Consider the following 103,329-nt stretch of genomic DNA (forward strand, 5'->3'; position numbering starts at 1 on the left):
ATTAGATTTGGCAATGTTACGGGAGCAGTTTAGGAATGAGATTCAAGAAATCCTTTCCCCAAATGGCGCAAAATCCCAGCTTCCCGCCAAAAAGGGAAGCCTTAGAAAAGAAGAGAGACAGAGAGAGGGAGAAGCCAGCGGTCTCCAGGCGCAGCTGGGCAAGGCCCGTGATCTACCTTGAATCCAGGGATCCGAGTCAGGGCACCAAGGCCCTTAGACTGATGCTGATTTACGTCAAGGTCTCCAGCCGGATCACCGACAGTCCTGAAAGTCAGAAACCGCCCAAATGCAGACAGATGCCCAATCCTGCCACTTTTGGCAAGACCTGTTTTCACCCCCCAGACCCTTCCATCAAGGGGGCGCACCCTAAAGCCTCAGTCTTGCAAAATAATCAGACTGCGCGTGCAGTTTTCATACGAGGTGTCAGAAATTAAAGCAATTCATCACAGGCTCGGAACTGAATTTGGGAAACCAGGCCCAGCCCAGCCTTACCTATACAGAGAAGCAAATCTGGAAATTCCGACTTCCCGACGGAACTGGGGGCAGGGGGAAGCAGAAACGTGTAGAACGCTGAGGACCAAGATGGGTCTCAGGCGGAAGCTGGACCCGGGGGCTAGGTTGGCTGGCAGGTTTGGGCCACCTCCCCAACCCCCTCCGGGCCCGGTTCCTCCCTCGACCGTGGCGTACGGAACAAGAAAAACCGACCTCTCCAACCTCGTACTTGATCCGGAAAGAACTCAGGAGGCTGAGGCTCAAGCTTTTATAGAAACTGCCCCACCTCTGCGATTGGGCAATCTCAGCGGAAGTATCGCCCCCTCTTCACCACTGATACGCTCCTTTCTCTACTCTCCATGTCTCCACCAATCGAGCCTTGACATTTCTTTTGGGGGCGGTCTCCCGGACCCGACACCCGAAGCTCCACCCTTTTGCGGAGGCCATTGAACTTAACTGTGAGCGACGGATATACATAGCCAATCAGAGTCCGATCTGCAACATAGAGTGATTCTGAAGCCACCAATCCCGCCCCGCAACATCTGAGCCGCCGGAAGTCGTAGTTTCTGAAGAGCCTCAAGTAAGGCGGCTGCCTGGGGCCCCGAGAGGCAGGGAACTGCAAATCCCGGCGGGCACAGCGCCTGAGCGCTTCCGGCTCGAACGTCCTGTCCCTTTCCCGGCCAGCGGTAGAGGGGGCACGATGAAGCGGGAGGGTGGCGCTGCGGTTCCCGAGCGGCCAAGGGCGGGTGAGTGTCCTAGCGGGGTGCCGGGCCTGGGGCTCGCGCCTTGGGCCCGCGCGGTGGGGCGAAGGGCCGGCGTGTTGGTGTCTGGGGAATGGGTCGGGCCTGGGGGGCGGGGCTGAGATGCGCCGGGGTCTCCCCCGTCAGTCCGTCTGTCTGTCAGCTGGTCCGTCACTCACTCCCTTTCTCCATTCTCTCCTTTATTCATTCCTTCTTCCTGCGTTTACTGATCGCCGCCGGGTGCCCAGCACTGTCGTAGGCGCGGGGAGACTGCGGAGAGCATGATCCCAGTTCTCCTAGGCTCTTCTCGTGCAGGGTTTGTCACCCTCGCCACTCTTGATACTTCGTGCCCATCATTCCCTGCTGTGCCTTGTAGGGTGTTGAGCAGTATCCCTGGTGTCCACCCACTAGATACCAGTAACCTCCCCCACCCCCGAGGTGACAACCAAAAATGTCTCCAGACATTTCCAAGCTCACCCCCTTTGAGAGCGGGTGATCTAGAGAGGGGCGCGGGATTGACAATACGCAGACACAGTCATGAGAATTTGTGATAGGTGCTATGAAAAAAAGAAGCAAGGTGTTGAGAAAGAGAGTACCGGAGGCTCCTGAATGGCTTGGGGAGGGGGCACCTACAGTGAGCATCCCATCCTGGAAAGTTGCTGGAAGAGCTTTTTGGGCAGAGGTAGCAAGATGTGCAAAGGCCCAGGGTGAGGAAGCTCAGCGGACACCAGCGGGTACTGGCAACGTCGTGAGAGGTGAATTGGTGAAAACACACCAGAGTGCAGGATGGGGATTATATTGTGCTTACAAGGGAGGCTGTTGGAGGACTCAGGCACAGGAGAGAGGGCATCAGATCTAAGTCTAGTAAAGAGCCTCTGGTTGTGAGTGGAGAATGGACTGCTGGATTCAGTGGGGAAGTAGGAGAGAGCGAGGAGGCTGACTTGTGTGCAGAGGAGAGTGGGTTGGAGCCCTCCTCTCCTAGTTCTCACTGGGTCTGGCTGCCCGGGCCTGGTTGTCTTGAGCCAAGTCAGGGTGGTCAGCTGCGGATGAGTCTGGGGTCCTGCTGGATCGCACCCTGCTCTAGTGGGGAGGGATTCCACCCTACTTTGCTGTGTCCCTTGCTTAGAGCTCTGTGCTGCCCAGCCTGTCAGCACACCCTTCTCCCATCCCTCAGACCCCTCCCCCCCCCCCACACACAGGCCCCCTCTCCTGGGGCCTGCCCACCCCCTGGCCTTTGCCAACTATGTGGACTCTCTCATCCTCGTTCCTTTTCTTGGGCCTCTCCCTTCCCACACCCCTTCCCCTCTCCGTCATAAATTCCCACTTTCACTGCTCTGTGCATTCAAGTTTCTCCATGGAAACCCCAGGCCCTGTGTCTCAAGATGCCTGCATCCTATAGCAGTACTGTCTCCAGGAAGCCAGAACCTCCCTAGGGGGGGAGTGCAGGGAAAAGGGCAGTCTGGCTGAAAGAGACAGGCTGGGAAGGAGCATAGGGCCTGGCCTGCAGTGGACGTGAACCTTAGCCAGTTGGCTGGACAAAGGAATGGACAGTTTGGGAAATGGAAGAAGATGCAGTTGAAGGGCCTGAGCCGCTTGGGAGGCTTCAGCAGCCCAGACACGGTGATTTGGCCGCTAGCTGGCATGGCTTGGGGAGGGGCTGGCTTACATGCAAGGTGGAGCTCCTCAGTTTGCCCGCGGCAACAGAGGAAGCAGAAGGAACAGGGCTTTGGTCAGCCTTGGCCGTGACCCCTCGCTGGCTGTCTGTGCCTGGGGTGGCCTCTCGGCTTCCATTTTCAGTTTTCAGGGAGGAGCTGATGTCAGTGGAGCCTTCACTGTTAACTCACATGGCATCTCTCACAGTTCTTTCCAGACTTGGGTACATCCACTCCATTTAATAGGTGAGAAATCCGAGGACCTGGCAGACAAGTAACTTGCCCAGAGTCGCACACCTATTAAGTGGCAGAAGCAGAATTTGAACTCAGGTCTGAGTCTGGCACTTGTGGGTGGGCACCTAGGACTTCAGACCTCTGGCTCAGACCCATGAAGATGGACCCACCAACCCCTCTCAGCAGATGCCTTCAGTGTCCGCTGTGCACTGGCTGTGGGGCAGAAGAGGTATGGTTGCTCCCCGGAGGAGCATGGAGTCAGGTGGGGCAGGCGAAGCAGGAGGTGGGCATTGGGGGGTTGCTGATGTCACTGTGCACACCTGGCCCTTGGCCGCCCTAGGCAGGAGGAGGCGGGCTGTCTGGAAGCCTTTTGGAGGGGTGAACAATCCCAGGAGCACCTAGGGAGGGCACCCAGCGGGGAAGGAGCAGCCCAGCAGACACCAGGACTGGAGGAATGTGCCAGAGGGCTGGATGGCGAGGGCTAGACGGAGGAGTGGGCTGGGCCAGACCTCTGCCCTCCACGCTCCCGGTCACCTCCAGACCCAGATCTGGTCCAGAGACTGCGTGCCCTTCTTGACTTCTACAGGGGAGCAAGAAGGAGGAAGCCCAGGAGACAGAAGCCACACAGGGAGCAATGAGAAAACGGCCAAGGGAGCCTGGAGGTGCAGACTGGGCCCAGGCACTGCTGGCCACTTGGCTCTTGGGCGAAGGCCCAGGGCCTGTTTCCATGAGTTTAGACCCACTAATTTAGGAACATGCTTCCCAGTTTCGCGCCTGCAGTTGAGGCTAGGCTGGGCACTGAAGTGGAGGGAAGGTGTGGACAGGAAAAAGTGGCCCTGCAGCCGGACACTGAGATAAGGGGATGCATGCCACCTCTTCCCAGAACATTCTCTCCCTGCTCTGGATCTGGCCAACCCCTTCCTCCAGAAAGCCCTCTGGATGTCCCCCAGGCTGGGCCAGGTTCCCACCTCATACATGGCCGTCAGATGTGGGGAAAAAAAGGATGGGGAGATGAGGCTGGCCCCAAGGGCACTGGGGAAGGGAAGGCATTCCCATTGCCAAGTGGGGGTTAAGGCCAGGCCGCAGAGCAGGAGAGACTCCCTCCCTCTAGCACAGGGGGCCGGGGAGGCTGGGGAGGCTGGACCTGGACAGGAAAGGCCAGGAGGCTGGGTGGAGGGTGCAAGGGGGCAGAGCCCTTGGGAGGGGAGGTCACAGCAGGTGTCTAGGCAGGCAGGTTTGAAACTTCTGGGGAGTCCGGGCTGTGGATACTGAGGGAAGGATGGCAAGGTGAGGGCAAAGGTCTGGGCTGAGTGCTGGGAGGGAAGGGAGGCCGGGCAGACCTCAGATCAGGGCCTGCTGAGGGGGTTCCCAACATCACACCCTGCCTACTTGGGATGGAAAAGGCATATGAAGGGGACTCCAGGAAACAGCCAGGGGAAGTGTGTGTGGCTTTGCTATGGCAACCGGGCCTGTGTCTATAGGATTTGGCAGCCTGGCCTGGGCTTGGGCCTGGGGGACTGGAGGCCCAGGGAAGGGCTTACTGGGGGGCTGTGCAGTCTGCAGGTGATGCCAGGGGCTGCATCTGGAGCTCCGGCCACAGTCCAGCCAGCTGGCCACCCACGGCTCCATGGCAGGAAGGGCCGAGGATTCCCGAGCCACCCACGCTCCTCCCTGGGGCAGTCAGTGCCAAACGTATGGCCTGACGGCATTTGTAGGGCAGTCCACCCCCTCGCTGGCTCAGCATGTGCTGTTCAGGGAACCCCACCACATCTGCTGCCTGGGGCTATCAGAGGAGCTGCCTTGAGGTGGGGCTCGGCCTCGTCTGGCCACCCCACTGCCCCTGCCCCCAGCTCTGGCATGGCCAGCCTAGGCCGCCGCTCCACTGGCTGCCAGCCACGGGACCATGCCTAACCCACACCCCCTCTGGGTACTTCCTAAGGGAAAGGGGGGTCATGTCCCACAGTTCTGAGGGTGAGGCCCCAGAAGATCCCTTTGGGCTCCCTCCAGGGGACAGGCTGAGGAGGGGCCCCGATGGAGCTGGCCTGCCCTCCTGCGCAGGCTGCTCAGAGAAGGGGGCTGGTGAGGGGCTTTCCTGAAGAGGGGCTGTAGTGGAGAAGTGCAGGGGCTGGGCCGTTCTGAGCAGATCTCTGGTTCCTCATTGGGCGGTGGGTGCACTGCAGGCCCCAGGAACCCCTTAGACATGGATGTGGGTGGACAAAGACCCCTGGGTCTTGACCCCTGGCTCAGGCGAGGCAGGGGACGGACTGCTCCTGCACGGACCCTAAGCATCCGTAGGTCCCACTCTCCCATCAGCCTTATCCAAGGTGGACAGCCCCATTTCCATCAGGACCTGGGGACTTTTCTCTTTCTGGGATAGAATCCCTGAGTCCCTCCCCTGGGCTCTGCTGAGGCACCTGGGAACAGGAGGTGTGGGGACTTGGCAGGGAGTGGGGAAGGACTGAGGGGAAGCCCTTTCTCGCCCTCCCCAACCCCAGGTCTCCCTAGTCGGCCCATCCCACGGTTTTTCCCAGTTTGAGAGAGGCCAGGCTCTGGGTTGGGTGAGGATTCTTGCTCTAGTTGACAACTTCCTGCCTGCCTAAGAGCCTCGGGCTGACTGTGGGGTGGGGAAGAGGCCTCCTCCCCTGGGGGGCCAGGGCACACCCCCAGGACAGCTGGGCCCAGCCTCCCTGTAGCCCCAGCCAGGGGAGTGCTGCGTGTGCTGTTGCGTTTCTGGGGTTTTAGCCTCCAGAGCCAGAGAATACTGGGGAAGACTATTATTGCGAAATGCAGCCCCCAGGGACCGGCCTGAGGGCAGGCCGAGGGCATCTTGCTCAATTCCGATATGCTCTGGATGCAGTCTCCGGTTCTGGTTCCGGGTGGGCGGGGCGAGCAGGGTCTTCCCCCCACCCCCCTGTCCAGGGCTGGGGCTGCACACTGAACCCTGTGAACCGGGAAATGGTTCCCTCCCTCCTTCCCTCACTCAGCTTGGTTCACGGGCCAGTCTTGTACGTCCCCTACCGGGTCCTGTGTCATCGCCGCGAGCCTGATCGCTATTGGCTGTCTGCGGACTTTCCGGCTCGATTTGCATGTTGCCCTGCGGGCCCTGCGTGCCTTTCTGTTTACTTCACTTCAGAGTGCAGGACAGCCAGACGCCAGCTCTGCCAGGCTGCAAAAACAGGCACTTGGGCACCCGACACCGAAGGGGGGCGGGCAGCGGGCTGGCTGAGGTCCTGGGGGAGCGCCTGCTGTGGTCCTGGCCACCCGGACCGTGGGTGCCGCTTGCTGGAGCCAGCAGATGGCTTCTTGGCCCTGGGAGCTTGCACTGGAAGGAGCAGATGGATTGTAAAATCCAGGTCAGTGTCAGCCAGTGGCCTCCCTGTGACACCCCCCACTTCCGCCCCCGTGGTGCTAAGGCTGGAGCCAACCCTGGGTTTCCCCAAAGGGCGGAGCTTTTCATGCTGATGCGACGAGTCTTGGAGCTCCCACGCTCCACTGTCTGGGTCTCACCGCAGCCAGAGTGTCCTTACCCCAAGCGGGGCGGCCCCCAAGACTTCCTGCTTAGCGTGCAGACTCGCAGCGGGGCTGGAGGTGGGCTTCTGGACAAGCCCCTTTCACCCCTCTGCCTGAGGGCCTGGCGCTGCCCACTCTCAGGAGCCCCCGTCTCTCCCCTGAGAGGACAAGCCACCAGACAGCCTGGGCTGGGGCAGGCAGCCAAGCCCCTCGAGTCACAGCAGGGAGAGTGGTGGGCAGGACGGGGGGGCTTTGGCCAAGCTCTCAGGACCCCCTATCTAGCCAGACCCACAGGGGCTCAGAGCCCTGCGGGGGAGGTGCCTCATGGCAGTGCCAACTGCAGGGGCCAAGAGCCACCCTGTCAATGCCTGAGTCTCAGAGTTTGGGAGGGTGGCGTGCAGGTGGCATTTGAAGGGGTGGGCAGCTTGGGAGCACGGTGCAGTGGGCGGGATATGCTTGAGAGCCCACCCCCTCCCTGCAGACCTGCAGGCCGGGTTGGGGGACCATTGGGTGGGCCCCAGGTCACACTGCTTGGCCATGGGGGGGTGGGGCGTGGACGTCGCTAGATGGTCCAGGTCAGGAGGACCTGGTGTAGAAGGTGCCAGAACCAGCTGGACTGTACAGTGGCTCTCTGCTGGACTCACAGTAGGGAGCAGAGAGCATCTCCTGCCTTCTCCCACAGTGCGGGGGCTTAGCAGCCCTTCCCCCCTGGAGCCTCACAGTCCTGCAGGACTCCAGACCACAGGGTGGGCCCCTGCCTGCCACGTGGCCCCAGGAGCAAGATGAGCCTGACCTCCTAGAGCAGTTCCTGATGCTGGTCTGATGGCTGGGCCGGGCACCAGGCAATGAGCCCACAGTCCAGGGGATGCTGCTGGGGGTCTCCTGAGGTGGAGAGCTCAAGTGGGCCTGTTGACAGCAGTCCTGAGCGTGTGACCTTCCTCCCCGTGGTGAGCTTGGCTTCAAGGCGGCGGTCTCGTGGCTCTCAACACAGCTGACCGCTGCAGGGGGAGACTGTGCTCCTGGCTACAGACTGTTGAGGGTCCTGACATGGGGAAGACCGCTCCCAGGGGGTGCCTGCTGATAGGGCCACCACAGGGTGGGCACTGTCTCGGGAATGGAGCAGCTCTCCCTGGGGTCCCGTCCTAGTGTGAGCTGCTGACTGGGTCTTCTTTTCTTTCTAATCTCTTCCTACTCTGTGGATACATCTGGGCCTGGCCAGCTCTCTCAGGGCCCATCTAGCCCCTCTCTTCTTGGGTGGGAGTCACCAGAGACCTGGGATGATTCCCACCGTGCCTTCTCCCTGTCACCCCAGCCCTTGAGACTGGGTCACACTGGGGCACCCTTTGTTCCTGGAGTGGGTGACCTGCACAAGGTCAAGAGTCAGAGCTCTTTGCTCCTCCCCTGCCTGAAGGGGCTTTCTGCATGTGATGAGGCTGGTGAGGGGCTGGGATCCAGGTACGTCACCCACAGGTTTTCTGTGGGCATGGCCAGCATCCCCGACATCCTGCAGACCAGGCAGCTTCGGCCTGACCACACCTGCCCTGGCAGGAAACAGGCCTGTGGCTTTGTCCTGCTGTGTATACCCAGCCTTGACCCCAGGGACATTCAGACCTCGGACCCAGAGGAGCAGACAGACCAGGGGTGAGGGGCTCTCCAGCTCGGGTGGAGCTGGTGGGCTTTTCCAAAGGGCTAAGCCTTAAAGCAAGGTAGAACTGAGTGTCAGCTGCCTGCTTGCACCCAGGGTCTCCTCCTTTCCTCTGGCCTGTGCACACCTGGGACGGGAGGGAGGGGAAGGGACTTTGCCCGCATGGACCTGCCCTTGTTGGGATTGGTGGTGGAGAGAGACTGAAGCGTGCCCTGTGGTGGACTGGCCAGAGGGGGCCTGCCTGTGTGGAGCAGCCCCACCAACTGACAGGGGCTTGGCCAACACCTCCAAAGCCCTTCATTTGTGCTCCACCCATAGGGGATGCTGCCCGAGGACCTTAGATGCCTCTCTAGAGCATGAGCTCGGGCAAGAGCGCCCGCTACAACCGCTTCTCCGGGGGGCCTAGCAACCTTCCTACCCCAGACGCCGCCACCGGGGTAAGGGGGACACCCTCGGGGAAGGGTCTGCCTCTGTGCACACCCCACATACCCAGGGCCCCAGAAGAGCTTCCAGAGCAGTCCTCTCCCTACCTGGAGGTCCCTCGGGTGGGCCATGCCATGTGTGTGGTTGGCATGTCCGAGTATATGCACGCATGTGGACTCGTTAGTGGGAAAGCATGTCAGCTCATGTCCACGTGTGTGTCCACATCCTCGCTGGGGTCAAGGCCAAGTCTCATCTGTTCTCTCTCCAGACCAGAATGGAAACGACCTTCGGGCCCGCCTTTTCGGCTGTCACCACCATCACAAAAGGTGAGCCTGTGAGCCCAGGCCAACCTGGGCTGGGCAGGAGTCCCCCATCCCGCTCCCTCCTGTTCCACTGCCCATCCTCCTCCCACACCCCCACATCCTCCTGCACCTGCCTCCCGGGGCCTCACCTGCCGCCTCTCTGGGGTGGGCTACCCGACTTCCCCGGCACCACTTTGCACACCTGTCCTTTATCAAGTGACCCCTGACTCGTCCCACCCAGGCTTCTAGCAGCCTCTGAAAGGTCAGGACTGGGGACCAGGCTGGGCATGGGGAGGTGATAAGAAGTACTCACGGGGTCCTTTCCTGAGTCTGGTCCCATGGTTGAGCCCTCAGCACTGTGTGTTCTGGGAGGTGGTGAGGAACTAGACCACGAGGACACAACCTCATTCCCGAAGACACGAGGGCATGGGGCCCCTCCTGTCAGGACCAGTGCTTCTGGGGAGCAGTGTGTGTTCTTTTGCCTTTTCAGGACTCTGCCCCTCGTAGGAGGGCACCAGCTGCTAATTAGTTTTTTAATTGCTTTTCCATGGTATCTTCTGGGTACACTTTTCGGCGGGGTCACCAGGCTGCCGTGGACATCTGCTCACACAGGCTCCTTTTTACCGCTGGGTGACCCCCTCGGGGGCTGTGAAAGAGCTCTCTTTTTTTCTTAGATGTTCTTTTCTGAGGAAAAAGCAAATAAACATACCCCTTAATTGCATCACCCGAGTAATTGTTCTTTAATTTCTTATCTACTTTTGGAAACCATGTAGCACCCTGTCATGGCAGTCAAAAGCTCCTGGGCAGAGAGTAACGGGGGCCTGTCTCGCCCGTGGCCAACCCAGCGACCCCCTCAGTGTCAGGGATGGTCAGAGCCAGTGACCAGGCACGAACAGTTGCCTCGCCCAGCCCCTCTCATTACAGACAGAGAAACTGAGGCCCAGTCACAGGGCAGCCAGTTGAAGCCTGGATCATGAACCAGGCCTTTGGGGCTGCTTGTTGACAGCTGGCCCTGGCTGGGGCCTGAGACCAGTGTTGGCCACTGTAGGCCTCTGGCTGCTGCCTTCAGGGCCTGTGAGGCTGGCTCCTGTTCCCACGTGGACCCCTGACCAGTGCCTTCTCTGGGCAGCCGGGGTGACGTGCAGGAGGAGGAGGGACATGCCTTCAGCAGCCTTCCCTGTAGGAGGCCAAGAGGGCCTGTGGCCGGTTCCTGATTCTGGCCGCACCAGGGGAGGAGGTGGGCGGAGAGGGGACCTAGACCACCAGACTGCCATCCTGACCCCACCACGTACCAGCTGAGGGGGGGGGCCTCGGACCTCTCTGCCCGTGGGTGGCAGGGCTGGGGCTGGGAGCTTCTGGGCACAGCACTGGGACTGTCCAGGGCAGGCTGAGCCTTGCGGGTGAGCTGCAGGCACTGGTTAGACCTGGGGAGGCAACCACAACCCCCAGCTCAGCCTCCGCCCCTGCCTGGCCCATCTGCGAAGGAGCCCACTGCCTGCCACGGTGGTCAGGCCTCCCCGCACGCCCCGCTCGCAGCATCTCAGCCCTCTTTTCTTCGCAGCCGATGGGACGAGCACATACAAACAGCACCGCAGGACGCCCTCTTCCTCCAGCTCCCTCGCCTACTCCCCGCGGGACGAGGAGGACAGCATGGTAGGTCTGCGCCTTGCTCCCCCGTCCCCACCCCTCCAGAGCCCGCCTCCCACCATGCCCTCCCTCCAAGCGCCCGGGGCCCAGGAGGAGCTGAAGGTGGGGGCTGAGCCGCGAGCTCAGGTCAGAGGGTGAAGCAAGCTGGTGTCAGGGGCCCAGCATGTGCGACACCCTGAGGCCTGAGCACCCATGGCTGGGTTTCCAGAGAGAGGCTCTGGTGAGGGTGGCTGAGCCAGAGGGTGTGGCGCCTGCAGGCTGAGAGGAGGCAAGTTTGGCTCCATCTTGTGGGGGTGGGAGCCACAGAAGGTTCATTCGGGAGGGTAACAAGATCAGATCCCCATTTTTTTTTTTTTTTTTTGGGCTGCGTTGGGTCTTTGTTGCTGCACGTGGGCTTTAGTTGCGGTGAGTGGGGGCTAATCTTCTTTGCGGTGCGCAGGCTTCTCATTGCAGTGGCTTCTCTTGTTGCGGAGCACGGGCTCGAGGGCGCACAGGCTCAGTAGTTGTGGCGCACAGGCTTAGTTGCTCCACGGCATGTGGGATCTTCCCGGACCAGGGCTTGAACCTGTGTCCCCTGCATTGGCAGGTAGATTCTTAACCACTGCACCACCAGGGAAGTTCCCAGACCCCCATTTTTAAAGCTTCCTCTGTTGCTGAGCAGAGGATGAATGGGTGGGTTGCCGGGTAGAGGCAGAGGCCCCGAGTCTGGGGTTTCTGACGAGGGAGACGGGGTTCAGCAGGTGGGGAGAGATGGACAGGCCCAGGCTGGGGTCAGTGAGGAAGGGCTTTGGGTCAGAGTTGGAGCTGGCTGTCGGTGCCCAGGCCACGTGGCCAGGGTCACAGTGGCCATTCCCTGTTTGTCTGTCCTCGCCCGGCTCTGGGACTGCTGCAGGAAGCGAAGGCTGGCCCGGCTGGTGGGCGCTGCCCGGGTGAGGGAGGTCCCTGTCTGCGGGCATGCTGGGGACACTGATCTCTGCTGCATCTGCTCGGGGAAGCCGGGCCCTGGAACTGCCCGGCCAGCCTCCCTCTGCCCGCGGTGGGTCCCACACCCCAGGCTGGCGGGGAGGGGATCATTCCAACAGTCCCCACACCCACAGAGGCTCAGACAGAGGCAGCCAGGCCCCAGAGTGGCTGGGACCTAGAGGGGGCAGGTGGGCTGGGCGTGGAGGCAGGAGGTTTATGGCTCATGAATGAAGCTTCGGGCCAGGAGGGGAAGAGCGTGGAGAGCGATTGCTCTTGGAGTATCTCTTCTGGAGGGTTCCAGGCCCAGAGGGGAGGAAGGGACAGTACCCCTTGCCCTGGCACTCCCCCAGATCCGTGTTTCTGGTGGCTCAGGCAGAGACGAGCACCCGTGGCCCCCCCTCCTGCTCTCAGAAGCTTGGCTGGGGTTTGGTGGGGGTGTCCCCGCCTCCCCCCAGGGAGCCTCACTGGCCTGGGCTAGTGTCCCCGGCCAGGACGGCCAGGCGGGTGGCTGAGCCCAGCGGGCACCTGGAGCCCTGCAGCTTCCCGTGGCCAGCCTTCCACCCGCTTCCCTCCAGCAGTCTGGGGGCTGTGGCCACCCCCGCCCCAGGATTGGCTGGTGGAGGTGTCCCCTCTGCGGCCTACATTCCCTCACGGGAAGCAGGAAGCAGGCCGAGCGTGTCCTCGTAGAATTGAATAGCAGGAAGTCTCTCCATTTACACAAAGAAAGTTGGCAGATGTGAGCAGGCGTCCCAGCCACAGGGCCGGGACTGCCAGGCAGGCGGGGCCTGGGCGTCACAGCGGCTCCCCGCGCACAGCCGGGCCGTGGGCTAAGTGGGCGCCCACTGGGACGGGGGTCCGAGCCCGGCCCTCCTGCCAGCTGACGGCCGCCTGTCTGCCCGCAGCCCCCCATCAGCACCCCGCGCCGCTCTGACTCGGCCATCTCTGTCCGCTCCCTGCACTCGGAGTCCAGCATGTCCCTGCGCTCCACGTTCTCTCTGCCCGAGGAGGAGGAGGAGCCGGTAGGTGTGGCCGGGCAGGCTCGGTGCAGACTCCAAGGGACCCTCCCCGTCCTGGGGCGGTGGGGGCACCTTCCCCGCAGGCCCTGATCGGGGCCCCTGATCCGCACGGGTCCACGTCAGGGACTCGGGGGGCTGGGCTGGGTCCCCCAGGCACGTTCTTCTCACTCCCCACCCCAGGGGCTGCCCAGGCATCAGCTTTGGGAATGAAAGGCGGGTCCCACATGGGGCCCTTTCTAGTCTCTGTCCCAGGGAGAGGGTAGGTGTCATGGGGTGAGGGCATGGCTGGAGGGGTCCTTCCTGCTCAGGTCTGCTGGAGCTCAGGCCCAGCCCTAGCCTTCAACGGACTCCTCCTCTCAGGACACACCCCGGCCGAGGTGCTTCCACCCCAAGAGGGCAGCCCAGGCCCGCAGGGGAAGGGGCTGGGTGCCCTGGGTGCCTGCACCCATGTCAGCAGTCCCAGGCCCCACCCTCACCCAGCCCTGCCTGTTCTAGGAGCCGCTGGTGTTTGCCGAGCAGCCCTCGGTGAAGCTCTGCTGCCAGCTCTGCTGCAGTGTGTTCAAGGACCCTGTGATCACCACGTGTGGGGTGAGGCTGCCCCTCCCCGACCTGTGCAGCACCGTGAGGCCCCTTTCATGGGGAGCCTTGGCCTCGCTCACAGGCCTGGTCTGGCCCCCAGCAGGTGCCCTTTGCAGTGGGCACGGGGTGGGGGCAGCTCTGCGGCCACACCCCAATCCGCCCGTTGTCTCCACAGCACACCTTCTGTCGAAGATGCGCCTTGAAGTCAGGTAGGGCCCTCTCAGCCTAGGCTCAGCCACCTTTATTCCCCAGCGGCGGGGAGGTCCCTCCGGGGAGGTCCGGCCTGGGCCCAGCACTGATGGAGACCCTGGCTGCACAGCTGCTTCTCCCTAGTCCTCCTGCAGCAGTGGTTCCTGGGTGACTGCTCGGGCCAGGCTCAGGCCAGGCTCAAGACCTTGACAAGCATGGCAGCTCAGAGCCTGCCCCACGGGGGGTGTGGGTGGGCCTTCTGGGCACAGCGCCCACTCTCTCGGACGCTGCCCCTGCTGTCAAGGCTGCTGGCCTTACCGTCTCAGGCCTTAGCGGCTGGCCCAGGGCTGGCCCTCTCCATGCTGTGTCCCCAGCTCTCTTGGCCCTGCCCCAGACTCTCAGGTCAACTGAGAGGCCTCTGCCACCACCTGCTCACACAGTGGTCATTCTCGGTGGCCCAGCCGTGCACCCTTTCCTGTTCCGGGTGCCCCAGAGGGAAAGTAGATAGGTGGATTAGGCCCCTGACAGAGGCTCAGCCCACCCAGCTGAGAGAGCGTGTTCCAGGCCTGCCGCCCACCAGGGAATGGTCTCCCCCAGAGCAGCCTGGCCACAGTGCCCAGGGCAGGGCTGCCAGGGGAGATGGTGGCCGGGTGGGCTGTGGGGTCAGCATGCCCTCCCCCCCAGAGAAGTGTCCCGTGGACAATGCCAAGCTGACGGTGGTGGTGAACAACATCGCGGTGGCTGAGCAGATTGGCGAGCTCTTCATCCACTGCAGGCACGGTTGTCGGGCAGTGGGGGGCGGGAAGCCCACTGTCTTTGAGGTGGACCCCCGAGGGTGTCCCTTCACCATCAAGCTCAGCGCCCGGAAGTAAGTGCCCCCCTCCATCCCCAGTCCCCACCCCCCAGGGGTACTGAGAACTGGTGCCCCTGGGGACTCAGCCTCCCCCCACCCACGTCCCACCTCCCCCAGGGACCACGAGGGCAGCTGTGACTACAGGCCTGTGCGGTGCCCCAACAACCCCAGCTGCCCGCCCCTTCTCAAGATGAACTTGGAGGCACACCTCAAGGAGTGCGAGCACATCAAGTGTCCCCACTCCAAGTACGGGTGAGTGGGCGGGGGTGGGCACACGGGGCTGCCCCGGGGTGGGGGTGGGCGGGCCTGAGGGGGCGAGTGGGCCTGGGCTGGCATTCACGGTCCCTCCTTCAGCAAACCTTGGTTGAGATCCGCCTGTCTGCCGGGCTCTGGGGAGACGACCTTAGCGGGAACCACACCATCGTCTATGTAATTACAAACCGAGGTACAGGTGCTGAGGAGACCTACGCACCATGGGAACACGGGGGACGGAGCGGTCAGGGAGCTGCGGGTGGTTGGGGAAGGCACGAGCTGAGAACGAATGCATGCGTGGGCACGAGCCAGGCAAAGACCTGGGTGAGGGCTTCCGGCAGCTGGCGGAATTGAGAGCAGAGGGGAGGTGGGGTGGGAGAAGAGGCAGCAGCTGGCTCTTTAGGGCGGAAGCTGGTGAGGTGGTGGAGGAGCCCTTGAAGAGCTCTGAGCAGGAGTGAAGTGACTGGATTGCTGGGTAGAAGCAGGATGGGTAGGTGGGTTGGTGGGCATGCAGGTATGCAGAGGATGGTGGCCCATCGGGGCTGCAGTGGGCACAGAAGTGGGATTTGAGAGAGATTCTTGGGGTTGGGGAGGCAAAGGGAAGGGCCCAACTGGGCGGGCAGTTGAGCAGGTGGGCAGGGCAGCTGTCTTGTCCCTCCAGGTGCACGTTCATCGGAAACCAGGACACATATGAGACGCACTTGGAGACCTGCCGCTTCGAGGGCCTGAAGGAGTTCCTGCAGCAGACGGATGACCGCTTCCACGAGATGCACGTGGCGCTGGCCCAGAAGGACCAGGAGATCGCCTTCCTGCGCTCCATGCTGGGCAAGCTCTCAGAGAAGATTGACCAGCTGGAGAAGAGCCTGGAGCTCAAGTTCGGTGAGAGCCTGGGCCAGAGGTGGCAGGGGTGCAGCCCCTCCTCCTGGTCCCTGACACCCTTCTCCTGGTCCCTGCTACACAGATGTCCTGGATGAAAACCAGAGCAAGCTCAGCGAGGACCTCATGGAGTTCCGGAGGGATGCGTCCATGTTGAATGTGAGCGGGCAGGGGCCAGATGCAGGGAGGTGGGGTGGGGTGGGGGACACAGGACCATCTCTCAGCTTGGGTCCCAGCAGGAGGCTTGTTCCCACTTATGATTAGGTGTCTGTGCTGGGAGGGCTGTTGCTGCATCTGCCCTGCCCCGGCAGAGCTCAGGCCTGGGGCCATGGAGGGCTGTGGAGCCCCGCCCACCCCACCCTCTGCTCTACTCTTGGCCTCGCAGGACGAACTGTCCCACATCAATGCACGGCTGAATATGGGCATCCTAGGATGTGAGTATGGGCCCACTGCCGCTCTCGCCACCATCCCCGAAGCCCCCTCCAGTTCCCCCATCACCAGTTCCCCCATCTCTCTGTAGCCTACGACCCGCAGCAGATCTTCAAGTGCAAAGGAACTTTTGTGGGTCACCAGGGCCCCGTCTGGTGTCTCTGCGTCTACTCAATGGGGGACCTGCTCTTCAGCGGCTCCTCTGACAAGACCATCAAGGTGGGTAGGGTCCTGCCTAGGGGCTTGGCAGCCTGGCAGGGCAGGGGTGGGCATTGTACACCAGCCTCTGCCGGCTCCAGGCCTGCCCATGGATGGGGCTTTCTCCCCTCCCCCCATGCTCACGTCATTCCTGCCATGGTGCCCCCTGCCACTGGGCTGACCCTGCTGGGACCTGCCCTGATCCTGGTCTCTGCAGGTGTGGGACACATGTACCACCTACAAGTGTCAGAAGACGCTGGAGGGCCATGATGGCATTGTGCTGGCACTCTGCATCCAGGGGTGAGTACAGGCACACGTGTGTCCACAGACCACAGGGCCCATGTGGAGCTGGGGATGGGAGGTCCTGTGGACCGTGAGCTTGAGTCCGTGGCTGCGCATGTCCTAGAGTGGCTCTGTCTGCTCCTCCTGGGAGACGCCCTTGACCCTGAGCAGGGCTGAATCATGGGTGGCAGCATGTGGGCCTTCCACCTCTGAAGCTGTACATTCACAGAGCAGAGCCTTGGCCCTGGAGAGCCTCAGGCAGCCAGAGGACAGAGGTGGGACCAGAGAGTGGAGGCAGGGGCTCAGCTACTGCTGGCCGACAGCCAGAGCCCGGGGCGCAGCACCACAGAGAAGCCTGCCTGGCCACCCCGTCACTCCCAGGGTGCCCCTTCTAGACCTTCCCTCATGTCTTGTGTCATGATGCTTCATGTTGTGGGCATGAGTGTGTGAGTGTGTGTGTATGAGAGAGAGATGCTGGCTCACAGGAAGCAACAGCTTGACTGCCAGCAACACTAACAGGGGTAATTACCTCCCAGCTCAGCTGTCAGATGCTTGCCAGGCAGGCACGGGGCTGGGCCTCCACTTCCAAGGTCCCCTCGCTGAGACAGGAAAACCGAGGCTGGGCTGAGCAGTGATCCTGGCAATGGCCCAGGCTGCTGGTTCCCAGTGGCCAGTGCTCCCCCAGCCTGGCCAGGGCATTGTCAGCGAGGGTACTGGCTTCTCGCACCCTGACACCTTGGCTTTGCTTCCCCAGGTGCAAGCTTTACAGCGGCTCAGCCGACTGCACCATCATTGTGAGTGGGGCCGGCGGGTGGGCCGGGACCCCCAGGCTCGCTGTGCCACTGGGACCTGGGCTCGGCTGGGGCCTAAGGCTTCCCGTCCTCCCTCCCGCCAGGTTTGGGACATCCAGAACCTGCAGAAGGTGAACACGATCCGGGCCCACGACAACCCGGTGTGCACGCTGGTCTCCTCACACAACATGCTCTTCAGCGGCTCCCTGAAGGCCATCAAGGTCAGGCAAGGTGGTGTACGTGTGTGCGGGGCGGCAGGGTGCCGGTGCCTGCCCCCCAGGCCTGCGCTCACGGCCGCTCCCACAGGTGTGGGACATTGTGGGCACCGAGCTGAAGCTGAAGAAGGAGCTCACTGGCCTCAACCACTGGGTGCGGGCCCTGGTGGCCGCCCAGAGCTACCTGTACAGCGGCTCCTACCAGACAATCAAGGTGCACCCTCCCTGTGCCAGCTCCATCTGCCCTGCCCCCACACTGCCAGCGTGGGGAGACCCTCACATGCACCCTGGGTGGTGGGTGGGCTGCTGAGAGGCCCAGGGGATGAGGCACCTGGCCTGGGACTAAGTGGCCCGCACTTGCCCATAGATCTGGGACATCCGGACCCTCGACTGCATCCACGTCCTGCAGACATCTGGCGGCAGCGTCTACTCTATTGCCGTGACGAATCACCACATTGTCTGTGGCACCTACGAGAACCTCATCCACGTAAGAGTGGATGCCAAGGGGCAGGGTCTGACTCTGGGCCCCTGTCTTCCTCGTCTGTCTCTGACCTGCCTGTGCCACCCCCTCAGGTGTGGGACATTGAGTCTAAGGAGCAGGTGCGGACCCTGACAGGACACGTTGGCACTGTGTACGCCCTGGCGGTCATCTCAACGCCAGACCAGACCAAAGTCTTCAGCGCATCCTATGACCGGTCTCTCAGGGTGCGAGCTGGCCTACCAATGGTGGGAGGCTCAGGGTGGGTGCCAGGCCTGGGCGGTCCTCATGTCCCATGTGCCCCCAGGTCTGGAGTATGGACAACATGATCTGCACGCAGACTCTGCTGCGTCACCAGGGCAGTGTGACTGCGCTGGCTGTGTCCCGGGGCCGGCTCTTCTCAGGAGCCGTGGACAGCACCGTGAAGGTCAGTGCCTTGGCTCAGGCCATCCAAAGGGGCTGCATGGAGGGAAGCGGGGGTGGGGGAGTTGGGAACTAGCGGCCCTGGGCAGGGGGCAGTGAAGGGCAGGTATGGACAGCAGCTGGCTCTGGGGCTGGATGGCCAAAGGAGCACCTGAAACAGAGCCTTTCCCCTGCAGGTGTGGACTTGCTAACAGAATCCAGGCCAGGTCTTGGCTTCCTCTGGGCCTGACCTAGGCCTGTCCGAGTCCGGCGAGCCACATGGCTGGTCTTGGGGTCTCTGCCTGCCCCATGGGAACAGGCAGGCAGACTCAGCCAGGCAGACAGTGCCCTCCCTGCCCTGCGCCCAGTGAGCCTCCCTCTGCTTGGCCTTGTCATCGTCACTGCCAGGACAGTGCCCAGCCCGTCTGGGTGCCAGGTACGACGCTCACCAGGCCCACCCTCCATCCCCACTCCAGATGGACTGTGGGCCTTTTTACTCACCTTTTCTACTGTTTTTAGACTGTATATAAATTTGATTACTTCCTGATTGAAATAAAAGCTGCACAGACTGTGGCTTTGAGTGGGGATGGTCCTCAGGGGGAGGAAGAGGCCACCTGAGGACGTTGGGGAGCACAGGCACCAGCAGCCAGTGGGAGAGAAGCTGGGCAGGGACCACAGGAGGCTCCTGTTGACATCCCCAAGATGTATACTCTTGGTGACTTCTCCTCCCTGTCAGGAACAGGCTAGCCCCCCACTTGCCCCAATGTACATACCCCAAAAAAGTGAGCCAGGCAGCTCCATTTTCTGCTGTTTATTGACAGCTGACAGTAACTCCCTGCCCGGACCCCCCTTCCCCACCTGCTGGCCCTGGCCTGGGCCACCCACTGTGGAGAGGCCAGGTAGCTGGCCAAGCCCACCCACCCGGGGACATGCCAGCACATGACCACTGGAAGGGGCCCCACACACCCAGGCACCACCTTGGCAGACCCCCTCAGCCCACCCGAATCACAATCGCTGGTTTTCGGCGCTTTTTAATTCTCTTTTTTGTTAAGAAATGTCAAAGTTGTGCCCAAGACATGTGGATCAGCAAACACGATAGAGGAGGCCGATCAGTACTTTTTGGAGGGGGGAGAGGGAGGGAGAGAAGGCGAGAACGACCACACGATACGGCCTCAGACCATGAGCAGAGCGTCTGTGGGAACTGGAGCGGGGGTGGGCTGGCTGCGCGGCGCCAGCTCAGGGCCCCAAGGAGGGAGGGTTGGGCACACCCTCACACGCAGCCTGGCATGCATGCCCTGCACCCACTGCTGTCACCCAACTGACGCGCCCACGTTCACCACGCCGTGCACACAGCTCCCCTGAAGCCCAGGTGCACCCTCACACCAGCACCCATGGGAGAGGCAGAGCCCTCCCCACTGTCTCCACGGCGTGGATGACACAGCCCAGCGGCGAGCAAGGCACATCCTTCAAGTTCTTCAGACGCAGAGAAGTTAGGAGAGAGAGCAGAGGGGAGGCCCTGGCGGAGCACAGACCCCTCCCCCAGACCCCAGCCTCCTGTTTGTGCTACTGGGCCCAGAGGTCTGGCCACTCCTGGACAGAGGGAGGGAAGGATAGACAGACAGATGGCCGGGGCCTCTAACAGCTTTTGTCTTGAGCTAGACTCCAGCGTCCTTGCAGTTGGTAAATGGTTTTCTATAGAATCAATAATATTTCTTCTTTCTTTAAATATATATTTGTTAAAGTTATACCTTTTTATTTCTCTGGGGAAATCTGCCTCAGCTTATTCCCAATAAATTAATACTCTTTGATAGCTTATATTCAGGGAGGGGGGTGCAGTGGGGCAGGGGGCCCAACCCCAGCCCCTTGTGCTGCGCTGGAGTGGCTGGCAGAGGTCCCCAATGGGCAGTTCTGTGCTGGGCATAGGCCTGTGCTCTGCCACAGACTGGGGAGGGGGCTACAGCAGCTGCCCCCCTCCCGCTGCCTCCCAGGGTGGACCCAACCTGGACTCAGGGCAGGGGGTTCAGGAGTTTCCCCTCCTCCACCCACAGCGGGCAGAGCCCGGTGGTGGGTGGGCAGATGGCCCAGCAGTTATTGCACAGGGAGCAGCAGATAAGGAAGGGGGGCACCCACGAGGCAGCAGCATCTGCCCAGAGCCCTTGGGTCCCCCAACCAGGCAGTCCTCCAAGCTGGGCCCAGGGGCAGGAGTTGTGCTTGTGCGGGGTCTGGACAGGACGGCCCACCCCCGCCTCGTGCCCGCGGCCGCCTAGCGGGCTGCCCCCTGTGCCCCTCCCCCTTGGTCCACCGCCCTGCCCGCTCGCGCCGCCCCCGGAGGTACCCATCCTGAGGTAAAGGTCAGTGTGCGGGCCGGAGCCCAGGCGGCGCGGGGGAGCCCAACTTGGGCGGCCGCGTCACTCCAGCATGGCGTCCAGCTGGTCGGCCAGGTCGTCAAACATGCTGCCAATGTCGTCCAGGATGCTGCCGGTGCTCTTCTCCTCGGCGGCCGAAGAGCTGGGGGCGGGCGCAGCGTGAACTGGCTGAGTCGGCGCAGAACTTCCAGCCCCCGTGTCCCGCCCATTCCGCGCAAAGTCCCGCCCTCGCGGAGGCCACGCCCCCGCCTTCAGGGGCGGGGCCGGAACAGTCCACGCCCCCCCCCCACGACATCTGCCCCGCTCCGCCCCCGGCCCACGCACAGTAGCCTCTGTCGGGGGCTGGGGCAGCTCGTAGGGCCCCGCCCACGCCAGGCCGTACCCGGCGCAACTCGGGCCCGGCGCGACTCGGCCCCGCCCTCGCAGGGCAGCCTCCAGGTGTGCACCCGCCGCGGGGGCGCACAGACCCCCACCTACGCCCACGCCGGACCGGGTCCTGCACCTACCGCGAGCCTTGCGCGTCCTCCTGCCGGATCTTCTCTTCTACAGCTTGCAGCGCGGCCGCCAGGCACGCGCTAGTCTCCTCAAGCTTCTGCCTGGCGCTGTCCCCCGGCGAGGCGCCGTCGGGCGCGGCGGGGGGCCCGGCTGCCGCTGCGGCAGCGCGCGGCGGCTTGGCGGGCACGTGCAGCGCGGGCACACCGGGGGACGGGGGCCTGGCCGGGCTGGCACTCAGCGAGGGCGGCGTGCTGGCGGGCTTGGTGAGGGCAGCAGGCGGCTGGCGTGCCGGCGAGGGCGACGGGCTGGCGCTGCCCGACTGCAGCCCCGCAGCTGCCTTGGCCGGCTTGGGCGCCGTGGGCGGTGGCGGCGGCTTGGGAGACACGGGCGGCGGCGTGCCGTGGGCACGCTTCACCTCTGCGGGGAGGAGGAGAGTCGCACCGGCGTGGGAGGTCGCGCGGCGCGCGCGCTGCCTATCGCGGCACAAGCCCTGCCCAAGCGCCCTGCCTCGAACCCGGGATTAGAGATAACGCCCTTTGCACTGCCGGCCGGGCTCCAGCTCCAGCCCTCCGCCCCCCAGCCTCCCTGAGGCTGCCAGGGGGCGCGCTTCCCTGTGCAGGCCTGCGTGGGTCACTGCTTCCAAACCCCGCCTGGTCCGCCCCCCACCTCCATTCCCCTCCAGGTGTGGCCTGTTGCAGCCACCGGCCCTCCCGTTGCTTGAATGCCACAGGGCCTTTGCACCTCTGATCCTTCTGCCTGGAAGCCTCTCCCCTCCCTCCTGTGCTTGGGTCATTTTACAGCCAGGTCAGAATCCTCCCTTAGCCTTCCAGCATCGTGGGCCTGTCCTCCTTCCACAGGTGCTGCTATTCATGGGTTTCTGTGTCTCCTTCACTGAGGAATGTAAGGATCATCCACCCTTGTCTCAGCTCTCGTTGGTGGAGTGGTCCAGTGGGTGGATGGACAAGAGGGTCTGAAGATACTTTCCCACCCCACTCCACCTGGCCTTCATTAAATCCAAGAAGTGGAAAACCCCTCAGACCATGGCATGGGGAGCTGGAGGAGGGCCCTTCCCCAGCTGGCTCCCTGAACCTACCTGGGCTGCCAGGACCTGGCAGTGGCACCTTCTTGGAGGCAGGCGTGGGCGAGCCCTGGATCTTGGGCACGGGCTGAGCCAGAATGGGCTTGGGAGAGACAGGTGGCTTGGCTGGCTTCCGGGCATCACTGTCTGGCGGGGGCAGTGGGGGCAGGTGCAAGAGGTCAGAGGGCGGGGGCTCAGCGGGTGGCGGTGGCGGGGGCAGCTCTGGGGGCCCAGCCTGCTCAGAGGCTGGACGGCGGCGCACAGTGCCTGTTCCATTCTGGTACACGGACAGCGGCGGTAGGGGAGGCTCGGGACCTGCCTCCCTCTCCTTGGCCTTGGGCCGGCGCTTGACCGTGTCGGACTCAGTGAGGATGAACTTGACGTTCTCCTGCTGGCTCTGCTTGGCTCGGATGCGCCTCTTGAGCGTGGCGCTGGCCTCCACCCTGGCCAGTGGTGGGCCCTCCACACCTGCCTCACCCTTGGCTGGACCTCGAGGCCGCTGCCGGGTAGCGCCATCTTCCACAAAGTGGCCGTGATCTGCAGGCCCCCCTGGCTCTCCCGGACCCCGGCGAGCAGTGGCCAGAAGTCCCGTGACAGGCCCACTCAGTGTGCGGCGCCGGTTCACCACCTCGCCGTCAGGCCCAATGGCCTCCTTGTGCTTCACCGAGGCCAACACCGTGGCCACCCGGCCTGGCTCCGGGCTGGCGGGGCGAAGCATGGGGTGGCCCTCAGGGGGCCTGCGGGCTGCCCGGCCCCCACCCCCAATGGACGACAGCTCGAGCATGGCTGCAATGCTCTTCACACTGCCAGCGCTTCCTGTGTCCACGCTGCCAGCCAGGTCACTAGCCCGCCGGCGCTGTGCCCGGACCCCCAGCCGGCCGTCCTCGGTCCCAGCCCCCTCGGTCTCCGCATCTGGCACTGACTCATCAGCCAGGTTGGCACTGGCCATGGCTGAGCTGGAGCGCTTGGGCGGGGGTGGGGGGGGGCCCTTCTTTCGCGGCCGCACAGCAAACGACTGGCTGCGGTTGACGTTCTTGTCAGCGCCAGCGGATGCCCGCACCGAGTGGCTGCGGCCCACGCGCCGCTGGACTGTGGCGTAGGGCCCCACGGTGGCAGGCACCAGCAGCTCATCCCGCTCCGGCTCGCTGTCGGACGCCGCGTAGCGATTCAGGCTGTGGGCGCGCTTCTTGGGCCGCCCTGGCTCCATGTCGGCCTCAGGGGGCAGGCACAGTGTGGGCACAGGCGCGGGCAGGGCCGCAGGCGCAGGCCCCGGAGCAGCCGGCCCTGCCTCGCTCTCCACGGGTTGGGGCAGCACGTAGGCAAAGCCACGGTGTGTGGGTGACTGAGGCAGCGAGCGAGGTGACATGGGTCGCTCCATTGGTGGCAGCAGCTGTGGGGTGGGCTTCACCTTGGCTGTGGCTGGGGCTGGGCCATGAGGCCCCCCCAGGGCTTGCGGGGAGCCTGGCCGGGCTTTTGTGGGAGTCTGGGGGGGCGTGAAGTGGCTGGTACCTGGTGGAAGGACCTGCCGTGGCTTGCCAGGCACTGGGGGCACACTGGCCCGCTTGACGCTGTGGCCATGGCGGCTGGGCCGGGCCTCCTTGGGGGGGGTACCCAGGGCCGGCCCCTCCTCCAGCAGGTACTCCTGGCTTCGTGACATGGGGCTGCCAGGCCCTGGGGGCCCGTCGCCCAGCAGCTCCTGAGAACTGCTCATGTGCCGTGCCCGCCCACCCAGGCTGGGCTCCTGCCGCATGGAGGCCCTTGGGGTGGGCGGCAGGTGGTTGGAGGGCTTCTCAGTAGGGGCAGCGGCAGCGGCAGCCCCTTCAGCCGGGCCCGTCAGAGCAGCCTGCAGCTCACCACTGAGCTCACTGTCCTGGAAGGTGGTCATCTTAGGAGACTGGCAGTCAGCTGGGGCAGGCTCGGGCGGGGGTGGCGACTCGATGGCCATCACTTCAAGTGACTGTGGTACCTTCCGGCGCAGGGGTCCCCCCTCATACTTGGTGTACTCTGCCTTCTGCAGCTCTGCCAGTTTCCTCACTGCCAGCATCAACTTCTTCTGGTGTCCTGCGTGGGGCAGGGGGCAGGTCAGGCCAGGGAGGGTGGCGAGGACCAGGAGGCAGTGGGGGCGGGGTGGGGCCTCACCCAGCTTGGTGATGCCGATCTCCTGCAGGTCCTCCCAGGTGATGTCGGTGATGAAGTCGATGTTCTCGTAGCCGTTGTCCACCAGCACCTTGTAGTACTGAGCCAGGCCAATCATGGACAGCCACACGGCCAGGTTAGCCTACGGAGCAGGGGACACAGAGGGCAGCCCGAGCTGGCTGCCCACACCCTGCCTATTACTCAGAGCTGTCAGAGGAGAGGGCACCGGGCCAGCCTGGCACAGAGAGACGGAAGGACAGACAGACAGGCCCGAGGCGTCAGCTTTGGAGACAGTGCAGCCTTGACAGGAGCCCAAGGCCAGCTCACACACACTTTCGAACATATGCAAACACACACAGAAGAGCGACTCTCTCCTCAGGATACCCTTTGGGGGAGGGGGAAGAATGCGCTTCCGGTGGAAGAATGCACTTCCTCACCTGCCCAGGCAGCCATGGGGACAGCATCCACGTGGATACACCACACACGTCATGGACACAGACACACAGCACCACCGACCAGATACGCATATACACACACCCTGCATCCCAGCCATCCACGGGCACTGACACCCCTCTGAGTCACGCTCACGCCCTCTCACCACTTCCCCACCAGCATCAGGCACACGTCACACAGCCTCGTCACACGCCTGGCAAATATCCGTGATGGTCTTCACCCAGAACCACCGGTGGCTCCCTGAATGGCATCCACCCGTCCACACTCCCAGCTGGATGTCACTCATGCATCAACACAGCACACTCGGTCACCCCCCCCTTGGGTGCACAAGCAAAGTGAAGCCCCTGGGACCCAGATGTGCTGGCTGGGAGGACCCCTGAGCCGCTGACTGAGTGGGGTGAGGCAGAGTGGATGAGCACAAACCCACCTGTCACCAACCCACAGCCCTGGGGCTCTCGGTGGCCATGGCATCTCCCTCACAGACGGGTGGGAGCCCGAAGCACAGCGCAAGGCCCAGAAAGGCAGCATGGATGTGACAGGCCCCGGGCCCACCTTCTCCCAGCCCAGAGCCTGTCCCACCACAGAGTGCCTGTTCGTGACAGCACGGGCCGCGGCTGGTGTGGCTGTCAGCCAGCGTCTGCAGTCACCAGTGGGCGCCTTGAATGTATTTAGCGTACGCATGCTGTGTACCCGAAACACGCACAGGCGTCTTCCCCATACATGTGCCTGGGTGTGTGCAAGCACGTCCCATCCCCACGGCCCCCTGCAGTGTCTGGGGGGGTGTGTGATGGGCAGTGCTGTGGGGTGCCGGGTGGCTCCGGTGTCCCTGTGTGGCCGCCTGAGCGTGGAGCACGTAGTGGAGATGGGGACTCTCCAGGCTTCAGGCTCCCCTTGCCCTGATAGCCCTCAGAGGCGGTCACCACCGCCCCTGCCCCTGCCCCTGCCCCAGGGAGGTGGGCCCCAGTGCCCCTGACAGACAAACAGAGGTCATCCTCTGCTCTCCTCTCTCTGGACTCCCCAGAGGGCAGGGGTGGGCTGTAGCCAGGGAGGCAGGCTGTCTGTCTGTCTGTTTGCCCATCCTGGGACTGGCCACTGGGGTGCAGGGGGCCTTACGGGTTTGTGCTCAGGCAGCCAGTCGGGGATGCTCAGGCCGCTGATCTCTGCAGTGATCTTCTTCCGGTGGCCTGGCTTGGTGACCCCGATGGCCGTGAGGTCCTAGGTGGAGGAGAGGCCCATTAGCAGGAGTCTGGGGGCCCATCTCTGGGTCAGCTGGTAGACAGCCTTCGGGCAGCTCACCTCGGGGGTCATGCGGCTGATGGTGGGCAGGTCATAGCCGGCACTGATGAAGTTGGGGGCGTAGAGCTGCAGCTGGAATGTGGCAAGCCACTGGCTGACAGCCTCGGCGCCCTGGAAGACACAAGGCACCCGCTGCAGGCTCGCCCGCCTGCTCCCCCGCCAGGCATGCACCCCAGCCACCGCGGCGCCTCCTTCTCTGCTCAGCTGAAGACCACGCAGCGCAATCTGCTGTCCGCTGGGCTGTCTGCAGCCAGGCCCCGTCAGCCTGGCCCGGGTGCTCCTCCTCGCTCTGTGGTCCTGGGTGCCGCTGTCTTGAGCATCGTCCAGCACCTCGGCCTCCTTCTGTGATCTCCACCAGGAGGGTCCAGCTGCTGTCCACATCACAGGCCTCCCTGACCGTCCCCCCCATTCCTGGACCAGGGACACCCTGCAGTGTGGCCCCGTGTGAGGGGCTCTGGGAATGGGGCCTCAGGCGGGGCAATTTAGTGCTGCTCCTCTACGCCCTGGAAGGTGGGCTCTACCCAGAGGAATGCAGGAGGACTCAGCCAGCAGCTCACGCCCGCCCTAGCACGCAGGTGCATGCACACAGGACCTGTCTCACCCACATACACGCCTTGTCTCGTCTCACATCCATGCCATTCCACACACATACACATGCGCACATGTGCCCGCATCACAATCACACCAGCCACACACAAACCCCCACTCACCTCACACCCATGTCACACTTCCTAGACACACTAGCTTACACGCACAGCACATACAAGAGACAACAGCTACACAAACAGACTGACAGACCAACAGAAGGACGGGCCCAGCCTGTCTAGGGCCCTGGCCGCGCTGCGGCCAAGCCAGGCAGGCTGCCCTGGGCACCCCCCCACCTGCAGCCGGCCCAGGCCTTGTACCTTGCCCTCCGATGCTGCCTCCAGCTTCTTGGGTGGCTGCTCCCCATAGACCTGCCCGGCATGGGTCACTGGAGTCTGAGACCGGGTGGCACCTAGGGACGAGAGGGTGTGGTGGGGCAATGGCTGCCTGGGGGCTACCTCCCGGCCAGGCCAGCAGTGCTGTGTCCTTGCTCTTACCTGAAGAGCCCTCCGGAGGCTTGACAGGGCTGTCCCCGGGGCTGGAGTCGGAGACAGACTTCTGGGAGAGCACCGTGGCCAGAAGCTGCAACCCAGACAGGCCGGCTGGCCAGTGCTGCTCTAGACACAGGCCATCCCGGTCCTGCCACCACCCCACCTACCTTGACCCCTTCAGAGCCTGCGTGCAGGGTGTGGCCCCCGCTGCTCCGGCCACTGGCCACACTGCTCAAGCTGCCACTGCGGTCCCCGCCTGCCAACAGGAGGGAGCAGCATCAGCTAGCGCCAGCCCTGCAGAGCCCAGGTGCTGCCTTGCAGAAGTGCCACTGCCACCGCCCTCCAGAGGCCCCCACCTACCTGTGAATGGCTTCCTCAGCACCCAGATCTCCTCGGGGGGTGCAGAGGGCCCTGCTGAGCTGCCTCCCTGGGGTGGGCTTGGTTCGGCACCTGCTCGGGAACCTACGGGCCAAGCACAGTCTCCCTGAATCCTGGATTGGCCCAGGCCTGGGGCATCCCCTGGCCTGACCCCCAAGTCTGCACAGAGCAGAGGCCGGACACACGTTCCTGGGGGGGGTCAGTACAGCCTCCTCCTGCCCTGTCTCCGAGGAGCTAAGCAACCCTCAGAAGGCCCTTCCCAACCTTGGACATTGGAGAGCAGGAGAGCATGGCAGAGAGGGGCGCAGGCCAGGCTATCCTGTGGTCCTGTAGGTGGGAGTAGGGAATTGCAGGAGGGTGCAAACCCCTCTGTGCCTGGGGAGCAGGGGGAGGGAGGAGGCCCCCAGGAGCCTGGGTCCAGGCTCCTCACCCCAGGGAACTAGATGACCTCGGGTGGATTGGCCAAACCTCCTAACTGGCCCCCCTCTGCCCTCTCACCCGGCCTGTCAATCTCCATATCCTCTCTGTGGGGTAAACCAATCACACCAGTCCCCCATCTGAAGCCATTCCATGGCCCTATGGCCTCATCCTGCGCCCCCTCCCTCTCCGTCACCAAGTCAGCCACACTGGGCTCCTTTGGACCCTTACACAGTCACACTCTGTCCTGCTTCAGTGCCTTTGCACATGTGGTTCCCGCTGCCTGGAATGCTCTGCCTGTGGCCAGCCCCTCCCACTTCTCAGGGCCTTCTCTGTCCACACTTGTCTAAAGTGGGTCTCCACCTGCAATCTCTGTGTTACCGGTTGGTACGTTTCCTTCCACATTTATTTCACTGTTCCCTTCTCCCCTCCCTCCCCTAGGGCAAGCTCCTTGGGAGCAAGAATGACGTCCATCTGGGATACCGTCTATTCCTAGTGCCTGGCATGCAATGTCTGTTGAATACATGAAGGAGTGGGTCAGGGGACGCTGATGAGGAGACAGCTGGCAGGACACACTCTGGACCCCACACCTAGCAATGGTTAGAGCTGACGATCCTTGCTCTGCCACCCAAAACGCCATGCACCTGCTTCCTTCTGGCCCGCGAGCCCATCCCTGGGTGGGACTTACCTGCTCGCTTGACGATGGCCTCGCCCAGGGAGGACGGGAAGTAGCCCACACGGTCATTGCCTGTCCTGTTGTCATGGATACAGCCCTTCCACCGGCCGTCTGGATGCTGCTCGAGGACCTGGCCAAGTACGGTGGGGGGAGCACACTCAGGGAGACACCCCTCCATGTTAAGTGGGTGGGTGGCCTTGGCCTCCTGCTCAGACCCCCCAGTTGCTGCCGGGTGTTGTGGGGAGCATCCCAGGTCCCATTCATCCCTGTTCCAGCAGCCCCAGGCTATCCTTACTGTGATAATGTCCCCGGCTTTCACGTTGAGGCTGGTCAGGTCGTAATTGTTGCAATAATCCTTGGTAGCCCGGACCTGCAGGGCTGCCGAGGCCTCTGGGGACACAGGAGGCGGCAGACCCCCCAGTCCTGTGAGCCGGCCTGGCCCAGGCCCCACCCCTGCCCCCCTGCCCCGCCCGGGCCCACCTCGCAGCAGCTGCTTGATCTCCTTGCTGGCCTGGGAGGTGGTGAATTGGTGCACGATGTCCAGGGCCGTCTGGCTGTAGGTGTTCCTCACGTGGGCATTGATCCCGTTCTGTATGTGCCAGAGGGTGAGGACTCTCAGGAGCCCCCTACACCCCCACTTGACCCCAGCTCCCTCTGGCCCCTAACTCACATCGAGCAGCAGCCGAACCACTTCCGTCTTCCCACAGAGTGCGGCCTCGTGCAGGGCCGTGCCGGACTTGGTCTGGCGGTTAATGTCAATGCCAGCTTGGAGGAGGAGTCTGACGGGGAGGTAGGAGGAGCAGGCAGGGCCCTGCACAGAGAGCCCTCTGCCCCAGCACCCCCAAGCCGGGCTCCAGTTCCTGGGGGCTGAGGATGAGCTAACCCTGTCCCACATCCCCAACAACCCCTCCCTGTGTTAACCCTTCACACTCTTATCTCGTCTCATCCTAGTGTAGGCATTGCTGCGATGGCCACTTTAAGGATGGGGAAACTGAGGCTCAGAGAAGTTAAGAGTCTCCTCAAGGTCACCCAGCAAGTGGCACAGACTGGGGCTATAGAAGACCACTCCCCAGCCCCCTCCAGTGCATCCTTTATGTGGGCGGCTTGAGGCATCCTTCGTATCCAGAGACCTGACCACATCCCCACGGCTCCCTGGCTGCTCCTGTCTTATTGCCAAGCCAGGAGCAGGAACCCCAAGGCTGGGCGCCCCTTACCCCGCCCACCCCCCCACGGCCATACCTGATGATGTCGATGTGGCCATTCTTGGCTGCCAGGTGCAGGGGGCTGGTGCCATTGGGGTCAGCGGTGTCCCCTGGCCGGGGCTCTAGCAAGGCCGCACACATGTTGCTGCTCAGGAGCAGCTGGACCACCTGGAAGGAGGGGTCAGAGTAGGGGGGCCCAGGAATGGGGTGGGGAGCTGCAGTTTGTCTCCCACTCCCACCCTAGAAGAAGTTGGAGTCCCACTCAGCTCCCTGGGGAGACTTACCCCAACGCGGCCGAACTCACAGGCAAGGTCCAGGGGCGTCTTCCCCGAGTTGTCCACCATGCACGGGTTGGACTGGTGCTGGAGCAGCATCTCAGACTGCAGGGACCACAGGGCGTGGTCAGGCCCAATGCATCCGTCGGGCTCATTCTGCCCCAGGCACCCTGTCACCCCTGAGGCGGTCCTTACCACGTCGTAGTGACCATGCTGGGCCGCCAAGTGCAGGGGGATGTGGCCCTCATCAGACGGGACATTCACCGCTGAGCCCGCCTTCAGCACCAGCTTCATGGGCTCCTTCCGGCCCTGCCAGGCCGCATAGTGTAGCGGCCGCATGCCTGGGGGCAGGGGGGGGCGGTTGGGAGCTAGCCCCTGACCCTGAACCCAACCCTGACTTCTAGGACGCTGATCCCATGAGAACCTGCCTCAACCCAGACCAAGACCCGGGGCTGAGACCTCAGTTGAGGGACCATCCTGGCTTCCAGGGACCCCACTTCTGACCTTGACACCCTGCCTCTGGCTCTGAGGTCCCTGACAGGCCTTGCCTTTGTTGTCCTTGATGTCCACAGCAGCCTGGGCCTCCAGCAGCAGGGTGATCAATTCTGTGTTGCCATTCAGGGCCGCGTGGTGCAGGGCAGAAAAGCTGGGACAGGTGATAGACATGTATGGGCAAGGAGCCGGGAACCCTGCCTTCCCCAGGAGTCCTTGACCCCCATACCAGACTGACATCTCCCCGGGCTGAGAACTCACCCATCTGGGTCTTGGAAATTGACATTGATCTTCTTGGTGGAGCCCAGGAGCTCTGGGGTGGGAAGGAGACATGGTGAGGGAGGCTCTGTCCAGCCCCTACTGAGGCCTACCTGGGTCCCAGCCCCCTCTAGACAGAGAGCAGGCAGAGAGCGGCTGGCTAGCTCCCTGGCAGGCTCAGAGCCAAAGCTATCTAGGTCTTTAGTCTAGAAACGTTCATTCATTCAACCCTGTTTCCGGCACTCAGCATCAGGTACCAGCTTTTGGCCCTTGGTTTCCCACTGAACTAAGACATTGGGAGGTTCATAGGGCCTGTCCCTGCCTGGGAACAGAAGCCAGGGCTGTGCACCCACACAGGCGCACACATGTGCACATGAACCCCCTCCCTTGAGACGCTGGCTGAGCATCTGCCAATGGTGGGAGGGAGAGAGCCAGCCCAATCTGTCTCTCAGAAGGACCCAGATGGGGCCGGGGGTGGCCCAGGAAGGCTGGAACACCCGGAAATGGGGGTATCTCTGGGGAAGATATGCATTTCCAGGGTTCAGCCTCCCCCAACTCCCAGCCCCGGGGCTGGCCTGTGTAGATGAGCCCCATTTGGCAGGGCAGGATGGGGAGGCAGGCAAGTGGGCCAGTGCCTCCAAGCAACCACATTACAATGGCCCCCTCATCTATGGGGGCATGCACAGGCCCCAGGGTCAGCCCTCCTGAAGCCCGAGGGGCTCCAGCCCTCCCTTGGGGGCCCCAGTCTCCTCCCGGGGCCTCCCCAGTCCTGGCCTCCACCAGCCGCCTGCCAGAGGAGGGAAGCCCACCAATGCCCTCCCCGTGGGCTCAGGTCCAGCCGGACTCGGGCCAATCCCCTGCCTGTCTAGGCCACGGTTACATAAACCATTTGTGGGTCAGTCACTCTGTGAGGGAGGGGCTGGCAGGACAGAAGCCCCTTTGTCCAGGCTCAGGACAGGGATGGGGGCAGGGGGCTGAGGGAGTCGAGTCACAGAGGGGCTGCTGCAGGGCCCGCTCTGTGACCCACAGCAGCCCCGGCTGCTCCGGCCTCAGTTCTCAGCTTTTGGATGTAGGGTGTGGGTCCCCCAATGGCCCACAAAGCCCACAAAGTCAGAGACGGGCCTGAATTCAAATCCTCCCTCTGCCCCTTACTAGCCCTGAGGCCTTGGCTGTGAGCTCGAAGGGTCTAACAGGGCCAGCCTCAAAGGCCTAAGGGCGCCTCCAGACAACACATGAAGGGTCTGGCACAGAGTCGGCTCAGCACGTGGCAGTTCCTAATACTAGCTCTATAGTAATCCCACCCCACCCTCCCCAGTGAGGGGCTTTGCTGAAGAGCCGAAGAGCTGAGGCTCCAGGATGAGAGGCGTCTCCACTCCCCTGCCGCTCCCCCCGCCTCAGACACTTGGCTGATGCTAACGGCTGTCTAAGTTGGCAGCAGTGCCACCCCTCCTTCCCCGTGGTGGTCCAGGGCAAAACCTTGGAGGCAGCCCTGGGTCCTTTCTTGAGCCCTTATATCTTCTCCATCGGTCAATCCTGTTGGCTCTACTTTCAAGACACTTTCAAAGCACACCTGGAATCCTACCCTTTCTCACCAGCACCATCATCACCACCCTGGGCCAGGCCAGCGTCCCTCGAAGGAACACTGCCATCACCTCCCCCTGGCATCCCCACTTCCACCCTGCCCCCTCCAGTCCATCCTCCATACCCACTGAGGTCAGGGGGATCCCGTTAGAACATGGGTCCGGTCCCATTGCTCCTGTCTCACTGGGGTTGGAGGCCAAAGCCGGACAATGGCCCTGATGATGCAGCCCTCCTTTCACTTCGACTTCCTCCTCATCCCTGTTCCAGCCACCTGAGCCTCCTTGATGGCACTCCAACACACCTGTCTCCCCTGCCACAGGGCCTTTGCACATGCTGTGTGTGTGTGTGTGTGTGTGTGTGTGTGTGTGTGAGCCATTCTTCTCTCAATTATCCCCATTATTCCCTCTTCATGTCCTTCAGGTCTCTATCCAAGACCTGCTTGTCAAAGCCTCCTCCCCCATCTAAAATGGTAATCCCCTGGGAGTTTCCTGGTGGTCCAGTGGTTAGGACTCGGCACTTCCACTGCCATGGCCCAGGTTCAGTCCCTGGCTGGGGAACTAAGATCCTGCAAGCTGTGCAGTGTGGCCAAAAAATAAAAAATAAATAATAAATACAACGGTAATCCCCTTCCCATCTCGTGTCTGTTGTATTTTTCTCTTTAGCCCCCATACCACCATTTATCTTGTTTATTGTCCATCTCCATCACTAAATTACAAGCTCCAAGAGGACAATGGTTTTTATCTATTTTGCTCACTGCCGTATCCTTGGTGGCTAAAACAGTGCCAGGCGCACACACGGTGCTCAGTAACTGGTGACTGAACTGTACCCTCATCCCACACGCTCTGTCCACCTGCCAGGGTCGGCTTCAAGTGTGTCACCTGTGCAGCTACTCAGACGAGCCCCACACCTGGCTGGGTGCTCTGCTGTTGTGAGATTGTTATTTTTTGTTTTTGTTTTTGGGGTTTTTTTTGGCCCCATCTTGTGGCATGCGGAACTTCCCCGACCAGGGATTGAACCCGCGCCCGCTGCAGTGGAAGCGTGGAGTCTTAACCACTGGACCACCAGGGAAGTCCTATTATTTTTTTGGACAAGTCACCCCCCCACCATTTTCATTTTGCGCTGGGCTCTGTGGATTATGCGGCCGGGCCTGCCACGGTCCCTTGTCGTGAAGCTGAAGGGAGCCCAGGCATCGCTGTCCCCCAGCACCCCTGCCTTGCTCAAGCCCATGCTCAGCACATTCCCCCACCAGAAGGCTCTGCCCCCCGACTCTAATGTCTGCTGCCCCCCACCCTTCTTAGTTCCCATGTAGCCAGTTCTCAGCTTCTCCCCACAAGACTTCCCAGGCCAGCTCACTCTCCTCCCTCCCGCAGCCAGGGTGCCCAGGCAGCTGCGGAGCCAGGTGCTCGGAGTGGAGCCCGAGGCCAGGCCCACCTGCTCGCCCAGTCACAGCTGCAGGTGCTGAAATCTCAGAGGGACTGGAGGTTGAGGCCCAGGAAGTGACACAGACACCAGTGGGGAGAGGGTGTCTCCATCCAGAAGGGGATCACTCCCCACAGGAGAAGGAGCATATTGCTAAGGTCATCTCCCCACCACACACTCCCAGCCGCTGGTCTCCTCAAAGAGGAAAAGTGCTGGAATTGGATGAAGGGGGCCTTGAGGTCTTGGAGCACCCCCAATTCCCATGGGGACACTGGACACCCGGGAAGGTCCCAGAACTGCAGCCTGCCTGGGGCTGGGGGGTTGCACCTCATGGAGATAGGTGCCCTGAATGAAGCTGGAGCAGAGCATGGCTTCAGGGGCCTGGGTAGGTGGGAGAGAGGAGGGCAAGTGGGGATAAGCTGAAGGCCCCAGGAGCCCCTTTCCCTTTTCCACGAGGGCACTAAGTCCTACAGATTGCCATCAGTCATAGTGCATACGCCTTGCCCCTGACCGCCCCCATGACTTTGGCTCTCCGGTCTCCTATCACCCCAGCCCTCTAACTGCTCTCCTGATACCACCCCTACCTGTGAAGTCACCTCCAAACTCCAGCTGCAGAGGCCCTGGGGGGAGCCCACCCCAGACCCTTTTCCACTCTACCCTTGTGGCCTCCCTCCACCCCTCTGCCCAGATGCTCCTCCAACCACGGAAGCCACCCACAGGCCACCTCCACAGAGCCACATCGGTCCCCTACAGGGACGTGGTCTTGGCCTCCTCTGCTCCCACCTCAGATTGGCTGAGCCCTGTGGCCTCCAGCATAGAAAGGCACCCTCTCAAATCCCCCAGGGCAGGCAGCTCTGAGCCAGACGCTGGAAGGGAACTCTTAGTGGGCCAAGGTGAGTAAGCACAGGAGCACTGGCCGTAGTCTTCAGTGAAATGGAAGAAAGGGGAGGTTGGGCCAGAAGGAAGGGCAGGGTGTCTGCCTGCACCCCAGAAGACCAGCCTCCACCCTAGTATTTTCCCTCCCTAGCAGTCTCTTCTTCACTTCAAGGATGACTGCTAAAGGTGACGGTGCCTGTGCATGTAAGTGGAGGCTCCCTTCAGGCGGGATAGGGGTGCTGACAGAGCCTGGGGTGTCACTGGGGTGTGGGGTGAAGGGAAGGTGTCAGCACAAGGAGGAGACTGTGGAAACAAGAATCGTGGGGGGCTTCCCTGGTGGCGCAGTGGTTGAGAATCTGCCTGCTAATGCAGGGGACACGGGTTCGAGCCCTGGTCTGGGAAGATCCCACATGCCACGGAGCAGCTGGGCCCGTGAGCCACAACTACTGAGCCTGCGCGTCTGGAGCCTGTGCCCCGCAACGGGAGGGGCCGCGATAGTGAAAGGCCCGCGCACCGCGATGAAGAGCGGTCCCCGCACCGCGATGAAGAGTGGCCCCCGCTTGCCGCAACTAGAGAAAGCCCTCGCACGAACTGAAGACCCAACACAGTCAAAAATAAAATAAAATAAATAAATATATATTAAAAAAAAAAGTATCCTCTTAAAAAAAAAAAAAAAAAAAAGAATCGTGGGAACACCTCTGGAGTTGGGGGCCCCAGGGAGTACCGCTGGATGCCCCCTACCCCATGGCCCAAACTCCAGCTGTACTTTGCTGAATCAAAATACATCTTACTCCAAAGCAGGCCAGTGTTGCCATGACAACCGAGCTAATTCATGGAGAGATTTCTCGGTCTGATTTATTATGCCCGCCCCTGTGAGTCAGAGAGCCCAGATTCGGGTGCCAGGGCAGGTGTCCCTCCTACCCGGAGACCAGGCCATGCAGGGGCAAATGCAGAGATCCAGGCGGAGACACAGGTAGAGGTAAGGGTCCCCACACCTCCCCCGGATGGCCAGAGTAAAAGGGGGGAGGAGTCGCCAAATCTGATGCCCCCCACTTCCTCGGCGCACTGCCCTGGGCTGTCTAGGAAATGGCCACAGTTAGCACTTCCGGAGCACTTACTAAGTGCCTGGGCTTCATGCGTGTACTCACTGTTCTTACAACAATGCTACGAGGCAGGGACCACAAACGTCCCCATCCTACAGATGAGGAGACTGAAGCCCAGAGACTGGAGATGCCTGTGCCCAAGGTCGGATGGCCACTAGGTGGAAGACTTTGCCTTGCCTTCCACCTCTCAATCCCTGAGCCTGCTTTTGAGGCTCAGCTGAGGTTGCCTCTGCCTGAAAGCCCTCCCTTTCTGAACCCCGAGGCCCTGAAGCCAGCCCTAATTGGCAGACTGTCCCTGGGCCTCCAGTGTGGAAGGCAGGGCCCACCTGTGTATGTGTGCTGGCGAGGCACAGATGTGCAGCTCTCTAATTGCACAGAGCAGATAGTAGCGGCCAGGCAGGGGCTGCAGTGGGAGGGGTCCTCCTGGGGCTCAAGGACCTACCCCCACCTGCCCCAGAGGCTGTCTCAGTTCTCAGCATCTCCCCTGGAGAGAGGGGAGGGTACCTCCCTGACTTACATACAGTCCCAGGGGGTGGCATGGGGAGTCGGGGCACCCAGACCCCACCTGCTACCCAGCAGAGCCCTGCCCGCGCCCACACAGGTGCCCTGACACACTGACACGGCCATACGTGCGCAGTCACACACGCGGCTTGTCCACACGCCCATCCATCCATCTCCAGGGTCCCCGGGGGAGGCTCCAGGCTGAGCTGGGATGAGTGCTGGGATCAGGGCGCCAAGCTTCCAACCATCCCCTGGGACCCCCACAGAACAAGCTCAGGATGGCCAGTGGGAGACCCCCTCCCCCCCAGTCTCCTTTTCCAGCAGGGAAGCCAGAGAGGACCAGGGTCTGCACCTGCCTCGAACTCAGCCTGCCCTGGGCTGGGCGACCTTGGGTCTCTGCTCCCCCTTCAGTAAATGGCCCCCAGCCGGCCATGCCTGGGCAGCCACACCCCCAGCATGGTCCTGCCCCCCCCCCTTCCCTGCTAAGCATGTTATTAAACATGGGGCGGGGAGGGGGTCTGACAGAGACTGTCAGCCCTGTGGTCTCCCCTTACCGCAAGAGGCCCCTCCCTCTCTCCATGGCGTGGGGGGGAATCCGCCTCGCCCTTTAAAGGCCCAGAAGAGACCTCCAGCTGTCAGCCCGCAGCCCGGGAAGGGAGGGGAACGGAGGCAGGAGAGAGGGATGCGAATGCCTGCGGCCTGGAAGGTGGGTGCCGCCAGGTGCCCGCTGGGGGGCTCGGGTGACGGCCTGGCGCTCGATGCAGCCCCTCCTTCAGTGCTGGCAGCGGGGGGCGCGGACGGAGGGTCTGGGCGCTGCTGGCCCCGCCCCGCCCCCGGGGACCCGACAGCATCCCCCTCCCCGCCCTGCGCCGGGCGGGGTGGGGGGCTCGGCGCTGGAGACGGCCCCAGGGCGCGCCGCGGCTCGCGCCCGCTCCCCGCGCCCCCCGTACCCCCCGCACTCACTGGCCTTTCCGGGCCGCGGCCTCTGCAGCAGCCTCTGCGCGGTCCCCACGTCCTCCGCCTTCACCGCCTGCACCAGTTCCTGCTCCTTCCCCATGGCGCGACCGGGGCCGCAGCGACGCGGCTGAGCTCGGCGCGGCTCAGAGGCGGTGGCGGCCCCGCGGCACCCGCCGCATCCTCCTCCCTCCCCCGCCGCCTCCTCCGCCGCCCGCGCCCCTCGCTGTCCTCGGGCTCCGGCTCGGGCTCGGGCTCCCGGCGCGGAGGGGGCGGGGAGCGCGTCACGGGCGGGGGGCGGCCCGGGGGCGGGGGCCAGCGGCGGCGGCGGCGGCGGCGGGAGCGGGGCGGGGGCCGGCGGCGGCGGCGGGAGCGGGGCGGGGGCGCGGCACCTGGCGCCGCCTCCCGGACGCCTGGGTCCCCCCTTCCGCGGCCGCTGACCTCGGTGCGCCCGCGCCGGCCGCGCGCCCGACTCCTTGGCTCCGCCCCTACATTAGGACCCGTCCTCCCGAGACGCCCCCTCCCCACGTGCGGGCCGCGCGGCTCAGGCCCGGCCTCTGCGGACACCCCGCGGCCCCGGCGACCGCCAGGGGCTAGGGACAGCAGCCACCGGGGGGCCGGACACTGAGCCCCGACTCGGCGGCGGCGCCAGGCAGAGCCTGAGCGAGGCTTCCAGAGGCTGCGGGACCCACGGGGGGAGGGACTCAGACAGTGGGCGGGCGGGGACCCGGGCATGGAGATACCCAGGCATCGGCGGCACAGAAGCCGGCCCGCCAGGGGCTGTCAGACATTTCTGGCCCGTGGTTCCCGTGGGAGGTGTCGAGGGACTGTGAAGAGGAATCTCCCAATAATGAATTCGGTGTCAGGGAACCCGCCCTCCCCTTCCCGCAACTGCACCTTCATGCCCTGCAGCCTCTGGCTCTCTCCACAAACAATGCTAGGCGACCCCCAACCGCCCCCTCCTCAGTCGAACCCCAACCTCAGTGCACCTGCCCAGCACCAACTGGGGTTCAGCCCCTCACACTTACCACTAAGAGGGGCTCGGCTCCCCCATCCCCAGCACCAACTGGGGTGTAACTCTTCAGGTCCACCACCCAGGGGGTTTCAATCCCCCCGGTCGCAGCACCAATGGGGTCACAGCCCTGCCCAGCAGCAATCTGAACCCCACACAAGCCTGCTTACCCCCCAGCCTCCAGGCACAGATTCTGGCAGCCCCACAGGGGACTGTCCTGCTTGACAATAACCCTCCCCCCACCCACCCCACACACACCCAGAAGTCTCTCCCTTCTGACCTCCTGGGCCTTAGCCTCCGGTCCTCACCTTGTCATGGCTGCAGCATTCTAGAGACAGACTGGTTGGGGTCTGTGTCCCAGCTCAGGTTCAGTTTCCTCATTTGCAGGGAGGGGCAGATCATCACCCCAACCAGGCAAGGTTGTTAGAACCTTGGGAAGGTTCACACATATGATGGCTGGACCCCCCCATCTCCCTATGGCCCAGGCCATCAAGCTGGTCCAGGAAGAAGGTGGCCAGAGTGTGGAGGAGGGCAAGCAGCAGGCACTGGGATTCCCTGATCTGGACAGCTGGTCAGTCCCCTCCGTGGGCTCTTCTGTGAAATTTAGGGAGCAAGCCTATGCCTCCCAGTGTGCTGGGCTCCCACAGGGTTCCCTAAACACAAGAGCCCTCCCCCCCACCCTTTATGGTGACCAATTCATGGGCACCTGCTGGGTCAGGCACCATGCTGGTCACTTCATAGATGAGCTTGGACTTACTGTGCCCTTTTTACAAATGAAGAAAGTGAAGCTCAGAAAAGCCAAGTGACTCACCTGAGGTCCCAGAGTCTCCAGGTCATGAGTCTGAGACTTGAACCCACATCGGCCTCTTCATTTGTCCCAGATCTGCCTCTTACCAGGTTTGTTTTGCCAGTCACTTTGTCTTTCTGAGTCTCAGTTCCCCCTCCATAAAATGGGGGAATGATACCTCCCAGTAGATTATTTGAGGATTAACTGTGATGCTATCCATAAAGCACCTCACAGAACTTAGTAAGTTCTCAGCAAATAGCTTCTGAGGATATTGTGATATTCTTGGGCCTCCCTACCTGGGCCGTCTGGGTAGCAGTTGCATTTTATTCATCTTCATGTTCTGCAGAGCCAAGCAGTGTGCCTAGCACACAGGAAACACTACAAAAAAAAAAAAAAAAGATAGTTATTATCCTTACCATTATTTTCATGTTTTGGCTGGCTAAGGCAAACCACTCTGGCCTGAGCCTAACATTTTCAGGGCCTGGGGCAAGAGGACAAACAGAGGCCCACACACCAAATGTCTAATTATTCAAATGTTATAAATCATGCTAATAATGTGTTAAATAAAATATATTCTATCATCCTACCTTGACAAATACACCTTCATCATGACCTGAAAGGCCAAGTTCTAGTTTCGAATTATCGCATAGCTCTGGGAAATGAACTGGCCCCTGCCTCCAGCTGCCTCACCTCCATTCTCTGCCCACTTCCAGCTCCAGCTCCAACTCTACCCAACAAACAGGTAGCCCTTAGTCACTCCTCAGATCTAGGCTTGGGCAACTTGCTGTGTGGTCCACCTTCTGGAGGACAGACCTGGGAAGAAGGCCGTACAGAGTCTGCTAGATTCATCCTGGTAAGTGAGGCTAACGCCCTAGGAGGAGTCAGGAATTCTAGATCCACTACCCACCAGCCCAGTGAACCTGGGACAAGCTCCCTACGCTCAGCTGCCTCATCTGTAAAATGGGTCAGCAGCTCTGCCTGCAGTCCAAGGCTGACGGGAGGGTCCATCTGGAAACAGAGATGTGAATCTTCCTGGGGTCCCCCCAGCCTGGGGATGGGGGCAGCACAGCAGGCCATCCACTCTGGCTGGGGGTATGAGGATGCAGAGGCGTGGGACTTGGGCAGCCCTCCAGGAAGTCAGGCCTCCGAGGACGATCCCAGGAGGAGGGGCCGCTGAGCCAGCAGAACTGCTGAGGCTCAGCCTGGAGTAGAGCTGGCTGCTGCTTCACTGCAGCCTGGGCTGGCCCCCTTCCCAGCTGTACGGCAACCTCCCCCTTCCCCCAGCAGCAACATAACCCCTGCTCCTGTCCACCAGCTGTGCGCCCACTCAGGGGCTCCCTGGTACCCCTCCCAGCCCCCCAGAGCCCTGGTGCCCAGCCCCTTAAGTATAAAATGGGGATGACGAATGTACCCTCCTCACGGGCTGCTGGGAGCATGAAGCATGATAGCTGCCAAGGTTTCCATCTTCTCAAAGATGCCACCTCTGTAAAGTGCTCAGCTGATGCTTGGTACATAAGAAGGGATCAACAACCATGGGTCCTATCTCCCCTTCCTGCCCAGCAGAGATGCTGGGGCTGCTCAGGCTGGGCATGGAGCCTGGCCTGGTCTCTCAGTTACCCATAGGCATGGGACATGTGCAGCCCTCCACCCAGAGTCCCCACAAAAAGGCAGACAGCTCAGGACTTGCCCCCTGGGCCACAGTTACCCCATAGACATCTGGCTGAGTCTTCCAGCCCTCCTTTGGTCTCACCTCTCTCTCCCGCTCTCAGGCTCTCAGGGTTTATCCTGCTCTGGACATCCTTCAGGTGCTAGGGTTCGCAGGGCTCTTCCTCTCCCAGGCTTCCAAGCCCACATATCCATCTGCCACTCCCCAGAGCTGCCTCTGAGCCTGGCAGAGCTGCCCTGGGGAGCTCCTCTACGTAGAGAGGAAGATGAAGAGGATGTATGAGGTGCGGGGGTTGCCTGGGAAGTAGTCACCTCAGCCAGAAGGGGGGTGATCAGGGGAGGGATGAGCCCAGCAGGATGGGTTCTGCCATGTTCTAGCCACATGCCCTTGGAATCATGACTCTACGTCTCTGAGCCTCAGTTTTCTCGCCTCCAAAATAGGGGGCGGTTCCTCCTTGGCAGGGTTATTGCGAGGACCCAATGCAGAATGTGGGTAAAACGCTCAGCATAGTTTGGCGGTTCCTCAAAAAGTTAAACATGGAATTACCACATAATGCAGCAATTCCACTCCTAGTATATACCCAAGAAAAATTAAAACGTGTACTCAAAGAGATGCTTGTACAGAAAATTTCATTTGTAATAGCTAAGAAGTGGAAACAACTCAAGTTTCCATCAATGAACAGATGAATGGATAAATAAAATGGGGTCCATCCACACAATGGAATATTATTCAGCCATAAAAAGGAATGAAGTACTGACACAGGCTACAACCTGGATGAACCTTGAAAATTTTATGCCCAGTGAAAAAATCCAGACACAAAAGGCCTGTTGTAGGATTTCATTTATATGAAATATCCAGAAGAGGTAAATCCTCAGAGACAGAAAGCAGATTACTGGTTGCCAGGGGCTGAGGGGAAGTGGGGTGGGGGGATGGCGAGTGAGTGCTTAACTGGCGGTGGGGGAGATGGGGTTCTTTGGGGATGATGGAAATGTTCTGGAACTAGATAGAAGTGGTGTTTGCACAACTGTGAAGGTACTAAGTGCCACTGAATTGTTCAGTTAAAAATGGTTACTTTCATGTAATGTGAATTTCACCTGAATTAAAACAAAACACCCAGTATAGCCCCCCACACAGAATAAGCTTTCAAAATGCTATGAAAAGTCCTGGAAAAAACAGGAGTTCAGCAGTTGAAGAGGTAGAGGTGAAGCATCCTAGGTGTGGGCAAGCATTCAAAGAGAGGGTGTAGTGAATTCTGAGACTGTTGTTCACTCATGGCTTGTGGAGCGGAGAGAAGGAGAAGCCGCAGGGTTGGCAGGGGCTGGGCCCAGGAGTCTGGAGGGTGACGGGGGACCCCTGCAGGCTTCTAACAGGGGTCAGACCTAGGTTTTTAGAAGACCACTCTGTAATGTGAAGGACAGCCTGGAGGGGGCAGGAGTGGGTGTGGGGAGGCTGTTCCGGGAGAGGGAGTGGTGGCCCATCTTGCCTCACTGTCATACATGGGTGGGCACTGCACACAGAAGGGGAAGCCTTTGGGGGCAGGTCCATCATGAACTGTCTTGGCCGTGGAAAGTGGTGTCCATGGGGCCTTCAATGGAAAATGTCAAACAGGTAGCTGGATGTGAGCTAGAGACAGGGTGGAAAGGCCCCAGACCAGGGATGGTACTGAAAGCCCTGAAGAGTGGGCAAGAGCCCCCAGGGATAGTGTGGAGACAGGAACTCTGGAGGCCACCAGCCTTTAGGGGAAGGCAGAGAAAGAGACTGAGTGCAGGGCAAGAAGCTGGGTGGCGGTCACGGGAGTTTTCTAGGAGCAGTGCTGTCAGCCACTGTGCAGACAGATGTGGCGAGATGCAGAAGGAAAAGTATCCACTGGGTTTGGCAATGTGAGATGGCCAGGGACCTCGTGAAATTTTCACTGGAGAGCTGGGAGTAAAAGACATGACAGAGGGTCAAGCAGTGAGTGAGAAGTGAGAATGGATCTTTGAAAGAGAGCAGGCTGGAAAAAGAGTTTTGAGTTGTTTTATGTGTTGAAATGCTGAGGGGAAGGAAAGAGGGGAGGTGGGGAAGGTACAGGAAGGAAGGTTCCTGGGACCCAGGGCCTGGGTGGATAGGCAGGGGACCATGGCCTTGATCAAGGGGCCCGAGGAAGGAAGTGGGGTGCAGCTGCATTTATAAGCATGGTGGGAAGAAACCATGGGAGAGCCTGTCTCAAGGACTCTCTTTTTCGAGGATGAGGCCACGTGTGTAGAGTGTGGGAAGGCTGGATGGAAAAAGCAGTAAGAGGGACCCCAGTTTTGGAGGGGTCACTGGGATTAGTGAGGGGATCCGAGGGTCAGACCCTGGCTGGACAGTCCTGAAAGGGACCAGAGTAGGGTTGCCTGATCTAGCAAATAAAACCACAGGACAACTAGCTACGCTTGAATTTCACCTAGGCAATGAATAACTTTTTAGTATAAGTATATCCCATGCAATATTTGGGATATACTTATACTTAGCAAAACAAAACATGTTGCTTATCTGAATTCAAATACAACTGGATGTCCTGTAATTTACCTGGGAATCCTAGCCCCGCGTGGGAATCAGGGGATGGATGGGAGGGAGTGGATGGTGCAACCCGGCCTGGAGAATGGGTCTCAGAAGGGTGGGGTGCCCGAGTGGGGAGAAGGCTGGGGTCGCTGCTTTCGTCCACCGGCGCCACCCGATACCGCCGAGGCCCGTATTGAGGAGCCCCCTGCCCCAGAACTCTAGTCTCGTCCCCCGTCCCTGCTCCCCTTTACGCCCCTTGGTGTCGCCCTAATGGCCCATCGATAACTCTACGCTCGGCCTCGGCCTCTATCGACTTGCTCCGGCTCCGCTAGGCGTCCTGGACCGCGGCGGAACGCAGAGCAGCAAGTAAGGTACGGAGGTCGCGGGGTGAGGGCTGGAAAGCGGCTTTCAGTGGCCGGGAGAGCGCGCCCGGGGGAAGCTGGCTCAGCGGGACGGAGTCAGGGTGGTCGACGGAGCACCGGGGAGCTCGAGGGTCCAGCCAGAAAGCACCCCCGCCCATCAGGTCCGGCCACCGGCCTGCTACGCATGCGCAGCCGTAGCGTTCAGGCTTTTCCCTCCGGCCTGTCCGCCTCGCTGCGCATGCGCGGCCCGCCCTGCGGCGGAGTGGCGCCCCGGACGTGACTGCCCCCTGCCGGCCGCGGGTAGGGTGGCGTTCCGGCGGGGTTCTTGGGACGGGGAACGGAGCATGCGCCTTGGAGCTCGGCACTGTCCTTCGCCGGGTGTCACGCGTATCCCTGAACCTCTCTGAGCCTCAGTTTCCCTTTATCTAAAATGGGGATGATTTTATTTTTTAGCACCGAGTAATCTGTTGTAACCTGTTTAGGACATAGAGGGTATTCCCTAAACACTGCACTCCTCTCTCTTTTCCAGATTCTCTGATCTCTGACCCCTGCCGGTCAGACCTAGGGCCCTGTGTAGATCCGAGTCTTTCAAGCAGCCACACCATGAACACGTCTCCAGGTACGGTGGGCAGTGACCCCGTCATCTTGGCCACTGCAGGTTATGACCACACGGTGCGGTTCTGGCAGGCCCACAGCGGGATCTGTACGCGAACGGTGCAGCACCAGGACTCCGTATCCTCCACTGTGGAGTTGGGGCAGGTGGTGCTGGGCAGGATGCCTGGTAGGGATAAACAGTCTGGGCAAAGGCCTCCGGTGGGAAGGATGGGCTCTGTTTGTCATCCTCCTTAACAGACCCAGCAGGTGAACGCGCTGGAGATCACACCTGACCGCAGCATGATTGCTGCTGCAGGTACCTGTACCCTCGACCCCAACCCCTGATTTCTCATAGGTCCATCTAGGCGCAGCCACACTTCAGTTTGGCCTGTGCCCCTAGGTTACCAGCACATTCGCATGTATGATCTCAACTCCAATAACCCCAACCCCATCATCAGCTATGATGGGGTCAACAAGAACATCGCATCTGTGGGCTTCCACGAGGACGGCCGCTGGATGTACACTGGTGGGGAGGACTGCACCGCCCGGATCTGGGACCTCAGGTGTGGGGTACTGGGCAGGAGGGGTCTGCTGCCTGGGTGTGTGGGGGTGAGGGCCAGGCTGGGAGACTTAGGTCAGGTCTCCTCCAAGCAGAGGCTGAGATGGGGTTTTCTGTGCAGGTGACTTATTGAGGGCAAGTGAGGAATGATAGGGCAGGGATGAAGACCCACAGAGACGAGCAGAGCCTCAGCCTGATCCAACAGGCGGCTCTGGAATTAACTGCATCAAACAGTGAGCCCCGCCTTGAGGCAAGGGGCCACCCTTTATGCCCGTCTGAGTCAGTTATTGGCTTCAGGCCGCCCCTGGAGAGGGCCAAACCTCCCAAGTATTTCCCATGAGACAGCTCCCATCGTAGAGAGACAAGATAAGTGGCCAGGGAAAAGGGCCTTTGGGTGGAGTACCAATGGCATCCACTATAGACAGTGTGTGTCCCCCACCTCGAAGGTCCCGGAACCTGCAGTGTCAGCGGATCTTCCAGGTGAATGCGCCCATTAACTGTGTGTGCCTGCACCCTAACCAGGTGAGGGGGAAGCACAGGGCTGGGCACCCTGGGGCTTTGGAGGGCAGGGGTCCTGCCCCACCTCACCTCCCCTGCACCTCAGGCAGAACTCATTGTGGGTGACCAGAGTGGTGCCATCCACATCTGGGACTTGAAAACTGACCACAACGAGCAGCTGATCCCGGAGCCTGAGGTCTCTATCACATCGGCCCACATCGACCCCGATGCCAGCTACATGGCCGCGGTCAATAGCACTGTGAGTCCCAGGGACGGGTGTGCAGCTCAGCTCCCAGCCCCTTACCTCCCTTATTCCCTGAAGGTGGGCTTATTCCCCAGATGTCCCTCTGGCCCCTCCCCTCCCCCCACAGTCCTGCTTCCCCGTCCTGGGCTCCAGCTCTGATCCAGCCACCAAAGCCAGAAACCTGGGTGTCACTCCTGATGCTGCCTCTCGCTACCTGCCATAGCCCACCCAGCAGTCCAGTCACCTCCATCTCCAGAGTCTTTCCAGTTGTCCGTTTCCCGCTCTCCTCCCTGTCTCCTCCTGGTCCAAGTTTCCCTCGTCTCTCCCAACAGTGGTTGTAGCTTCTCTGACCTCCTTCCTTCCTCTGTGACCTCCCCCTGCCCCTAACCCATTTTCCCTCTGCTACCAGAGCATCCTTCAGCAGTACCAGCCTGACTGCATCCTTCCCCTGGGTGAACTGCAAGATGCCCTAGGCTCCTTACCAGGGCCTCAGGACACTGTGATTTGACCCCTGGACTCCTATCCAGCCTCATTTTCTTCCTTTAACGTCCATTCAGTCTCAGCAAATCAGTTGTTCCCGACATCCCCAGACCACCCACTTCCAAGCCTTTGCCCTGCTGTTCCCTCTATCGGGGTGCCCTCCTCTCATCTTGTTCTTCACATTCTTGTTGGCCAGCAGCATCCTTCAGGAAGGCCAGGCATGGCCTCCTGCCCTCAGCTCATCAGGTATGGCCCTTGGTTGGGGCCAGGTCACCCAGGTGCTCCCTGCAGGCAGGGCCAGATGTGCCTGTCACATGTCCCCTGGCCTCCAGATCCTTGTGCACAGCCACAACGTTGGATGGCAGCCCCTGGATCTAGGTTTTGCCGCCAGGGTATCCTTCCCCTCCTGTCAGACCGGAGGCTCCGGGCCTCCCGTGACTTCCCTCCTACCCCACAGGGGAACTGCTATGTCTGGAACCTGACTGGGGGCATTGGTGACGAGGTGACACAGCTCATCCCCAAGACCAAGATCCCAGCACACACCCGCTATGCCCTGCAGTGCCGTTTCAGCCCAGACTCCACGTGTGTGCAGGGCCTGGGGGACCGGGAGCCCTTGCATGGCTGCAGGGAGGAGGCAGTGTGCCTGGGGCTGGGGGCCTAATGCATTGGGCCTGCTTGGAGGACGGCAAGGGGGTACGGGATGGGAGTGGCCGTTGATGACACCCCTGCCACGCTCACACCCACCCCCAGGCTCCTCGCCACCTGCTCCGCCGACCAGACGTGCAAGATTTGGAGGACGTCCAACTTCTCCCTGATGACGGAGCTGAGCATCAAGAGCAGCAACCCTGGAGAGTCGTCCCGAGGCTGGATGTGGGGCTGCGCCTTCTCGGGGGACTCCCAGTACATAGTCACCGGTGAGCCCCGCCTGCTTGCCCTGCCTCCCCACCCCCGTTGGCCCGGCCTGGGGCTGCACCCTGAGCTGCTACCCATGCTGTCCCTCCCTGCAGCTTCCTCTGACAACCTGGCCCGGCTCTGGTGTGTGGAGACGGGAGAGATCAAGAGAGAGTACGGTGGCCACCAGAAAGCTGTTGTCTGCTTGGCCTTCAACGACAGTGTGCTGGGCTAACCTGTGTCCCCTCGGGATTGCAGGCAGCTGTCCAGGCGGCACCAGCTGGATGTGTCTGTTCAGCTGCCCAGATCAGAGTGACACCCCATGGGCTGGCCTCTACCATCCTAGGCTCGCTGGACCTGACTGACCTACCCTGGTCCCTGGCCAGACTAGACTGGCCAGGCTGGTCCACCCTGGGACTCTCTCAGCCCCGGTTGCTTATATGGATGTGAGGAGGCTCAGGAGGCCCACCCTAGGCAGCTTGCATTCCCTTCAGAAATTCTGGACCCACAGGGCCTAGAGCCGCTGAGGGGGATCCGAGGCTGGTGCCCACCCCCAAGCCAGTGCCTCCTCCTTCCCGTCCCTGCCACTGTTTCGTGTCCCGAGGCCACAGAGGACACCGTCACGGCCAGGTGGAGTTGTTTATTAGCCCCGCCAGCAGCTACCCTCCATGGACTGGTGATTGCGCCGGCCAGCTGGCTGGCCTGAGGGGCTGCGCTGCAAGGGCTTAGTCCGGGAGGTAATAAAAGCAGACGGACATGCAGATGTTGCTTGGGAAGCAGATGTCGATGCATAGGTAGATCAGCCACTGCCTCTGGGGCCCTGGGGGGAGGGGCCTCCATGATCCCCAAAGGACTCCTTCCCCACCCCGCCACCGACTGTCCTGTGGGAGCCCAGGCCCCTCCGCACAGCCTGCCCCAACTCACTCTCTGCTCGTCGGGCCCAGTAAATGGGGGTCTTTGCACAAAGGTTCCGCACAGAAGCCCCCACCTGGGCAGGGTCCACCTCATGGCTCCCAAGCACTGCCAGCAGCTCCTGGGCATAGTGGGTGTCCTGGCTGGGGCTGCGAGTCCCTTGGGGCTGCAGAGAAGGACACTCGCACTGCCCCTGGCTGGGCTGGGCCCACGTGTCCCTGGACATGCTGGCATTGTGCCAGCCCTGCCCTGGCTCTTGTCAGCAGCCTCAACCAAAGGAAGATAGAGCTTCTGTTCCCCTGAAACTGGAGCCCCATCCTGCCCCGGGCCCAGGCCACACACAGGACCCTTTGTCTGGCCCTTGGGTGGAGGCTCCTTACCCAAGAGGTGTTCACCAGCAGCTGCAATGTCTCGCGGTCTCTGGGTTCCATTAGGCAGAGGAAGCAGGCCCGGTGCTCTGAGGGGCGGTAACAGACACAACCCTGGGAAGGCAGGCAGGTGAGGCAGGGCCACCTGAACATCCACCCCCACCCCCACCCCCCTCCCCAGGCCACTCACGCTCTGCCCGTCGAACAGCACTGCCCAGCTGTGGTTGCTCTGAGCTGGAGTCACCCTGATGGTTGCCACATTCTGGGCCACATCCACCTGTTCGGTTTGGTTGGTCCGGGGCACCCTGGGGCTCGGGAGGGTCAGACGGAGCGTCTGCAGCAGTGGCTAAGAGTGGGAAACAGGAGCTCAGCTGGCCAGGCTGGAGCAGCCCCCGACACTCCCCCAGCCCTGCTGCGCGGCTTTTAACCCCACCACCCCTCTGGTCCTCCTGCTGTCTGCTCCGAGCCCTGGCTCCACTGGAGGGGTGGGCTATGCTGGTCTCTCCTCCTCCTCCCCACTGTCTGTGCCCTGCCTGGGTCCTGAGGGGGCCTCACCTTGAGAGGGCTGTGAGCGAAGCCAAGAAGCCCTCCAGCCACGGCCCCAGCGGTGGCCAGTGCCAGCAGCAGCAGTAGCAGGCCAGGAGCTCTCCAGCCCCCGTGGCAGGGCTTGGTCTTCATGTGGAAGCACATTGCAGTCATTGGGGCTTGGAGTGGAGACCAGGCAACAGGCTGGCTCAGGGAAGGAAGGGGCTGAGGAGGTATGGGAGGTGGACGCTTCTCCTGCCCCTGCAGGACAGGCCCTGGGTCTTTGTCCAAGGAGAGGACACCGAGTGGTGGGAGGCACTCACCCCAACAGGTCCAGACCCGGGGCTCTCGGCCCGGCAGCTCCCCTGCTCCATGATGCAGCCCTGGTGACAATGCGCTGATTGTCTGCTGCAGCCCGGGAAACCTCAGGACACCTCCGATGAGTCAAACAATCGTCCTGGCCCCTTCCCCTCCTGCCTCCTCCCCAGCCCAGCTACCTGATATCTGGGTCAGAGACAGGTCACCTGGGGGGGCTGCTCATCACTGTGCCTGGCTCTCCCAACACCTGGCCTGTGCAGACCAGAGAGCGCATGGGCATGGGAGGGCATGAGAGCACGGCCACTGTGGAAGTCAGGACCCAGCGGCTGGCACAGAGGGCAGCTCAGGTCTGGCCAGGACGACTTTATATAGGGAGTCTAGTTGGGGGCAGATTTAATTTTTCCTTAAGAAGCCTGTTTCTAGTCTCTCGGGTTACCTCTACACTCCCAGGACTGGGTACAAGGCCTGGCACGCAGCAGACCATCAACAAGTGCCTGTTTCATGAATGACAGGCATGGGATTCTGTGCCACTTCCCTTTCCTCCCCATGCACCCTAGCTGCTTCCCAGCCCCCACCAACACAGGGCACCCCCCAGGTGCCTGCCTGAGACCAGGATGGCTTCCAGAAGGCTCCACTGCGGTGAGGGCCGCTTCCCGAAATCTCTTGCATGCCCCAGGATGGTTAGGTCAGCCTCATATCCACTGACCCCTGCCCAGCGTGGCTTTCTCTGACTGGTGCCATGCATTTCTAGCTGCTTGACACTGTGGATCCCAACAGTTAGTGGCCCCCAGCACTGGCAGCTTTCAGGAAGTGCATTCCTTCACCAGCTTCACCCCATGGCCCTTTCATACTCTGGTTTTTTTTGTGCCTTGTTTTTCCTGATTCTTCAGAACCTGACTCTCTGCAGTGGCCCTGAGATGGGGTGGAGTTGCTGTGGTCAGCGTCCCAACTCTGGAATTGGAATCCCAGAATGGCCTTGTACTGAGTGTACCCGGCCCTGCTGCCCTCTCCACTGCCCGGCTGTGGTGAGACAGCTGCACCCTGTGTGTGAAGGCTGCTGTCCAGGCGAGAGCGAGGAACACCAGAGTCAGCTGGAGTTTGAGAGTTTAATATACCTTTGGGTTCACACAGTGCAATAGGGTGTAGACATGATGCACAGGGCTCCGGGGCTGCCGCCCAGCAGAAAAGGGAGGTGTTGCTGGCTGCTGCACCTGCCGTGTGTTCCTGGTGTGGGTGACAACGCCCTGACAGGCCTGCTCAATATCCAGACCCACCTTGAGCCGACCTCGCAGAGCCAACGTCAGCACCACCAACCTCACAGGTGCCCGCTGCCCTCGCGTTGCCCACGGCAGAGTCTGAACCCCAGACACCCAGGCCTGGGGGGAGCTGGCGGCTCAGGACACCGTTTATTGCTCTGAGCACTCTTACGAGTGAGTAAAGGAGCACTGTGACCCTGGGGCTAGGAGAAAAGTCGCAGGCTCTGGGCAGATGCCACTGTGTGCAGGGCGAGGCACCAGGAAGGAGTCGGCCAAAAGGAACAGCTTCCCAGGCCCTACCCTACAAGTGCAGCCAGAGGGTCTGCTTATCAGGCCTATTCTCAAAGGTCAGCAACTTAGGGAACAGGCAGAAAAGGCCACGGACCCCTGCCAAAAACCCTTGGCTAGCCAGTGGACCCTGCCAGTCCTCCAGATGGCAACTGACAAGGCACTCCAGGGTCAAAATAGGTGGCCTCATGGACCACTGACATATGACACCCAACCCAACCAAGACAGGAAAAGACTGGATGTTCTGTAAAAGGACTTCCTGTTTTGAGGGACACCTCTTTCCTCCTCTACCCAGAGGGAGCCTTGGGTGACAAGCATTCCTTAGCCAGCACATGCCTTTGGCCATACTGCTGGCTGCGGGGCACGGAGACTTCTTCAGTGGGATTTTCCCTACAAGACAGAGCACAGCTATTAATCGACACGCTTACGGTTCAATTCCACCACTTGACAAAGTTGTTCAAAAGTTAAAAAAACTTTTGGTACCAATGCTGCTCTGAGCTCCCTGCACGGCAGCCCAGAGTTCAATGAAGGCATTTGTGCCCTCCTGGCGCTCAGCAAACAATATGCTCAGTCCAAGTCACCTGGGTTTATACGCACATTTGGAAAAGATGAGGTTTAGCCAGGCTGAGTTTACAGAACTGCACAATCGTGCATGAGGAGTTGCAGCCCTGGGTATCTAAAACGGAACATACACTCAATTGTGATATCAGAGTGGTTTTTAAGGAAGTGTGGGGTGGTGGTGAGGGCAGCACCCCACACCCGATGGACAAGGAGACACCACCTGAGACCAGCCTTTTCCTCCACTCCCAACCTTCAGGTGAGGGGCTGAGGCAGCAGTAGGCTCCTCTGCTGATGACCACACAGTCGGGGCCCTGGGTTTCTCACAACAGTCAAAATAATCAGCCTCTCCTCCCCCGATCCCTGAAATTTTCAATAAAATACATGACACCCCTAGACCCATCTCAGTCCCATTAGCAGGCCCCGAGGTTACCTGAATCCTGGACACATGCTGAACCCAACAGCAAGACCAATTGGCACCTAAGGCCCAGGACCCCCACAATGCCCTCCAAGCTTAAAAGTGCATCTTAAAATATAAGCATTTGTAAAAATCGCCCCCCAAACATTTACTTACAAGATTAACAATTAGTACCTTGGCTTAACTCCAAGTAAGCAAACTTGAAGCCACCTAACTGAGCGATGCTTAAGCCCCACCTATTAATTTGGGTGATTTTCAATTTTTTTTATTCTGGAGATTAAAGACACTAAATCTTTAACCTTGAAGGGCAGGCAAAAGGTCGGCTATGCTGTCAACATAGAAGTCAGGGACCATTTTCTTCTTAGACAAGCAGTCACTTTCCTGATTACTCTTCACATCCCGTAGAGTGGAGACCCCAGTGAGGGTCAGGATGGTCTTCAGACCACACGTGACGCCCAGGAGGATGTCTGTGTCCAGGCGATCACCCACCATGATGGTGCGCTCCGGGTTGATGCCATATTCCTGGGACACGCAGTCGAAGATGAAGCGGCTGGGCTTCCCTATGATGTCGGCTTGGCGCTGCGCGGCCATCTCCACGGCTCGGACCAGACAGCCGGTACCTGCGGGGCGGAGAAGGAGAGGAGGAGAGTGCCGGGGGTCAGAGGCCGGGAGGGACCCGTCGCTCGCCCTCCAGCCTCCCTCCCCCGGGGCGCACGGACCCGCGATGAACCGGCCATTCTCGAGTGGGAGCCGGTTGTCCATGTTGGTGCCTACGAGCAGGCAGCCGGGCTGCTGCAAGTAGCGCACGGCCTTCGTTAGCTTCATGTAGCTGAAGTGCGGGTCGAAGCCCACCACGACGGCGCGCACATCAGGCTCCAGGGGCTCATCCAGCCAGGCGCTGGGGCCGTCGCCCTGCAGCGGCTCGGGCCCCACGCCCACGCAGGAGACGCCCACGGCCTCCAGCTCGGCGGCCAGGGCCACGCTGCCCAGCACGTAGGCCTTGGGGGCCGGCGGACCGGTCAGGCGCTGGCGCAGGTAGAGCGCGGTGCAGTAGGCCGTGCCGAAGACCTCGCTGCCGGCGCCGGGCCCCGTCGGGCCGCCGAAGCCCAGGCGCCGCAGCTTCTCGGCGTAGGCCTCGCGGGTCTTGCTGCTGTTGTTGGTGATGAAGCCGAGGCGCTTGCCGCGGGCCCGCAGCGCCGTCAGGGTCTCGGGCGCGCCGGCGACCGCCGTCTCACCGCGCCACAGCACACCGTCGCAGTCGAACAGCACCGTGTCCACGTCGGCCAGCAGCTCCTGGGCGCGCTCGGCATTCAGCCGCACGCAGCGGCCCTCGTCGCCTCCGGCCTCCACCTCCGCCATGGCCCGCCGCCGCCGCCGCCACCGCCGCCACCGCCACCACCGACCGCCAGCTCTTCCTCGCAGCCGCCCGCCGCCGCACCCGCCCCGCCCCCGGCGCACTCATTGGCCACGCGCCTCGCACTTGCCGCCCATTGGACACCGCCTGCGCCAATCCGCCCCCGCCTCCCGCGGGCTGCAGGAGCGCAGCGCCAACCTTCGCGGTCCGGCACGGGCAAGCGGGCGGCCATTGGCTGTCAGGCCCTAGGCGCCCCGGTGACTGGCTGGCAGGGAGCCAACCGGCATACTGCGTGGGACGCTCACTGCGGAAATTCGGCGGAGGAGCCGGAGAGTCGGCGCAGGACGTAAGCCTGCTGCTCATTGGCTGGCGCGGGGCAGCTCGCCCATTGGAGGCTCTTGGTCAGCCTAGGTGACGGAGGCCCTTAATCCAGTGACCACCCCCCCCCCCCAACTTCCAACCGGCTGAGCCGGCTGCTGATTGGCTGGCTTGTCTCCGATCTTGCAGGCGGGGCTCTCCGCAGCACCGCGGCAGAAGGGGGCGCCGCAGTCCCCTTTTGGGCCGGAGTCACGTCCGCACCTTTGCCAGGGCGGCGCTGGGCTGTGCCCTCCGCCGTGGACACACTCCGGACAGTGTCTGCGCGTGGGCCGACTACGGCCATTCCTGAGAGCCAGCCCCAGGCTCCTTCCCAACAAGCGTCGCGTTGTCATTTCCTGTCGTTCGCAAAAACGCTTTCCTTGTGCCTTGGTGGTCATGTGGACGAGTAATTACAAGACAGTGGCATTAGGGTCTAAGAGAAGGGCAGTAGTGCCTAGAACACAGCACTCAACAGTTGGTCGCTGTTATCATTATTAGGTGTTATTAACTTTTATGGAGGCGTAACATAAAGTGCATAAACTTTAAGTGTGCAGCTTGATGGAATTTTTACATCCCTGTTATGCATGTGTAAACATAGCCCAGGACTTCCCTGGTGGCTCAGTGGTTAAGAATCCACCTGCCAATGCAGGGGACACGGGTTCGAGCCCTAGTCCGGGAAGATCCCACATGCCGCAGAGCAACTAAGCCCGTACGCCACAACTACTGAGCCCGTGCTCTAGAGCCCACGTGCCACAGGTACTGGAGCCTGCGTGCCTAGAGCCTGTGCTCTGCAACAAGAGAAGCCACCACAATGAGAAGCCCACGCACCACAATGAAGAGTAGCCCCTGCTCGACACAACTAGAGAAAGCCCACACGCAGCAACGAAGACCCAACGTAGCCAACAATAAATAAATTTATATATGTATATAAAAACATACCCCAAATCAAGGTATAGAATATTTCCATCACTCCAGAAAGTTCCCTCAAGTCACTATCCAGTCCATAGCGGTTACCCCTCCCCAAACTGCTTTTCTGACTTCTGTCACCATAGAGTGAGTCATAGCCTCCTTTGCCTGTTCTAGACCGTCTTACAGGAGCTTACCCTGTGTACTCCTCTGAGTCTTGCTTCTTTTGGATCAACATAATATCTGTGAAATCCATTCTTCTTTTTTTTTGTTTTAATTGCCACATGGGTCATTGTAAGAATATACTCCCCTGATTTTTCTCCAGGTGATGGACATTTGGGTCACTTCCAGTTTGGAGCTATTTTAAATAATGTCCCTATGAAGGTTCTTGTTCCTACACACTCATTTGTGGATGTGGGCCCTTATTTCTCTTGGGTATATACTTAGGCGTCGAATTGCCAGTTCATAGAGTAGGTGTATGTTTCTCCTTATTACTTTCACTAGGGCCAGGTGGCAGAATAGCAGGCCCCAGCTTCCTGAGCGCTTACCCTGTGCCAGGCGATCCAGACCTCCAACTCCTAGCGTTGTCAAATCCCTGCTCCTCTCTTGGGCCCCAAGTCTCCATAATGACTACTCTGGACCCCCCTCACCCCCAAACCCATGAGGTAAAGCCAGTAACCTCAGTACCCTTAAGGCCCTGATTGTTTACCTTCAGCCTGTTCTTTGGTCTTGGCTGGCCTGGGAACCCCTGGAGGGCAGGGGCCATGGCCCACGAGGGCAGGATATGCAGTGTTCCTGCTTGGCGCACCCACTAGCCAGGAGGGGAGCAGCACCTTCCTCCCTGTGTCTTCCCACTCAGTTTTGTTGGTGGAGCCGACTGATCCTGGGAAGAACTGGATTTGACAGAAGATCACAAATCCTGCTTTACCACCCAGAAACATTCAGTGTATGTGGTTCACTGGCCAGAATGAGAAAACACTGCTCTGTCCAGCCGTGGGCTGCCTGGTGCAATACTTGCCCGGTTGCCTTGGTTTACTGGGCACTCAGTAAGCATCTAGGCACTGAGTGCTGCTCCTTACCTGCATTACCTTGTCAGAATCACAGAACAACCCTGAGAGGCAAGGACAATTAGTGTCCCCATTTACAGATGAGGAAACTGAGCCACAGAGAGTCACCAGCTGGACAATGCAGAGTTGGGATTAAACTCAGCTGACCCCAAAGCTGAGCTCTGTTTGTTTTAACATCCCCTGTAGGTTGTAGAGTCTGAGCTGGCATAGTGGGAGAGATGGAACGGCCAGTATCAAGAGAGGGGATGGCTGTGGACAAGGTCCTGAAGGAGTCTGGAAAGGACGGTGCCCTTTATTGGGGAGGACTGTCCTTGGACAAGGTGCCATGCATCTGGATGGGAGAGGAGCACAGCATGATCAATCGTTTTGTGTCCCTGACACACAGTAGGTGCTCATTATATACCTGTGAATGGACGGCACCAGGGTCCTCCCAAGTGAGGAAGCTGGATCACAGGTGGAGTGGGGCATGGACTTAGGTGGTACAAGGACACTAATCTTCATAGCATTGCATGGATTTAAATTGTATTAGAAAATACCAACAGCCATTGAAACTGTTTTCACAGATGTTATCACTTCTAATGAGCTAAGCAAAAAAGGGTGTCATTGAAAAAGGACTGAAGGGAATTCCCTGGCAGTCCAGTGGTTAGGACTCCGAGGTTTCACTGCCGAAGGCGTGGGTTCGATCCCTGGTTGGGGAACCAAGATCCCGCAAGCCGCACGGTGCGGCCAAAACAAAACAACAACAACAAACCCTTAAAAAAAAAAAGGAAAAAGGACTGAAGTGGCAAAAAAAAAATTGGATGCAACCTAAATTATCTTCAACATGGGATTGGTTGAATAGATTTAAGTACATCCAATGAAGGGAGATTGAGTAGCCATCAAAAAGGATGATGGAGTTCCTGTCAGGCTCTGGCCACAGAGAAGCCATTATTGACTGTCAAACACACAGTGTGCAGCTGGAGCCCACGCTGAGGGCAGGGTGGGAAAGGAGGCCATCTGGGGGAAGGAGGACTTTGGGGAAGGGAGAAGGCCTGCCCCTGGCCACTCTGCCTTCCAGTGACCTCAGGCCCACTCCTGTTGCCGCTGATCTGCCTGGGCTTCAGCTGAGGTGGGTCCTAGAGCTCACTGGGTCAGGATTCCCTTTTCTGACCCCCAGGGAATAACCAGGCAGGAGCCCTGGCCTGTCCCTGACAACTCTGTCCCACAGGCTCTGGAGCATGGAGCAGGGCAGGTTGTCTGTCTCCCCTGGGCCAGCTCCTCCTCATGTCCATCCACACCCAGGCTGTGCTCTGTCTTTGAAATCCACCCACACTCCATTCCTCTGGTGGTCTTCCTCTTCCTCTCTGATGCTGGCTTTCCCATCACTCCCCCACACATCCTCAAGTGAGGTGTCCTCCTGGTCCTCTCTTCCCAGGTGCCCCCTAGATCCCTCCTGCTCCATAAGTACCCACCTGCTCCTCTGCCTGTTTGTCCCTCTCAGAGACTGTCCATCCTAGATCTTCCTTTCCTGCACAGCAGTCAGGAGGATCCTTCTGAAATGTTGTCACTCTCTGCTTAAATGCCTGCAATGGTGAGCAAGCCCCCTGCAGAAAGCAGCCCCATTTTTACCCCGGCCTGACTTCTGGTGATCCAATCTGTGCCTCACACATCCCAGCTCCTGACAGGCTAAGGGTCCTCAGTTCCTTAGCTGGGCAGCCCCAGCATGGAGACAGTCTCTGCTGGTGTCCTTCCCAGGGCAGAGATGCCCACTCTCTGTCCGGGCCCTTGTGTCCGTGCTTGGTCTTCCCCCGAGACTGGTCTTCCTGGAGGGAACTGGGTCTAATTCACCTGAGTCTTTGGAATCTAGCACTGGGCTGAGCCACAGAGAATAACCAAGCTGGGAGAGCACGCCCTGTGGGTTTCTAGCCCATGACTCTTGACAGACCTGGGTTAGATCTTTGGTCTGCCCTTGGGCAAGTGTTCCATCAGTTCTGTGCCTCAGTTTCTTCTTCAAAATGGGGATGATTGGTATCTTAAATGAGAAAATCCTATAACGCACTTAGCTTCAAAGAACTAATACTACCTTAAAAAGAATAAAAAGAATCAGTCTATTCATATAATGGAATATTATTCAGCCACAAAAGGAATGAAGTACTGCTGCATGCTACAACCTGGATAAACCTCAAAAACATCATACTAACGTGAAAGAAACCAGATGCAAAAGACCACGTGTATATTCTGTTTATATGAAATGTCCAGAAAATGCAAATCCACAGAGAAAGAAAGTGGTTTGCTAGGGGCTGGGGGGAGGGGAGAATGGGGAGTGACTGCTAATGCGTACAGGTTTCCTTTTGGAATGATGACGACGTTCTCTAACTACATGTTGGTGATAGTTGCACAACATTGTGAATGTACTGTCACTAACGGTAATTTTTATGTGTACTTACCACAACTTGAAAACTATACAAAAGAATGAGGGCTTCCCTGGTGGCGCAGTGGTTGAGAGTCTGCCTGCTAATGCAGGGCACACGGGTTCGAGCCCTGGTCTGGGAGGATCCCACATGCCGCGGAGCAACTAGGCCCGTGAGCCACAACTACTGAGCCTGCGCGTCTGGAGCCTGTGCCCCGCAACGGGAGGGGCCGCGATAGTGAAAGGCCCGCGCACCGCGATGAAGAGCGGTCCCCGCACCGCGATGAAGAGTGGCCCCCGCTTGCCGCAACTAGAGAAAGCCCTCGCACGAACCGAAGACCCAACACAGCCAAAAATAAATAAATAAATAAAGTAGCTATTAAAAAAAAAAAAAAAAAAAAAAAGAATGAAAGGGTTGGGCTTCCCTGGTGGTGCAGTGGTTGGGAGTCCACCTGCCAATGCAGGGGACACGGGTTCGAGCCCTGGCGGAGCAACTAAGCCCGTGCGCCACAACTACTGAGCCTGCTATCTAGAGCTCGCGTGCCACAACTACTGAAGCCGGTGCGCCTAGAGCCCGTGCTCCACAACAAGAGAAGCCACTGCAGTGAGAAGCCCGCGCACCGCAATGAAGAGTAGCCCCCGCCCACCGCAACCAGAGAAAGCCCGCACACAGCAATGAAGACCCAACGCAGCCAAAAATAAAAATAAAAAATAAATAAAATTAAAAAAAAATAAAGTAAAGAATGAAAGGGTTAGTGAAGCTACCCGTGAGCCATCCCCAACTCGGGTTTTCCCCTGTGACTGGGTCAACCATCAAGGGAGGTTCTGCCACCCGAGGGGGTCGGGGGCGGGCAACGAGCACCACTCTACTGGTCCGAGCTGGGGCGGTGTCCCGGCAGCGGCCCACTCGAGTTCGGCCTACTCGAGCTCGGATCGCGGCTGGGCACCTGCGGCGGCAGCACCGGCTGAGGGCCGGTCAGTTGGCGCCGCCAGTTCGCTAGAGCCTTAAAGGAGCTGCCGGAACCCAGCCCCAGCCACGGCCAGCGGGCCCTCCCAGGGCCCGCGCCACCTCCTGTCAGTCCTTTCCACCTTAACTACACCACTTCCAGCAGTCCCGCCCCGTCTCTTCTCTCCCTGAGCTTGGCCCCGCCTCTGCGGTTCCAGGCCACACCCTCTGGCTCCGCCCCGCCTCCTGCCGATCAAACCCACCCTGGCCCCGCCCATCGCCCGCCTCCCGTCTTCTCGCTAGCCTTGGCGCGGCCCGTTGTTATGACGACACGGTCGTAAATCCGCCATCTTCCTGCGGCGCGTTGCGACATGGAGGGCGCGATGGCAGTGCGGGTAACGGCCGCGCATACGGCAGAAGCCCGGACCGAAGCCGGGCAGGAAGCGGGCGAGGGCGGGGTCGCGGCGGCGGCGGCGGCGGCCTTGGCCCCCGGTGGCTTCCTCGGCCTCCCGGCGCCCTTTAGCGAGGAAGGTAACAGGGCCAGACGGGGCCGGGAGCGGCCAGGGTGGGGACGGCTCAGCTTGGCTGGTGGAGGCCCCGACGGCCTGAGCTGCTGGCGCGACAGACCCTCCCAGGCCTGGTTCACTGCAGACCTCACGGGTCCCCACGGGACCTCTCATAGCCTTCCACGAGCCCCCCGGTTTCCTCAGACCCTCAGGCCTAACCCTGGCGGGGCGCCCATCACCCCCGTGGGCCCCAGTGCCCACCCGCGGATACTCACCTGTGTCCAGGCCACCGGGGCTGTCAGTGTAGACCTCGGAGATCGCCTCCACTGCCTGCCCCGCCCTCAGGCCAGCGGCCCAGCCCCCCTCTGCCTCCCAGTCTCGACAGGGCCCTGCCCTCCTCCGCGCCCCCTCCCACTTCACCTGACGGGCCACTGGGGCCCTGGCCGGGGTGTGACTGGAGGCTCCGGGAGGGCGGGGCCTCGGGTCTTTCCAGCACCCGAGGGGAGGCAGCAGAGCCCAGTGCTGGAAAGCTGCAGCCAGCTCTGTCCCAGACCTGCCTCTTTCTAGCTGTTTGATCTTGGGCAGGTAACCACATACCTCTCTGAGCCTCCATTTCCCCTTACAGAATAGGGATGCTACTGTTGAGGATAATGTATCGAGCACTTACCATGCATCAGCCTTTTTCATTCTCAAGCCAGCCTTAGATGCCGTTATTATTATTACTATTATTATTCCCATTTTGTAGATGAGGAAAATTGAGGTTCAAATATGTGAAAGTGACCAGGTCACCCAGCTAGTAAGTACCAAGGACTTGTTGGATACCAGGATTGTGTGACTCCTCAACCCACTCCCTTAACTTCTGGGTTCTGCTGCCTCATAGGATGGTGGTGAGAATCAAAATAGAGCATGTATGTGAATCTCTGAGAACAGTTCTGGGGACACACAGGGGCACTGATAGCTTTTGGAGACAGAATTCTGGTCTCTACCCTCTGAGCTTGTCCCAGGAAGCTTTAGACTGGGCCGGGCAGGAGGGGGTTGGTGGTGATATCGGGGTGGTGGTCTTTGTCCCCATAGGATTTGTAATTCTCAGTACATCATTTCTTGCTCCTTATTCCAGCTTGGGTAGGTAGCTTGGCATGGGGGGCAGTGCTACCTGCAGAGGGGTCTCTTTGGAGGTTGCTGTGCCCTGCTGGGCTTGCCCAGGGCCTTATCTCACTCAGTGTTACAGGGGCTGGGTGTGTCCCCTTCTATGGTGGGGATTCCTTCAATGGCAACACGCTGGTGCTGAGTCAGACTTGGGGAGTGGGGTGGGAGGGTTAGGAGGGTACAGTCACCTCAGTGCTTGGCTTGTGACTGTGAACCATCTGGAGGGGACCGCCCTCTGTCAGGTGGCCTTCTGTGAGTCTCGGCTGTGGTTTGGCCCTTTGCTCATTAATCCAATAGACATCAACTGGGCTCCTTCTGTCCTCCAGGCCTGGGTTTGACCTTGATGTGGGACTGCACTGAGGTGGTGAGAACTGGCAGACTTTTATGAAAGCAGAAGGAGCATCTCCCCATCCCTTAGGGTAAACAGCAGGGTGTCTGGGGTAGACCCTCAAGTTCAGGTTCTGGCCCCAACACTCACCAGCTGGGTGGCCTTGAATCTCAAGTTGTTTTTCTAGAGAGGGAATAGTCACTTCTATTTCCTCAGGGTGCTGGCCGGATTTGCTGATGGCCCCAGTAAGTTGCCCAACACACAGTAGGGGACTCAGTGAGCCGGAAGTCTCTCCTGCAGGACCTGGGGCAGGCACTGGCTGGTCAGCCCAGATGGTGAGGGGCTCAGGTGCGGTGGCCCATGGCCCTGGGGTGTGGAACACCTCTGGGAAGTCCCACCCTGCACGTCTTCACCAGAGTAGGGAGGTGCCACCTGTTTGGAACCAGTGAAGCATGAAGTCAGAGTGAGAAAAGAGTGGTCATGGGTGAGGGTGCCCCACCTCTCCCATGTTTGCTGAGGACTGGCCTCTCAGCTAGAGCCTGTACACACACACTGAGTCGGCCCATTTTACAGATGAAGAAACAGACCCAGACCTGGTCACTGAGGTGCCCAAGGGCACATGCAAACCCCAACAGTCTTAAACTCTGGTCCTCCACTGTCCCCAAACCAGCTTGGCTGAATCCCTCTGCCTCCCAGCTGGTCCCTGGGCCTCTCTCCCCTCATCTCTGAAGTAGGGGCTTTGGATCCCTACAGCCTAAGTGTATGGTCAGGGTTATCCCCTGCTGGATGCTGCTCTTCCTAGGGTGGGCACTGCTGCAGACCTCCGGAGAAGGGGCCTGGCACCCTGGGCTCCCAAGAGTGTTCTCAGCCCCTTTGGGAGGGCTAGGGAAGGCGCCTCTGGTTCTGATGCCACCCTTGGGTGCATCTGCCTGGGGCTGGAATCCCTCCCAAGCCCCACTGACCGCAGGCTCGTTGCAGATGAAGATGACGTGCACCGATGTGGCCGCTGCCAGGCGGAGTTCACCGCCTTGGAGGACTTTGTTCAGCACAAGCTTCAGAAGGTCTGCCAGCGGGTGCCCCAGGAGGCCCTGCCTGCCACCACTGCTGCTGCGCTGCTGGGTCAGGAGGTAGCATCCCCCTACTGCCATTGCACACGTGCGTGCCCTCCACCCCGCCCCTCGGCGGACAGCAGGATGAGGAGGTGGAGGCATGTCAAGACGGACCTGTGCCACCGGGGTGGGCAGAGGGCAGGCATCCGGCTGTGGGTGGGGGACTCCTGGCGGTGCTCTGGGCTTTCCCGGATGGCCTGGGATGCGGGCCCTCTCAGCAGCCTCTGGCTGAAGCCTGCACAATTGGGGCCTGGGGTCCCTCCTTTCTTGAAGCCTGAGGGCCTGTCCTGGCTTAGGGATATCACGGTGGCTTTTGTCCTTTTGTCTCCTGTCCTGTACATGTGGTTCCTGGGGATCCCACAAACAAAGTGTGGCTCCGTGGATCCCACAACTCTGTCATAAAAATGGCCAACTTTGTTGCACTCGGTGTGTACTTGGGCTGTACACACACAGTCCTACTGAGGCCCACGGCACCCCTGTGGGGTGGGCGCTCTTGTCATCCTCATCCTATGGAAGTGGGAAAGGAGACTGCAAGAGAAGTCAGGTGCCTCTGGTCACCCCGGGAGTGGCCCAGAGGAGTGGGCCCAGAATTGTCTCACTCTGACTCTGTGCTCTTTTCCTGCCCCTCCCAGAGGTGTCCTCTCCTCCAGAAGGCCCCCGGCCCCACATCCCTGGGGGCCCTTTCCCCTGATCACCTGGCTGGGCTGTAGGTGGAGGTGCTCACCTTCATCTCTGCAGAGCCAGCTGAGCCTCAAGCTGGAGCTTCTAGTCACTTCATCCTGGAGTCCTCCCTGAGGGTGCTCAGGGCTCCGCATGGGGCCCTTGGTGGCTGGAGGCATTAGAGTGATGGGGCCGACCCCAGGGCCTGGGGTGGAGGGTTCAGGCTGGGAGTCAGGCTCAGAGCAGTGGTCCGTTGCGGGAGATGAGAGGCCCCACCCCAGCCATCCTGCATGGACATAAGCCCGAGCTCTGGAGCCCTGGAGACGAGTCTCCTCTGTCCCCTGTCGCCCAATGGCAGGTGGAGCCAGCAGCAGCAGGCTCAGAGGAGCCCATCACTGTGGCCCACATCGTGGTGGAGGCAGCCGCTCTCACGGCAGACATCAGCCACGCTCCTGACATTGTCGGTAAGCTGGTTTGGCCCCACCATGGCTGTTCACGTGTGGCTTTCTCAGCGCTGAGGCATTGCTGACCTGTTAGTCATCCGCGGTCAAGGCTGGAAGCTGGGGACCTCTGCTGCCTGTGCCCCTCTGCTGTCCCGAGAGCAAGGCCTGGCCGAGGAGGGGCTGAGACCTTGTGTGCACCTTCCCCAGGGCAGGGCCTGCAGCAAGAGCAAGCGTTGGCCACCAGGCCCTGCCCTGCCCTGCCCTGCCCAGAAAGCGGAAGCCCAGAACCTGGGCAGCCCTGGGGGACACCTGGGCCTCGGGGAGTCTTCACTTTGTGCATAAATCATGAGCTGGCTGCTCTCTCCTGCTGCTGCCCCAGACTGTCTCTGCCCTGGTCCTTCCGGAATCTTCCCTACTTTTTTGCCACCCCCCAACCCCAACCCTGGTTCCTACTTCCCACCCCACAGTTGGCTCTGGAGGGTCAGGCTGGGGTGTGTGTGGGGTGCACCTGCTGCTGCAGCTCCGCCCTGACCTGCTGCCTGACCTTGGCCTTCATCTCCCCAGTGCTCACTCCCTCCGGCGTGGGGGTGGCGATTCCTATCCTGATTCTTACATGGCCTTTAAGAGCATACAACGCCTAGTCAGGCTCTTTGATGGCTTTTTTAAAGTGCAGTAGGGCAGGGAGTGTTGGGGTGTTGAGAGGTCTGGATTGGGTCACATGCTCCTTAATAGGAGGCAGGTGAGCATGCAACTGGGACATTCAAAGGGCAGCCCGAGGGAGCCGGGGGCTGGGTGTGAGCGTGGCAGTGGAGGGAGGCTGGGCTGGGCTGGGCCTGATGCCACGGGAGGTTGGGAAGGGAATGGGCAGGGGCCTTGGCAGGGACGTGAGTAGGTGACTGGACAGGAAGCAGGTTTGGGCAACAGGTAGAACTTGGCCTTGGGAAGCCCTTGGGACCAGCTGGAGCAGGAAGAGGTGGGGAGGCGACCTGGGGGAGGGGAACCTCAGAGCAGGGTGTTCTGCCAAGGTCCCATCCCAGGGAAGCTACAGGACCTGTCCCTGTCTCCACACTGTCTTTCCCCCGACATTCCTGTGCACGAGGACGGTTGCCTGTTGCTCCTCTGGGATAAGAGGGCTGACATGTGGGAGGTGGGGCCATGCCCAGCCCTGGTGTGGCGTTTGGCTTCTTGGGTGGTGGTGTCATATGGGAAAACAGGTTCCCTGGGTTCAGGCAGCATCTCCAGGCTCTGGCCCCCTGGCTAGCCAGGCCCTGCCTGCCATCCAGCCTCCAGCTGGCCCAAGCCTGTGGCTGGGCAGCTCCTTGTGCTCCAGGGGCTCCTCTCTGGGCACCCCCGGCCTCTCTTGCACCCTTGGGAGTTTCCCCTTTGCAGGCCTCCTGGGTATCCCAAATGTCCCCTTGGTGTCAGCTGCTCAGCGATCTGGAGCCCAGGCCAGAGTCCTAAACCACCAGCTGCTGGCATTGCAGGGCTGCAGGTTCTCAGTCCTTGCTGGGCTGGGGGGTGCAGTTCCCAGGGACTGCACAGGGGGCTGGATACCCACTGCAGGCTCTCCTGCCTCTTCCCTGGAAACAAATTTACATTTTATCTCTGGACTCAGGGCAGCCACGTTCCCCCATTCTCTGACTCCTCTGTCTGCTGAGCCACACTCAAACTCAAGTCCTAGCCTGGCAGAAATCCCTGTTCTTTTGGAAATTCACTCCTGGAGGGGAGGAAAGATAAAGCTTCAAGCATGTCAGCCAGGGCAGGAGCGAGAGATGCCCTTAATTGTTTGAGTCACGGCATTTCCGTTCTGTTTTGGGAGAATGGTTTGTCAAAACACGATGCCAGCCTGATTGAGATGGTTTCTAAGAAGCGGCTTCACAGCCGATTCCCACGTGTCATTTTCATGAGCAGAAATTGTGAAGTGTGTTTACAGATTAGCTTTGCACAGTGTCAGATTTTTTCAAGCCCCATGAGAGCTGCAAAAGCACAGCCTTCCTTCCTCAGACTGTCCTAGGCGTGTCGAGCGCTCCCTCTCCCAGGCTGGGTCTCTTGCCTGCCTGCCTCGAAACCGATGCTGGTGGGTGATCCCCAGAGACATTTCCTCCTCACGTTAGCCGGAGCAGCGAGGGGGCCAGTGGTGGCGAGTTGGCCTGTCCACTGCCTCTGTGCCGGCACTCTGCCGCCCTTGGACACGGCGGGACCCCTGTGCACATCTAGTCGTGCGTGCCTCTTGGCTGAGGGAAGGGGGCGTCCGTGCTCATGGTGGGTTTCCCTGCTGAACACATTCTGGAGGCCTGGAGCTCCTCTGGGCAGCTCCGTGGAGTCAGAGCACAGTACCTCCCACCCATTCAGGCTGAGCAGGCGCCATGTGCTGGGGCTGGGGGTTGGTCAAGACAAATCCACTGTGCCACAGCAGTGTCCTCGGGCTGGGATCCGAGGAAGTGGCAGGGCCCATGGCATCCCAAGGCTCAGGCCCATCTGCCTCTCCTCAGGTGGTGGACACATCAAAGAGGTCATCGTGGCCTCTGAGGCGGAGCCGGGGGACAGCGGGATGGCAGAGGCCCGGGGCAGCCCCAACCGTCAGGGGCCTGGGCTCTCTGGGGAGGGTGAGCAGGCCCAGGTCAAGCTGCTGGTGAACAAGGACGGCCGCTATGTGTGCATGCTGTGCCACAAGACCTTCAAGACGGTGAGGCCCTGGGGCCGCGGGCACACTGGCTGTGGGAGCCAGGCCTTCCCGCTCCTGCCCAGGGAGGTGCCTGAGCCTCGCCGCCCCTCCCCCACAGGGCAGCATCCTTAAGGCCCACATGGTCACCCACAGTAGCCGAAAGGACCACGAGTGCAAACTGTGTGGGGCCTCCTTTCGGACCAAAGGCTCACTCATCCGGCACCATCGGCGGCACACAGGTGAGCCAGCCTCGGGCCTGGGGCCGGGAGCTGCACAGCACGCTGCCGCTGGCCCTGGGGGTACCCCGGCTCCTGGGCTTCGTGGCCCCTTCCTCCTGGTGGTACTGAGGCTGTGGCTCCAGGCCTGCTTCCCCTCAGCACCAAGCCAGCGTCCCGCCCGAGGCTGACACCATTCTCTCTGCAGATGAGCGCCCCTATAAGTGTGCCAAGTGTGGGAAAAGCTTCCGCGAGTCGGGTGCGCTGACCCGGCACCTCAAGTCTCTCACCCCGTGCACGGAAAAAATCCGCTTCAGCATGAGCAAAGATGTGGTTGTCGGCAAAGAGGACACTCCCACAGGTCAGAGTAGTCGGGGGCTCCCTGCCCTGGCCCTGGCTGCTCTCTGAGTGCCACCCTGGTTGGGTGTTTCTTCATGGACTCTCTTGGTTCTGCCTTAAAGGGCCTGGTGCGTCCACCGTGGGGACTGTTACATCATCGGCAATGACAGGCGGGCCCATGGAAACTTCGCCTGTGATTCACCTGGTGACAGATGCCAAGGGCACTGTCATCCACGAAGTCCATGTCCAGATGCAAGAGCTTCCCCTGGGCATGAAAGCCCTCACCCCAGAGGTGGGGACAGGTCAGGGGAGGCCTTTGTCTGCTCAGCACCAGGCTCTGTTCTGGGTACTGGCTCCACTGGGAACAGGACTGACATGGGCCTGCCTTCCTGGTGCTCAATCTGGTTGCCGGGTGGGGAGATGGGAGACCCAGGTCATGGCAGGGAGGGGCAACGGAGAGTGAGCTGGGGATGAGGTGGGGCAGGGGAAGGCAGGTGGAGCGGGCTGTGGGGCTCCCTGGGGCATTCCTGAGTGAAGACGCCAGGTATGCATGGGGGCCCCTGGGGCTGCCCTGTGCGGTGGTGGCGGGTGGGTGCTGCGTGCCGGGCTGCCTGGCCAGCCTCCCTTTGCCTCCCCTGCAGCCCCCCGGCCCCGAGGAGCTTCCCTGTTCCAGCGAGGGCAGCCGTGAGAACCTGCTGCACCAGGCCATGCAGAACTCCGGCATTGTCCTTGAGCGGGTCCCTGGGGAGGAGGGAGCCCTGGAGCCAGCCCCTCCCACTGTGTCCAGTCCCCAGCCCCTGGGAGATGGTCCCCCAGAACTGCCGCTGCTGGAGGTGGAACAGGTGGAGACAGTAGGTGCCTGCGCTGCCGGCGTGCCCCTTCTGGGGGGCTGGACCTTGGGTACAAAGTCACCATGCTATCCTGGCCGCCACCAGCTTCCTTGCTGTGCTCCCTGCGGTGGAAAGTTGCATCACTGTGTGCAGTGACTTTGTTCCCTTATCTGTTTATCATCTTCCTTGGGCCCATTATGGAGCCTCCCAGGGTGGGGGTGCCTCGGTCTGGCCTCCACGGCGCTGCTCGGGCTCAGCCTGCAATGGGTACTGGAGGTGTGCTGTGGTCCCCCAGCAGGTGGCCAGTGAGGCCTCAGCTGTGCCCAGGACCCACCCATGCCCTCAGTGCAGTGAGACCTTCCCAACGGCGGCCACCCTGGAGGCCCACAAAAGAGGCCACGCAGGTGGGTGGCAGGTTGGTGGGGGTACTGGGCAGTGGACGGCCGTGGGTAGCCGGGAGGGGCTCTCGGGTGTGCTGTGGACGGTCAGGGTTGCCTGTGGGCAGGTGGCTAGGGTGGGGCCCTCGGGTGGTGGTCCTGGCCTGACACGGACTGTGGCCCCAGGGCCGAGGCCATTCACATGCCCGCAGTGTGGCAAGGCCTTCCCCAAGGCCTACCTGCTCAAGAAGCACCAGGAGGTGCATGTGCACGAGCGCCGCTTCCGCTGTGGGGACTGCGGGAAGCTCTACAAGACCATCGCCCATGTCCGCGGCCACCGGCGTGTCCACTCAGATGAGAGGCCCTACCCCTGTCCCGAGTGTGGCAAGTGCTACAAGACCAAGGTGGGCCCCTGATCCCGCATCTGTGGGCTCCCCGCTCCCTGAGCCAGATCTGTCCCTTGTTCTGTGCCCCCAGACCTCCCTCCTCACCCCTCACCTGACAGCCTGCTCAGTCCCAGCCGGGGCCCTCAGAGGGGGCTGGGAGAGCCAAGGCCAGGCTGGCCCTGATGGTGGGTCTCCACAGAATGCCCAGCAGGTGCACTTCCGGACACACCTGGAGGAGAAGCCGCACGTGTGCCCATTCTGCAGCCGAGGCTTCCGGGAGAAGGGCTCGCTGGTGCGGCACGTGCGGCACCACACGGGCGAGAAGCCCTTCAAGTGCTACAAGTGCGGCCGCGGCTTTGCCGAGCATGGCACGCTCAACCGGCACCTGCGTACCAAAGGTAGGGCTGGGAGGCGGCAGGGAGGGGGTGGGGGGCCGCGGCCGGCCAGCACTGACTGAGCTCCCCGCCACAGGGGGCTGCCTGCTGGAGGTGGAGGAGTTGCTGGTGTCCGAGGAGAGCCCCGCAGCGGCCGCCGCCGTCCTCGCCGACGACCCACACACCGTGTTGGTCGAGTTCTCGTCCGTGGTAGCCGACACCCAGGAGTATATCATCGAGGTGAGTGTGGGGCCACCGGGGTTCGGATGGGGCCTGGGGCGGGCAAGGCTGACCTCTGACCCTCCGTCCAGGCCACTGCGGATGATGCAGAGACCAGTGAAGCCACGGAGATCATCGAGGGCACCCAGACGGAGGTGAGGGGCTGGGGGATGGGCGGGGTGGGGTGGCCTGGCACCCTCACCAGACTCATGGGCTGAGCCTTGAGCCACCCACAGGTGGACAGTCACATCATGAAGGTAGTGCAGCAGATCGTGCACCAGGCCAGCGCCGGGCACCAGATCATCGTGCAGAATGTGACCATGGACCAGGAGGCAGGGCTGGGCACAGAGGCAGCTGCTGCCGACACCATCACTATTGCCACCCCTGAGAGCCTGACGGAGCAGGTGGCCATGACGCTGGCCTCGGCCATCAGCGAGGGCACTGTGCTCACGGCCCGCTCGGGTACAAATGGTGCTGAGCAGGCCACCGTGACCATGGTATCATCGGAGGACATTGAGATCCTGGAGCATGCGGGAGAGCTGGTCATCGCCTCGCCAGAGGGCCAGCTTGAGGTGCAGACGGTCATCGTCTAACACGGGCGCCTGCAGGGTCCCAGGGGGCTGGGCTGGGGCAGGGGGCGAGGACCCCGAGCGCCCTGCCCCTGCCTGCCTGGCCGAGTACAGAGAAGATGGGCATAGAACTCAGGTGTTCAGAGGAGATGCGGAAGTGTAAATACACAGAGTTTTTGGTTGCTTTACAATAAAACATGAAAACCCGCCGCTTGTGATGTTGCGGCAGTGGCAGCCTCAGGGGCTGGTGCCACTGCCCTGGCAGGTTCCTCTGTGGCAGCCCCTACCTGCCCAGGGATCCCAACAGGGCTGGCGGCACCTTGGCAGTGTGTGGGTGTCATTGGTATGTGGACAGGCAGCCTCCTGCTGCTGCCTTGCCCAGCTGGAGCTGTGACCCCAGCTTCCTGAGGCCCGTCGAGGTGGGTGGGAGGGGGTGCTGCTTCCTAGCCTCCAACCCTGGGGCCTCCCTGGGGCCGGGGAATGAGGCTGGGAGACCCAGGAGTCTCGGCTTTTTACCTTGAGGTGACAACGTGTGGAGAAGCAGCAGGAGATGCTGGGCCACAAATGGGGCCAGTCTTTCCTGATTGTGTTGCCTTAGTTTCCCTGAGGGGATGCAGCTTGAGGGAGATTTTGGGTGACCTAGTTTCTTGGGGGCAGGGACAGGAGCAAGACCTGGACCGTGGGCATGTCTGGTCCTCTTTCCCAGTTCTGATTCAGCTCTTGGGCTGGCAGGGCCTTCTGAGTCCCTGTTCTGACAGGCTTGGGGGCACCAGAGCAGTCTCAAGGTGGATCCCCTGCCACCTTGCCCTGCGGGGGGGTGGTGGTCTCTGTGGGAATGGGAGCCAGGAGTTACTGTGTCCAATTCGTGGAGGGGGCGGGACCCAGTGCAGTCCCAGCCCCTCCCTGGACCAGGGCTTCAAATACGGAGCTGGGGCGCCAGAGCTGCTGCTAGACCAAGCCCTTGCAGTCTGTTCCGTGCCGCAGACACACCCCCAGCTGGGACCTCAGACTTCTACTGGGACCCAGATCCTAAGCCTCTGACACAGCCAATCCACATCCCTCAGGTGAGTCGGGGTGGGGGGCGTGCTGAGCCGGGGGCTGGATGTGAATGGAGTCTCAATGTTTGGGCCTCAGTTTCCCCACGGAGGAGAAAGGCCACGGCCGTAAGCCCAGCCCACCACCTTGGGGAGACCTGGAGAGCGGCAGGGGGAGGATATGCCTACCTGCCAGCCACCAATGGGTGGCAGAACCTGCCCGGTCCCCGCGTCCCAGCAGCCGGGACTGAGAAGGGTGGGCTGGTGTGTCCGATTCCATGTCCGCGCTCACGCGGCCGTGTCTCTCCCTCTAAGCCCGCCTGCTTTGCGCCATGGGCGGGCCCGTGGCCTTACTGGCCGCGCTCTGGGCGCTAGGGGCTGCTGGAGACGCAGCGCTGCGCATCGGAGCTTTCAACATCCGGAGCTTCGGCGACAGGAAAGTGTCGGACCCGGCCTGCAGCGGCATCATCGCGCAAGTGAGGCTGGGGACCCTCGGCGGGGTCGCAGCTGGGCTCCGCGGGCTAATTTGCTGCGCACACGTGACCCCGCACCTGCCGGCCCCTCCCCCAGATCCTGGCTGGCTATGACATCACGCTGGTGCAGGAGGTGCGGGACTCCGACCTGAGCGCCGTATCCACGCTCATGGAGCAGATCAACAGGTATGGCGGGGAGGGCCCAACGTGGGCCCAGGTCTCGGAGCGATGCCTTGACCCCGGGCTTGGCCGGTGTCTCCGCAGCATGTCCAGGCACGAGTACAGCTTCGTGAGCAGTGAGCCCCTGGGTCGGGACCAGTATAAGGAAACGTACCTGTTCATCTACAGGTGAGGGGCGGGGATGCGGGGGAGGGGTGCGCGGGGCAGGAGGGGGCCCGCTTAGGGCGCCCACCCACCCTCTACACCCAGGAAGGACGTGGCGTCGGTAGTGGACACGTACCAGTACCCGGACCCGGAGGACGCCTTCAGTCGTGAACCTTTCGTAGTCAAGTTCTCGGCACCGGGGTCAGGTGAGGCCCTGCCCGTCCCGCAGGCCCCGCCCGTCCCGCAGGCCCCGTCCCAGCCCCTGACATCTACCTCCTCCTGCAGCTGCCGAGGAGTTAGTGTTGATTCCGCTGCACGCGGCGCCGCACCAAGCCGTGGCCGAGATCGACGCGCTCTACGATGTATACCTGGACGTGATAGACAAGTGGGGCACCGACGTAAGCCCCTGTGTCCGCACGGCCCCGCCCTGCCCCGCCCCACGTCCCCGGGTCCCAGAGGCGCACCCTGGGGGTCGGCCACAGGCGTGAGGGTCTGCGCGCGCGGCCCCTCCCACAGGCTCAGACCCGGTTCCGCGGTGCCCCACAGGACATGCTGTTTCTGGGCGACTTTAACGCCGACTGCAGCTACGTGCAGTCTCAGGACTGGCCGGCCATCCGCCTGCGCAGCAGCGAGGTCTTCAAGTGGCTCATCCCGGACAGCGCCGACACCACGGTGGGCAACTCGGACTGTGCCTACGACCGCATTGTGGTCTGTGGTGCCCGCCTGCGCAGCAGCCTGAAGCCCCAGTCGGCCGCTGTACATGACTTCCAGGAGGAATTTGGCCTGTACCAGGCTCAGGCGAGTGCTGGGCCCAGTAGGAGCAAGGCCCAACCTCAGTACACCTGGCGCTCCCCTCCCTGCACTAGTGTTTCTAGAAAAGGCCCTTAGAGGTTCAGTTCTGGCTGAATGGAACAAATCTGGGATGGCAGTACAGGAAGCTCTTTACCTCCCCAGAGTGGGGTCCCGAGGCCACGTTCCCACCCAACCCACACAGCTGGGATGGATAGCCCAGGCCTCGCTGGGCTGTTCCCCCACCCCCAGATGCAGTGGTTTGTGGACACCCAGTGGGCCCCTTCCTGGGGGGGGTGTGGGGCAGTTTTCTGGGGTGGAGCCTGAGGGAGGACTGGCTGCTCAGCAGGGCCTCAGGGTTGGCCCCTTCTCTCTCCAGGCCCTGGCCATCAGTGACCATTTTCCTGTGGAGGTGACCCTCAAGTCCCACTGACAGCCCTGAAGCCTGGCCAGGGCAGGCTGCCTGCAGACTCTGGCCACAAGGAGCAAGCCCCACAGGGCTGCAGCGTAGGGTCAGCTGGGCCTGGACAAGTGATGGGACTACTCGGAGCCTGTTTCCCCATCGTGAAATGGGCTGCCACCACTACCTCATAAGGTTGAGAAGCACCTCGTAGAGCACTGGGCACACAGCTGAGCTCAATAAACAGCGAACACTCAGCCGGGACCACACACACGTGTTGGCTCCAACGCCTTCATGTCCTTTCTTAGGACTCAGCTCTTCTGGGGCACAAACCTTGGTCCTGCAGCCCAGCAGGTCCCCGGTCCCAGCCCACTTAGGGGACAGGGACAGCCTGGCCTGCCCATTCCACATGCTGCTGGGAACTGACCACCTCCAGACCAGGCTGGCTCCAGAAGGCAGCTCCTGTGCTCACTGGCTGAAGCTCCCTGCTCTTTCTTTGTGCAAACTAAATGCTTTCAAGCACCTGTACTGAGTGCAGCTGGGGCTAAGTGCTCACACACAGGTAGTGTGGATGTACAAGGCCAACCTCCCAGTCCTCAGTGTTCCTCCTATGGCCCCGGTTCCCAGGCCTGCAGGCCACTCACAGGCACTCGTGTATGAGGGTCCTTTCCTACCCAGCACTGCAGTTGGCAGGGGGGCGGTCAAGAAGGCTGGCCCCCTGCAACCAGCTGGCTGGCGGCGCTGGGACATGTGGAGAGCCTCCTCACTGGTGAGCAGGCAGGTTGGGTTAATAAAGTCCTGCCCACAGAACCTGAACAGCTCACAGTGGTACAGCCCCTTCAAAGGTGCCTTCCTGGTAGCTTCTTCCTCAGGAGCCCTGGGCTGGGCAAGGACTCAGCAGGGAGGACAGTGGCCTGCACCCTGAGTAAGCCCATCACCTGAGGATTGGGAACAAGCAGAACTGGGGTACACAGTGTAACTGACAGGGGCCCGATGAGGTTTCTGGTTTTCGAAGCATCTCACCTTTGGCAGGATTTAACTGGCCTGAATTGTATGGGAGGGAAAAACCTTTGTTTCAAGAATTTGAATAAGCTTTTCTTGCTAGATCTTTCTAAAGTAAGATTTAGGACACTTGTAATGTAAAATGCCTCCCTCCTCCCTCTCTAAGTCACCCAATTTCTCTGAAATTTATACAGGCTTTCCATCCAAACAAAAAAACATGGCGGCCCAAGGGCTTTTTCCCTTTTCCTTTTCTTGTGTGGCTTGCCAGGGCCCACAACTACCTGGCCTTATGCCTCCAGCAGTCAGCCATTCCACCAGCCAGGGATGGGAAACTCAAGGACTTTATTCTGCTCTGGGAGAGGAGACACTCAACGGTGACATCGCTGAGGTCCAGAAGGGTGCCACGTACCAGTTTATGATTCCCAAATCAAGACACTGCTTGCCAGCTGTGCCCACCTGCCCACCCGCCAGGCACAAAGGGTACTCGTGAGTGGTAACAGGCCTTGGGACTATGGCTACAAGGAACAGGCCTTTTAGGGGGATGAGCAAAACAAAGAGCTAAAAGTACTTTTAAATTGGAAAACGCCTTCTTTAAATCCCTTGGAACCACAGGGCCCCCAGAAGGGTGCATACAGCTAAAAACCCTGCATGGGCAGCCCAGCCCTTAGCCTTTCTTTTGTTTGAGCTTTTCTAAGTACATCTGCAGGGACTTCTGGATGGAGTCTCTGGAGATGAAACTGACAAAGTTCTGGATGTCCGTGTCGCGCTGCTTCACCAGGCGGTCTACCGTGGTCTTTCGCATCATGTTCTTGGTCAGCTGTCGAGCGTGATCTAAAGAAGATGGGTCCCACCTGTGAAAACCCATGCTCTGCTCCGGGACAGTGGTATTCCCAAGCTTTCCAAGAGAGTTCCAACTGAAACTCCGGTAGAAAACTTAGAAAATTCAAGTGAGCAAAGAGAAGAAAATGAAAGCCACCTGTTCCCTACTGTCCATCGATTTCCTTTAAAATCATACAGGACGATATTGTGAAAGTTGCCTTTTTAACCTGTTATTTTCCCTCAACTATATTGTCGGCAATATCTTCCATGTCACTGAATATTCTTTTACAACATAATTAATGGCTGCACGGTATTCAGGCATTTGTCTGTGTCAGGCATCGGCAAACCTGGCCCCCCAGAGATCAAGAGCCAAGAATGGTATTTACATTTTTATATGGAAAAAATTTTAAAAGGGTAATATTTTGTGATACGTGAAAATTACATGGAATTCAGAATTCGGTGGCCTGGTTTTATTGGAACACAGACACGCTTGTTAGTTCACGTGCTCTAAGGCCGCCCTCCTGCTCTGGCGCCGTAGTTATGGCAGAGACCATGTGACCAACAAAGCCGAAAATCTCCCTGGCTCTTTACAGACAGCCTGCTGATCCCTGGTTTCTACCATAGTTGATATAAGCAGCCTTATTTTTTTTTTTTTTTTTGGCCACACTGCATGTGGGATCTTAGTTCCCTGACCAGGGATAGAACCTGCACCTCCTGCAGTGGAAGCGGGCAGTCTTAACCACTGGACCACCAGAGAAGTCCCAAGCAGCCCTATTTCTATACACAGACACACAAGCTGTTTCCAGTTGTCTGTGTAGTGGGTTGAACAGTGGACCCCAAAAAAGTATGTGCAAGAGGCCTTATTAGGAAAAAGGTCTTTGCAGGTGTAACTGAGATCATCTTGGATTCAGGGTGGGCCCTAAATCCAGGGACAGGTGTCCTTAAAAGGAGAGGGAGCTCTGAGATATAGAGACACACTGTGGGAGAAGGTCATGTGAAGACACAGCAGGGATGGGAGTGACGCAGCCACAGCCAAGGACGCCTGGAGCCCCCAAAACTGAAAGAGGCAGGAAGGAGCCTCCCGCAGAGCCTCTGGCAGGAGCGACGGCCTGCCCACACCGATTTTAGACTTCTGGCCTCCAGACTGAGAGAGAATGCATTTCCCTTGTTTTAAGCACCCCCCCCCCCCCCCCCCCCCCCGGCAACTCCCCCTCTTGTGGTAATTTGTTACATCAGCCTCAGGACACTAGGTCAGTCTGCTATTGTGAATGGCTCATTTGTGAATTGCTTGAGAACTTCCTGTCTCACCAGAAGCTCCAGGCTGGGGAGGGGACGGGGCTCTACTTGCCCACCAGTACCCACAGCTGTTGCCCCACCCCCCCATGCCCCTCACCTGGAATGGCCATCCACCGGGCCATCACTGAGAGCGCTGTGCTCAGCACCTGGTCCTCAGGCACCACCTGGTCCACCAGGCCCACCTGGAGGGCCTCTGCTGGCCGGAAGAGCAACCCCAGCTGCAGGGCCTGCTCTGAGGCACGGTGCCCAATGGTGTTCACAAAGGTGTCTTTGAACCTGGAAGCAGACACCCACTCACGGTGGGCTCAGGGCTCCCGGGAGATGGGGGTGGGGGGGTGGGCTCAGCCCGGGGTCTGGTGGAGTGTGGGTGCAGCCCCCAGCCTTACCAGAAGGGGGCAACGATGCCCAGCAGGGTCTCGTTCAGCCCCATGAGGTACTTGGGGTTGTCAGCCAGGATTCGGTAGTCGCAGGTGAGGGAGATAAGGCAGCCTCCGGCCGGGCAGGCTCCCTGCAGGGGAAGCAGGACCACCGGGCTCTGGGTGCTGCCGTGGCTGGTTCCGGTCATCTTCCAGAGAGCCAGGGTCCCAAGAAAGGGCCTCAGGTGGCTGTGAGCTCTTGGGTGCCTCCAGGCCCCAGGATGCTGTACCAACACTGTCTGGGGGGTGTGCGCACAATGGGCTCCGGCTCACCCATCAGCCTGAGGCCGCGGGCACTGGCAGGGTGGCCAGCGCTCAGGCCCAGAACATCCCCTCTTTTCTCAGGCTCATGTCAGGGCAGCAAGCGGCCTCTCTTCTCCTCTCCTCCAGCAGGAGGTCCTCCGAGGCCCGACCTCACTCTGCCCTCATCTCACACATCCACTGCCCCAGAGGCCGTCAGCGGCCACCACACCCCATGGAGTCTTCCTGACTCTGGCCATCCCTCCTTTCCACCCAGCTCAGGCTCTCCTGGCACCTCTCTGGCCTTAGCCCCACCCCTGCCTTCCCCAGGTTAGGCCAAAGTGATATTCCCAAATGTAGATCTGATCCCCCACTTGCCCCCACCCTCATAACCCTCCTGCTGGGCCACGTCGACCATGGGCCCTGGTTCCTGCCCCCACACTCACCCCCATCTCAGTGAGCAAGTCCCCCCCAGCCCCACCCCTAGGTCCCCCCTTCACCTGGTCTGTAATGGCAAGCTGACCTGTGCACCTTTGAGGGTCTCCCGACTGCCCCCTTCCTCTCCGAGGGCTTCTTGAGGGCAGGGCCACGTCCACCCCCACCCTAAGGGCTGGCCCGCAGCGAGCCATGGAGGCCCCTCGGGAGTGGGGACACTCACGTTGATGGCAGCGATCAGCACCAGGTTGGATAGGTACAGCCGCAGCCACAGCTCCTGCACCGCCTTCCAGTACTCGGCATAGTGGGCTGGGTTCTTCCCGCACATCTCCGTCAGGTCCAGGCCTGCGGAGAAGACCCTGGGGCAGTCCTGGGGAGGTGTGGGGTGGGCAGGGGCCCCGTCAGAGTCTGCCCCACGGTGCCAACACAGCCCCAGGGCCCAGGGAGCCCACAGGTGCTCAAGGGACAGAGGAGCTGAGGTCATGCTTGGGCAGCACGATGCTGCCCCCAGGAGCCCAGAGCTGGGGGCTCCAGGGAGGCAGCCTGGACCTCCCTTGCACTCTGTTCCTTCTGCATCCTGGTATATTCTTCTCTTTCCAGCTTCAAACTGGAAGGAAAGGCAGCAGGGCCAGGTGCTCCTCCAAAGACATAAACACACCGGACTCTGTGCATACCTCTGTACTCATCCTGGGCAGAGGAACTCAGGGGCGGGGGAGGACTCCTGACAGTCGGAGCGGACACACGTTCTGATTTACCCCAAAAGCAAACTGCAGACTCCGGTGCAGGCTGGAAGGTGCAGCTGTCAGGACTTGGCCAGGGAAGGAGGGAGTGGTGAGCAGTCAAGAAGACAGACCTCAGGACTTCCCTGGTGGTCCAGTGGTTAAGAATCTGCCTTCCAGTGCAGGGGATGTGGGTTCGATCCCTGGTCGGGGAACTAAGATCCCACAGGCCACAGGCAACTAAGCCTGTGCACCGCAACGAAAGATCCCGCGTGCTGCAACTAAGACCCGATGCAGCCAAAAGTAAATAAAATAAAATGGTTTTTGTTTAAAAAAAAAAAAAAAGATGGACCAACTTATGTCACTGTTGCGGTCTGGTCATCATGCAGTTAGCTTTAAAAAAAAAAAAAGCAGACAGACCTCTGCCCTGGGCTGTCACATGTGAGACAGAAGCCTGGGGAAGGATCTGTAAGGCACATCTGTCCTGTGTGGACGCCCCAGGCCCCAACACAGCCGCTGAAGTGGAGGTGGGAAGCACAGACCAAGGCAGAAGGTGCTTCTGGGCATGGGCACCAGGTTCTGGGTGCTCTGTCAAGAATGCAGGCCAGGGGAGGGGCAGCTCCCCAGCCCTCACCCGAGAACACCGCACCTGGGGTTGCTGATCACTAACCAGCACTGGCCGCGGTCACCATGTGCTGCTGCAGCAACGACCGAACCCCCTCCCCTGCCTGCAGTGTCTGTGAGGAGGGGCAGCCACACTCGAAGTCCTCTACATCCTTCTATTAAGCGACAAAAGCAAGTTGCAGTGCAGGGCATAGACGCGGCCCCGTGTTTCTCATATACACACGTGCCTGTGTATGCACTGATACCAGCAGGCTGGCTTTTTGTTTACGTGGAACGTGTTCCACTCCTGTCACTAAAAAGGCCCCACAGGGATGGGAAGACTGGTGGTTGGTACACCATGTCCTGCTGTCTCACAGGTCCTGCTGTCTCACAGGCTGGAGCAGGGACCCATGAGCCAGCACCTGTGGGGGGTGGGGGGGTGGGACAGCAGGGGGATGGAGCTGCTCCCTCTCTGAGGATGTGGCAGGACTGACATTCAGCTTTTCAGCCTTCCTCCTTAATCTCTTCCCACCATGAGCTCCTGGCTCCCCCCTCCCCACTGCCTCCCCAATTCATTTTCTCAGCACAGAAGCTGGAGGGGCTGACAGCACTTGCCCACAGTCCTGGCGCTGGAGGGAAGCAAAGGCAAAGAACTCTATTCTGGATGCGAGAGAAACGAACACATTAATCCCAGCTGGGGATGGCCTCTGCCAGACAGATGAAAATGGATGTGGGTTGGCCTATTTCCGTGATTTCTGTGATTCAGCAACGTGTCTGTAGTGGGCCGAACTGTGTCCCCGAAAAAGACAAGGTCAAGTCCGCACCCCAGTACCTGAGAATGTGACCTTATTCAGAAATAGCGTCTTTGCAGATGAGATCAAGTTAAGATGAGGTCATACCGTAGTATGGGGGTCCTAAATCCTTTGACTGGTGTCCTTCTGAGGAGGATTTGGACACAGAGAAAGGGTAGACGGCCACGTGGAGACAAGTACAGGACCCCAGGGCCCCCCCGAAGCTGGCAGAAGCAAAGGATTCTCCCCCACGGCCTCTAGATGTGATCGGCCCTGTTGACACCTTGATTTTGAACCTGTGGCCTCCAGACCGTGAGGGAATACATTTCTGTTGTTCTGCTCCACTGCTCCCCGTTGGTGGTCCTTCGTTAAGGTGGCCCCAACTAACACAAGTCCATCCAAAACATTTGCTGAGGACCCACTTTGGGCCAGGCCTTGTGCTACGTACACAGGAGGCACTTGATACAGAACACGAGGTGCAGACACATTGCTGGGGGGAGGACACTGTCGCAGGGAGAACGCAGGCTCCGGAGGGACAAATGCTGGCTCCCTGTCCCCAGAGCACAGGGGCTGGGGGCCTGGACAAGCGACGGGTCTTCCCCTCTTTTGTTCTAAAGGTCCTATCTTTGGTGACATGCAATTCTCTCATTTTCACAGCATAATAAAGAAAACGTCAGGCTATGAAATGACACCTTAAATGGAGTATTTTCAGGAATTATCCAGGGTGAAAAATTCCTAGGCAATTTCAGCATCTCTAGGCAGGTCAGAAAGTTCCCTCAAATGATCTACACCCAGTATCAGTCCTACCCTTGGAGCAATAAGGTCATCTCACTCCCATGGGATGGGGCAAGGCTTGGCTCTGCAAACCCCAGCTTCACAGGACACACTGGGTGCATGCATCAGGCCAGCCCCTGAGGGTCCCCTGCTGGTCCGTGACTCCAGCACAGTGATGGGTCCCCTCGTCAGAGGCAGCCAGGCTCTCCAGAGCTGCAACTCCAGGCCACCCCAGGACAACCTGAGGGTTTAAGGAAGCAGGTGCGAGCCCACAGTGGACATTCCAAACCTTGGTCTAAAAGGTGCAGGAAGCAGGCTGTGACTGTCTCCTTCCTGCACCTTTAATGACGGCGGGGCCAAGGTGTTCCCATTGGTCTCTAGTATTGTGGCACTTAGCTTTGGGGGACGCTCATGCTGTCTGTGGCTCCTTCTAACTTGAAAGGTGACCCCAGTGCTCTTCCTGACCCAACGAAGTCCTGTCGTTACCAGCATTTGCTGGCTTGTAGGGGAAATGCTGCCATTCCCATTCCCCTCGAGAATTCAGAAGGGAAAAGCCTGCCCTCTGAGACCTCAACTCTAGGACCTGTCCAGACGGGAATGGAGGGCACAGCTTTTGGGATGGGCACCGTCACTGGGGCCGGCCTGGGTGGGTGCCCCAGGAAGCTGCTGCCAAGTTTGCACAGGGTCCACCCTTCGTGAGGTCGTGTGGCCTCAAGGGTATCCTGCAAAAACGTCACCTGCCCTCACCTACATCCTGGCCCAGGGTGTGGAGGGTCGAGACTTGCCCCAGGTCTGGCTCCACAACCGCATGACCTGGGAGGTGGCCTGGGAACTAGGGATCAGCCTCCTGCAGGAGAACCAGCTGCCCATGGCATGGCCCCCTCGAGCCCCCACACCCAGGACTACAACCCCTGGAAGCCCCTTGTGGTGGCACCCGCGCCTGGGCTGCCTGGGTTTTCTCTGCCATGTGAAGTGTGTAGGAGGGCTCCCGAGTCTGGACTTCGACCTGAGGACTTGGAGCCTTGGGGGAGCTAAGGAGCACCCACCGAAGTCAGGATGATGCCTCGGAAGGTCTTGTCATTCTCCAGCTTCTCCAGGCTGATAATGAACTCTGTCAGCAGCTCTAGGCTGAGGCTGTTCACTGGGGGGTTCTTGAACTTCATCACGGCGACCCCTAGTTTGAAAATGAAGAGGACAAAACTCATACCCAGCATGGGAAAGGTGCCCCCAACTACCCTGCACCCTCAACCAGGCCATGGGAAGCTACACAGATTTTGGGTTTTTTAAATTGAGATGAGATTCATATACCTTATAAGAAAGGGAACCCTGTACCCATCAGCAGTTACCATTCCTCCTGTTCCAGCCCCTGGCAATCAGTAATCTCCTTCCTGTTCCTATGGATTTGCCAATTGTGGACATTTCATATAAGTGGAATCATATGTGACCTTTTCTGTCTTTCTTCCTTCATTTACTGTTTTCAAGGTTCATTTATGTATTAGCATGTGTCAGTGCTTCATTCTTTCTTAAGATCAAATAACGCTCCATTATCTGTGTACAGCATGTTTTGCTTATCCATTCATCTGCTGATGGACACTTGTGTTAGTTCCACCTTTTGGCCATTGTAATACTGCTATGAACATTTATGTACAAATTTTTGTTGATCTTTATCTCCCAGATGTAAGTCCTACATCCTCAGGGGAGTAGGAAATGGCCTTAGTTTCTTGAGTAAGTGAGCAAACTCTAAGAACCAGATGTGCAAGGAGGAACTCCAGTGGGGGCCTCTGGTTCATGCTTGTTTAAGGATTGAGAGTAAGAATATCAGGGGTCAGATGTTCTTAAATGCTCCATCTATTCATTTATACTGCCAGCAGCAGGGAAAGCAGGAGTGGCAGGGCCTGCCCTTGTGGACAGTGCAGCTGCTGGCCTGGGCCAGCTGGGGCCATCTGTTCTCACTGCCTGGCCCAAGGGCAGACCCCAAGGGCTTCAAAATGCCACCATTCACTTAGGGTACATTTCCCTGGTCAAGGCCTTGGAAATCTCTGGATAGTTAACACAAACCATTCTCTAGGAATGAGAATTAAGTCCTGAAGGCAAAGAGACTCTTTTGAGACCTATGATTTATGAGGAAGACATAATTATTAACTGGCTACAGGTATGTACATGTATACATAAGAAGCAATCAAAACTTTCAAAAGTGAGCTCCCAAACTTGGTTTGGAGGTAAGTTTCTTTTCTCTTTTTTTAAAATTTATTTATTTATTTTATTTTTGGCTGCATTGGGTCTTTGTTGCTGCGTGCAGGCTCTTCTCTAGTTGTGGTGAGCGGGGGCTACTCTTTGTTGCAGTGTGTGGGCTTCTCATTGCGGTGGCTTCTCTTGTTGCGGAGCACGGGCTCTAGGTACATGGGCTTCAGTAGTTGTGGCACGTGGGCTCTAGAGCACAGGTTCAGTAGTTGTGGCACACAGGCTTAGTTGCTCCACGGCATGTGGGATCTTCCCAGACCAGGGATCGGACCCTTGTCCCCTGCATTGGCAGGCAGATGCTTAACCACTGCGTCACCAGGGAAATCTCAAATGAAAACATTTTAAAAAGCACTTTTATTCCATTAATTCCTCTAAGCCTCAAGATGCCTGAAGGTTACCCAGGTCTGGCAGGGAGGACAGAACCAAGCCTGGCTTTCTGACCTCAAACTCAACCTTCTACCACGATAAGCTGGTGAAGCTAGCGAGTTCTTCCATGGTGGGGTGGGAAAGCACTTTGGTAAAAAATTGTCTCACTGATAATTTTTTTCTTACTTGTTTACATAACAGAAAGTCTACCATTCAAACCATTTTTTTTTTTTAAAATTTATGTCATACATTTATAGCTACTTTATTTATTTTTGGCTGTGTTGGATCTTCGGTTCGTGCGAGGGCTTTCTCTAGTTGCGGCGAGCGGGGGCCACTCTTCATCGCGGTGCGCGGGCCTTTCACTATCGCGGCCCCTCCCGTTGCGGGGCACAGGCTCCAGACGCGCAGGCTCAGTAGTTGTGGCTCACGGGCCCAGCTGCTCCGTGGCATGTGGGATCTTCCCAGACCAGGGCTCGAACCCGTGTCCCCTGCATTAGCAGGCAGATTCTCAACCACTGCGCCACCAGGGAAGCCCCTCAAACCATTTTTAAGTGTACAATTCAGTGGTATTAAGTATATTCACAATCTTGTGCAACCACCACCACCTACTCCAATACTTTAAGAATGTGTTTTATGCAATTTTTGATATATATTCAAATCTGTCACAGAAACGATCCTTTCAGAAACTCAGGTTTTTGTTGGACTCGTAGTTGGGCCCCTCATCACCTGGCTCGGGCAGCCCCCAACCCAGAGAGGAGCTAAACTAGAGAACTGAACCAAGGAACACGGTGGGTGCCCTGACATCAGTCCAGGCACAGGCAGTGCTGCACAACCTGTGTGTGTCTGGGGTGCTCAGGGGGGCTGAGGCTGTAGCCCCATTTGGGGAGGAGCTTGGCTCCCTGCCAAGCCAGAGTGGAGTGGGGATGGGGGCATCTAAAGGCTGAGGCCAGGAGCTGGGAGGTCATGAGACAGCTTGTCCTAAAATCTGACACTGCACGTCCCCGATGCCAAGCCTGCTCAGGACCCAGCTCTGAAGTGCTCTCTGGTAGAGAAAGCACTGGTTTCTCTTTCAAAAGTGCTTTTTCTATCTTTTTAAAATCCCCGTTGGAGACTTTTAAGAGGTGTTCTGATGGAGTGGGTAGGAGTGATTTCACTTGTGGCTCCTGGCTTTAATTAAAAAAATATCTGCTGGGTTCTGTGCCACTTGGGAGTATTAAGAAAAATTAAAATATTTTATTCTGAAGTACTTCCAATTATTTTAGTTCCCAATTTAACAGCTAAGGAGCACAGGCCCCAAACTTTAAAAACTGAAATATTTTTATCTTCATAATGAACTGGGGGGCGAAAACACCTAGAATGATGACCCTTAAGCTTTGAACTCAACAGAAACTGCCTTTAAAATTGGGCTTTATCCCGTGGCCTTGAGAAATTCGAGCGTTCTCCCGAGTCTGGATTCCAGGTCTGGGCCTGGAGCTGGGGGAGATCAAACGCACTGCCCAATGAAGCCCGCTCTGCTGCCAGCGCCCCCCTCTTTCCCCACAGCCGGGCGGCCGGGCGCTCGGGAGACCGCGCTCCGGGCGCTTACCTGCGGCTGCGTCCGGCTCCACCAGCACCCGCTGGGTCCCGAAGCGCCGCGCGCTGTCCCCGCCGCCGGCCGCTGGCTCCGTCCGCCTGATGGTCGCGCCCTGGAGCAGGGCCCCTGCGGAGGGCAGCGCGAGGCCCGTTAGCCTGCCGCGCCCGCACGGCCCCGGCCCCTGCCCAACCCGGCCCCCGCCCCGGGTCACGCACACGGGCGCGGCAGGGCACGCGAGGAGACGCGCATTCCCACCGCCAGCGCCATCTTGACCGCGCTGGGTCGGGGTTGCGGCGCCGGGGTGTGGCCTTGCGCCCGCCCCGCCCCCAGGGCCCAGGCCTCTCCTCCGGGAGGCGGGGGCTGCGCCCGGCCCAGGCCGCGGTCGGAGGCCCGAGTGGGCGGAGCCTCGGCATTAGCTGAGCAGGACGCTGGGGCTGCGGGGTGAAGGGGCGCCGGTAGGGAGGCCCGGACAGGCCAGACGCCGCGCTCCCCACGACCCGCAGCTGCGCCACCACGCAAAGATCGAGCCGCCCAGGCCCGGAACCACAAGTAAGTCACGGAGTGTGCGAGTTCCGGAGAGGGTTGTGAGCTGAGCGGTAGTCAGGGACTGTGGGGATCCTGGCAGCTTGCGGCCTCGCAGAGCCCCCAGCAGAGCTGTGGGCACTGGAAAGGATGCTAGAGCGGGTGCTGATGGGGGCCAGTGTGAACTCCGCCTCCTGCCTGCGGGGGGGACCAGGAATCACAGCTGGTGGTTTAGCCGCAGGCATGGGGCAGCATAGCCTGGTGACTAAGAACTGACCCTTCACCTTCCCCAAGGGGGTGAGGCGCCCTCACACCACTGTGGGACTGCAGTGCTCCCCACAAGGAAGGGGAAGGAGACATCTCGTGTTTGTATTTGCTTGATCCTGCCTGAACACTGTTCTGACCATTCAGTTTGAACACTGGACACGGTAAGGGCCAAGGGCCAAGTACAGGGGGCAACTGAGACTTTTGTTTTTGTAACATCTTAAGTGTTTTCAATTGTTCCTTGTGGAACAAACCAGTTTTTGAGGTGGAAAGTAGTTTTTCCATGGCCACCTAAAATAGCAGCAGCAAATGAAATCCACATTTCTGGTCAGGCAGAATTCAAAGCTCCCGGATATAAAGGTGATAAAACACCTCTTTCTGGGACTTCCCTGGTGGTCCAGTGGTTAAGACTCAGCACTCCCAGTGCAGGGGGCAGAGGTTTGATCCCTGATTAGGGAACTAAGATCCTGCATGCTGCATGGCGTGGCCAAAAAAGAAAAACAAAAAACAAACACCTCTTTATAAAATGTGTCTAGCCAAGGAGCAGCCCAACACTCATAAACACTTCCAGTGTTTTTCTGGTTGAGAGGTTTTGGAGCTGTGACTTTGGGAATGAAACCAAAACATTTTTTAGACAATAATGTTTAATTACCTCACAACTGAAGCTGCCTTTGGGGCCAAGGGACAGGAAGGAGGCAGCGAACCCAACACTCGAGCTGCACTCTAATCCTAGGTTTATTCAACACAATTCTTTTCTCTACACAACAAAGTACAAACACAATATTATCTAAAATGCTACAAAGTTACAAAACTCAAAACAGAAAATGTATAGTACTGACTGTACAATAAAAGCCAAAAAAGCAATGTACACGTTGCCAAGGTAACCTGCACAATCACCATGAATACCAACACAACGGGGGGTTCTGTAATGACCCGACAGAGCTGGCTTTCAACTTACCAGTTTCAGAGAGAAAGGGAGATGTGGGTTTGTGGGTTTGTGTGTCTGTGTGTGTGCACGCACATGAGTACATGTGAAAAGAACCATTTTGGGTATTTGGCCCTAGAGGTCAGAAGAGGACTCGAGCAGGGGAGCAGGGCCACGCTAACAGGAATGGCAGCTGCGTAAAAGCACACCCTTTCCTGTGGGACCCTGCAGGCCAACAGGTTAGGGCACGACCAGCCCACCAGATGGGCCCCACGGCATCTGTGAAATGGGAAAACATGCTCCCAGGCTGGGGCTGTACTACTGCCTGGAGCCCCCTGCTCATCCCTGCTGGCTTTGCCACTAAACTGACTCTTAGGAACTAGAAATGTGGAAGCTTTCTAGCCAGAAAACTGGAGGGCATCTTTATAAGCACGACCCCAAACCAACAACACTCCTGCAGCCGGAACCCTGCCGCCAGGGGAAATGTAGCAATTAACTGCCTTCACCTCCGAAGCCTGCCCCTGAGTGAAGGATTTCTTTCCTACCGATCCTCCTTCTGCTAGGAAAGTGACAAAAGTTGAGTTGGATGGGATACAAGTCACAGGGCAGAGCTTCGGTGGCCCTGCTTATCGGGAGGAGTTGGAGCTGGAGCGGCTCCTGTGGCGGCGGCGGCCAGGGGAGCGGGATCGCCGGCGCACGGGGGACCTGCGCCGAGGGGAACGTGACCTGTGGGAAGAGGAGAAACCACATCAGACACGAAACCCACGCCCCGGGAGCAGCTCCGCTTCTGGGACCGCAGGGGTAAAGCTGCCTTCTTTCGGGAACAATTCTACACAGCTTCACACTCCAACACTCCAGTCAGGACAGCTCCCTTTGGATGTCACTGACACAGAACCCTTGGGAGACACACAGATGTTCTGGAGACCAAAGGTATGACCCTAGGCGCTCTCCTCTTCTTCAAGGGCTGTGCAAAGTGCAGCCTGACACCACTAGCAGAGAACGGCCTGACACTGGCCTCTGCCAAGGGTGTTATGTTAGCCTCTCCCCTACTCCTCTGACCCTTCGGTTTTCTCATGGAGGGAGGGGAGGGGCCACACCTCCCGAGGGTCCCTCAATCAGGCAGCTCTTCCTTTCCCCAGCTGGAAAGAACACGATGAGCTCTGAAGGTTGCCTGTGCCAATGCTGCTTTCCCACTCCCATCATGAGGCACAGGGGACAGGCAGGGCTGGACAAGTTCCCAAAGTCATCATCCTCACTTTATGTTTGTAAATAAGATAAACGGAAACTGGCCCTAATCAGTCCCCTGTGAGACCCCAAAGTGATTCACCTTCTCCTCATCCGTGGGGGTGACCTGCGCCACATGGGAGGCGGTGGCAGCATTCTCCTGGGAGGGCTGAATCGCCTGGGGGGTGGCCGAGGCCAGGGGGCCAGCACAGCAGTGGCAGTGATCTCCTGGCCATCGATTTGTCCTGTTGAAAAAACGATAAAGTCACAAAATATCTAACAAGCACCTACCCTGGGCCAGGCCCAATGCCAGCTATGGGCATACCATGGTGAGTGAGACACAGAGGAGCCTGGGGGGACAAGGACAAACTACTCTGGTCACAGAACCTCATAATTACTGTTATTGGAGGTTTCAAGAAAACTACCAGGAAGCAGGGAACCTAATGGGGGACTCATCTTAGTGCATTGGGATAGCCTTCCACGGGAAGCACCATCCAAGTCAACACCTAAAGAACAGCCTGGAATTCGCTAAGTGAGGGGAAGAGCTGTGCCCCCGCCCTGAGCTGGAAGGTGGTATTGCACTTGAACTTCCTTCTTAAGAGCAATGTGAAGGGGGCACTGCAGTGAGGAGACCTGGCAGGGGGCTTTGGCAGGACTGAGATGGGGGTGAAACATAAGAACTCAAGGGATAACGGGGAGGTACAATCACCGGAGCTTGGTGATGGATCAGGTGAGCAAGCCCAGGGGTGGGGTGAAGGATGATCAGCACCAGGGTTTTGGATGAGCTGTGATCTCCTGAGAGGTGCAGCCCGAGAGGAAGAAGGGACTTCTGGGGTGGGGAACAAAATGAAAGGATGTTCAGGAGTTGTCAAGTCTGTCTAAAGAGTTTGAAAAAAGTGCCTCAGGGAGGTGAGTCTGCGTGCAGCAAGTACTAAAACCACACGTGTGAATGAAATCGTAGAATGGGAAGGGGAGGCAGATCAGAATGGAGGCACAAGGAAACTGCAGGACCTCAGGGAAAGAAAGAGCAAAGAAAACTGAGGCACAGACCCAAGAATCCCAGGGGATAAGGCACCCCAATCCAGTCCAGGGACTGCTCAGGGGACCAAGCACAGCCCGTGTACCCCCAAAGGGTGGAGGGTCTTCTATCTTCTCAGCTCCTACTTTCAAGGGAACTTCTGAGGTACTAAGGTGACTCAGGAATTTGGACCTATGTTCAGAACATACTTGAAATGCTCAATTTAAGTAAACACGGCTTAAGGTGGCCCTGGCCCATGGCCAAAAGCCAGTCCAAATCAGGGATTTCACAGGCACTAGGTAACAACAGAGACAAAGTCATCCTCTGGCTAGCTGCCAGTAAAGGCCAAGCCCTCCCACTTTCTTTCTGGAGACAGTGTGGAGCTGTTCCATTCAGTGGTGCACAGCACAATATGGGGACACACAGAAAAGTCCTACCAGAATCTTAAGACAACGTGGAATATTTATAATCACACACATCCTGAATGTGCTCAAGTCTCCTAAATTTTTAGCAAGTGTTCAGACTCTATCAAATACACAAGATCAACAGTCTCTAAAACAAAGGCGTGACTCAACAAAGCCAAGAGCTGATATGTGCAGAGGGATGGATCATAGTTTATGCTTAACTCCTAAAACACTCCAGAGGGATTTAAGTAGATTGAAAGAGTTGTACCTAAGTACCAAGGAAAATTTTGTAGTATACAAACTCTACCAGAGCTCAAGGGCAATTATCCAAAGACCTGTGAGGCTATTTATCAAATGTATAAGAGGGCCTCCAAGGATGCCAAGATTCTAAGGGTTTCAGACTCTCCTTCCCACTTGGCGTGGCAGCCCACACAGTGCTGTGGGCAGTCCCGGCTCAGCTCCAGCTGCCTGGAGTACAGCAGCAGTGAGCTGGGGCACAGACAAATCCCATATTCCTTCAAATGCAGACTATTCGAAATTTGAAGCTATTCACAAGCGTTCAAAGGTTGACAACTCGTTCTACCCAATAAAAAGTGGCTATGGGAAATGGGTAAAATTTGTGAATTCAGCAAAGTTATCCTAAAAATGCTGAAATGTTAACAAAAGACAAAATGATTCAGGGCTTCCGTAGTGGCTCAGTGGTTAAGAATCTGCCTGCCAATGCAGGGGACACGGGTTTGAGCCCAGGTCCAGGAAGATCCCACATGCCGCAGAGCAACTAAGCCCATGTGCCACAACTACTGAGCCTGCGAGTCACCACTACTGAGCCCGTGCTCTGCAACAAGAGAAGCCACCGCAATGAGAAGTCCACACACAGCAACGAAGACCCAATGCAGCCAAAAAAAAAAAAAAAAAGAGAGAGAGAGAAAATGACTCAGAGAGGATTAAAGAAAACATTTCCATATAAAAATGATGCTTCGTTATATTCATAATATACTCCTTGTGGGGGGGGGAACCGTTCATTTGATCCTTAAACTTTAACAGATTGATATTCATATTTGATGAATTTTTTTCAAGAATCATGCTCCACAAAACATGTTTTTGGTAAACACACACCCACTGAGTAAGAACTGGAACCTTGAAAGAGCTCCAGGGAGATTCTTTCATGCAGCCAGGTTGAAAGTCGTTTTTTTTTTCCCCCCAAAGGAACTCCTTTATTTATTTATTTATTTATTTATTTTTGGCTGTGTTGGGTCTTCGTTTCTGTGCAAAGGCTTTCTCTAGTTGCGGCGAGCAGGGTCCACTCTTCATCGCGGCCTCTCTTGTTGCGGAGCACAGGCTCCAGACGCGCAGGCTCAGTAGTTGTGGCTCACGGGCCTAGTTGCTCCGCGGCATGTGGGATCTTCCCAGACCAGGGCTCGTACCCGTGTCCCCTGCACTGGCAGGCAGATTCTCAACCACTGTGCCACCAGCGAAGCCCGGAAGTCGGTTTTAAACACACTACGCGTGGTGGGTAGCTGGTCTTGGACAGGGGACAAAGAAACAGGGGTTCAGAGGGGAGCTGGCAGGGCTTAACTCACCTCCGTCCATGTGCTTCAGCGCCTTCTCGGCCTCATCTGGATTCTCAAACTCCACATATGCATAGCCTTTAGACAGATGGGGGTGCATCCTTTCTACAGGCATGTCAATCATTTTAATTTTCCCATAGGTGGAGAATATCTCCATGATATGATCCTAGGGAGAAAGAAGGGTCACTAATGCTCACCCACTAATCACTTGTGTAAGAGTCAGAGAACCCACCACACAATGACTACAACCTTGGAACCTGGGGGTAAATCTCCTAAACACATACATATAATATATTCCATTAAAATGAATTAACCAGTGCTCTACTTGGTCACACATCACCAAGTCAGCCCTCCGAAATGCTACATTCTAAGTTCACCTTCTGGCAGAGGCTTGCTTCTTCAGTTTTCCACTTTGAAAATTTGCAAAAGAGACGCACCCCACTGTCCACTGGACAGAAACAGGATTCCTCACCTTGGTCACATTCCTGGTGAGCCTTCCAATGTGCACTTTGGTGGGTTTAGGGGAAGGGCTCCGCCTTTTCCTTTCCTTTTCATCTCTTTTGGGTGGTTTGGATCTGATTGAAAAAAATTAAAAATCCTATTAAGACAGTAAAACTCCTTTTTTGGTCTATTTTTATAATAACTACGGTAACTTTACAGCCCCCGGTTTGTTAATTTAGGTCCCCAGATAATTCACAGGTTTTGGGGGAGAGCCCCCAAACCAATTACTCCCGGGTGGAGAAGTGGTGCTGGAAGGGAGCTCACTTGGAGCGGGAACGCCGCCTGTTGTCATGCCTGCGCCGAGAAGGACTCGGAGAGCCAGAGGAGCTGCTGGAGCTGGAGCTGCGGGATGTGCTGGAACTTCCTGAGCGGCTTGATGCTGAAGATGAGCTGGAGCCGCTGCTGGAGCCCGTGCTGGTGCTGGAGCCCGAGCTGGAGGTAGAGCTGGACCGCGACCTGAGGGGCAAGAGGGAGGGGGTCACAGACAAGTGGTGGGAGCAGCATTTCTTCACTGAACAGACAAGCCTGCAGATGCTCCCAAGAGGAACCGCTGGCCTCGTATTTTCAAGCCCCACTGCTTTCCCCAGCGGGGCAAACACTGACATCCTCCGATCCCAGCCCTAAGCCAAAGCCCTTGGTAGGGACAGAAAACAGCATACATATTGTGCAGTGATAGGGAAGGAAGAACGAGCTGCTTCCGAGCTACACAGAAGCCTTGCCTACTGGGAGGTAAAAGAGGAGCCTGGCAAGTCAGAGCCACCAACTCAGCTTGGAAGGCAGCTACTGACTGATGCAGGCTGGTTTTCAACAGAAGGAAAAGGAAGCTCCAGGCTAGGGCAATCCAATCACAACTCCAAATCAAAAGCACTTGAGAGAAACACATACCCCAAGATGTCCCATTCCTTAACATCTCTAGAAAAGAAAAAATCCCAACACCATCTCTGTATATAATCAGAGCAAACCCCAAACCAGTTTGCCGTAAATTAGAGTCTCTATTAAAAATCTGAGTGTGTTTCCTTTATAAGAAGACAGAGCACTCTGCGGGCTCTTTGGGAAGGAAGAGGGACGTGGCTGTGGACACGAGGCCCTGGCAATGTTCTAACCCGTCAGCCCCACCTGGTGCTGCTGCTACCACTGGAAGCGCTGCGCCTCTTTCGAGTTTTATCCCTGCCACGATCCTTCTCGCTTGACTCCTTGGTGGCCCCCTTATCTTTAGAGCGATCCTTGGACTTCTCATCAGAGCGGTCTTTGCGTTTGGTAGGAGAAGGAGCCCTGGATAGTGAGGAAGAGTATGAGATTACATGCCCCTTTGACTGAACCCTGAAACAACAGCACAACCCCAAAGGGCTACACAAATCCCAGGCAATCACAGAGCAAAATGATCTGTGGCTTAGGACACTTGCACTGTAAAATTCAAGACATTTCCAATTTTCCCCTTTCTGAGGGTCCCTAGCAATGAGCACCCCCAAAGTAGCACTAGAAAAATCTAACAGAAGGATTACCTAGTGCTGGACTTTTTATTATTTTCTTTGACTCCTAGCAAGCTCTTCTTTTTCACTCCTGATAAATCCATTCTCCCCTTCTGAGGTGTTCAAAGCAGCAATGGCGGCCTCACTTATCTGAACTCTCACTTCTAACTTGAGTCTGAGAAACGATCCCTAATCGATTGCAATTTACGCCAAAGTGCAGCCTAATAACAAGATAAAAGGATTTACAGAGTAAATTGGCAAGGCAACATATCTACTTTGCAGTCAAAAGCTGAGCACAGGAGAAGGCAGCAAGGAACACAGTAAGCAGCAAGCATCCACAAAGCCAGGAACACACGGGGGACCAGCACTGTTTCCTCAGGGGGGATCCCGCCCCCACAGGAGGCACAGGTAGAACCATCACCTCAGCTTGTCTTTTTCTTAAGGAACGGTGTGGATGGTGGTGTCCTGTTATTTTACAGGCGGTACAATACCCGTTTTTCATTCGTAAGTTTGATGATGAGCCCTCCACAGTCCTTTAGAAATACTACAGCACCACATTTGCATGCAGAACAGAGAAAAACCCAACTGATAGGATTAGATTTCTTGTTTCATTGCTGTAATCTTTGTAGGATACATTGAATATATGATATGACTGGAAGCAAAAACCATTTCAAAAGTGACTGGTACCAGCATCAAAATATTTAATACCCAAACACAAACAAATGAAACGTCCCCCATGAACATTTAAAAAGCAGTAAAATAAGCCGTTAAAGAGTAGTCATTGTAAACATTGACTAATGTTAATGATACACATATGAAAGTGTTATGGGGGAAGTATACCAAAGTCTGCAACTTACTTTGAAATGCAAGAAAAAATAAGATTGATGGGTGGCTAGATATAAATAAAACAAATGTAACAGAAACGTGTAGAATCTAGGTGGTGGTGACGTGGCTATTCAATGCACAAAATTTTTTCAACTTTTCTGTATGTTCACATTTTTTCAAAAATAAAATGTTGGAGGGAAAAAAGTAGACATTGGAATTGGATGAATTACCACATGTAAGGGTTTAGCCAAGTACCTGGACTGCAGCATGTACTCAGTGAACAAGCATTAGTAAATATTACTCAAGAACAAACAATTAATTATGTGCCCCGTTTCCTCGGGACTGTTGTCTTTAGTATTTCCAGTGAGGTTTTGTACAGTCTGCTTGAGTTGCAAGCAAAGATCTCGGGATGTCAGCCTCAACTACCTCTAGCTCACCTTCCTGTAAGTAACTTGGACACAGCACACCAATCGGGATCCTGTTTCCATGTGAATAGTGCTGCCAAAATGTTGGATAAACATTCTGACTGAAGAAAAGAGTGCCCAGCTTTGGACATGCAAGTGAAAGTACAAAAGAGAATATCACCTTTGCTGCTCTTTTCCAGGGCTATAAAGTTTTTTAAGATGTTTTGCCTTAAAATAATAAGGTACTATAGACACCCAGCAGGCAACATTGGATAAGGTTAGTGTCCTTGGACAATCAGTGAGTATAATTCAATGGTTAAGAGTCTGGAGTCAGCCTGCCTGGGTTTGATTCAAAGCTCTGTTGTGTGACCTTGGACAAATCACTTAACCTTTCTGAGCCTCAAGTTCTCATCAGCAGTACAGTGACAACAGACAGTTCCTATACCTCATAGTTATCAGGAACATAAACCAAATTAACCCATAAAGGAGTTAATCTGGCACCTAGTCAAGGCTCAATAAACTTTCGCTAATGTTAGAAGAGAGGCTCTGGAGGCTCTTCTCCCACATAAACTCTTGACTCTAAAGTCACACACAGTCTCTGAATGCTCAACAGGGGTCCCTGGACTGCCCCCATTAGGGTCAACAAGAGCAGCACTGTCCAATAGAAAGAGTGCCAGCTACAAGAGTACTCTAAAATTTTCTAGTAGCTGCATTACAAACAATCTTGGTTAACAGATAAAATTAACTATTAGTAATATATTTATTTGACAGGCTACACACCAAGTATTATCTTTTCACCAATCAGTATACAAATTCATTAATAAAATGTCTACACCTCCCCATACTAAGTCTTTGAAACACCTCAATTTGAACTAGGTATATTTCAAGTACTCAATAGCCACGTGTGGCCAATGGCTACCTTACTGACCAATTGGCCCAGAATGCAGATTCCTGGGCCCCACCGCCTTCCTAAAGATCTGCCCTAATGTACTTTGTGAAAACAAGCACCACCGGTTATTCTTAAAACGCTAAAAAATTAAGAACCACAGAGTAAGTGAACGCTTTGCTGGGTGTGGCCTGAGTACTAGAAAGCAAAGGTTGAGGTTCTCTGTTTACACAAGTTCAGGTAACAGCACAGGACCTTGATTACCTCCCCCATCCTCCGGAAAGGTGCGCGTCCAACAGCCAGAAAGAGGAGAGAACAATTAGTTAAATCTCGAGTAGATGGCGTTTCAGCTCATATCTTCAGAGCACCTTCCCCATTTAAAAGTACATTTTAGGCACAATTCATGCGAAATAAAGAGAAAAAGCCACGCCTCTCCATCGATTTTAGCCTTCCCGTATCCTCCCTTCTGGAGATTACCCGTCAAACTGAGCTCCAAGACATTAGGGGCCTATCCCCAAGGACTAGCACCGAGAACGGCACACAGGAACTCGGCAGACGTTCGTGGAGTCGATGTTTGAATTAATGGCTTCGAAGGGAGGGTCAGTCGGTCACCCAGGGCATCCCAGAAAGCAACTCCGCACCCACCGGCACCGGCCCCACACGCGACCAAGCCGCCCCCCGTCCGCGTTCACTCACAACTCCCCAGTCCAGGCGCCGGGCCGCGAGCACTTCCAGGGTAGGGCCCGGCGTTGCGGGCCTGGGTCTCCAGCCCGGCGAGAGGGCCCCGAGGGCGGAGGCCGAGTTTCCGGCTGCTCCGAATTCCGGGGGCCTCACTGGGCCCGCCGCAGAGGCGGACGAAGCGAGGGCGCCCTTCCGCCCGGCGCGGCCCCGACCACTTCCGGGCCGCGGCCTCGGCGCCTCCCACTCAGCCCGCCCCGAGCCACACTCTTTATTCTCAAACCCTGTGCCGCGCCGCTAGGCCGCCGTTGTCACCGCGTGGCCGAGGAGCAGGCCGGCTCCACGATGCGCCCCGCCGAGCCTGGCGGGCGGCCCCCGAAGCTTGGATGGGGTCGGATTCCCCCTACTTACATCTTCCCGCCGCCACGACCTCCTCCCGCTCTCCTCAGTCTCTGAGGCGGGCGCCGCTCTGGCGTCAGGATTAGGGAGCGGGAAGACACCGTCGTCCGGCGCGCAGCGATGACGTAGACCGCCTCAGCCAATGGCCGCGAGCGAGGAGAAGGTTAAAGGGCCAAGGCCTCTTTGGGGAGAGACGCGTCGGGGCGCTTATACTCTGTCTCCCTCTCTGGAGGGGCGTCTGGGGCTGCCCCGGGCTAGCTGCACCCCTCATGGGGCCGGCAAACTGGCAGCTCTCTGGGGCTGGGGGGGCTGCGCTGTGTGGGCAGCTCGCGGGCCGGCGCGGAGTGGGTTAAAGGAGCCGCGGCCCCGCCCCTATCCGTGCGCACGCGCACCGGGCTCCCGGCGTGCCTCCCGGCGTGCCTCCCGGCGTGCCAAGGTACTTGGCTCCAGACCCCGCAGCTTCGCGCTGGGAGAGGCCGGGCGGCGGGGTTAGGGGAGGGGTGCGCAGGTGCTGCGGCCTTTGGCGGCCGGCCGTGGGGACCCGCATCGCGGAGGCGGCTCAGCGGGCCGGGCCCATTGCGGGGATGGGTTCTTGCGATTACCACTTGTGGTGTGAGGGGTGACCGTGTAGACTCAGCTTGTGCGCCGGCGGAATTCGGCCTGGTGGGCAAGACGGGGTTGTGCAGCCACAACGCACGGGCAGCAAACTGCAGAGTAGAAGATAATGTGCAGAAAGGGAGGCGCTTCCGAGGAGGTGACACTGCAGCTGAGACCAGAGTGGAAGGGCGCGCCCGGCAGAGGGAACAGCTGGTGCGAAGGCGCGGAGGCTCGCTGGAAGAAGCCAGGGCTAGGAAGGTGGAGTTTAGCGTTGGACGGAACAGGAAAGATGTGCAAGATACGGCGCCATGGCGTCATCCCCTGGCCGGTGGACGGTGCAAGCGGGGAGGCACTGTCAGAGCCTTCTGACGAAGGCAGGAGGGTGAGGGTTAGAGGCCCAGGACCAGGCAGGAGGCTGTCGGAGTAAACCGGCACTGAGGGCATCAGGGCTTGCAGGTTTGTTTACCGCCATGTCCCTCTTCTTCCCGCTCTGTGCCTGGTAAGCAGTCAATGCTGCGTGACTGTTAGTTGGGGGCAGGGAAGGTGCATCCCCGTCCCAGACGCCGTGTGAACAGGTGGGTGTCCCAAGGAAGAGAAGGGAACAGATCCAAGGTGCTGATTTGGGGCGAAGGAACCAATGAGGCTTGGAGATGGATGAAATGTCAGGGGAAAGGACAGGAGAGTCCAGGATGCGCCTTAGTGGCCCCGATGGATGGGTATACCTACCTGTATTTGTAGTCTGCAGGTCATTGCTTTGTGCTTCATGTGGTTTTCCCAGCCAGTGGATAGTGACTCCCTTCCTTCATCCAGTTCCTCTGGCCCTGTCCAGGGTGTCAAGTGTGCCCCTAACACCTCACCCTGGGCCGAGGGGTGTCTGAGAAGTTGGGGACCAAAGAGAGTCCTGGAGGAGCGGCCTGCCTTTTGAATCCTCTCTGCCGAGGCACCAACACACTCCTGGGGGTGGGGGTTGGCAGGCAGAGTCAGTCTGGGTCCGGGTTCTCCCTTTGCATTTAGATTTGGGGAGGAGGGGGCCTTTATCTCTGCATCACTGTCACATCTGCCATGGCCACTAATGGAGGCATAAGTGGAACAGAAGGGTAGCCCTAGCCCTGCATCAGTGAAGAGACCCAGAGGGTCGGTGTTGGGGATGGTGTGGCCTTGGTGGGCCAGGCCTGCAGCACACGGAAGTCTGTGAGGAGGCCACGGCAGCACATTGGAGCCCCACATATTCAGGGCCACGTCAGTGTGTGGCCCTGAAAGGCCCCGAATCCAGAGCCTTTGCCCAGGGACACAGTGACACCCTAGGTGGGGATGGGGCAAGCCCATGATCCCCACTGTGGTAAAAGGAGGATGGGGACACAGCCAGCTGGGCAGACAGCCCCTTCTGGTTTCAGTTTTTTTTTTTTTTTTGGCTGCTGCCACACAGCATGCGGGATCCTTAGTTCCCTGACCAGGGATTGAACCCGTGCCCCCTGCAGTGGAAGCATGGAGTCTTAAACACTGGACCACCAGGGAAGTCCCCCTTCAGTTTTTTTGTTGTTGTTAATGCTCTAAAGTAATAGAATTTGGCACGCATATAAATTTTAACACATTTCATATTAAATTTAAAAGCATGATTCATTTATGAATTTAATCAAATTTGTTTCTAAATATAATTGATTTTATTATCAAGTGTGTTATCAGCTGTTGAGCTTTAATATTTGAGCATCTTGGCTTTTGCCATTTTGAGAATCAGCAGAATGTGTTTGGAAGGAACATGAGAAAATAAAACTCTGGAGGGCCCCCGACCCCAGCCTTCCAGGAGTCCTGGGTTTCTCCCCTCCCAACCCCCAGTGCTAACCTGCTGAGGCCATGGGAATTGAGGGCCAGGGAGCTGTGGTCTTTGGGGACCTCAGGAGGTCTTTGGTCCGGGTTTGATGGATGGGGTGGGGCAGGGCTCCTTGGGACAGGGCACTGGGCAAACAAGCCCCAGGCCTGGAGCTCTACACCACAAGCATCGTGTGAGCTCTGGCCAGTGTCTTGAGCCCCCCTCCCTTTCCCCCAGGGCCGAGGGCCACCTGCTGACGATGTGGGGCTGCACTCAGTTTGAGGATATACCCACATCAAGGCAGAATATCCCCCTGCCTTTATTCTCTATGGGCCTGGAGGCCTCCACAGTGCCTGCCCTTGGAGGCTGGTAACCTGGCACACTGAAAGGGCCAGGGATGGCCTGCGTTGTGTTGGAGGTCACAGTGGGCCACACAGGAGCTTTGAGCAGGCATTGCATCCACTTGTAAACCATGTCAAGGAAGCACTTCTACCCATTGCTGACAGTCTCCGTGCCAAGGGCAGGCATGGTCTGGCCAAGTGGAAGAAAGGGGTTTGGGTGGGGTCAGGGCAGTTGTGATGTCTAGGTGACCCTGGAGGAGGCATCAGAAGAGGGGCGGGTCAAGAGGCCTGGCTTCTGTCTGTGGTGGTGAATGCCTGCAACCCCTGAAGGAGCCCAGAAGGAGGCACCCAGGAGGAGGCACTGGCCTGTCCTTCTGGGTGGCCCAGGCTGGATTTGAAAGGGCCAGCCAGCCAATGAGGGTCTGGAGTTGTGGTGAGGCCTCCCTGGCTCTGCGTCTCCAAGGTGTGGGGGCGTCAGGTCCTGGGGCCCCATGGGAACAGGCTGCCCGCTGGAGGGGCTACAGGGCTGAGGGCTGCTGAGCGGTGGGCTTGGGAGCTTGTGCTGGTTTTCATGCCCTAAACCCCATGTCCATTTCTGCCCTAAGGAGGTCAAGGATAGTGATATCTGAGCTGCCCACCCTGGGGCTGTCACAGGGGACAGGGAGAGGCCCGGCCAGAGAAGGGGAGCAGGTGTGCTGGGCTCTGGGTGAGCTGCTCAGGCCTGCCCCATGCCTACTCTGGCCTCCGCAGCCAGTGGATTTGGGGCTTCTCCGACCTTGGAGGCATCTAATGCTGGCATCTGTGGGGTGTGGGCCGGGCCCCAGGAGCGGAGCCTGGGCGGCCCTGTGTGTTGAAGAAGGAAGGCAGGGCCCCTGCACCCTGGGCCCGACCCCCAGCTTCAGCCCCTCTTCCAGCCTGCTTGAGCCCAGGCCACGTGTGCCCATCAGGTGTGGATGAGACTCCAGGGCCCAGTGCTGTGCTGCCTCCTGGCTGTCTCTCCTGGGGGGCCTGTGGGGACCTGGACTGCCGTCTTGGTGCCCTTTCTCGAGCAGTCTCCAGGCCCACCTTTACCCTGAACCCCCCTTAGGGTGCCCTGCCCTCCACTGGGGACGGGAGAGGGGCTGCGGGAGCTTGCACATTCCAGGGTTTGGGGTCAGACCTGAGCTAGGGTTCAGGGAATGGGGCCTTGTGTCTGGAGGGGTGACGTTGCACACTCGGCCTGCTGGCCTCAGCTGTGGGCTCAGGTGAGCAGCCTAACCCTGACTTTGGTGTTGGAGGTACCTCATGGAACCCCTGTGGGTCTTTTCCTTGATGGAGTGGGTGGAGTTTAGCCCCTCTGGACCCAGGTGGGCCCAGGCTGTCTACCCAGGAGTGTCCCTGTCTGCAGGTATGACTCTGGCCCTTAGCACAGCCAGCAGGGTCTGGATGAGCATGGGTGGTGCTCACCTTCACACTGACAGATCTGTGTGGGAGTGAGGGTCCCACAGGGCCTTGCTAGCTTATGCCGTGAGCATTGCACTGGTCCCCAGAGGTGAGCTGAACAGCAGCTGGCACGGGGTGTCACTCAGATGGAGCAGCAGGAATCGGCTGCCCTAGCTGGCAGTCTAGCCCCAGGCTAGCCTTTTGGAAACCTTTCCCCCTCATTCCCAGGCTCTGGCCCCACAGGTGTCAATTCTGACTCCCCTGGGGCATGGGCCTTCACCGCCTCTGTGTTCAAGGAATGGCCTGAGTTCAAGCCGGGCTGGGGCTGAGTCCAGGCCAGGCAGGCAGGGCCAGCTCCTCCTCCACCTGGTGGGTGTGGTCATCCCCAGACGGTTTGTGGCCACCCCCGGACCTGCCTTCCAGCCTGCCCTCCAGGTGCTGGCCTTGGCTCACTCCTCCATTTTGCTGGACTCTCTGCCTCAGTCTTGCCTGCTGCTTTGTGAGACTGGGCCAGGGGTCCCAGGGACTTGGGTGACCTTGGCTTCACCTCAAGTCCTAGGCTAAAGAATTGGGATTGGAATTTTCCCAGAAAGAAACTGTCCAGTTTGTTTTGCTTTTCTGAGCCCCTGCAGCCAAAGGGCTAGGGCACTCTGTTGGCAGGGTGGTGGATGGGGAAATGGACCCTGGGGTATGGCCACAGAGTGGCCATACCCAGGTCTTCCTGGCTGAAGCGGGGTCTCACCAGCTCAGGTGGACAAGGAAGGCATGCATGGGGGGACCAATTTCTTGAGGAGGCCAGCCTGCCCTCTACAATCACGGTGGAGACTGCAGTTGTGTCCTGGTATCAGGGTTTTTTTTTGGGGGGGTGCCCGGCTAAATATAAGACTGCATGTCTTAGCGCCCTTGTCTGGTGCAGCCATGTGCCTGCATTCTGGACGATGACATAGACGAAGAAGCACGTTGACGGCCAGCTGTGCCCTCCTGCTCCTCACCCTGTTTCCTGCTCACTCCATCTGGAAGTCTCACTGGCACCTTGGCCCTGAAAGGTGACCTTGAGGAGGCCTGCACCTGGATGGAGCAGGCAGATGGAGTCTGGCTCCCTGAGACCTTGACCACTGGTGATGGAATGCCTAGATTGCCTTCTCTAGACTTTGTACTTGGCAGAGAAATAAACTCTTGTCTTTTGTAAACCACTGCGGTGTAGTTTTCTGATGTGTGCAGTAAGGCCACTGCAGAGTCTTTGTTCCACAGGAGGTGTTCCTGTAACCTGCTGCCTGGCAGCCCTTCCCCATGGTGAAGGCAGAGGAGGGGCTCCCCTCCTCCCCGTGAGGCTGCCCTCCTCCTTCCTCAGGGTCCTCGGTTCTGGGTGCAGCTGTCAGGCTGTAGGACAGCCCATGTGTCCACTGACTGTCTCAGTTGAGCCACCGTGGGGCCGGGCAGGACTTTTCCACAGGCCTCGCTCTCAGCCCTGATGTGGTCTCTAGACCTCCGGAGCCCCAGACCAGACTGTGCAGGGCAGGGAAGGCAGGACCTTGGCCCTGGCAGATGTGGCAGCTGTTTGGGGCCAGCATCTCTAGGGACCATCTGGGCCTGGAGATCTGAGTAAATTGGAATAGGCATGGAGCAGGAGGTGGCAGGGGTGTGGGTAGGCCGACTCTCCTGTTAGGGAGCTGGTGGGTCCTGCCCTGCCCCTGGGCTTGGAGGTGCCACAGCTCAAACCAAACCACCAGAGCTGGGGGCTTCTAAGGCCCCAATCCTGGCTCTTTGAGGACACTTGGCTCCAATGGTGGGTTTCCAGCAGCCTCACAGATGACCCGGGGGTGCTGCATGGACCCTAACAGCGGCAACCCTGTCTGCTGCTCCTGGGGTCCTTCCTAACTCTCTCTCCTGCAACTGCCCAAGCTCCACGCGCGGATGCAGTCATGGGCTCCTCTCCCCTGACTGCCGTGTGCCTCCCATCTTGTCCCCACTGCTGCAGCCTTGGCTGTGACTCCATCATCCTCTCCACGGCTGCTGACTTGTCTTCCAAAAGGGGTTTCCGATCACGACAGCCCCTGCTTCCATCCTGCGTCTCTCCACCTCATCTCCCGTCAACAAACCCACCTCTCCCTGGACCCGTGCAATCTGATCTCATGCGTGTGCCTCAGATATGCTGTTCCTTCAGTCCTGAGCACCTTTCCTCACACCCTGTTTTGTGACATTGAAGGGGAAAATGTCAAATTTCTAAATCTTTAACACTGAAAACAAGGCCAGGATGCCCTGCAGGAGGGCTGCTGGGGGACACGTGGCCAGGCCATGCTGGCCTCTGCCCTCCTCCCTTGACCAGCAAACCTACAGCAGCCACACACCTGCAGACAAGTCACAGCCCACCTCTCAGAAGATGCTTGCTGCTGGGCAACGTTTAGGACCACAACCACCCCTAAGTTGTTGTTGTTGTTATTTTTTAATAATATGGAACTAAATGATGATGGTTGGAAGAATCTTAAAGGGAATAAAAGAGCTACTAGAAACTATTTGCAACGTTCATAAACTTTGAGAGAATGATAAAAATGCAAATTTGAAACTGTACCAAATGAACCAGAGTGATGAAAACAAGTCTTTTCTAAACCTATGAATTCTAAGGTAATGTAAAAGGCACAGAGATTCAAATCACGGAAATTTAGAAAGCCATAAGAGGACTTCCCTGGTGGAACAGTGGTTAAGAATCCGCCTGCCAATGCAGGGGGCATGGGTTCGATCCCTAGTCCGGGAAGATCCGACATGCCACAGAGCAACTAAGCCCCTGAGCCATAACTACTGAGCCTGCTCTCTAGAGCCCGCGAGCCACAACTACTGAAGCCCATGCGCCTAGAGCCCGTGCTCCGCAACGAGAAGCCACTGCAATGAGAAGCCCGTGTACTGCAACGAAAAGTAGCTCCCGCTCGCTGCAACTAGAGAAAGCCCATGCACAGCAACGAAGACCCAATGCAGCCAAATAAATAAATAAATAAATAAATAAACAAGTAAAAATTGCCGTCTCTCAAACCACTAAAAAAAAAAAGGTTAAAAATAAAGCCATAAGAAATAAGAGTGAGGAACGAGGCAAGATGGCGGAAGAGTAAGACGCGGAGATCACCTTCCTTCCCACAGATACAGTAGAAATACATCTACACGTGGAACTGCTCCTACAGAACACCCACTGAACGCTGGCAGAAGACGTCAGACCTCCCAAAAGCGCGCAAGGAGAGGGGATTCAGAGCGCCGCCTAAACGAACTCCAGAGGCAGGCACGAGCTGCGGCTATCAGCGCGGACCCCAGAGACGGGCAGGAGACGCTAAGGCTGCTGCTGCCGCCACCAAGAAGCCTGTGTGCGAGCACAGGTGACTCTCCACACCGCCCCTCCCGGGAGCCAGTGCAGCCCGCCACTGCCAGGCTCCCGTGATCCGGGGACAACTTTCCTGGGAGAAGGCACGGTGCGCCTCAGGCTGCTGCAACGTCACGCCGGCCTCTGCCGCCGCAGGCTCGCCACACATCCGTACCCCTCCCTTCCCCCGTCCTGAGTGAGCCAGAGCCCCCAAAGCAGCTGCTCCTTTAACCCCGTTCTGTCCGGGGCGGGGAACAGACACCCTCAGGCGACCTACATGCAGAGGCGGGTCCAAATCCAAAGCTGAACCCTGGGAGCTGTATGAACAAAGAAGAGAAAGGGAAATCTCTCCTAGCAGCCTCAGAAGCAGCGGATTAAAGCTCCACAAATGACTTGCTGTGCCTGCATCTGTTGAATACCTGAATAGACAACGAATCATCCCAAATTCAGGAGGTGGACTTTGGGAGCAGGATATATTAATTTTTCCCCTTTTCCTTTTTTTGTGAGTGTATACGTGTATGCTTCTGGGTGAGATTTTGTCTGTATAGCTTTGCTTTCACCATTAGTCCTAGGGTTAGAATAAATGTTTTCTTAATAATTTTTTCCTTATTTCCTATTTTTAGAAATTAAAAAAATTTTTTAATAAGTTTTTTCATATTTTTTATTTTTAAAAAATAAAAAAAAAATTTTTTTCTTAATAAATTTTTTCTCAATTTTTTTCTTATTTTTTATTATAAAAAATTAATAAATCTATTTTTAAAAATTAAAAAAAATTTTTTCTTAATAAATTTATTCTTAACTTTTTTTTCTTATTATTATTATTTTTTAATTTATTTTATTGATTGACTGATTGCTATGTTGGGTCTTCGTTTCTGTGCTAGGGCTTTCTCTAGTTACGGCAAGCGGGGGCCACTCTTCATCGCGGTGCGCGGGCCTCTCACTATCGTGGCCTCTCTTGTTACGGAGCGCAGGCTCCAGACGCGCAGGCTCAGTAGTTGTGGCTCACGGGCCTAGTTGCTCCACAGCATGTGGGATCTTCCCAGACCAGGGCTCGAACCCATGTCCCCTGCATTAGCAGGCAGACTCTCAACCACTGCGCCACTAGGGAAGCCCTCTTATTTTTTATTATAATAGTTTTATTTTATTTTATCCTCTTTCTTTCTTTCTATTTTTTTCTCCCTTTTACTCTGAGCCATGTGGATGAAAGGCTCTTGGTGCTCCAGCCAGGCATCAGGGCCATGCCTCTGAGGTGGGAGAGCCAACTTCAGGACCCTGGTCCACAAGAGACCTCCCAGCTCCACGTAATAGCAAATGGCAAAAATCTCTCAGAGATCTCCATCTCAACGTCAAGACCCAGCTTCACTCAACGACCAGCAAGCTACAGTGCTGGACACCCTATGCCAAACAACTAGCAAGACAAGAACACAGCCCCATCCATTAGCAGAGAGGCTGCCTAAAATCATAATAAGGCCACAGACACCCCAAAACACACCACCAGACGTGGACGTGCCCACCAGAAAGACAAGATCCAGCCTCATCCACCAGAACTCAGGCACTAGTTCCCTCCACCAGGAAGCCTACACAACCCACTGAACCAACCTTAGCCACTGGGGACAGATACCAAAAACAACGGGAACTACGAACCTGCAGCCTGTGAAAAGGAGACCCCAAACACAGTAAGATAAGCAAAGTGAGAGACGACAGAAAAACACACAGCAGATGAAGGAGCAGGGTCAAAACACACCAGACCTAACAAATGAAGAGGAAATAGGTAGTCTACCTGAAAAAGAATT

At 58.6% G+C, this 103,329-nt stretch overlaps 9 protein-coding genes and 1 non-coding gene across 31 annotated transcripts; 4 read left to right on the plus strand and 6 right to left on the minus strand.

The window, feature by feature from the left end:
- Positions 1 to 369: 369 nt before the first annotated feature.
- LOC132350110 (small nucleolar RNA SNORD60) lies at positions 370 to 452 on the minus strand. Its single transcript, XR_009497856.1, has one exon. It is a non-coding gene; the product is annotated as a small nucleolar RNA SNORD60 (small nucleolar RNA).
- A 700-nt stretch (positions 453 to 1,152) lies between these two features.
- On the plus strand, positions 1,153 to 18,741 carry TRAF7 (TNF receptor associated factor 7). 7 transcript variants are annotated; one of them, XM_059896849.1, is made up of 21 exons: positions 1,153 to 1,238; positions 8,592 to 8,710; positions 8,965 to 9,022; positions 10,560 to 10,651; positions 12,511 to 12,627; positions 13,120 to 13,212; positions 13,379 to 13,412; positions 14,077 to 14,260; positions 14,363 to 14,497; positions 15,159 to 15,376; positions 15,459 to 15,532; positions 15,759 to 15,807; positions 15,894 to 16,021; positions 16,218 to 16,300; positions 17,037 to 17,076; positions 17,178 to 17,294; positions 17,380 to 17,502; positions 17,656 to 17,775; positions 17,862 to 17,993; positions 18,074 to 18,193; positions 18,366 to 18,741. In XM_059896849.1, exons 2-21 carry the CDS (start codon positions 8,630 to 8,632, stop codon positions 18,378 to 18,380), a joined length of 2,013 nt encoding a protein of 670 aa, XP_059752832.1. In that variant the 5' UTR covers positions 1,153 to 1,238; positions 8,592 to 8,629; the 3' UTR covers positions 18,381 to 18,741. The 7 variants fall into 7 exon arrangements, with proteins under 7 accessions (XP_059752832.1, XP_059752834.1, XP_059752831.1 ...); XM_059896848.1 differs by lacking the exon at positions 1,153 to 1,238 and adding an exon at positions 6,227 to 6,471; XM_059896853.1 differs by lacking the exon at positions 1,153 to 1,238 and adding an exon at positions 6,227 to 6,471 and having other exon boundaries at positions 14,363 to 14,491.
- Positions 18,742 to 18,967: 226 nt separating this feature from the next.
- CASKIN1 (CASK interacting protein 1) lies at positions 18,968 to 37,360 on the minus strand. 2 transcript variants are annotated; one of them, XM_059897047.1, is made up of 20 exons: positions 37,210 to 37,360; positions 30,770 to 30,821; positions 30,565 to 30,662; positions 30,212 to 30,357; positions 30,026 to 30,121; positions 29,779 to 29,909; positions 29,210 to 29,318; positions 29,020 to 29,128; positions 28,835 to 28,917; positions 28,552 to 28,669; positions 27,429 to 27,530; positions 27,236 to 27,324; positions 27,075 to 27,159; positions 26,898 to 26,989; positions 25,993 to 26,103; positions 25,810 to 25,911; positions 24,247 to 24,385; positions 22,123 to 24,168; positions 21,041 to 21,446; positions 18,968 to 20,676 (listed from the first exon to the last, which is right to left on the minus strand). In XM_059897047.1, the coding sequence occupies exons 1-20, from the start codon at positions 37,301 to 37,303 to the stop codon at positions 20,577 to 20,579; spliced, it is 4,308 nt and encodes a 1,435-aa protein (XP_059753030.1). In that variant the 5' UTR covers positions 37,304 to 37,360; the 3' UTR covers positions 18,968 to 20,576. The 2 variants fall into 2 exon arrangements, with proteins under 2 accessions (XP_059753030.1, XP_059753029.1); XM_059897046.1 differs by having other exon boundaries at positions 28,835 to 28,929.
- Positions 37,361 to 43,515: 6,155 nt separating this feature from the next.
- Positions 43,516 to 47,577, plus strand: MLST8 (MTOR associated protein, LST8 homolog). Of its 3 annotated transcripts, none has more exons than XM_059897642.1 (9): positions 43,516 to 43,559; positions 44,080 to 44,282; positions 44,409 to 44,460; positions 44,545 to 44,707; positions 45,150 to 45,225; positions 45,308 to 45,460; positions 46,383 to 46,507; positions 46,676 to 46,839; positions 46,933 to 47,577. In XM_059897642.1, the coding sequence occupies exons 2-9, from the start codon at positions 44,154 to 44,156 to the stop codon at positions 47,049 to 47,051; spliced, it is 981 nt and encodes a 326-aa protein (XP_059753625.1). In that variant the 5' UTR covers positions 43,516 to 43,559; positions 44,080 to 44,153; the 3' UTR covers positions 47,052 to 47,577. The 3 variants fall into 3 exon arrangements, with proteins under 3 accessions (XP_059753625.1, XP_059753626.1, XP_059753624.1); XM_059897643.1 differs by lacking the exon at positions 43,516 to 43,559 and adding an exon at positions 43,575 to 43,711 and having other exon boundaries at positions 44,412 to 44,460; XM_059897641.1 differs by lacking the exon at positions 43,516 to 43,559 and adding an exon at positions 43,576 to 43,711.
- BRICD5 (BRICHOS domain containing 5) lies at positions 47,269 to 49,419 on the minus strand. 2 transcript variants are annotated; one of them, XM_059897645.1, is made up of 5 exons: positions 48,652 to 49,419; positions 48,287 to 48,442; positions 48,109 to 48,210; positions 47,741 to 47,894; positions 47,269 to 47,636 (listed from the first exon to the last, which is right to left on the minus strand). In XM_059897645.1, the coding sequence occupies exons 1-5, from the start codon at positions 48,793 to 48,795 to the stop codon at positions 47,542 to 47,544; spliced, it is 651 nt and encodes a 216-aa protein (XP_059753628.1). In that variant the 5' UTR covers positions 48,796 to 49,419; the 3' UTR covers positions 47,269 to 47,541. The 2 variants fall into 2 exon arrangements, with proteins under 2 accessions (XP_059753628.1, XP_059753627.1); XM_059897644.1 differs by lacking the exon at positions 47,269 to 47,636 and having other exon boundaries at positions 47,664 to 48,210.
- Positions 49,420 to 50,031: 612 nt separating this feature from the next.
- Positions 50,032 to 52,836, minus strand: PGP (phosphoglycolate phosphatase). Its single transcript, XM_059897909.1, has 2 exons — positions 52,179 to 52,836; positions 50,032 to 52,079 (listed from the first exon to the last, which is right to left on the minus strand). The coding sequence occupies exons 1-2, from the start codon at positions 52,816 to 52,818 to the stop codon at positions 51,754 to 51,756; spliced, it is 966 nt and encodes a 321-aa protein (XP_059753892.1). The 5' UTR covers positions 52,819 to 52,836; the 3' UTR covers positions 50,032 to 51,753.
- Positions 52,837 to 58,823: 5,987 nt separating this feature from the next.
- Positions 58,824 to 69,766, plus strand: E4F1 (E4F transcription factor 1). Of its 7 annotated transcripts, none has more exons than XM_059897907.1 (14): positions 58,824 to 59,009; positions 61,437 to 61,585; positions 62,586 to 62,691; positions 65,163 to 65,356; positions 65,454 to 65,574; positions 65,759 to 65,911; positions 66,012 to 66,235; positions 66,531 to 66,740; positions 67,015 to 67,123; positions 67,283 to 67,500; positions 67,682 to 67,880; positions 67,954 to 68,096; positions 68,168 to 68,230; positions 69,629 to 69,766. In XM_059897907.1, exons 1-14 carry the CDS (start codon positions 58,850 to 58,852, stop codon positions 69,683 to 69,685), a joined length of 2,106 nt encoding a protein of 701 aa, XP_059753890.1. In that variant the 5' UTR covers positions 58,824 to 58,849; the 3' UTR covers positions 69,686 to 69,766. The 7 variants fall into 7 exon arrangements, with proteins under 7 accessions (XP_059753890.1, XP_059753884.1, XP_059753885.1 ...); XM_059897901.1 differs by lacking the exon at positions 69,629 to 69,766 and adding an exon at positions 68,312 to 68,851; XM_059897902.1 differs by lacking the exon at positions 69,629 to 69,766 and adding an exon at positions 68,312 to 68,851 and having other exon boundaries at positions 67,018 to 67,123.
- On the plus strand, positions 69,630 to 73,688 carry DNASE1L2 (deoxyribonuclease 1 like 2). 3 transcript variants are annotated; one of them, XM_059897912.1, is made up of 8 exons: positions 69,630 to 69,708; positions 69,994 to 70,154; positions 70,249 to 70,337; positions 70,416 to 70,499; positions 70,581 to 70,681; positions 70,761 to 70,873; positions 71,022 to 71,273; positions 71,644 to 73,688. In XM_059897912.1, exons 2-8 carry the CDS (start codon positions 70,011 to 70,013, stop codon positions 71,695 to 71,697), a joined length of 837 nt encoding a protein of 278 aa, XP_059753895.1. In that variant the 5' UTR covers positions 69,630 to 69,708; positions 69,994 to 70,010; the 3' UTR covers positions 71,698 to 73,688. The 3 variants fall into 3 exon arrangements, with proteins under 3 accessions (XP_059753895.1, XP_059753893.1, XP_059753894.1); XM_059897910.1 differs by lacking the exon at positions 71,644 to 73,688 and having other exon boundaries at positions 70,249 to 70,499; positions 71,022 to 71,588; XM_059897911.1 differs by lacking the exons at positions 69,630 to 69,708; positions 71,644 to 73,688 and having other exon boundaries at positions 69,921 to 70,154; positions 70,249 to 70,499; positions 71,022 to 71,588.
- ECI1 (enoyl-CoA delta isomerase 1) lies at positions 72,990 to 83,253 on the minus strand. The gene is made up of 7 exons (XM_059897913.1): positions 83,155 to 83,253; positions 82,952 to 83,065; positions 79,806 to 79,933; positions 76,096 to 76,242; positions 75,168 to 75,289; positions 74,879 to 75,057; positions 72,990 to 73,497 (listed from the first exon to the last, which is right to left on the minus strand). The coding sequence occupies exons 1-7, from the start codon at positions 83,204 to 83,206 to the stop codon at positions 73,331 to 73,333; spliced, it is 909 nt and encodes a 302-aa protein (XP_059753896.1). The 5' UTR covers positions 83,207 to 83,253; the 3' UTR covers positions 72,990 to 73,330.
- A 1,183-nt stretch (positions 83,254 to 84,436) lies between these two features.
- RNPS1 (RNA binding protein with serine rich domain 1) lies at positions 84,437 to 94,126 on the minus strand. Of its 4 annotated transcripts, none has more exons than XM_059896842.1 (8): positions 94,039 to 94,126; positions 90,868 to 91,055; positions 90,482 to 90,637; positions 89,630 to 89,821; positions 89,337 to 89,439; positions 88,877 to 89,030; positions 85,978 to 86,119; positions 84,437 to 85,376 (listed from the first exon to the last, which is right to left on the minus strand). In XM_059896842.1, the coding sequence occupies exons 2-8, from the start codon at positions 90,936 to 90,938 to the stop codon at positions 85,277 to 85,279; spliced, it is 918 nt and encodes a 305-aa protein (XP_059752825.1). In that variant the 5' UTR covers positions 90,939 to 91,055; positions 94,039 to 94,126; the 3' UTR covers positions 84,437 to 85,276. The 4 variants fall into 4 exon arrangements, with proteins under 4 accessions (XP_059752825.1, XP_059752826.1, XP_059752827.1 ...); XM_059896843.1 differs by lacking the exon at positions 94,039 to 94,126 and adding an exon at positions 93,646 to 93,842; XM_059896844.1 differs by lacking the exon at positions 94,039 to 94,126 and adding an exon at positions 93,205 to 93,286.
- Between the last annotated feature and the right edge of the window lie 9,203 nt (positions 94,127 to 103,329).

The sequence above is a fragment of the Balaenoptera ricei genome, chromosome 15, assembly GCF_028023285.1.
Source record: "Balaenoptera ricei isolate mBalRic1 chromosome 15, mBalRic1.hap2, whole genome shotgun sequence".
NCBI classification, from domain to species: domain Eukaryota; kingdom Metazoa; phylum Chordata; class Mammalia; order Artiodactyla; family Balaenopteridae; genus Balaenoptera; species Balaenoptera ricei.

What these genes read in the sequence shown, in the direction of transcription:
- TRAF7 (XM_059896849.1), top strand. Translation starts at nt 8,630, where the DNA reads ATGAGCTCGGGCAAGAGCGCCCGCTACAACCGCTTCTCCGGGGGGCCT. An exon ending in TGTCACCACCATCACAAAAG is followed by an intron (nt 9,023 to 10,559) that starts GTGAGCCTGTGA and finishes TTTTCTTCGCAG; the next exon opens with CCGATGGGACGAGCACATAC. An exon ending in CCGAGGAGGAGGAGGAGCCG is followed by an intron (nt 12,628 to 13,119) that starts GTAGGTGTGGCC and finishes TGCCTGTTCTAG; the next exon opens with GAGCCGCTGGTGTTTGCCGA.
- CASKIN1 (XM_059897046.1), bottom strand. Translation starts at nt 37,303, where the DNA reads ATGGGGAAGGAGCAGGAACTGGTGCAGGCGGTGAAGGCGGAGGACGTG. An exon ending in GGCCACATCGACATCATCAG is followed by an intron (nt 29,319 to 29,778) that starts GTATGGCCGTGG and finishes CCTCCCCGTCAG; the next exon opens with ACTCCTCCTCCAAGCTGGCA. An exon ending in GGCTGCCTGAGCACAAACCC is followed by an intron (nt 24,386 to 25,809) that starts GTAAGGCCCCCT and finishes CCTGCTCCGTAG; the next exon opens with GCTAACCTGGCCGTGTGGCT.
- MLST8 (XM_059897642.1), top strand. Translation starts at nt 44,154, where the DNA reads ATGAACACGTCTCCAGGTACGGTGGGCAGTGACCCCGTCATCTTGGCC. An exon ending in CAGCATGATTGCTGCTGCAG is followed by an intron (nt 44,461 to 44,544) that starts GTACCTGTACCC and finishes CTGTGCCCCTAG; the next exon opens with GTTACCAGCACATTCGCATG. An exon ending in TGTGCCTGCACCCTAACCAG is followed by an intron (nt 45,226 to 45,307) that starts GTGAGGGGGAAG and finishes CCTGCACCTCAG; the next exon opens with GCAGAACTCATTGTGGGTGA.
- BRICD5 (XM_059897644.1), bottom strand. Translation starts at nt 48,795, where the DNA reads ATGACTGCAATGTGCTTCCACATGAAGACCAAGCCCTGCCACGGGGGC. An exon ending in TCGCTCACAGCCCTCTCAAG is followed by an intron (nt 48,443 to 48,651) that starts GTGAGGCCCCCT and finishes TCCCACTCTTAG; the next exon opens with CCACTGCTGCAGACGCTCCG. An exon ending in TGCTGTTCGACGGGCAGAGC is followed by an intron (nt 48,211 to 48,286) that starts GTGAGTGGCCTG and finishes CTGCCTTCCCAG; the next exon opens with GGTTGTGTCTGTTACCGCCC.
- PGP (XM_059897909.1), bottom strand. Translation starts at nt 52,818, where the DNA reads ATGGCGGAGGTGGAGGCCGGAGGCGACGAGGGCCGCTGCGTGCGGCTG. An exon ending in GAATGGCCGGTTCATCGCGG is followed by an intron (nt 52,080 to 52,178) that starts GTCCGTGCGCCC and finishes TCCGCCCCGCAG; the next exon opens with GTACCGGCTGTCTGGTCCGA.
- E4F1 (XM_059897901.1), top strand. Translation starts at nt 58,850, where the DNA reads ATGGAGGGCGCGATGGCAGTGCGGGTAACGGCCGCGCATACGGCAGAA. An exon ending in GCACCATCGGCGGCACACAG is followed by an intron (nt 65,575 to 65,758) that starts GTGAGCCAGCCT and finishes TTCTCTCTGCAG; the next exon opens with ATGAGCGCCCCTATAAGTGT. An exon ending in AGGTGGAACAGGTGGAGACA is followed by an intron (nt 66,741 to 67,014) that starts GTAGGTGCCTGC and finishes GTGGTCCCCCAG; the next exon opens with CAGGTGGCCAGTGAGGCCTC.
- DNASE1L2 (XM_059897910.1), top strand. Translation starts at nt 70,011, where the DNA reads ATGGGCGGGCCCGTGGCCTTACTGGCCGCGCTCTGGGCGCTAGGGGCT. An exon ending in GCAGCGGCATCATCGCGCAA is followed by an intron (nt 70,155 to 70,248) that starts GTGAGGCTGGGG and finishes CCCCTCCCCCAG; the next exon opens with ATCCTGGCTGGCTATGACAT. An exon ending in ACGTACCTGTTCATCTACAG is followed by an intron (nt 70,500 to 70,580) that starts GTGAGGGGCGGG and finishes CTCTACACCCAG; the next exon opens with GAAGGACGTGGCGTCGGTAG.
- ECI1 (XM_059897913.1), bottom strand. Translation starts at nt 83,206, where the DNA reads ATGGCGCTGGCGGTGGGAATGCGCGTCTCCTCGCGTGCCCTGCCGCGC. An exon ending in GCGTGCCCTGCCGCGCCCGT is followed by an intron (nt 83,066 to 83,154) that starts GTGCGTGACCCG and finishes TGCCCTCCGCAG; the next exon opens with GGGCCCTGCTCCAGGGCGCG. An exon ending in GAGGCATCATCCTGACTTCG is followed by an intron (nt 76,243 to 79,805) that starts GTGGGTGCTCCT and finishes ACACCTCCCCAG; the next exon opens with GACTGCCCCAGGGTCTTCTC.
- RNPS1 (XM_059896842.1), bottom strand. Translation starts at nt 90,938, where the DNA reads ATGGATTTATCAGGAGTGAAAAAGAAGAGCTTGCTAGGAGTCAAAGAA. An exon ending in AATAAAAAGTCCAGCACTAG is followed by an intron (nt 90,638 to 90,867) that starts GTAATCCTTCTG and finishes CTCACTATCCAG; the next exon opens with GGCTCCTTCTCCTACCAAAC. An exon ending in CCCCCACGGATGAGGAGAAG is followed by an intron (nt 85,377 to 85,977) that starts GTGAATCACTTT and finishes CTCTTCCCACAG; the next exon opens with GTCACGTTCCCCTCGGCGCA.